A 144,179-nucleotide genomic window follows, 5' to 3' on the forward strand; every position below is an offset into this window, starting at 1 on the left:
TTTTCAGAAGACATGGGAAGAGCTCTGAGAAGGCTAGTAAATGGAAAGACTCCAAGCACACAAGGACTAGTGGCGGTGATGCTAACACAAGGAGGAGAAAAGAACAAGAATCTACTCACCAGGCTTATGAATATGGCTAAAGAGGAAGGGTGGCTTCATAGAATTGTGCCGATCCACAAGGAGGAAGATAGAAGGATGGCACAAACCATCATATAATCATGGTGAGTAATATGGCACTATCATTGGTACAAAATCTCTGCAAATGGGCACAAGCACAAGGAGTCATGACACCATCCCAGGCAAGGATTCATCCCAAACACTTGACAACGAACCACTAGGTTGCCATAACAACCACATCGAAGGAAGCAAAGCATAAGAAAGAAGCCATCTTTTATTGCTTTGTAGACATGAAGAAAAACGTACCACATAAGAAGCTATGAGAAAGATCCAAGTTTCTCAAGAACTCAAAGATGCCACATACCGACTATACAAGAGAGTATTAGCCAAATTAGCACAACCACTTGTAGATGGATCACGTTGCAAAGGAAAAGTTGTCATAAGTACTAGCATGGAATCAAGCCAGGATGCCCTCTCTCACCAACTCATTTTTGTCTCTTTATTGATGAACTCGAAGATTAGATGAGAATACACAATAGAGGAGTCCAGATTACAAGATATGCCCTATTATTGCTTATTTATGCTGACGATGTCACCTTTGCGAAACTTCTACAATCACTCATGTATGCAGGTCAACATAGCCAAGACCAAAGTACTGGTGATTGAGTTCACTTTCAAAGGGGAGTCTTTGGACAGTCACCACATACAAACATTTAGGGCTAGATTTTGCAGTATTTACAAACACTTAGGGCTAGAATTTGCAACTAAATACAAGTGGAATACGTACGTGAAAAGAAGAATTTTGGGAGATTTGAAAGCTTTCTACAGGTTCGAAAATAAGTGCAAGAAGGCACACCTATGGAATTGGGGAGTGAGAAAGTTTCTATATGCTCGTGCAAACAATGATCCTTTATGGGTGTCTAACCGCAAGGCTCTCTAGAAAATTATTATTAACTTTGCATAAATAATTTCTCATAGGAGAGCGAGGAGTTAAGGTACAGACATCCTACCCCGTCCTACTGGCTGAGATTGATATGATACCTCTCAACAAGGAAGCATTATGCCAATACATGGCCTACCTCAACAAGCTCGAGAAGATGGATGCCAATAGCATACCACATAAGGCAATGGAAGCTACACAAATCACTGAATAACACAAAGAGGAAATGAAATGGACAAATTATCTATGAAAGCTACACAAATCACTGGATGATAGAGAGGGAATGAAATGGATGGAATTATGGGGCATAACGGTTTCTGATATACCAAAGATGCATGTGAAATCAAGGACTCAATTACGCAAAAAGGGCTACAAAATTTATGGAAAGAGCAAGGGGCAAAAATGTAGTTTTACAAAAAGGAATTAATCCAATGGACAGCTATGAAATGCAGAAGTACCTCGGAAAAGATGTATCAATGTGTAAGAGGCATCCAATCTGCAAAAGCTCACATGATCTAGAGATGGAGAGGGATAGGTGGGTAAGACTCAAGGTCTTAAGAGAGGAAAGAATCTACAAAATCTGCCCCACAAGAGACAAAATGAGCAGCATGTACTCCTAAGATGTCGAGCTTATGCACGCATCAGAGAAAACTATGAAGACAACAAAGGCAACTTGAAAAATCTGTTAGAGCAGCGAGCCAAAAAGCTAGTAAGCTACTTAAAAGAAGCTTTGGAAACACCGTAACAAAGTATTCGGATAAGCACCGAAGCCAGCTCAAGAAGTACTCACTACATGGCAAGTTTGTAAGATTTTTCTCACTGACAAAAAAGACCACTATTTGTTAATAGTGGTCACCAGTCCCATAGATCCTGAAGTGTCTCAAGTGGACTTTAATATAATTATAATTGTATCATATAATATCATCTCTCTCTCTCTCTCTCTCTCTCTCCTCTACTCAAACAGGTTAAAATTTAATGCATTCAACCTCTTTTTACTTGTCAGCATGAAGCCTCCCCGCCTGAGTCCAAATTGGTGTCTTACAATGTGTACCTTCAACAAAATGATTGAACACACTTAGCACTAATATGATTATAAGATAAGTTTCAAGTTCTATGCGCATAGCTTGTTCTTGAAGCTGCTACAAACTGCCCAACACCCATTTCAGTTTTCTTTTGATCCTGATGTTATTCTATTGAATTGTCCTGAATCCACAATACTCCAAAGTCTCCGAGTATCTATATGCTGACTGGAATCAATGCCTTTATTCTTGCAAATAGTCTTACAAATATCCTGCTCTAGAACTTTCTATTAGTATAAAAATGAATACCTTATATCTGCACATCCAAGAGGCTGGATATATGGCAAAGATTACATTCTTATTCTTTTTCCAACCCGTCCTTTTTCCAACAACCTTATAGATGCACGTCAACCATCATACTTCCATTCAAATTTTTATAATTACTCTTCAATTTGAAGGCATTTACTTCCCAGAAGCCTTGTCCTTGCAGTAGTTCTCTATCCAATCTAAGGTCATGCTCTTGGGCCGCTCAATTGGAAGACCAAGTGCTCGATCCCAGATAAGCTGCAAGACCAGTAGAATTAAATCAGATGTCCAAGGTTACATGCATAAAGGAACCTAAAAAGATTGCTGGAAAGTTGATGATGGAGGTTAGACTCTGGATCAAATACTCCATAAGCCTACTTGCACAACATCTGATAAGCACACAGGCACCAATTGCTACCAACGACTCTTTTCCTCCTCTACATGTTATGGCTGAACATTTGTCTTGCTGTAGACAGAAAGTGCTGTTTGTATTACCTGGGACAGTGTACCAATAGCACGTGAAACTCCAAAGAGAACCGTATAGTAGCTGCAAAGTCAGCCATTCGAAGTTGAACAACCTTTAATATCAGTGAAGAAATAAGAAAACCACTAACAACACTATTAAACTATAATTCAGACGTTCACCGAACACTACTATTATTGAAGATATAATCTTTCCGCCTTCTGAAAGAAATACACTGCTTTTCAACACCAAAAAAATGAACTGTTTCAAACCCTTCAGCAAGAGATAATATGACCCACCATGCAACCCTGGACAAGAAAAAGGTTAACCACCTCCATTTTATCAGCAATCTCACATTGACAGTCAAGACAGCATTGCTATGCCATACAAACGGGTGAGACTTTTCTTAAACCCCCCTCAAAGAGTACCTTCTATTTAATCCGTTGAAAATGATACAAAAAACCAAATTTACAAGAGGCAATTATAGGAAGGAGGCCCTAGTTGCCTTGCAGCTTGCTTCTCCAAATCCAGTTCATTGCCTATGGTAGCCCATGAGCAGGCATGCGGTACGCTCTACAACCAATGGATTCCTCAATTGGTCAAAACATAAAATACCTGCAGCCCAAGCCTTGCAGAGGCGCTCGTGACACTCAATGATGTTCCAGAACCCTCTATACCTTGCTCCCAAATATCCTGCAAGGTATTTATATTATCCACCCATATGTTGATGAGAATGGCACCAGGTCGGACTTGTTACAAGACTACAATGTGCTACTTAGATGGGGCCCTAATGTTGGCAACTGTCCTTCAGAGAACTCAACGGGTGGACTGGCCTCATGAATCTCCTGAGCCCACTCACCATATAGGCAATGGAAACCATCTCTACAAAAAAGGTGCGCCAACCCTCCATCAGCCAAGCTAGCATCCCCCACATAAACACACATTTTGATGTGCCCCCTTCAAAACGATCCTACAAACGGTACTGATTTTAACTTTCTTTCCAAAGAAAACTTCTCATAAGTTTGAAAGAAACTTTGAGAGCAAAGCTCAAGGGAGAAGAACATCATGCGAGCCATTCAACCTTGTGGACGACTTCGAGAAGAACAAAAGCCGCTCTACTCTTTTGAAGAAAACAGTCCTCCTAGTGAAGGCTTCCTGTAACATGCAACGGTTATCTGATCGTGTAATCACAACAAGACCTTTAAACCTTTAGCGAGGAATTAGAGTTATGCACCATAGAGAGAGAAAGGAGATGAGGGTAGAGAGAGAATAGAGACAACCACCAATTGGGTCCTTGTACCCACTGAAGGCCCCCTCTCCCAATTAGGGAAGATAATACTTGGAGAACTGTAACACTCTTCGAGAGAGCACTGAAACACGCTTATAAAGAGTACACTGTGCACACGTACTGTGCACACGTATTACAGACCCGACGACCTGAGAGGCAACTCCAACCAATACTGAGGCCTTGATGCTGTCCACACTGACAATGTAGGGCACTTCTGCAAGGCAAGGAAGAGGCTTGTGCTCTCCACCGGAATGCAGGGTTACTGTGAGAGAGTGAAAGCTGAGAGTAATAGTAGCCGAGAGAGAGCTGAGATATGGCTGAGAGATAGAGCTGAGAAGTGAGCTGTGCAAACTGCAGAAGAGCACTTCAAAGAGCTGATGAAACAGTACCCAAACCTTACTCCGTTTGTTGCTCCGAATCCTCTGACTGTTGTGCTGCGTCTACACCTTCCAGGCAAGCTGATCTGGACTGCTGAAGTCTGCTGCTGTTCAGGACCTGTTCTGGAGTGCACATGGGCTGCACTAAGGGCTAGAGGGGAGCTGCACTGGAGGAGACTGAGGCTGGAACTGAATGAGGGCTGCAGCCCCCCCTTTATATAAGCGGCTGTGGGCTGTGAGCCTGGCCGACTTCTAGTTGGCTGGTATGGGCTGGCTCATTGGCCCTTTTCCCCATAACATGCAGCTTCCATTCTTTGCGCCATAAATAGCAGCCTGGGGAGGGCACAAGGCAGCCCTTCCCCCAGCCCATTCTCCCTTGATGGGAGCTCATCGGCTCAGCCTTGAGCCCTTCTGGGCTGCTATCCTAGGCTTAGACCTAAACCTACCTAGAGCCCTAAGATGGAAACACTAACCTATTGTTCTCCAGTGGGTACTAGAGAACAAGGACTAACTGTCTGACTTGACCTAAGGCTGAGAGACTGACCTACGTAGCTCGTGCCTGATTGTCCTTGAACAAGGGCTAAAAAAGGGGTCACGGCATACGACAAAATATCCATATCATAGGAACTATTTGCACTTTGTTGATGTAGCCAGTGTGTCCCATTGCACCCAAGTGGAAGAGTGCATGGAACATTCCCTCCTCCTTAACTTGGAGGTAGGTTCATTGCTTCCAAGTAGTCCGCCAAAATCTATGGGAACTCTTGAAAAAAATCTTCGTCCAACCACACTGCTTCATGGGTACCACCATCACAGAACTTGGTATAAAACTCCCAAATCTTGTGTCCTAACCCATGCTTCCATTTGTGAAGAAGGATCTGCTATCGCTGCAAAACTTCAGCTTCATCAAGGATTTCAGGTCGCTACTCATCGAATATCTTGGTCGCAGGAGGTCCAAAATACAGCTTCAACCAAGCTACATGGAAAACATTATGCATTGTCCAACTATCCAGTAGTTGTAACTTCACCGAGACATCATTGATCTTTTTTATTATGGGGAATGGTACAAAGCTCCTAAAAGACAGCTTAGAGCATCGTTTGCCCACCTATTTCAATCTTTGCTTGATGATTCTTAAATACACCCATTGACCCTCTTTATACTAGACATCTCGTCTGGACTTGTTGGCCTGGCGCATGAACAATGCTTGAGCTTTGGCGATGCCGGTTTTAACTGACTATGTAATCTCTGCCATAGATTATATGGTTTTGTTGGCTTCAAGAGATGGAGACACCACCCTGGTGAGGAGTGATGTAAACTGTCTTCCATACGCAGCTTCATAAGGTGTGCCGAGGAAAGGCTTCCAATGTTTTAATGCCTCAAGGACACCGAGTAACTCTCTATCATAAACTAAATAATTTTTTTCGGCATCGTTGAGCTTTTTTGCTATACTATGTCATAGGTCTATCATCTTGCTGTAAAACTGCCAAAAATGAATCTTGTGATTACCAGAAATGGATCATTCCAAGATGCGATCTTCATGACTGTCACGACACCATTTTGTAGTCTAGAACGTATTAGGTTAGAAGGATCAAATGTAATAATTAGAAGGTAGGCTAGATAGGTATAAATGGCTAAATGTCATATGGATAATGTATTGGATATATGTTAATTGATTGATAAATGGTGTACTCACACATGTAGGTCCTAGGATAGGAATGGGTAGGAATCCATGGGTGCATTAATAAATGGTAGGCATAAAAGTGTCATTGGCTAAGGGTAGAACAATGGGGTATGCCCAAGGGATGGATCCCAAGAGGCATGAGAGGTTGTGACCTCTCGTATGCATGGAGTGTGTGTCATTAGGCATTGATATGTTTTTTGTGGATTGCATGAGCATTCTAGATGGGTCAATAGCAAAAGTACACTCACGTGGGCACTCCTTCCACCCCATTTGGAGGGCCAATGCTTCTCAATTTATGCATCATTCTTTCACACATGTGCATCCTCCAACCTGTACGTGACAAGTGGTATCAGAGCCAAGATCCTCTAACTGTGAGAGCCTGCCATGTGGAAGTGCAACAGTCGCTGACATCGGCGTGAAGTCATTGAAGAGAATCAAGATTCACCCATCAACAAATCACTAGGGGGCTTCCTTTTCCCTCTCTGAAAGTCGCTTTCTTCTTGGGATAGGAATTTCTTTGGTAAGGTCGATAGGCCCAAAAAAAAAAAAAAAAAAAAAAAAGTGGGGGATCGACCCCGCGCCGCCAATCGTGGGCCTTCAGGACCCTTGTGCAGTCTACGTGCCTCCTTAACTACCCCGTCGGCGTAGTCCTCGACGTTTTAGGCCTTTTGGAAGGCCTTGTGCTTCCTAAGGCACAAGCCGTGTGGCGCGTGGCGCCGCAAATAGTGTCGTGACCCGTGTCGGGCGCCGCCTTGCAACCCTTGCAAACCTTGCAACCGCGTGGCGCGCCAACCCTTGAGAGTTGCCTGACTCGCCTCTTCTGGCTCTATGTCGCGCCTGGAGTCCCGTGCACCGCCACGTGTCTCCTACTATCAACACGCAGCCTCTGTTGCCAGCCAGTTCTGCAACCATGTGCCCCCGTGAATCGCACCCTAAATCGCGTCGTAAAACGTGCTAACAGCCACGTCAATTGCCAGCTGCCGCTGTCAACCAGTTGTCTCTGCAGCAACTAACTCTGCCCTCTTTCGCCTCCTGTAGCCGCCAACTGCCTCTGCACTGTGCAGCCCCTCCAGACCCGCCAGCCTGCCTTTCCCTTTGGCTCTGCCACGTGTCAACGTAGCCGCCCTATGCCATGTGGACAGTATGCCCCGCTACCATCATCATTAAGAACCCCCCTCCCTTCCCTCGTATTTCAAACCCCTTTTTCCTCTTCTTAGTCCTTCCTCTCTCCTAGTTAGTCCCCTTTCCCTTAGTTCCCTCCCTTTAATTGCCATACAAATCCCCCCCACCCCCCCCCACCCCTTCATTTCAAAAACCCCCCTCCCCTCTTTAAGTTTCTCTAAGTCCCTCTAGTTCCTCATTTACCTCTTCCTCTTGCATTTTTTTTTATTTTTAAAAAAAGGTTAGAAAATAAGATATTTAAAAAAAAAACAACATTAAAAAAAAGAGAGAAGATAAAATATAAAAAGGGAGATAATATGAGGAAAAGAAGGTTTTTTTAATTTAAAAAAGTTAAAACATAGAGCATAAAGGAGAATCGAGGATTAAAATAATATAAAAGAATAGAGATTAGATAATATTTAAAGGGGTAAGAAAAGAAAATTTAAGAAAGTAAAAGATTGATGAGAATTATTAAAAAAAAAGAGTTAGACATATATGAAGTAGATTGACAAAGCATGGTCGCTTCGCAAAAGAAAAGGGAGAGAAAAGGCAATATAATACTACTATTTTTAAAAAAAATTCACCTTTCCATAAATGACCTCAAAGGGGGCTTTCCCTGTGGAGCTATGAACAATATTATCATATGGGGATATATGCCATGTTCCATGGAAACAGGATGCTGAAATTCTAGGAACAGTGGACATAATAAGTGATGTATCAACCTGAATAGGTTATGAAGATGATAAACGAATTTAGAGGAGTTGGAGGAAACTCGAATGAATGCTACAAAAGTGACTTGTGAGAATGGAATACTCAATTGCATGGTGATGACAAGGGTCAAACGATCAAGATGAGCATTTAGGACAAAGAATGAAGTAATAAATGCATCTGCATGTAGGATCATGGATTCCTACTAACCCTAATAAATAAAGTTAATTTGCTTTAAAGGAACGTACTAATGTTGGACTTGTTTGGCAGGAGTACTAGACATGAAGATGAAAGATTTGAAGTTGTCATATGGAAGTTTATACAGGAACCTAAAGAGTGCTAAAGATCATGAAGTCAAAGAAGAGTACCTAATAGATGAGGACATCTATGTACCAAGCAAGAGGGCATGTCATGACACGATTTTATAGTCTAGAATGTATTAGGCTAGAAGGATCAAATGTAATAATTAGAAGGTAGGCTAGGTAGGTAACACAAACGAAGCGGAGCACAATCGAAGCGGGAGTCGGATAAGTACCACCAACTCTACAACACTTGACTTTTGCTATAAAATAAAGCCCTTTTTTGAAATTACAGCAAGTCATTTTCTCTCTTGTATTACTAAAGGAAAGAATGGAAGGGGAAGGGAGATATAACAATGAACTTATTCCTTTTCCTCCATTACCCCAAGGAGAGAGAGAAAGAACACCTTCACCCCCTCCTGAAGAGGATGGATTAGGTGAGAGTTACACACATCTTGAGTATGATAGCCCATAAATAGATTTACAGCAGTCTCTCCTTCAAGAACCTCTTGATAGGGAGTTCTCCTTTTTTGAAATTACCTTGCTAAGGTGATGGAGCTCCTAAGGAAGGATCGATTGTTCCTAAGTACCAAGAAGAGTGAGTTCTTCAAGACAGAAATAGAGTATTTGGGACACATTGTGTCTGCTGAAGGAATTCGGGTTGACCCTAAAAAGGTCAAGGCCATAATTGAATGGCCAATACCCAAAAATATACATGAGCTCAGATCCTTCCTAAGGATGTGTAGTTATTATCGCAAATTCATTAAGAATTTTGCGCGTCTTGCTTCTCCACTAACAGATTTGTTGAAGAAGCATTCCTTGTATGAGTGGGGAGAGGTTCACCAAGTAGCTTTTGAGGAGTTTAAGAGAGCATCGGTGACTGCACCAGTGTTAACACTTCCGGACATGGACAAAGAGTTCTTTGTTGCATGTACGGATGCGAGTGGTACTTCAATTGGGGTAGTGTTGATGCAAGGAGAGCATCCCATTGCTTATGAGAGTAGAAAACTTCAAGGGGCTGAATTGAAATATATCACGTATGAGAAGGAGTTACTGACAGTTATTCATGCTTTAAAGTTATGGAAGCATTATTTATATGGTTCTGCTTTCAAGATTAAGACTGACCATTAAAGTATCAAGCACTTGTTTTCTCAATCCATTGTTTCTTCAAGGCAAATCAAATGGGCTGAATATATTCACCTTTGGGCAACCAAATATTGAATATCAGCCAGGAAAGGAGAATTTAGTAGCTGATGCTTTGAGTAGACGGGCCCAAGTTTCACATTTCTGTGACTAAGGAGAAATCATTAGGAGCAATGGTTGAAGCTTATCCTTTAGATGAGGACTTCGCTGACATTTATGGGAAGATTTAGCGTAATGAGGTCGGGGGTTTAGAGGCTTATTCCATCGTGGATGGATACTTATTTTTGGGACGTGCCATATGTGTACCCAAAACATTTCGGTATCTAGTCATGAGTGAGTTACATGCGATTCCATATTCTGGACATAGACGCATTAGAGGGACCATTGACAATATTGAGAGATACTTCCATTGGCCTAAACTTCGCAAAGAAGTTTCAACCTTTGTTCAACAATGTGACATATATCAGTGTATTAAATATGACACAAGTAAGACTGCTGGTCTTTTGCAGCCTTTGCCTATTCCCTCGGAAAGATGGGAATATATTACAATGGATTTTGTGTCAGGTTTCCCCAAGGTTGGTCCATTTGAGTAGATTTCCACTGTTGTAGATAGGTTGAGTAAACAAGCTCATTTTATTCCCTATAAAAAAGGAGTTGTCTGCTCTTGAAACAACGAAGTTATTCACTAGGGAAATCTTTAGGTTACATGGGTTACCAAAATCTATTGTATCCGATAATGATGGCCGTTTCATTAGCAACTTTTGGACAGCCCTATTAGAGAATCTCCGAACCAAACTGAAATTTACTATAGTCTTCCATCCTTAAGGAGATAGACAAAGTGAGAATGCCAATCAAACCATAATTACTTTACTTCGAGCTTATGTCCATGACCAACCTAGAAGGTGGTCAGAGTTCTTACCCATGTTAGAGTTTGCTTATAATAACACTGTACATACTTCCACCAAGAAAGCCCCATTTGAAATCATCTATGGGCAATGTTTACCCACTCCAATAACACACTTGGGCGAGCAAAATTTTTGTTGCTGACCAGTTTGTTGAGGATATGTCACAGGTTATTGAACACGTAAAAGAACCTATTAAGAAGGCCCAGGTTCAACAATCCAAGGCAGCCAATAAAAAAAGAAAAGAAGTTTATTACAAGGAGGATGATTGGGTTTACTGAAGATTGATAAAAGAAGAATCGAGTCAGTGAGAGGAAGTACAAAACATGTCAAGTTAGCACCAAAGTTTTATGGTCCACCATTCCAGATTTCAGCAGCTTTATATCCAAAAGAAGGACCCAGAGCGTATGAGCTGAAATTACCAGCCCACTGGCGTATGAAGAATATCTTTCATGTGAGCAATTTGAAGAGATACCATGGCGATACTTCTGCGTTTTTTGATACTCAGCATCAAGAAGAACCTGAACTTGAAGATGGGACTGAAGTTCTTACTCCAGAACAGATCGTGTACCATAAAGATGATGCACAATGGATGGAAAGAGAGTTCTTTACAGATTTTCCACAGATACTCGCACATTATAAAGAGGCGATGCAATTGTAGAAGTAACAAGAGAAAGTGCACGTAAGAGAAAGAGACAAGCAACAATCCAGAAGAGGACTTCTACTCATTCAAGCAGGAGGGAGTGTCATGACAAGAGAAATGATTATTTAGTACCTTATTATTGTTAGGCGCCAATTTGATGGTGCAGTTATATGTTTGTATTTATGATTGATCAAGCGGTGTAAATAGTACCGCCAAAACTATGTAACATTGGCCAATGATTAGTAATAAAGATGTGCACACATGTGTCTAGGTCCTAGGGGCAATAGGAAAGGGAAAGGGTGCATTAGAGTGTAGGTGCATGGGTCATAGGATAAGGGTAGGTGTAAATGGGAAGATGGAACTTGAGTGATCTCAAGGGACATTAATGAAAGGGTATCACCCTTTCATTGTGAATCTCACGTAGCATTCTCTCTACCATTGCATTCATCTACAATCTCTCTCCCACCTTGCATGTAGGTCGAAATAGAAACAGTACTCTCACGAGGGCGCTCTTCCCCATTGGAGGGCCAGTTGGCATTCAAATTCTGCATGCATTGCACACATTTGCATTCTCGAATTTTCACAACTCCCACTTCCAAGATCACTACTATTCACATTGTTATTGGCTTTGCTGCCCACTTTCATTGGCAGATACATGAGCTTGATATTAAGACAGCTTTCCTTCATGGGCATTTACAGGAAGAGGTCTATGTTTCCAACCTCCTAGCTTTGAGGTTGAAGGTTCTGAAAGCTAGGTCTGCCGCTTGAAAAAGGCCCTCTATGGATTGTAAAAGGCACCTCGGGCTTTGTATTCGAGGATTCATACTCATTTGCTCACACTTGGCTTTCAAAACAGCCCTATAGAGGCTGCCCTTTACATCCGCAAGCGTGGAACAGATTTGCTGATTTTAGTCCTTTATGTGGATGACATGCTTGTGACTGGGACACATGCTCAGCAAATTGCAGATTTTAAAATTGATTTGCAGTAGACATTTGCTATGTCTAATCTTGGTCTTCTGCACTACTATCTAAGCATCCAATTCGCTAGCACTGAGGGGGGGCATTTTGATATCGCAATCCAAGTACATTAGGCAGCTTTTGCAGCGTTTTCAGTTTGAGGATTGCAAGCCAGTATCCACACCATTAGAGACTGGTTTTCACTTCTCTTCTGAGGATGGTAGCGATACATGTGATGTCACTGGCTATCAACAGGCAGTTGGTTGTTTGATTTACCTATGCCATATGAGACCTGATCTACAGTATGCTGTCTCACACTTGAGCAGATATATGCACAGCCCATCTATGCACCAATGGCATGCCGTGAAGCGTGTTTTCAGATATTTTAAAGGCACTCAGCATTTAGGCCTTCTTTATGGGGCTGATACTTCACTTGTCATGCATGGATTCACTGATAGTGATGGGGTTGGTTGTTCAGACACTCGTGTGTCACACAGTGGCAACTGTTTTGTGCGTGGTACTTCATGTGTTTCTTGGTTCAGCAAGAAGCAGAGTACAGTTGCTACTTCTAGCTGAGTACATTGCAGCTTTTACAGCTACAGTGGAGTGTGTTTGGCTTCGGAAGCTACTTGCAGATCTTTGTGCATGTCAGACTGCTCCTACCATCATCTTCACTGATAGTCAGAGTACTTTGGCTGTTGCACGGAATCCTGTTTTCCATGCTCGCACAAAGCATATTGAGGTTCACTATCACTATGTTATAGAGCAATTATCAACAGGTGATATTGAGTTGTCTTATGTTCCCACTAAAGACAACTTGGCAATCTTTTTACGAAGGCTCTACCTCGACCTAAGTTTGAGGCTTTTCAGCCATGGTACACTTTCACAGCTTTTTCAGCAAGCCACGTAGGACAATCCTTCTTGTTGTACCCAGCAATGTGGTGGCAATGAAAGCAACGATGTTCTTGGTGGTACCCCTTCTATTCGTCGGACTGTAGATAGCCCCCCCCCGTAATGCCCGCTTTAGCCTTCTCATTTGGAGTCATCTTGGGCTTGGACGACTCCTAACCAAAAGACTAGCCGTCTTTCTTTTGGTACTGGTTGTCCTTCTGATCCTTACCCGTTGGGTTGGTTGACTGTTGCAGGGCTTTGGAATCCTTCTGGACCTACTTGGGCTTTCCCCCGTTCAACATCATTTCTTGATTATGAGCGAGAGTCAACACCCGCTCGTAATGGGGCAAGTCGAAGTTCCGGACGGGAAAACGAATATTAGTGTACAATCCCCTAATGAACTGCTTCAACTTATCGCTTTCAGACACACCCAATTGTTGTGCCAGTGTGATGACCTTGATACTATAAGACAACCGATTTTGCTCCAAAAGATTCTCCATCATCTCTTTAGCACTACGCAGAAGCGTTTCTTTTTTATTGTCTTTCTCCTCTTCGTAGTCTTCAAATATGACATCTTTTCCCGAACCTTCCATGGCGCTTGATTGTGTGTCCTTTTCGGATCTCAACACAACCATACACTCGTGGTAGTTAAGCTAGATACAAGCTCTGATGCCAATGTAGCATGCAATGGTTATCTGATCGTGTAATCACAAACTAATTGGGTCCCTGTACCTACTGAGGACCCCCTCCCCAATTAGGGGAAATTTTGCTTTAATGCTTGGAAAACTGAAAGATACAAATAACACGCTTCAAGAGAGCACGAAAACGAGCTTCTAAAGAGTACATTGTGCACACGTATTGCAAACCCAACGACCTGAGAGGCCACTCCAACAAATGCCGAGGCCTTGATGATGTCCACACTGACGATATAGGGCACTTCTGCATGGCAAGGAAGAGGCTTGTGCTGTCCACTACAATGCAGGGTTACTGTGTGAGCGAGGGAGTGGAAGCTCAGAGTAGTAGAAGCTGAGAGAGAGCTGAGATATGACTGAGAGACAGAGCTGAGAAGACTGTGCAAACTGCAAAATAGAACTTCATAGAGCTGAGAGGCTTGTGCTGTCCACCGGAATGTAGGGTTACTGCGCCAATGAGAGAGTGAAAGCTGAGAGTAATAGAAGCCAAGAGAGACCTGAGATATGACTCAGAGAGAGAGCTGAGAAGTGAGTTGTGCAAACTGCAAACGAGAACTTCAAAGAGCTGATGAAACAGTACCCAAACCTTAATCCGTTTGCTGCTCCAAATCCTCCAACTGTAGAGCTGCATGTACACCTTTCAGGCAGGCTAATCTGGACTGCTGAAGTCTGCTGCTGTTTAGGGCCTGTTTTAGAGTGCACAGGTGCTGCACAAAGGGCTAGAGGGGAGCTACACTAGAGGAGACTGAGGCTGGAACTGAATGAGGAATAAGGGCTGCAGCCCCCCTTTACATAGGGGGCTGTGGGCTGAGCTCACTGGCCCACTTCGAGTCCGCTGGTTTGGGCTGGCTGGTTGGGCCCTTTGCCCCATAAATAGCAGCCTAGGGAGGGGCACAGGGCAGCCTATAAAGGCTGCCCTTCCCCCATCCCATTCTCCCCTGATGGGAGCTCATTGGCTCAGCCCTGAGGGGCCCTTCTGGGCTCCTATCCTAGGCTGAGACCTATACCTCCCTAGAACCCTAAGATGGAAACACTAACCTACGGTTCTCCAGTGGGTACTAGGGAACAAGGACTAGCTGTCTGACTTGACCTAAGGCTGAGAGACTGTCCTACGTAGCTTGTGCATGACTGTCCCTGAAGAAGGGCTCACAATGGGGCCACGGCATACGACAACATATCCTATCATAGGAACTATTTGCACTTTGTTGATGTATGTGTCGCATTGCACCAGAGTGCAGGGGTGCATGTGGACACTGCCCGTGAAGATCCGTGCATGCTCCCCAAATGGCCACCAAGATGTGTATCCTATCTGTCCAAACACTAGCGGTGTCTGCAATGCCGAGAGATCGGTGTGGCAGAGATGGGACTGAGGAAGCATTTGGTGCATCACATTGACACTAAGAAGACGGTAAGACTATTTGAATCAAGTATAAGAAAACCAGATTTTTCATTGAAGCAAACACGATTTTGTATGAATATGTAGTCGAACGAGTCTCTCATCTAGTACATGAGCAGCCTACATTCACTGATGGCACAATTTGCAAGCCTGAGGACCTGATTGTAGAACGCTCATGCTGTGCTCCTACCACCTCAAAGACCAATTCCATAAAGTCGCAGCTACTCAAAGATCTGCTCCAAAGAATCTAGATGAGGTTGTTAGTCTTCTACTTGATGAAAAGTCAAAACGATGCAGGAGTATTTAGGGACAGGCAATGAATACGCCCTTTGGCCAACACGATGTTCATGGTACAGATCCAAAATAATATAAAGACTTTGCCAGCTACAGTTCTGCAGTGCAAATATTGCAACAAGGCTAGACATGATGAATCCTAGTGCTACAACCATGTGTACGATAAAAAATGGGGATCCAAGGAGTTGATCAGAGCACTGCTAAAGATCCTGCAGCCGGAGACCTATCCTGATCAACCGTCTCTATACTAGGTGACCGAGAGCAGGAAGGGTATGGAAATGGAGGTAGCAGATATTGATGAAACCAATCATAATGCGACCAAACACTTGTTCCTAAGCACTTCAAAAAACAGTTTTAGCAATAAGCACAGTAGTGCAACTTTGGAATATGTTTACTGTCATGTCTTGGTTTATTGCCCCACTTCATCTGAGGAACTTTAATGTAATGGGTTGTCTTTCCTTTAAGATGTGAGCCGATTAGGTATTGTTCTATATGGACATTAGGTCTGTTTGAAAATTACTTTGAGAAGGTTGTTGCTGAAACAAACTCTCATAACTCTATATCCATTTTCATTTTCTCGCATTGAGAAATTATTATTTATGCGCACATGTTGAACTTCACACACTAGTTAGAAATGTATTTCAGCAAATCCAATGCATTGGTCGTTAATGATCACTTGTTTCAGTTAGCTCAATTGGGATGGCTTCACCATGTCCCTGTTACATAATCTTTGCTACGATGGTGGCGCCTTTCACAAGGGCAGCCACAATTGACACTTTGTACAGTGTTCGGGCTACCCTCCACCCAATCATAGATCAATATACCATATGAAACAAAAACTTTGCAAATCCATACCATTTCTGTGCCCACCAGTTAGTCCTAACACCTTCATTGAGGTGACCCTTAATTTGTCGGAAAGTGATACTTGGCAGAGTAAGATCACACAGATTACATTGTTAGGCATAAAAAAATTTTGGAACTAGCCACTCTTTTAAAAGTTTCCCCTAGCTAATTGGATGGGTCCATGATCACCACTTACACACTAGATAGATCACTTTTTTTTTCACGGAAGAACTTCTATTGAGTATGAAAAAAACCCGTGAGTGCAAGCTTAGAGAAGAAATACATCATGCATGGCATGAGCAAAAAAACCACCCAGAACAGGTCCCTCCATTCCCTTTAAAAAATATCCCTCCTGGCAAAGGCTGCCCGGGGGGAACCCTACATGGTCGCCCAACTGGCCATAAAAGTATGTATGGTATCAGTTCATATATTGGCCATGGAGTCTGTATGTTATCAATTCATATATTCATCTAATGCCTCTGTGCATCTAGCTCTCCAGATATTCTTACTGCAATAATCACCAGTATCTCCCAAGAGGTATCCACAGAAGCTGAAAAAATTGTTGGAATTATAGCCATAATTCATGGCAGTGAACAATGTATGACTAATAAGTGGGTTAGGGGCACTTTTCCCTTATTTAGAGGTTTTTCCCCGTTACCACAGTTAGTGGGTTGGTTAGGTTTTGTCACTAAGACAAAACCCCCAATCTTGTACACTTTCTTATTCTATCCTATTCAATTGTGTGTTGCTCTCTTGCTATCTCACTCTTGCTCTCCTACTCTCACCTCTTCCTCTCTCCATTCTTACATTTGGTATCAGAGCTCCAGCATTGCCAGCGTTGAACACAATCCGTACCTACGTCGTACTTGCTCACATCCGTACTGTGCACGGATTCCATACCAAAGCTGCTGGCCGTACAGCCTACAATCCATACCATGCCCGTACATTTTGTACAGTACCGACTGTTGTATTGTTCATGTCCATACATCGTACAACCAGCTCGTCCGTACATGTATCTCGCCGTACAGGTGTACCTGAAGGAGCCCACAACTGCTTTTGTTTGCATTTTGCAGGTTCTGTGGTCACAAGTTTTCTTTACAGGAGGATTCAAGCAAATTTGGGCATTTTGTAAAATTTGGGGCTTTTCTTGGATTTACCCCAATTTCAGCTCAATTTTCCCTTGCAAATGGGGGCTTTTTGTCTTGGACACTTATTTTGCAGGATTTGGGGCTTTTGGCCACTTTGAAAGCGTTTTGCAGGCACATTTGGCAGACTTAGTGTTGAGTTTATGCTTTTGGGCTGATGCATTTTGGGCCATTGATTGGCTAAGTCAGTGAGCATTTTGGGTCTCCCTCATTATCCCGGAAAAGATTTGTAGCTTTTTGCAAAGAAAGGAACCTTCTATTAATGCTTGAAAGACTTCATACAAAACAGCAACCCCGAAGGTGCTAAGTATGGGAAAAAAAAACCAGGAAAAGGCTGAAAGAAAAACCAGCCTGCTCCAGAGAAACCCAGCTCACTGCCTAGGGGATCTCTGGTACTGGGGCTAACAGCCAAGTGGGGGGACTATACAACCAACGAATCCCTCGTGGAGTGAAGATGTAGAAGACTCCTATAGGCCAAGCCTTGCAGAATCGAACACGCCTCTCAATAGTCGCTCTAGAGCTAGGAGTCCCACACTCCCAGGAAGAGCATAGAGTATAGATGATATCCTACCAGATGGCGACCATGGTAGCCGAGGGTGGAACCAGATGCTCACCCATCACGAGACTGCAACGAGCCAACCAAATGTTCCACGCAGTGATACTACCCACCACCTCCCAAAGGCTGTCCTCCGGAGGAGAAAGGGGAGCTAGGCTATCAAGAGGGATTGCCTCATGGAGCGCTATCCTCTGAATGCTCCGACCATGTATCCGATAGGCTGGGGAGATCTCATCAATCTGAAACGCATCCCCTCCCTTCGTCAACCAGGCCACCATCCCCCAGGTGTAGTCTCTCTGAAGACTCTGCATATGGATCATGATCCTGAGGCCGCCCATCCAGATCCTCGCTGCTCTGAAACAACTCCAAAGGCAATGCGGAATTGTCTAAAAAAAACCACTAGAGCAACAATGGCACTGCCCCTCCACTCGTATCTGCTCAAACCACGGGCAAGCCTCCGTGGGCGGCTAGCCAGAAGAAGTGGGATATCTTCCTTGGCTGCAAACTAGACCATAACCATGTCCAAAAACGAGAACAGATATCTCGGGGTACTCTTTGGGTCACCCAATGACACTCCCTTGAGGGGGTCCACCTCGAGGAGTCCATCTAAAGCCTCCTATCAATCTATGAGGTGTAGGAAAAGAAGGGCATCTCGTCCATATGCTCGGCAAGGCATCTCATCCATCTGCTCGACAAGGCCGCCCCTGGAACTCTCCCGGATCCCACTGGACCTCCCTCAAGGGTCTACCCTCCCACAGCCAAAGGCGCAATCTGGAGGCTTCATGCTCTGAAATGGTCAATGTGCCACTCCTTCCCCAAATGTCCCACCACTCTGATCATCTGCTAGTGAATCCCATCAAGACTCCCATCCATCTCAGGGTCTCTCACAGTGAGCGGATGAAGTAGGCCTCCAGGTCCTATGCGGTAGAAGCCGGGGTGTGTGCTACCTCGCTGCATCATCATCCTCAAAGGGACACCAGTCCGAGAAAACTGCCCCAACCAAATGCTGTCCCTCCAAACGCGAAGTCCCTCCCACCGGGACTCAAGGATGGCTAGGTCGATCTCTCTCATCCGCTGCCCTACCCCTCGCAAATGCACTATGGCGCCAAGCCTCGCCTCGGCCTCCATGGAAAATCTGCTCCATCTGCCAAAAGACCCGATCGGACCACTGTCCCACTGTGCCCAACCAATGTGTGTCTGCTGTCCAAGCATACGTCCCTCCTGATCTCGGATCTCTGGATGCCACATAAGGGACTGACGCTTGAACTCCTCTCTGCATCTGGACGGAGCACGAATGAGGACCCCTGCTAGTCTCTGCCAGACCGTGTGAAGGCTCAACATCAAGGGAGAAGATCCACCTATGTGAAGGCTGCCACTATCCTCCGGTGCGTGGGGTGTTCCTAAGAAGCCCTCTCTGTAAGAGGAGCTTCCAAGGCTCTGCACCTGGAGTGAGGCCGCGAACAACCAACTTAACCGGAAGGGCTTTGCTTTGCATCTCCGGATCTATGATACCAAGCCTCCCAGTGCATGTGGCATGATCACCGTCATGCCAAGCAACCCGGGCTCTAGTATTCCGCGTGCCGTCCGATCCTGCCCAAAGGAAGTTTCGAACCAACCGTCGAAGCTGCCCAATGCATCCTCTGTGAAAGCACCAACAGGAGGCGATATACCAGGCCGTGGCAAGAAGGACCTGGTTTGCCACTAAGGCAAGCCCTGCTAGGGAGAGCTTGGCCGAGCTCCAGTGAGAAGCTTGCGAGTGTCGAGGCACTGTACTTTCAATGTTATTATCGAGGCGCATGAAGAGATTTAAGTTGTGCATCTCTACTCCCAGGAAGAAAAGTTAATTGTCAGTATTCGCTCCAATTTATTTGGCATTCATGGCCCAAAATAATCACAATGATGTTTTTGGTGTCCTCACACAGGAGGATAAGTTGGATGGTACCAATTACTCTTCATGGAGTTTTATGGTACGCAATCTTTTAGTTGACAAACATTTGTAGAGAATGTGATAGCACCTCCCACTCCTCCTCAACAAGATGGAGGAAGAGGTAGAGGACAAGCACAAGGTGCAGGACAAGCACTAGGTGCAGCTACTGCAGTTATTGCTTCCACACACGAGCAGAAGAGATGGGATTCTCGTGATGCACAAGCACTATCTGTGATGTCTCTTTCTGTTAAGAGGTTTCTTATTCCGCATATTCGGTCATGCAGGACCTCTAAGGCAGCGTGGGATATTCTTGAGAGGATGCAAGAGTTTCATTCCTCAAGAGAGAGTTGACTCTTACTCATATAGATGAGGGTGACTCTATGTTTGAGCACCTCACCAAACTTCAGGATTTGTGAGAGCAATTGTTGAATATTGATAAGATCATTCCAAATTCAAAGATGGTTACTACCACTGTGAATTCTCTTCCTAAGTCTTATTTTGGTTTTCACACCTCATTGAACTTGTCTTTGAGGGGGGTTGGCAACCCTCTCCCCTTTCATGAGTTGATAGGGCTTTTGTTGCAGGAAGAGTAGACACGAAAAAATTATGGCCACACGTGCAGGTAAACATGCCACGTTTCCCAAGTTCAAGCCAAGGGCAAAAGGGAAGCAGGATACAAATCAGCATGCAAATCAGTCTGAGGCTGTTCTGGACAGCCTTCACAAAAGGCTAAGAGTGATGCAGAGAAGCCCAAGAAAAAGGAGAGATGTCATTACTACAAAAAGCCCGGTCATTACATTGATGAATGCAAGAAAAGGCTTGCCAAGGAGAAGAAGAAAGATTCCGGTATGATTGTCTCGGATACATCAGCCTCTCATGCACATGAAGGTGATGCTACAGCCAATTTAGTGGAAGAGGAATATGTCTTTTTGACTTGCAGTCATGATAGTAGTGTGGGTGTCCCTGATGTTACAGCCACCTTTAAGGAGGATGATTATGCTTTTTTGATTTGCAGTTATGACCATTCTAAGGATGCATGCACTTTCAATGTCAATGAGACATTGAATAATTGGTGCGTGGCGCCAATCCCATTTGGACAAAGTGGCATGTAATGAGACTGCTTAAGTGGTCTGCCATGCTCGTTAAGTCAGCTATAAATCTACATGACGGGCTACATATCAATCTCTTCCAGAGAAGTTGGGTAAACTCTCCAAAGAGTATTCCTGAAGCTGTTCCAAGATTTCCAAATATTAGCCATAAGAGGAGAGGAAGGAGATCTAAGGTGGGCTTAGTAAATATCCACTTGGTGATGTCGACGCAATCTCCACCTAAAGAAGGGGTACATGACTGTGTGCATCAAATAAAGAAGTCCTTCCAAGATTCTTGCCCAGGCATAAGTCCCCTCACCATAAGTTCTTCACCTCCGGAGTGCCGACAGAAACTCAGTACGAAGACTTTGTATAAATGGATGCTCAAGTATGAGCGGGTGTGTGGATTTGTATGTGTGAGAGCATACTTTTATACTATGGTCTACACCCACTGTTGGGTACTGATGACGTCAGTGGGGATGTCATAGTAGCTAGTGCCTACTATGCATGATGGAGTTTATGGTTTTCAATCTTATGAGTGACTCTCGTGAGATTGAAACTGCACTATGTTGTGTTTTCAGAGGATGAGTTTGGGAATGTTCTTGGATTCATCTAGGTATATGCTTCTGCCATATTAGCAGACATGCAAATTTCACGTTGTGAAGTTTTCGTCCAAGTTGCGGCCTGCTGGTATTGCGATAATTCTTTCTATCTTAAATGGTGTGTTGCCCTATCAGCTAGATTTAGATTTAGATGATCGTTTGGGAGAGACTAAAATGAAATCGTTTAGACTTCACAAGCAGTTGTAGCTTGAATGAAGAGATTTGGACTACTTTTTGATTAGCCTTCTCCTTTAGTGCTAGCCTTCGCCATGGCTGAGTTTGCCCTTCACCTCCGGAGTGCCAACTGAAACTCAGTACGAAGACTTTTTGTATAAATGGATGCTCAAGTATGTGTGGGTGTGTGGATTTGTATGTGTGAGCATACTTTTATACTATGGTCTACACCCACTGTTGGGCGCTGGTGACGTCAGTGGGGATGTCACAGTAGCTAGTCCCTGCTATGCGTGATGGAGTTTATGGTTTTCAATCTTATGAGTGACTCTCGTGAGATTGAAACTGCACTATGTTGTATGAGTTTGGGAATGTTCCTGGATTCATCTAGGTATAAGGCCCTGCACTGTAAGTTCCGGTCTATGATACTGAGACCCCCTCGTCACTAATTCAAAATCCATTGGATTTGTTCCAATTAATGTGTGCACCATCTGCAGTACAAAACAAATCCAAGGATGCCCTAAGGAGTGGCTTCCAAAAAAACAGCAATGTGATCTGCCAACTTATAATCTAGGAGTTCATCGTTATTTCTTAGAGGAAGCTTCAGCCCAAAATATCAGCTTGAGATCTGAGAAAAATGCTCATAGCTTCAACCACAAATAGAAAAAGTAAAGGGCAAGAGGGTATCCCTGACAGATTGATCTAGAAATCTGAAATCTCTCTCTCTCCCCCCCCCCTCTCGCAGCCTCTCTGCCCCCCCCTCCCGTAGCCTCTCCCACCCCTTCTCCCGTAGCCTCTCCGCCCCGCTCTCCCTCCCGTAGCCTCTCCGCCCCCCCTCCCGTAGCCTCTCCGCCCCTTCTCCCGTAGCCCCTCTTTCTCCGCTCCCCCTCTTGTAACCTCTCCGCCCCCTCTCCCGTAGCCTCTCCGCCCCCCTCTCGTAGCCTCTCCGCTCCCACCTTCGTAGCGTCTCTCTCTCCGCTCCCCCTCCCATAGCCTCTCTGCCACCCCCCCCCCCCGGTAGCCTCTCCGCCCCCCTCTCGCAGCCTCTCCGCCCCCCCCCCCCGGTAGTCTCTCCGCCCCTTCTCCCGTAGCCTCTCCTAGCTGGGCTGAACCCCCAGCCCAACTAGGGGCTTAGCTCAGCCAGGGGGTAACAGGAGATATGGCCAGCAAAGCATGGCCCAACCTACCTTCCTCCTCTTCACATTCTCTCTAACCCCGAGTTGGGCTGAACCCCCAACCCAACCCGGGGGTTAGGTTAAGCCAGGGGGGTTCATCATACAGCCAACTATGGATTGGCCTACCCTCTCCTCCAAGTTCCCCTCAACCCCCTCAACTCCTTGAACATCCATCAGGACTCGGTACTCTACAGTTGCAGCCATGACACCCTCTCCATACGCACGGAATTACCAACAAGAGGGCTCAAAACGGCCCATCCTCGGGCAACAGGATCAGATTTTTTATATGCAGCAGGCAGTGAGAGAGCTACGATTGGAGCTGGCAGAAGTAAAGTCCCGACTTCACATCTTGGAAGGGCCTGGTAACGCAGCTAGTCTCTACAGTCAAACATCTTGTTCACACTGAAGTACAAACTGCTAGGAAGGAAGTGTTTGTGGAAGTTGACAACAAAGCAAGTAAGTCTGATATCCAAGCAGAGATTAAAGAACACGAAGCTAGATGTGATAATGCGCTGACGATTAGAATAGGGGGGCTCCCAAAAGATTGGTACAAAGAGGATGTATATAGTGAAATATTGACAAAGATCAAATCAAGTTTGCCCAACATCGAATGGGTGAATGATGATGAGCAGGATGATGACGACTCCAGGCCAGCTTCTATTTTGCACTATAGAGGTCATGCAATCCTTACACTGAAGTCACAAGATATGCGGATCAAGCTTCTTCGACAATCTTACAAGCTGAAGGGCACCAAAGTATGGATAGCAGAGGAGCTTACACAAAATCAACTCAAGATTAAGGCAATTGAATTAGCTAAAGTCAGGGCTGCCAGAAAGGATGGAAAATGGGCAGTTTACCGTGAAGGGGTAGCGCTAATCAGAGATATTAAATCAAAACCAAAAGACTCTCAATCTTAAACTGATGTATGGCTGTTTACTCTCCAGAATATCATGTAGGTACTCTAAATAATTGGGGTTGCTTTTTGCACTCCTTGGGAGCTCCCATGTGCCCTCCCTAAAGCAGATGTACTAGAGGGTTTCTTGCTGTCCCATAGACCTTTTGGTCTCCAGTGGACGTTAATAGACTTTCTTTCTTTCTTTCTTTCTCCCCCGATCGCTTTGATAAGCACCTGGTTGTGGGCTGATCCATACAAAGAAGAGACCCCTCTAATCCATGCATCTAAGAATCCAAAACCATGAAGGGTGCCCTCTAGAAAATCAAAATCTACCCTTTCATAAGCCTTTTCAAAATCCACGAGTAGAATGGCAAGTTTTTGGCTGCTATGCATAGCCCAATCCGAAGCCTCCCAAAAGGAGAAGATATTCGCAAAAATGCCCCTACCATGCACGAAGCCCGTCTGCATGTCATGAATGAGACCCGGAAGAAAGGGCTGCGATTGTAAACTTAATTCTTCCACCAGAATTTTGTATAGGTGCTCAAAAGAGTGATAGGCCTCCACTTTGATACTAAAATTCTGCAACTCCCCTTTGGAATGAGATGTTTGAGACCCTCTTTGAGTGAGTAAGGCATAGCACCAGAGTCCCAAACGCCTTGCAAGTTTGAGATAATGTGATCCCCAATCTCATCCCAATGGGCAATAAAAAAGGATGGTGAAAGCCCATCCGAACCCGGGCACTTGTCCTCATGGAGAGCAAGAGGAGCAGTCCTAAATTTCATATTGTTGAAAGGGGTATCTAACGAGACCCTCATATCTAGGTTCACCAATAATGGAATATGCAAGAAGGGAGGCAAAAAAATCAGCAGCTATACGCAAGACGTCATCTGGACGGTCTACAATACCCCATCTAAGTCAAGAAGTTGTGTGACACTCTCTCTACTACGTCTTGGGGTATGAGTAGAGAAGAAATGCTTATTGACTCTACCACCCATCTAAGTCCAAAAATACTCTGAAGTATGAAGGCATAATCTGCTCTTTGATCTAACAATGTCTGCTGATGAGCCCTTCTTGCAGCAACAAGGCACTCCTAGATCCACGCATCTATGGGCCGTTTCTGCTCTTCCCTCTGTAGGGTTGCCAACTGTTGGCGAAGACTCCTGTTTGAGAATCTCATGCTTCCTGGTACTCATAACCGAATGATAGAAGTCTCAAATATTAGAAAGGGCTGCTATCCCATGTGAAGGAGATGACAATCCACCCTACATATGAGAAACCCAAATCTGCAATACTGGCTCAGTGAGGTCCTCCTCTGCATAAAAGGCATCTGGAATCTTGATACTTGCAGAATGACCTCTCCTATGAGGCTCTGAAATCAACACCGCAAAAACGTCGTCTGTGAAAGACACCCCGGGAGAAATGCAAACCAAACCACCTCTATCGAAAGCCCAAGCATCAACATACAACCTATATGAGAAGGGCAAAGTCTCAAGGAAATATTATGATAATGTTGCATGTGATGATGATAGATAGATTAGTCTTTTGATGATCATTATAATGATCATGTAAATTATTCACATTGCATTCATGGCAAATTTGAATAAAAAGACATGACAGAAATGAATGTGGTTAAAGCATGAGAGAAATGCACAGACTAATCCTCATTCAATGGCTAGTTCTCATGCTTTGGCCCTCTCTGATGCTTTAGCCCTTTGTTCAAGCCAAGAAAATTTGCATTTGTTTGCACCCAAAATGAGAGACAAGCCCCAAAGAATGCATGCATGAATAGGCATCTGACGTATTTTGTTTGACCATGAGAACAAGCGAAACCTTCCTAACAAGGATTTGTGCCCTCCACCTTCGGTGAGGTGGCGATAGATCACATTTAGATCTACCCGATCTTAAAAATTTGGGGCTAATTTGAGTTGCCTAGCTCAGGGGTAAGCTTGGGAAGCCTAGGATAATTGATTTTTCTTAGGCCTTTTTCTAATTAAGTGTGTGCAAGAGTAAACAAGTCATGGGGCTGCTATTTAAAAACATCAAGTCAAACGAACCCAACCAATTTGGAATACTAACCCTAAGTTTAGGTTAGTGTAACTAACCTATAGTCGATTCTAATTAGCTTATCAATGTTTACTTCATTACTTCAGTATTATAATTTACTAAAGGAATGAGCTTTGTGAAGCTTTTCCCGATGTACCACATCAGGCCAATTTTTATTAGTCAATTCTCTCCTTTACCGTCCTCCTCCTTAAAATGTGATTTGCTCTAGCTCTCCTCCTTGCATCCTACAACTTTCGCCTAGCACCTTTGCTCTCCCAAGTGCTTGTTATTGCACCCAAAGCCTCTCCACTTAATTGGAACTTGATCTGGTAACTTGATCTGGTGAGTGTTTGTGCAGTTTAGGAGCTTCTTTGGCTGAGCCAACATGCACCGGTATGCTTCACTTGTCCTATTCATGCCACAAAAACCCTTCTATCTGATTGTGATTTCGAAGCTATTTGGCATTAATCTTTCAAACCCATAATTGTCTACACCTTGAACCAACTGTTCCTACTCTTCTAGGTTGATTGTGCCTTCTTTTTTGGAGTTTTCTTGCACTGCCTCCTCCATAAGCTGGCTGGGAGATGGTTTTCAGCATTGCTTAGTTGCAGATATGGTGTTCAAGATGTGCTCAAGTCATTGGTGGGCGTGCACCCACTGCCACTGATATATGGGCTTCCATTTGGTCATTTTTACTATCCAGAGTCAATGGGAGAGATGCACTAGGACCCCTGCAGCCGCAAGAGAGAGATTGATAGCATTCTTGCATTCCGTTAGCAGCAACTCATCCGTACAGCCCTCCCTCGTCCGTACAACCGTTAGCAACAACCCGTACAATCCGTCAATAGTAGCAGCCCATACCTCTTCGACAATACCTCTCCCTCTGTACCCATTAGAAGCAACCAAACTAACCCTAACCCCGAGTTGGGCTAAACCCCCAACCCAACTTGGGGTTAGGTTAAGCTAGGGAGTTCAGCAGACAACCAATTATGGATTGGCCTACCCTCTCCTCCAAGTCCCCCTCAACTTCCTCAACTCCTTCAACATCCATCAGGACTCGGTACTCTACAGTTGCAGCCATGACACCCTCTCCATATGCACGGAATTACCAACAAGAAGGCTCAAAACAGGATCAGATTTTTTATATGCAGCAGGCAGTGAGAGAGCTACAATTGCAACTGGCAGAAGTAAAGGCCCGACTTCACATACTTGAAGGGCTTGGTAAGCAAGCAGTAATTGATGAGGCTGTAAAATCTTGTATGGATTCCCCCCCCTACCCCGCAGCTAGTCTCTAGAGTCAAAGATCTTGTCCACACTTAAGTACCAAGTGCTAAGAAGGAAGTGATTATGGAAGTGGACAACAAAGCAAGTAAGTCTAATATTCAAGCAGAGATTAAAGAATACGAAGCTAGATGTGATAATGCGCTGAAGATTAGAGTAGGGGGATTCCTAGAAGATTGGTACAAAGAGGAGGACACATATAGTGAAATATTGACAAAGATCAAAGCAAACTTGCCCAACATTGATTGGGTGGATGATGATGAGCAAGATGATGACGACTCCAAGCCAGCTTCTATTTTGCACTAAAAAGGTCATGCAATCCTTACAGTGAAGTCAAAAGATATGCAAATCAAGCTTCTTCGACAATCTTACAAGTTGAAGGACACCAAAGTATGGATAGCAAAGAAGCTTACACAAGCTCAACTAAAGATTAAGGCAGCTGAATTAGCTAAAGTCAGGGCTGCCAGAAAGGATGGAAAATGGGCAGTTTACCGTGAAGGTGTAGCACTAATCAAAGAGTTTAAATCAAAACCAAAAGACTCTCAGTCTTAAACTGATGTATGGCTGTTTACTCTTCTAGACTATCATGTAGGTACTCTAAATACTTTGGGTTGCTTTTTGCACTCCTTGGGAGCTGCCATGTGCCCTTCCTAAAGCAAATGTACTAGAGGGTTTCTTCCTGTCCCATAGACCTTTTCGTCTTCAGTGGACGTTAATAGACTTTTTTTCTTTCTTTCTTTCTTTCTGTCATTATAGGATAAATTTAAAAAGTTGTGTGTGTTAAGCAGACAGTCGATACATGAGTCATACGATGGGGGCCAATATTTGTGAGTAGTATTAACGAAAGAAAGAGGCCTTCGCATCTCAAAAAACTACTTTGTGTGTGTTAAAGAATCCAGTATAGGCTCCAGAGTGAAACCATGGTATGGGGCTGCAAAGCAGGCAGCAATCACCACAGTCAACTTCAGAGGCCATTCACCACATTTAGTGGACCACCAGCCCTATCAAATAAGCACCTTTCCACTCATTCCACATGCATTTCAGAAAATTTCATTGCTCTTATTACTCAAGTAGTTGTTACCAGAAGATTTTAAGTGTCTTGTGCATCCTCTGCCTCTCCAATTGGTTAGGCCATTAAATTATGATTCCGAATTAAGACTTGAATGTTTGATTAACCTTTAAGTTGATTGAGAATTTCAGAGGAAACTATCTCAAAAGGGAAACGCATATTTTGTTTTATTCATGCTAAGCAAGTAAACCACTTACTTGTCTTCAACCAAACCAAAATGGTGCAGCAACACACCACTGTGAGCATCAACATTAGGCCATGGGTTTTTCACCTGGGAAACGTGCCATGAAACAAAGAAGAAATAAGAAGCATTGCAAATCCAGAACTACATAACTGTTCCTAGTTTCTTGTATTAATTGGTTTTACGAGCCGATCTAAGAAAAATTTATGACATCATATTTGCATGAACAAACATAAAGGCAATATGAAAGCACTATGGTAGGTAATAAACTTGCTCGGATGACGTTAAGAGTTGAGAGAGACTGTTCCTAGTTTCTTAAATTAATTGGTTTGACAAACCAATCCAAGAGCAATTTATGACATCATATTTGCATGAACAAACATAAAACCACCATGGCAGGTAATAAACTTGCTCTGATGAAGTCAAGAGTTTGAGAAAGACGGTTTTAAAAAATTTACTATGCCCACACATCTCAACTGTTTGGAGGAAACGTTCTACACTAAACTTAATAGCGTCCAAAAGATAAATCATTGGAAACACACAAGCATACCACATACTGAGTTTTAATTTTCTTTTAAATTCTATGTTTAAATATAAATGTTTGTATTGATAAATCATCCAAACATAAACAACATACCTTCCCAAGATCAAGAAGAACTGGTGGCACAACTTCATACAGTTTTGAGACCTTCAGTCACAAAGTTAGAACCCGTTAGCAATAAGGGGCATGTATCGAGCAACAGCTGACCTCGCTACATTTGATATGCAGATTGGGATCCCCAACTAAATTGCTAATGTATTTAAAGCATTCATGGATACACAAATCACTCCTTTTTGCCATGCAATGGTACATGTACGCCGCACTTTGCCGCGCAATGGTGCGTGCGTGTGTGTGTGTGTGTGTGAGTGAGAGAGAAAGATAGAGAGAGAGAGAGAGAGAGAGAAAGAGAGAGAAGGTTTGGGGGGCGCGGGGGGGGGAGGACATCGCCACCACACATTAAAAAATACCAGCTTGAACAATGGATCATCTGGCAAGTGCTTCAGAGCAAACTCTCTCTGGCAGGTGTATCTTGGATCCGTCTTCCGCAACACCGCATGACCAAATCCTGGGACCACCTGTCATGTCATAAGGTTTGACAACTTAGTAAGGTTAAGCACATGACATTGACATAAACAGAAAAACTACCGAGGCAGAATAATGAAGATTATCTACACCTTCCCACTTTTCAAAGTCTTCAACACGTAATCCTTGAGCTGATCAGTGTTGACATCAGCACCAATCTCTTTGACAACAAATTTAATCCAGCGCAGAACTTCCTAGAAGTACAACCAGACACCAGGCAGAAAGAGACTGGTCAAAGTGACACACCAAAACAGTATACAGAAACACATATCCATGTATCTGAAGATGTGCTATAAATGGACCTGATTAGCAAGACCGTGCAGAGGACCTGCCAAGCCATTTATTCCTGCTGCAAATGAAAGATAAGGATCTGAAAGTGCACTCCCAACCTGTATTGTAACAAAAGCGCACAAAACATTACACTCAAGCAAATTGGCAGAACATCGTCATTATGGAAAGAAGAGAGCTACCCAAAAAGGAAAGTGCCAAAAATGACAGACTTCCTGGAATTATCTCGAACCCCACTTAAAAAGGATGCCTGTGCAAAAAATTATGAATGCAGGTCGAGTCAGGTTACTTCTGCCCTTAAACATTCCTCAGGAGCGTTTTGAGCAGATTGCCATGGACTTTGTGGTGAAGCTTCCCAAAAGCAAGCATTAACTAAATGATACATGCTTGACCATAGTGGATTGGTTCACTAAATTCTGCATGTTGATTCCATGCAAGGAAAATTTATTAGCTCAGGATGCAGCCCCCTTATTCATTAAGCATTGGTATCCTATTTGTGGGTTGCCTCGCAGCATTATGCAGACTGGAATTCAAAGTTTACTAGTCAGTTCTGGCGGGCACTGTTCCAGAACTTTTGTACGCAGCCGCAGTTTTCCAGCTCCATTCACCAGAGTCAGATGGTCAGACAGAAACAATTAGCTAGCATTTGATGTTCAAAGTATTATATCAATTATCAACAGAATCAGCATGACGTTTCTCTTCCCTTGGTCCAAATCACTCATTTTCATCTAGTATTTGGCAAGCACCATATGAAGCAACCTTTGTAGGTAGTTCAAGTCTCTTCTCATATTCACCACCAAGAAAGATTATGAAGCATATTGGGTTGTGGAATATTATGCTGAGATTCTAGAATCTGTGAGGGATCCGATTGCCTATACAGGCCAGATGAACAAGCATCATCCAGAAGCGCATTACAAAGAAGGTGATTGGGTGTACTTACACATCATCAAGCAACAATGGAAGCAAGTTCAAAAGAAGTGTCCCAAGCTGCCCTGTCATGACAAGAGAAACTACTAATCTGTGATTAGTAGACATTAAAACATTATTATATATTATACGCCAATGGTGTAACATGTATTTGTATTCATGATGGACACCAACCGATTTGTTATGGTGGTGAATCATCTCAGTAGATAGGACTAGTCGAGCTGGAGCCACTACTTCAGACGGCATCGAATTTGGACATGTGATACTTATTCTATTAATAAAAATGTGCACGTATGTGTCTAGGTCCTAGGGGCATTAGGAAGGGAAGGGTGCATTAAGGTGCATTGAATGGTAGATGCATGGGTCATAGGCTAAGGTTAGGTGTAAATGGGAAGATGGAACTTGAGTGATCTCAAGGGACATTAATGAAAGGGTATCACCCTTACACATATTGAGTATGATAACCCACCTATAAAATTACCTTCCTCTCTCCCTCAGCCCCTCCCTCCCTCTCTCCCTCGCCCTCAGCCCCTCCCCCTCCCCCTCCCTCAGGCCCTCCCTCCCTCCTCCTCCTCTCCCTCTCAGCCCGCTCCCTCTCCTCTCCCTCTCAGCCCACCCCCTCCCTGCCTCTCCTTCCGCTCCCTCTCCTCTCCCTCTCCTCTCCCTCTCAGCCTGCCCCTCCCCTTCAGCCGCTCCCTTCTACCCCCTCCCTTCCTCGCCTTCTACCCCCCGCTCCCTTCCTCGCCTCCTACCCCCGCTCCCTCCTCTCCTTCTACCCCGCCCACTCCCTACCTCCGCCTTCTACCCCGCTCCCTACCTCCCCTCTTCCCGGCCCTCTACATCGCCCTCTACATCGTAGAGATTGAATGCTCTACCACGTTACTCGCACACATCTTCGGGTCTCACCCTTCCAAATCCCACGCCAGAGACTAGATGCTTGCGGCTCTCCCCCTAGACCTCACTCCACGAATTTTAGATGTTCGTCTTCTGGGACGAGGTTTTTTCCAAGTTGTTTTCGACACTCCAGAGGCTGCGAGCACTATGCTCAAAGCTGAGTTTTTACACCTGGGACACAGGAAGATCTTCTTTGACGCCTTCAATATTGGTTTCGATCCAATGGAGGCAGATAAGGAAATATTTTCGCTCTTAATCAGATTTCCCGGGCTTCCCCAGGTTTACCATTGACTTCTTTCTGTTATTGGGGAGCATTTCGACGCGGTTGCTGAGATCCCACCCCTCCCTGCGTTGCCATTGATTGCAGCAGAGGCAACCAAGGCTGATGGGGTACCTAGAGTTAGGATCCTCCGTAAGGATCCCAACCTCACGATGGACCATGTAATGATCCAGTGCCCGAATGGTTCCTTTTTTCGCCAGAGAGTAGAGATTGCAGGCAGACAAGACCAGTGCAGGATTTGCAGGACCAGTGGACACTTTGCTAGGGATTGCCGAAGGAAGAAGAAAAGGCCCAAGAAGCCCTCTAGTACAGCCACCGCCCCACGGCCTCAACAAGAGGGTGGTACAGGTCCACCACTTGCTCCTCGGTCTCGACAAGGGGGTGGTACAGGTCCAGCGCCTGCTCCTCGACCTCGACAGGGCGGTCCTCCTCAAAGTGGTGGTACAGCTCCTACTCGCCAGAGTGCTCCTCATCGACTAAGCGCTCCTTTGGTACCGCCACCTTTTACCTCTGGTGCCTCACGACCACCCGTCGCATAACAATGGGTTTCGATTCATGTACACGAATACACTAGTGGACTCTGTTTCACCTCGGGTTGTCCCTCCACTCTCACCTCATACAGTCTGAGACGCTTTAGCTTCGACGTCCTCCCCGGTTGTAGCTATGTTGTGTTTTTAGAGAATGAGTTTGGGGAATGTTCCTGGATTCATCTAGGTATATGCTTCTGCCGTATTAGCGGACATGCAAATTTCACCTTGTGAAGTTTTCGTCCAAGTTGCGGCCTGCTGGTATTGTGATAATTCTTTCTATCTTAAATGGTGCGTTGCCCTATCAGCTAGATTTAGATTTAGATGCTCATTGGGGAGAGACTAAAATGAAAATGTTTAGACTTCACAAGCAGTTGTAGCTTGAATGAAGAGATTTTGGACTACCTTTTGATTAGCCTTCTCCTTTAGTGCTAGCCTTCATCATGGCTGAGTCTGCCCTTCACCTCCGGAGTGCTGACAGAAACTCAGTACGAAGACTTTGTATAAATGGATGCTCAAGTATGTGTGGGTGTGTGGATTTGTATGTGTGAGAGCATATTTTTATACTATGGTCTACACCCACTGTTGGGCGCTGATGACGTCAGGGGGGATCACTCACAAGGTTGAAAACCATTAACTCCATCATGCATAGTAGGGACTAGCTACTATGACATCTCCCCTGACGTCATCAGCGTCCAACAGTGGGTGTAGACCATAGTATAAAAATATGCTCTTACACATACAAATCCACACACCCACACATACTTGAGCATCCATTTATACAAAGTCTTCGTACTGAGTTTCTGTCAGCACTCCGGAGGTGAAGGGCAGACTCAGCCATGATGAAGGCTAGCACTAAAGGAGAAGGCTAATCAAAAGGTAGTCCAAAATCTCTTCATTCAAGCTACAACTGCTTGTGAAGTCTAAACATTTTCATTTTAGTCTCTCCCCAACGAGCATCTAAATCTAAATCTAGCTGATAGGGCAACGCACCATTTAAGATAGAAAGAATTATCACAATACCAGCAGGCCGCAACTTGGATGAAAACTTCACAAGGTGAAATTTGCATGTCCGCTAATACGGTAGAAGCAATGAATCTAGGAACATTCCCAAACTCATCCTCTAAAAACACAACATAGTGCAGTTTCAATCTCATGATAGTCACTCACAAGGTTGAAAACCATTAACTCCATCATGCATAGTAGGGAGTAGCTACTATGACATCCCCACTGACGTCATCAGCGCCCAACAGTGGGTGTAGACCATAGTATAAAAATATGCTCTCACACATACAAATCCACACACCCACACATACTTGAGCATCCATTTATACAAAGTCTTCGTACTGAGTTTCTGTCGGCACTCCGGAGGTGAAGGGCAGACTCAGCCATGATGAAGGCTAGCACTAAAGGAGAAGGCTAATCAAAAGGTAGTCCAAAATCTCTTCATTCAAGCTACAACTGCTTGTGAAGTCTAAACATTTTCATTTTAGTCTCTCCCCAACGAGCATCTAAATCTAAATCTAGCTGATAGGGCAACGCACCATTTAAGATAGAAAGAATTATCACAATACCAGCAGGCCGCAACTTGGACGAAAACTTCACAAGGTGAAATTTGCATGTCCGCTAATACGACAAAAGCATATACCTAGATGAATCCAGGAACATTCCCAAACTCATTCTCTAAAAACACAACATAGTGCAGTTTCAATCTCATGATAATCACTCACAAGGTTGAAAACCATTAACTCCATCATGCATAGCAAGGACTAGCTACTATGACATCCCCACAGACGTCATCGGCGCCCAACAGTGGGTGTAGACCATAGTATAAAAATATGCTCTCACACATACAAATCCACACATCGTGATACTTATTCTATTAATAAAAATGTGCACACAGATCTACTTACCCCACGCACAAAAGATCTCTCTCGGGCAGTTCCGGGTCTCTTTACATAGACTTCGTATCGAGAGCGGCAAAGCAGAGCGCCTACCTAGGAGAGGCGCATATGCACATTATGTGACAAGCAGGACGTTGAGACAGAGGAGGTGTCATGTTTACTATGAGATCCGAGGGTGTTTCTACTGCCTCTTCAGAGATAGCTATGGGGTTTTGGCGCGATTCCTCTCCTACCCAGACCAGAGGTGTTTGGCAAGCTTCATTCATGGCGTACTCAGACACCGCGAGAGGATACTTCAAGCACGAAGACTAGAAATAGGCTAGAATAGTGACATGTGGCATGTTGCGCCAAGAAAGGGAACTAGTCTCCTTGTAAATTCTAGTCTATTCACATTTTATTTTTTTACACAATTTTTGTACTGAGATTTCTGTAACCTTTTACTAAGAAATAAATATAAGCCCGAAAGGGGGATCCAGGAGAGCAAGTTGCCCTTGGATCTAATGCTGTGTCTAAGAGAGAGAGAGAGAGAGAGAGAGAGAGAGAGAGAGAGAGAGTTTTGTTACATCGTGAGTTTTGTTTCATTTTGGTATCAGAGCGTCACGACTCATTTCCTTCCAAGGAAAGGATGATCCTTGATGACATAGAGCAGTTAGCGTGCACACGCGAGAACTTAGAAGGCGTTGAAATTTTGATTTCGGCCTATTGGGTTATGGGAATGAAGAATTAATACAGTTGTGCAACCGCAACACTCACGCACGCAGTTAGCAAATGCAGATTGTGTACATGAATTACATGAGAACATGACTTGATTGTCACGGAATTGGGACAAAACTTGGCAATCTTTGTGTGCATTTCCAAGAGAGAAGACGTGCACGTGTACTGGTTGATGCGCGTGAACCTGAATGAGAGAGAATATTGCTATGTTAACGGTTATGTCTTCTGATTTGCGCACGAGAAAATGTTAAGTAGCAACAAAGAAATTGTTGGAAGTAACGCACATGAAGGTTCCATGAAGGTTTAACGAACTTTCTAAGGAGGTGCATAAGCTACGCTCAATTGACGCACAAGAATGGATAGACGTTCAATCTTCGGAGGATGATCTCCGCCAAAAATACACAGACCGTCAGTAAAAAGATACCCCGCAACTACTCTCTACAGTCAAAATTCTTGTTCAAATTGAAGTACAAATTGCTAAGAAGGAAGTGATTATGGAAGTGGACACCAAAGCAAGTAAGTTTCATATCCAAGCAGAGATTAAAGAACACGAAGCTAGATGTGATAATGTGCTGAAGATTAGAATAGGGGGACTACCAAAAGATTGGTACAAAGGGGAGGACACATATAGTGAAATATTGACAAAGATCAAAGCAGGCTTGCCCAACATTGAATAGACGAATGATGATGAGCAAGATGATGACAACTCCATGCCAGCTTCTATTGCGCACTATAAAGGTCATGCAATCCTTACACTGAAATCAAAAGATATGCGGATCAAGCTTCTTTGACAATCTTACAAGCTGAAGGGTAGCAAAGTATGGATAGCTGAGGAGCTTACACAAGCTCAACTCAAGAATAAGGAAACTTAATAAGCTAAAGTCAGGACTGCCAGAAAGGATGGAAAATGGGCAGTTTACCGTGAAGGCGTAGCCCTAATCAGAGAGTTTAAATCAAAACCAAAAGGCTCTCAGTCTTAAACTGATGTATGGCTGTTTACTCTTTCAGACTATTATGTAAGTACTCTATATAATGGGGATTGCTTTTGCACTCCTTGGGAGCTGCCATGTGCACTCCCTAAAGCAGATGTACTAGAGGGTTTCTTGCTGTCCCATAGACCTTTTGGTCTCCATTGGACGTTAATAGACTTTCTTTCTTTCTTTCCTTCTCTCTCAAAGTCAGCAGGACTGGGGGGTAGCTTGAGGTCGCCGCCAACTCCAAGCCCAACTTAGTTCAGTCCACCTCTTTTCAGTCCTAGCTGTCCAACTCTCAGTTCAGACCGTAAGCAATACACCCCACGTTGGTAGCCCAACTTGTGGGGTTAGCTCTAGCACAAGGGCTTTCAGTTTTATGCAAGCCAAGATGGAGACTCCCAAAATGAAGCCTTTGTACTAGGCCATTGCAGCCATACGGACACTTAACTATGCACTGACATACGAACAAAAGATCAGCTAGGACCACAAGAGAAAATTTTATACTTGCAACAGTAAGTAAATGAGGCCAGGCTTCAGCTTGCAGCCCTTGGGAAGAAGTTCAAGATATGGAGTGTAACGGTAAGCAGGAAATCATTGTAGAGGTCATACACAAATGCCGTACATCTCCACCAACACCGATGCTTGTGTCCACATCAAGGAGATGATTACGAATCAAGTCAGGGATCAGTCAAGCAAAAAATGGCCATTGATGCCAACAACAAAATCAATAGAGTGGATCTTTATGTGGAAGCTTAAGAGCAGGATGCCATAGTACAAAATAAGAGGATCCTATGGATTGGGGGACTGAAGATGGCTGCCTCTTTGATGAGGAGGAGGAATATATAGAAGACAAAAAAAATAAATGTTTCAAGAAGAATATACCACAAGTTGAATGGGATGAAAATGATATAAGTTGTATCACTCAAAAGGGAACACAAGTGCAAGTTTAATTTAGAGAGAAGGCAGCAAGAGTCAAGATTCTCAAGCAAACAAATAAGTTGAAGGGTGTAAGGATTTGGATATTTGAAGAGCTCACTCCTGTTAGAATTATTGTTATAATTTAGCAGTGACCAATGTAATGTAATAAGTAGGTTAGGGGCACTTTTCCCTCATTTAGAGGTTTTTCCCCCTAACCACAGTTAGTTCACTAACTACGGTTAGTGAAGGATAAGGTTTTGTCACTTAGACAAAACCTATCCCTCTCTTCAGTTGTAGCACTCTTCTATTGCAACTATTGCTTTCAGCTCTCACTCTCCTACACTCCTGCTCTCACACTTTGCTCTCTCTCTTCAACTCACATTTGGTATCAAAGCAGGTTGACCCTGCTCCCTGCTTCCTTGCTCGCAAGCTCCCTGCTTCAAGCTCAACAGCTCGCTGCCCGTCCGTACAAGGCCGTCGTCCGTACAGTCCTCCGTACAATCTGTATGGACTGTACTTCCTACGCCGTACAACTCCCAAGCGTGCAGCTTCCATCGCCCGTACCTTCGCCGTATTGTTTCGTATAGTTGCCGTACGCTTGTCCGTACCTGCACGCGCTGACAACACCATCCATACCTGCTACAGCCCCTTGCTACGCACGTGATCCGTACATACGTACGGATCTGAAGCGGCGCCCATACACTGCTCTAGTCCGTACTCTGTACTGCAGACTGTCGTCCGTACAAGCTGCCAGATCCGTACATCGCCGTACAGTTCGTCGTCCGTACAACCGTACAGCTCCATCCGTACAGCTCGCCGTCAGATTTGTACATCCGTACAATTCCGTACAAAATCTGCACTGTGCCGTACGGCCGTACACAGGAGGGTACCCGTCCGTATAGCAAAGGAGCTATTGGTTGGTAAACAAATGCAGAGAATTGCAAAAATTTGGGGCTTTTGCAATCACACTGCAATTTTACAGTGAAATTTGTGGCTTTTGCAGGCAGAGAGCAATTTGTGCAACATTTGGGGCTTTTAGACCATTTGCCCCTTTCTGGTTGCAATTTCAAGCCACAAATTGGGGCTTTTGTGTTGGGAGAGCAATTTTGCAGGTTTCAGTTAACATTGCCTTTCTGTAAGTGTTTTGAAGCACTTTTGGCAGGTTTTGGGAGAGATTGGATGCTCTGGCAGATTTCTGACAAAGACATTACAGAAATTTGAGTTGCATTTTTAGCCAATGTTTGGCTGTATTTTTTTGGGAATTGTGCACTCCATTCCCAGCAAGGGAATTCAGATTTGCATTTGCTGTATTTTCTTTCTCAGACATGGCCCAACAAAATCAGAATGATTTCCAGTTCAGTGGTCTCTCACAAGAGGATAAGCTCGATGGTACAACCTACTCCCTCTGGAGTTTTATGGTACGCAATATTCTGATTTCCCGTAATTTGTGGGACTATGTAAATGGGGATGAGATCCGGCCAGCAAATGTGGCACCTAATACCCCTTCCCAGCAAGGATACCTCACTGAATTTGTCATTGAGGGGGGGTGCAAATCCTCTCAATTTTCACGAGTTAATAGGACTTTTGTTGCAGGAAGAGCAGACCAAGAAAAACATGGCTTCACGAGCAAGTGAACATGCCATGCTTTCAAAATTCAAGCCTAAGGTAAAGGGACAAGCAAAGACATCAGCAAGTCAGCCTTCCAGTGGTTCAGGACAGCCTTCTCAAAAGGCTAAGGGTGATGCAGGTAAGCCTAAGAAGAAGGGAATATGTCATTATTGCAAAAAGCCATGTCACTACATTGGAGAATGCAAGAAGAGGCTTGCAAAAGAAAGAAAAACAGCTCCGGTATGGCTATTTCAGATTCAGCTCCTCATGCATCTGACAATGAACAAGCTACAGCCAACTTTGTGGAGCACGACTATGCCTTCTAGTCTTGCATTTCAGACTCTCAGTTGGCTGCTCCGGATAGTACAGCCACTTGTAATGATGACTCTTATGCTTTTCTAACATGCAGTTATGATTCTTCCAAGGATGCATCAGCTTTCAGTGTCAATGAGACACAAAATACATGGTATTTTGATAGCGGTGCCTCAAAGCATATCACTTCCACGAAGTGTCTTTTCACATCTCTGCATCCACCTCCCGTTGGTAAAAAGGTCACATGTGCCAACAACTCCTCCTATTCAGTTCGTGGTACAGGAGAAGTTGAACTTACAGCCATTGATGGCTCAACATTCAAAATTTCTGATGTCTTGTATGTGCCTGGTATGACAAAAAATCTACTTTCAGTGTCCACTCTTAACAGAGCTGGATTTCAGGTCATTTTTTACGATGACAAGTGTGCAGTCCATGACAAAGAGAATGACTATGCCTTGAGATTGTATAGCACATTGTTACGTGGTCTTTTTCAGCTTGACATGTATGAGAAAAGACCAGCACATACTCCTGCAATTTCCACTCCTACTGCTGCTATGCAGAATGAGGAGTTATGGCATGCTAGATATGGACACATGCATTATGGCAACTTGATGACACTTCAAAAACATGCTATGGTTGATGCATTGCCTCCTCTTGAAACACCTCCTCCACATGCCTATGAAGGGTGCATTCTTGGTAAAATGCACAGATTTCCTTTCAAGAAGGATGGATCAATAAAAGCTGTTCGAAAATTACAGCTTATTCATAGTGATGTCTGTGGTCCCATGAGGACTCCATCATTGGGTGGTCATCTTTACTTTGTCACTTTTATAGATGACTACTCCAACTACACTTGGGTTTATGGGCTGAAATGCAAATCAGAAGTGTTTATGGTTTTCAAACACTTTGCAGCCATGGTTGAGAATGAATCAGGACTCAAGATACAGACATTACACACAAATAGAGGAGGGGAGTATTTGTCTGCAGATTTTGATGCATTTTTGAAAGCAAAGGGCATTGCACATCAGCTTACAGTGAGGCTAACCCCTCAGCAAAATGGCAAAGCTGAGAGGAAAAATCGTACTCTTATGGAGATGGATAGATGCATGCTCAAAAGCAAAAAATTGCCTCACAAATTTTGGCTTGAAGGTCTCATGTGTGCCAATTATGTTTTGAATCAGGCTCCCACAAAAGCTTTGAAGACCAAGACTCCCTATGAAGTTTGGCAAGGGAGAAAGCCTTCTGTGGATCATTTTCGTGTTTTTGGATAACTTGCATATGCTCATGTGCCCGTTGAGTTTCGGCATAAGTTGTCTGATAAGGCAATCAAATGCATTTTTGTTGGGTACAGTGCAGAGAGCAAGGGCTACTGTCTCTACAATCCTATCACACGCAAGATTATTGTCAGTAGAGATGTTATATTTTCAGAAAATTCAGCTCACACTCAAGCTGAATTTGATTTGCTTACTTCTTCCGATGATGTCGTTGAGGGATTACTACCCATTGCCTTGGGTTCCCCTGCTGATATATCTAATGCAAATCAAAATTTTCAGATACCTCCACATGCTCCGATTCAGCCACAGGATGTCTTACCACCTCCACAAGCAGTGGAAGAGGTTGTTCAGCAAGAAATTGCAGATATACATGCAGCAAAAACAGTCCCAAATTGGCTGTTACAAACTCTCAGGGAGAGTAAAATTGATGCTCCATTACCTGGCAGAACTCGGAGTGCAGTAAGGCATGGGGGGGAAGCACTTTCAGTTGAATCAGCTTATGCAGGTACTCTTCTTGATGAGGAGCCTGAGACATTTGAAGAGGCACAGGATAATGTGCATTGGATGAATGCCATGCACGATGAATTGCAGTCCATTCAGAAAAATCAGACATGGGAAGTTGTCGATTTGCCACCAGGTAAACATGCCATAGGTACACTATGGGTTTTCAAAGTTAAAAGAAAGCCAGATGGGACCATTGATCGGTACAAGGCAAGGCCGGTTGCAAAAGGATATGCTCAGAAAAAGGACATAGACTATGAGGAGACTTTTGCTCCTACATCCCGAATGACAACCATCCGGTCAGTTATAGCCATGCCTTGGGTTCCCCTGCTGATATATCTGATGCAAATCAAAATTTTCAGATACCTCCACATGCTCCGATTCAGCCACAGGATGTCTTACCACCTCCACAAGCAGTGGAAGAGGTTGTTCAGCAAGAAATTGCAGATATACATGCAGCAAAAACAGTCCCAAATTGGCTGTTACAAACTCTCAGGGAGAGTAAAATTGATGCTCCATTACCTGGCAGAACTCAGAGTGCAGTAAGGCATGGGGGGGAAGCACTTTCAATTGATTCAGCTTATGCAGGTACTCTTCTTGATGAGGAGGAGCCTAAGACATTTGAAGAGGCATAGGATAATGTGCATTGGATGAATGCCATGCACGATGAATTGCAGTCCATTCAGAAAAATCAGACATGGGAAGTTGCCGATTTGCCACCAGGTAAACATGCCATAGGTACACTGTGGGTTTTCAAAGTTAAAAGAAAGCCAGATGGGACCATTGATCGGTACAAGGAAAGGCCGGTTGCAAAAGGATATGCTCAAAAAAAGGGCATAGACTATGAGGAGACTTTTGCTCCTACATCCCGAATGACAAACCATCCGGTCAGTTATAGCCATGCCTTGGGTTCCCCCGCTGATATATCTGATGCAAATCTTTCAGATACCTCCACATGCTCCGATTCAGCCACAGGATGTCTTACCACCTCCACAAGCAGTGGAAGAGGTTGTTCAGCAAGAAATTGCAGATATACATGCAGCAAAAACAGTCCCAAATTGGCTGTTACAAACTCTCAGGGAGAGTAAAATTGATGCTCCATTACCTGGCAGAACTCGGAGTGCACTAAGGCATGGGGGGGAAGCACTTTCAGTTGAATCAGCTTATGCAGGTACTCTTCTTGATGAGGAGCAGCTTGAGACATTTGAAGAGGCACAGGATAATGTGCATTGGATGAATGCCATGCACGATGAATTGCAGTCCATTCAGAAAAATCAGACATGGGAAGTTGTCGATTTGCCACCAGGTAAACATGCCATAGGTTGTGGGTTTTCAAAGTTAAAAGAAAGCCAGATGGGACCATTGATCGGTACAAGGCAAGGCCGGTTGCAAAAGGATATGCTCAGAAAAAGGGCATAGACTATGAGGAGACTTTTGCTCCTACATCCCGAATGACAACCATCCGGTCAGTTATAGCCATGGCTGCAAATTTTGAATGGAATATTCATCAGTTGGACATTAAAACAGCTTTCCTTAATGGAGACTTGTTGGAAGAGGTTTATGTCAAACAACCTCCAGGCTTTGAAATTTCAGGAAATGCACTTCAGGTATGCAAGTTGAATAAAGCTTTGTATGGGCTGAAACAAGCCCCACGTGCATGGTACGTCAAATGAAGATAATATTGCAGCTTTTAAAGCTGAATTGCTGACCACTTTTGACATGTGAGATTTAGGGCTGCTACACTTTTATTTGGGGATCCAGTTCACTCAAGAGAAAAGTGGCATCGTTATGTCTCAATCCAAGTATGTGCAGAAACTCTTGGACAGATTCAACATGCAGGATTGTAAGCCCATAGCTACTCCCATGGAGCCAGGGCTGAAGCTTACAATGCATGATGCAAGTGAATCAATTGATGTCACACTCTACAGTCAGGCTGTTGGATGCCTCATTTATCTCTGCAATACACGACCTGATATTCAGTTTGCAGTTTCTCAGGTGAGCAGATATATGCACAGCCCAAAGACTATGCATTGGCAGGCTGTAAAACGCATCTTCCGTTATTTGCAAGGTACCAAGTCTTTTGGCTTGATGTTTCCCAAGGGGGGTGACTTGCAGATGCATGCCTACAGTGACTCAGATTGGACTGGGGACTATGACACTAGGCAGTCCACAAGTGGCAATTGTTTCTTTTCGGGCAAAGCTTGTATTTCTTGGTTAAGCAAGAAACAATTCATAGTGGCTACCTCTTCATGTGAAGCTGAGTACAGGGCAGCTTTCACAGCGACAGTTGAATGTGTTTGGCTGCGTCGTTTATTTGCTGATCTTCATCTTTCATTGGAGGGTCCTTCTCCAATTCTCACTGATAGTCAGAGTGCTATTGCAGTGGCAACGAATCCTGTGTTTCATGCTCGCACGAAGCACATTGAGGTTCACTATCACTACGTCAGAGAGAAGTTGCATGCAAGAGAGATCAGTATGATCTATGTGTCAACACATGACAATGTTGCAGACATTTTCACCAAAGCACTTCCACGTGAAAAGTTTGAGGCATTTCGCAATGCCCTGAACTTATCTCCTTTTGGTGATTGATCATTTCCTTGTACATGACATTGGCACTGCATGGGGGTGTTAGAATTATTGTTATAATTTAGCAGTGACCAATGTAATGTAATAAGTAGGTTAGGGACACTTTTCCCTCATTTAGAGGTTTTTCCCCCTAACCACAGTTAGTTCACTAACTACGATTAGTGAAGGATAAGGTTTTGTCACTTAGACAAAACCTATCCCTCTCTTCAGTTGTAGCACACTCTTCTATTGCAACTATTGCTTTCAGCTCTCTCTCTCCTACACTCTTGCTCTCCTGCTCTCACACTTTGCTCTTTCTCTTCAACTCACAACTCCAACCCAGCTCAAACAAAGGAACATCAGACTCACTAAAGTGAAGGATGTGCATAAAGCTGGCAAATGGGCAGTCTACCAAGATGGACAAGCAATAATTGGGGATTTCCAAATCCAAACCCAAAGACTCAATCTTAAACTGATGTGATGAAGGCCAATTTATTATAGGATTAGAATATAGATGTGTGCTAGAATAACTTTGCGATGCGATGCGATGCCATGTGCACTCCTCGACTCATTGATACTCAGAGACGTAATAGCTACTCCTTTTTTTTGTGTACTTTGTCTCATAGGCCAATGAGGCCTTCTGAAGACGTTAATCTCTCTCTCTCTCTCTCTCTCTCTCTCTCTCTCTCTCTCACATGCACTGTGTGTGTATTGCACACGCGTCCAATGAATCCACATAAAATGCCTTGTGCCACTTTGTCAGTTTCTATGCCCACTAAAGATGTTCCTTCTCCAGTGGTCAGCAAAAATAAAAGCAGTAGACAGCCTGCTGGGAGTCAGGATAAAGGCAAAGCTCCAGTGGCTCCCAATGGGAATCTCACATCACTTTCACCTCCTGTCATTCAATCCTCGACCAAAGGACAGCAACCTTCAACTGATGGCTGGCAGAGTCCAAGAAAAGTTATTTCTGCTAGAAGAATTCCACCCCCCCGCACTTGGACTGGTGCCTCTTCTAGCGGGAATACCCCAGAGATAAACACAGGAATTGGGATTACATGGGCTGCGGTAACAGCCAGCAGAACACTCTTCCCTGAAGAAGAGGTTGCTGCGTTGCTGTCTACTTCTCAGGCGGCTACTTCTTCTCAGGCGCGAGGTCTCGACCTTGAGATAGAAATGCAAGGCTGACCTCATAAATTTTGCTGCTGTACATAGTTGTTACATTACTATAAATACCTGTATATATGACTGCTCACATCAAATGTTTCACACTCAATGTCCAGGGCATGTGTGACAGTAGGAAATGGAAATCTGTGTGGCTGTAAATCAACAGATTTCAGCCTGACATAGTGGCTTTACAAGAACACAACCAACGTATGTATGCAGGCAAGACAGGACACTACTGTGGATATGATATTTTTTTATGCTGGGGAGCACTCTTTCTCAGGGGTTGTCTTTCTGATCAAACATGAGCTTCAACCTGTCATTGCATTAAATGACAATAAAGGCAGATGGCTCGTTCTCCAATGCCTTATTAGAGGAGAGGTGTTTGAATTTGCTTCAGTTTATGCACCTCAGTCCTCTAGAGAAAGAACTGCAATTTGGGATGCCATGCAACAATATCCGTGGAGATATCATGCCTACATATGTGGTGATTTCAATAATGCTCCACAACAAGGAGACAACACCTCCAGACATGATCATATGTTATCTCCTGAAAGGCATGCATGGTCTCAACTACTTCTACATCTGGATCTGGTTGACCTTTGGAAGGAATTGCAGCCTTTGTCACCGGGCTACACTTTTCAACATAATGCTCTTTCAGCCTATCACGCACGTCTGGATCGATGGTATAGTGTTGCGCCCCAACAAAATGGGGAGTTCACATGCAAAATGTGGATTGACTATGCCTTTGTGCATTCAGACCATGCACCACTATGGTTACGGTTATCTTTTCATAACATGCCAGATGATAGATTGCCACACAGAAGACATCTCATCATCAACAATAGTTATTTGCAACATGCTGATTTCAAGGCAATGGTTACTGAAGTAGCTCATTGTCTTTCCTCCAACAGCCATCTAAATGTTGATGTTGCCTGGGATACTTTTATTTCTAAAATGCAAGTGGTGATTAGAGTTTATGGCAAGTCTTACATGAAGACTCTGAGGGAAACCATTGCTCAGGCCAAATCTACTTGTCAAGACCTCACTGAACTCAGTCATCACCGTTCTTTGTCCTTGCATGAGCAAACAACACTATGCCAGGCCAGACATTGTCTAAAACTAAATGATCAAAGGAAACTGGCAAAATGGGAGACTAGAGCAAGACAAAGAGCCTTTACAGATAAAGGTTGCTCTTCCAAAGAATTTTTCAAAAGTTTACATCAGAAGAGAATCAAAACAGAAATTTGCAGAGTGCTTATGCCTGATGGATCATGGACTACCTCACGGTCACAGCTTGCTTCCTTTTGTGTGCATCACTTCTCGCAGCAATTTGGCTCTGCAACTCCTCTCTCGCAACAGATTTTACATGCACGAAATTTACTGTTGCAACATGTTTCTCCTATCATTTCCCCTCCTAAAGCTTTGGAATTGGAGGAACCTTTTACTGAGAGGGAACTGCAGATGCGATCAAATCATGTGGCAGATGGAAATCCCCTGGATGGGATGGTTTAACAATAGAGTTTTTTCTAGCCTACTGGCCTATTTTGAAGCATTCTTTGTTATGTATGGTGAATGCTGCGTGGCAAAATCAGAAAATGCCAGACACATGGAAGAGAGGTCTTGTTAAGCTCCTTCCCAAAAAACAAATTTGTGAGTCTTTCGCAGATTGGAGACCTATCACCCTTATGCCTGTAATTTACAAAGTCACCACCAAAATGGTTGTTGATTGGCTAAAGGGGATTTTACATGATGGGTTGCATCCTGCTCAATATGGCTTTGTCCCGCGCAGGCACATCACCGATAACATTGCTAATGCCTACATTGGGATTGAATATGCTAAATATACACAGCAGGATGTTTTGTTACTGCAAATTGATATTGCCAAAGCATTTGATACTATTCAATGGGATTTTATTTCATCGACTCTGCAAGCATTGGGTTTTGGCACAAAAATGCAGCAGCTCATCACTTGGCTATATCAAGATAGTAAAGTTGCCTGTATACTCTCAGGAGATATTTCCCCATCCTGGACTCTTGCTTGCTCTGTCAGGCAAGGATGTCCCCTGAGTGCTTTACTTTTTGCTATAGCCACCCATCCACTGCTTCAATATTTGGATCACCTTTTGGACACTGATCAGTTACACAGTTTGGAGATTCTTGGTAGTCGCAGCATGATTGCTCAGGCATATGCTGATGATTCATTCTTTACTCCAAAAAATACTCGGGCTGATTTGTCCATGATTATGCATACTCTTACTACATATGGTTTGGCTGCTGGCCTTCGGGTCAATTTTCAGAAATCGAAATTGCTGCCATTACATGCACAGGAATGGCACAACCTTCTGTGGCCTGGAGAAATTGTCCCCACTTCCCATTTTATTCGACATCTTGGTTATCCTCTAGGCTGGGGACTCACCCGCTCACAACAAACTGATTGGGTGCTAGCAAAATTAAGGGCAAAACTTGAATATTGGAAGCTTGCAACTTGGCCATTACATGTTTGCCTGCGAATCACGCAATCCATTTTGATAGCATACATACAATTTTATCTGCCTCTCACCATGTTCACTAAGGCAGATCTGGTTTCATTTATGTCAGCTATCATGGAAATTTTCTGGCGTTCAAAACATGGCAAGAAAAGTCTCAGATTACTCTCTATGCATCGTCTCTGTTCTCCCAAGATGCACGGAGGTCTGAACATTCTTGATATTCAAATGCATTTACTTGCTCACAGAGGGAAAATGATGATACAGTTTATGCAAGGAGATCAGCCTTGGGCTTACATGATTCGCTCTCTCTTATTACATCTTCATACACCTGCCTTTGGGCATTGGCAGCTTACTCAGTGGGATTTTTTATTTGGCTCTATCCAAGGCAAGATCAGAGGATGCCCTTTTGTCTCTCGTCTGCTTCTTGATTGGAAACATATTCTATCCCACTTGGAATGGCATGGCAGGGACTCTCTCTCGGGCAACTCCTTGAGGGTAGAGAATATTTTTTGGTCTAAAGTTTTCCACCCCCCTTTGGCCATACAAGAACCCCGACGTTCTTATTTTCTCTCCTTCAAAGGCATTTCATATGTGGCGGATGTACTTCGGGATGATGGCACAATCTTATCTTTTTCTATGGCTGCTTGCAAATATGGCTTGGGAGCTCATTATCGCCCTTTATGGCATCGAATATCAACAATGCTCCAACCGTACTTGCCGGTACCCCATTTGGAACTTCAGAATCGGCTTGAGGATTGGATCTTACGCTCTCCTTCCTTATATGCCCGTCCTCTGAAGCTCTCACATATCACAGTGTCATCACTGTATAAAGTGTTATTACCTCCGCGCCTTGGATTTCCCACAAAGCAAATACTGTTTGGCATATAGATCGCCCAATGAAGTGGTGGAGAAAAAGGCTGCGTCTTCTTTGGCATTACAAAGTCCCTCTACGACAACAACTTTTCCTATGGCGAGTTCTTCTTGGCATTTTTCCATCCGGACAGTTACTCGCACACAGACATATAGCTTCAACTGTTTGTCACCGATGTCAGCACTCTACTGAATCAGTGTTTCATATCTTTTGGTCCTGTCCAAACACTTCTGATCTCATTGCTCTTATCAGACAGAGGCTTCGACAGCGATTTCCTACTGTTACTTTTGGCAGATTTTTCTGGTTGTTTGGCTTTCATCCAGAGAGACAGGGTTTTGATTTATTTTTTGTATGGGTGCGCTATTGGACACTATGGACTTTATGGATGGACAGAAATCATAGAGTCTTTGGTGATCCACTTTTTTCATCTTTTCTTTTTTTCAAACGATCTCTGCAACAATCTTTTTATGATTGTCTTCAGACTCGTTTGATTGATCAGGATGTATATACAGCTTATACTGAGATCTTCAGTTGAGTAGTAGTTTACTTCGTCTTTTTGAAGTAACTATGAATGTAATTTTTCTACATCAATAAAAGATTTCTTCCCACAAAAAAAAAAAAGCGTGTGTGAGGGGGGAGAGACAAAGAGAGAGAGAGAGAGAGAGAGAGAGAGAGAGAGAGAGAGAGTCTATTAATTATCCACAAGAGACCAGTAGGTCTATGGGACAGCACAAAACCATATAATACACCTGCTTAGGGAGGGCACATGGCAGCTCACTGGGAGTGCAAAATTACAACTCCATTTTAGAGTACCTACATAATGGTCTAAAAAACATAATCAGCCATACATCAGACTGTTTTTGGTTCAATAAGTGCTATATCTTCAAGGTATTCTGCCCATTTTCCATGATCCATCTTTCCTAGCAGCCTTGAACTTTGTTTGGCTAATTATGTTTCCTTATCCCTCAGTTGAGCTCGTGTGAGTTCCCTCGGCTATCCATACCTTGCTCCCTTTCAACTTCTAAGATTGTTAGAGGAGTTTGATCCGTAGATCTCCCGAACTAAGTGTAATGATAGCATGCCCCTTAGAGTGTCGGACATTAGTTGATCCATCATCATCCTCATCATCAACCATCAATTCAATGTTAGGCATGGCTGCTTTGACATGTGCTAGAGTGTCAGTGGAAGACTCCTCTTCATACCAGCTCTCACGTAGTCCCCCCTACTCTAATCTTCAGTGCATTCTCACATCTGGCTTCGTATTCCTTGATTTCTTCTTGGATGTCATCTCTACTAGCCTTTATTACAACCTCCACAGTCACTTCCTTCTTGATTGTTTGTACTCCAGTGTGCACTAGGTCTTTAACTGTAGAGACTCGTTGAGGGGTAGGGGGAGAAGTCTTACAGTCAATTATTGCCTACTTCCCAGGTCATTCAAGTCTAGCTACCAGACATGCAAGTTGCATCTGTTACTCTCTCACCTGTTGCTGCAAAAAAAAAAAGTGTTCATGTTGCCCAATGAAGGGTTGATTCAGTCGTCCTCGTAGAAACATAAGCACATACAGAGAGGGTCTCATGGCTGCAACTCAGCATTTTGGGTCATGATTCAGGCGTCCCCTGAGAATGCATATGCACCCAAGACAAGTATACATTAATCATAAAACAATAGGACAAAGAGTCTGAACCCATGGAAAAGATAGGAGATGCAGCATCACTAAGGTCATCCTCTCTATGTTGTCTGAGGAACGAAGTCTACAAGAGGCTCCGATGGTGTACGGGGTAGCGATAGCATAGAACCTATGATAGAGCGCTGACATTGGTCAGTATGTGTTGTCCGGTGTGGTCTCCTAGCCATGGTCCTGCGTCGGACAAGTGCCACTATCAGACCGTCAATTGTACCTCTGGTATGGTTAACATGGAGGGAAGATCCCCAAGCCTGATCTCTATATCGACGCACTAACGGGTCTATTTCTCATTCCGACCTCGGCTATGTCGTCTCTCTGGTATGAACTGGTATGTGCTATCTGGCTTGAAAAACTCAGTAATCACACTTTGGTTGGAATGTAACTCAGCACCTAATCTCATGTATGTGTCCTCAGCAACTGAAGAGACAGTGGTGACAACTTCTGATCTCATAGTACACAACACATTTGAAAGTAGAATCTCCTAGCTCAATCTCCTGTAGATCACATAAAGTGCTAATGCGTCCCTCTCTACATATGCCCTCAGCCGGTCCATTCTTAATGCATAGTTCGTGTGAGGAAACATGGAACTGCCCAATTGAAATCATCAATGAGTGGGGAAGGTGGTCAATGAGTGGGGAAGGTGGATCTGCATGTAGCTTGGTGGGTCGATGAAGCCCTCCTTTGATATCCGTAAGCAGTGATCTCTATGGAAACTAAACTTGACCGAAAGCTAGCTAGATGCTGACCCATTCTGAATGTGTGTAATTGTATGAGATCCTCCCAGATAACCTAGTTCACCTCGTGGTTGGTGAGCGGGATAGAGGGGACCTCAAGGCTATACTGAAAATGGGGGCAATCTGTCCATACGGAGTCCCACGCTCTCAAACCCTCTGCATGTACAGGCATATCGACACCTTTGATCACCCTGATCTGTTAATCCCTTGGATGTGGATGGTAACATGTGGCGGCTTAAGGTCGAGCAACCATAATCCCTGGAGTGCATCCAAGTTTCACTAAAGGCCGCAGCTGAAAAAGAAGAGTAAGACCACATCATCTGCATTGAAGAGAATCTGGATCAAGGAGTTGGCGAGAGAGGAGTCTGTCCCTCCTAATGTCCTAACAAGGGTCTCAAGCTATCTGGCAAGCCACCTCAGATCACCCTCTACAGGTTTCATATCCTCTCTAACTTCTGTGTGCTCTGCAAACTGAAAATGCAGTGCGCCATGCACAATGTTGCTCTAAAAATCAGTAATGTAGAACTAACATACCCATGACCTAAAGAGCACAAAATGATCGACAATTAGACTATTGCAACATATCAACGGTTTTCAAACCAGAAGTAGGATTGCAACATAGATTCAGCTTTCAATTAAATATGTCTATTTCAATTTTATTAAAAATTTTGCAAAGGAAGAGACTACTTTAAAAATTATGGTCTCAGCTTTTGAATTTTGGGTTGAACAAAGAGTTTTTTTTCCCCCCATGAGAAGTTGCAGTCCATAATTTTGATTTGCAAAATAGATCACTTACCAATCGGACCGTGTGGGCACTGACATTTCCTCCCTCATGGTCACTGCAACAGGAGACAAGAAGGGAAAATAGATCAACTTCCTGCAATTGTTGTATATGTGTGGCCAAATTTTCAACAAAGTCACAACTGCACTAAAACCTTCTTATTGACATTTTGTTGAGCCGGACAAGCAAATAATAATGATGACATTTGAAATAAAAATCCATGCCAATTTGTATAGCAAGCCAAGGTCAAAGTTTACACCATGTGAATCATTTTGGCAAGAACTATAAAGGCTACTTCAACAAACCTAATCAAAAAAATGGCTTCGTGAACCTATAAGAAATTTATGTCATCTGTACAATGTGAAATCTGAATGAAAAGAGGGTCTAGCCTTGAAATAGAGACAAAAAGACGAGCAGCAAATGCACCAACTTTGATGCAAGGAACATTGGTGCACTTGACATAAAAGATGGGCTGGATCCTCAGTGTCACATAGTAGAGGGCTCACCCCAGTTACTATGAAGCTGATCCCATGGATTGCTATTTGCAAATGGGCAAATAAGGCACTTCCCCTTGTGTGTACCAAGAGTGCAGTGTGTGAATGTGTTAAAGCCAACACTCCCGAAGCGCACGAGTGAATATAGAAAGATGCAAACACAGACTTAGATCCTTGAACAATGCAATAGTAGAGTAGAGCAGTACTTCATGTACTATAGATTGCTCCACACAAGACAAAAGGGTGTGCTCAGTATGTCACCATCTAGCAGCCAAGGGGCTGCCTAGATCTGGACCAACTATTCAAAACTGTCATCTCCTCCTCCTGGCACCTTTAATCTCTGTCATCCTGCATGCTCTCCTAGAGCTTCAGTGGCCTGCCTAGTGATGCCCATGATTCTCTTTCTGAAGATCTGCAGGCTTTCCATGCTGCTGCCAACCAGGTCCAGTCCTTTATGCAGGCATCTGCTGCTCCCTGCAGCCCTTGTGCCTACCCCACCTGTGGGTCCTTCTGCCCACCATCTAGGACATAGCAGCGACCTGTTCTTGCTCCTCACATGACAGCCTTGCAAGATGTTGGATAGAAGCCGCTGGGTTGCTTTTGTCATGACAAGAGAAATCACTAATCTGTGATTAGTAGACATTAAAACATTATTATTATGTTATACGCCGATGGTGTAACATGTATTTGTATTTATGATGGACACCGACCGATTTGTTATGGCAGATAGGACTAGTCGAGCTGGAGCCACTGCTTCAGACGGCATAGAATTTGGACATGTGATACTTATTCTATTAATAAAAATGTGCACACACGTGTCTAGGTCCTAGGGGCAATAGGAAGGGAAGGGTGCATTAAGGTGCATTGAATGGTAGATGCATGGGTCATAGGATAAGGGTAGGTGTAAATGGGAAGATGGGAACTTGAGTGATCTCAAGGGACATTAATGAAAGGGTATCACCCTTTCATTGGGAATCTCACGTAGCATTCTCTACCAAATTGCATTCATCCGTCATCTCTTTCCCACCTTGCATGTAGGTCGAAAAAGAAACAAGTACTCTCACGAGGGCGCTCTTCCCCATTGGAGGGCCAATCGGCATTCAAATTCTGCATGCATTGCAACATTTGCATTTTCGAAAAGTGTGGATCTTCACATTTGGTATCAGAGCGGTGACGATCCATGAGCGGGACGAGAAGAGGGCGACAGTTACCTCGTTACGCATTGATGTCCTTAAAGCAAACATCACCACCACAGCTGGCGCTATTGCTTACGTAGAGTGCATAACAGATTTTTGGGGGAAGCAGAGTGCGAATCGAACACAGAACTCTACTATGGCCAAAGGTGCTTGCCCTCAAGATAACCCCAGGTTTAGAAAAAACTCGGGTAATCAAGGTCAACGACAGTCTCAAGATCCCCACAAGTCTCAGAAATCGTATGCTGGATTCCAACAGAAGCACTCCTCTAGGGATCGCGCCTCTTCTTCTTCACAAAGTCATTACCGACATCCCCAACATAACCATGATTTTGAAATAATCATGAATTGTTTTTCTTAAAAAGACGGTAAATCCTAGGAAAGAACGAAGTTGTTTCACTGTCTGAGATATAGTCCAAGTCAATACCTTTTAAATACGGTCTTCATCTATGCTAACACCTTCGCGAGTAATCTTGTGTCCTAAGTAAATGATCTATTCCAAAAAGAAATCGCATTTACTAATCTTAGCATACAGCTTATTCTGTCTTAATAAAATTAAGACAATCTTGAGATGAGCAATATGATCCTCTACAGTCTTGCTGTAAACTAAGATATCATCCAAGAACACAACAACAAACTTGCCCAAGAAAGTCATACATTGGTCAAGGCAATCCAAAAGGTAATACGAGGAACTCGTAATGACCATAACTAGCCCGAAAGGCTATCCTTTCAATAAGTTTTACATAAGTACGAATCTGGTGGAGCTAACTCGTCCTCCTCTAACTGACTCATCCTATAATGTGGTACACTTATAGGCTGAGAACCAGGGACTAAATCTATGCAATGGTCTACTACCCGTTCTAGACGCAAGCCTAACGACAATTGTTCAGGAAATACATTACTAAAATCATTCAACAACTTCTTTAATTCGATATGTTCAACCACACTTAAATCATTTGCATCAGACACAGATGCAATAAATGAAGAAAATGGAATTAAAACACATTGAAAAACATCATAAGAAGTTGTTAATATATATTTTGAACTTCAATCTCATTTACAATAGGTCCCTCGGAGGGACATATATCATCACACTGTATCAAAATTCGGGTGTCCCCGTACAAAAGAGAAAGGGTATGAGCTGCCTCAATTCTTTCCACCAAAGTAGAGCCTTCCTGGCTAGATATCCAACTACTAACTGTACACCCTTGTCTTGCGGGTAGGGGTGAAAATTGAAGTGGACCCACTGTAGCATTGGCTGGCCTCAGATAAGCCCCAGAAACAATATTCCACAAATGCTTTGCAACAAGAATATGTTTCATGAGATAAGACCACATCGGATGGTTGGTGCCATCCAACTTATCATCTTCACGAAGAACTCCAAATAAATCTTGATTGTTCCCAACCATAGCAAATGATGTACCTCAGACTCACACAGTTTCCAAACATGTGTGTGAGGGTTGTCTTTTGGGTAAGATGCATCGATTTCCTTTTCAAAAGAATTGTCCAAAACTCTCACAAAGGAAATTGCAGCTAGTGCACAGTGATGTCTGTGGCCCAATGAGGACAAATGCCATTGGAGGGTATAGATATTTCATGAAGATACATGAATTGCCAAGCAAAAAAACAATTGTCAGTATGTGACACTCTGGTGTCGAAACATCCTACCCAGCCCCGTGTAAGCATGCATGGCAAGTGAACCCTGATCACCATAGAAGAGGGCTAAATCCTGAGTGCCTCTGAGATATCTGAAGACTCTCTTCACTGCCTGCCAATGCTGTGAACTGGGCATGTGCATGAATCTGCTGAGCTGAGATACTGCATACTGCAAGTCAGGTCTGGTGTGACATAAATAAATAAGGCATCCAACAGCCTGCTGATAAAGAGTGATATCGCAAGGTGGGCTCCCATCATGAGCTGAGAATTTGAAGCCAAGGTCCACTGGAGTAGAGATTGGCTTGCAATCCTCAAACTGAAAACGATCAAGGAGCTGTCCAATATACTTGGACTGAGACATCATGATACCCCCCTCAACATGAACAAACTGAATGCCCAAATAATAATGGAGCCGTCCCATGTCTAACATGTCAAAAATCTGCTGCAAATCAGCCTTGAAAGCTGCAATTTGCTGAGTATCTGGGCCCGTGATGAGCATATCATCCACATATAAAATCAGCACTAAAAAATCAGATCCACTCCCACGGACATAAAGAGTGGGTTCTATGGGACTATTCTGAAAACCAAGGGATAGTAAGTGTGCATGAATTTTGGCATACCATGCCCTGGGTGCTTGCAAACCATAAAGGGCTTTTCTAAGCCGGCATACCAACCTCAAAGCCAGGAGGTTGTGTGACATAGACTTCTTCCTGCAGATCCTTTGCTATCTGCACTCTCTCTCTCATTCGACCCTTCAGTGGTATCAGAGCCAAAATTTATTGGGCAAAGACTTGGCCTTAAGCATGCATCTGGCCATCTCCATTGTGGACCTGTTTTTCCTTTCAGAAACATGAGGAAAAACAAGATTCTGCTGAGGGTATCGGTTATATCAACCAAATACTGGGAAGATTATTGTCAGTAGAGATGTAATCTTTGCTGAACATTCAGCTTCTCCTCTTGTGGACTGCAAAGCAAAGCCAGATGTTGACATGTTTGATGCCTTTGAATCTTGGTTACCTCTGCCATCATCAGAAGAGGATTTTGACCAGCAACATTAGCCTCCTGCAAGCCCTCCACTAAGCAATAATCAGCCACAACCTCATGCTGATTTGCAGGTTTCTCTTCCCACACAAAATGATCCCACTATTCATGATGCAGTCATTGAAAAAAGAGCTGTCAATAGACAGCCAAGGCAAGTTCCCAGATGGCTTCTTGATACATTGAGGGACAGCAAACAAGATCAGCCTTTTGCTGCCCGGACAAGATCAAGGAATAGACAGCATGGTCACTTTCTTGAGTTTGCACTCCTTGCTACAGCTTGCAATGAAGAGCCTCTGTGCCGTAAAGATGCTTTTGACAGCAAAGAGTGGATGGATGCAATGAGAGCTGAGTTACAATCTAAGTTTGACGTAACAGGTGTTCTTCTGCGACCCTTTGCTATCTGCACTCTCTCTCTCATTCGACCCTTCAATCCCATCCATGTGGGTCAAGGTTTGAAGCTAGGACTGCATGGCAACAATTTGCTGGAACAACTGCTCATTGTTCGAATTTAGGAACGCAACTTGTCATCCAATCCCGTAAGGAATTGGTTGAAAGCCTCCCTTGTAACCAAATCCTCGTAGACATCATAGTTATCCCCTTCAATATCCCATTCAGACATGGGGGAGGGCTGATAGGAATTAATTATGATTGGATCAGCCTTAGGGAGGTTACTTGCATTAGCCATGAAAAAAATGAACAAGGGAATACTCAACCAAACAAGGCTGTAAACTGCAAGACCTAGCACAAACTTCGATTGGGGAGGACTTATCTCGCGCACGAACTGAAGACGGCTGCTCAGCAACAACAAAGCTTTTCGAATCCTTGGCAACAGAGCTGAGATGAATGCGCAAATCCCCAGGCCCTGCTGACGAACCAGCTTATGAGCTGTCTCGGCTCCCAAACCAGCAGGCAGGTGGCAATTCCTACGGCCAACAGCAGCGAATAAGCAAGGGAAAGATGAAGAAGCGATGGGGTGGCAGGAGGCAGGGAGGAATGATGCAAGCTGGAATTCAGATCTAGAAGGCGTTGGAGCAGTTGTGAATCAAGAGCTGACTGCCAACAAAATAAAGGTGCCCCTTTTTAACTAATCCAATTGGTGCCCTAGCTTTTGAAAAGCATGACCCACCAAATCTAGATGCTTGCTTTTAGGGTTTGCTTGCCAAAAAAGCAAAGTTGCTTTTTTGCCATCTCTCCTCAATCTAATGGAGATTTCCCTCTCTTTGGGTCGATGTCTGCATGCAAGTGCATCCCTGAGCTTTCCAACTGAAAACCGCCCCTGAGCTTCTTCTCCCACTCAAACCGCATCTCTTACCAGGTAAAAACGACTTTCAGTCACTCACAAAACACTCATGCCATCCTTCCTCAATTTTGCTCCTTCCTCTTCAACGAATTATATCCCACCTCCCTAACAGGCACCAACCCAACCAAAACTCATCCTCCCTCAACATGGAAATCACATCTTTCCTACCTGCTAACGAAACAGTGCAATTTCTAGCCAAGCAGTACAAAGAACGAAATTCACACCCTACCCAGAAGATCCAAACAGGAATCGAAACACCACCCAACCGTGATGCACGTGTCTAGGATGCGTAGAATCCCGCAACCCCCGAGCCACACGCTAGGCTCCTAGCAAGAACATTTGCATCCAACCAATGCACAACCTCCTAGCATCCTATACCACCAGAAGGCAACCATAGGGCCTCAGGACTGCGCTGCGAATCTGGGCTACGCTAGAAAGCAAGTGTGCGTCCACAACACGATCCAAGATCCAGACCAACACAGAAGAGCTAGACCTGCTCTGACTTGCGTGAATGAGAACTGAACCACTAGGCCCCTTATATAGGCTTTGGCCTAGTGCCGCTAAAAATAGCTAGAACCTAACTCGTCAGTTTCCCCTTGCAACCCAACCTGGGAATCGCTTGCCTAGCCTCCCCATGCTATCAAAGCTAGTCATGTCTGCCTAAGCACACGTCAGATACAATATGTGCACATGAAAGTTGAGACCAAAGCTAGCATGGACAATGGCAAGCCAAGGTATTGCAATTCCATAAGCTATTATTCTGGATCCGATCCATTGAGTGAGTGATCAGTGTGGTCAGCGTGGAACACATACTCACGTCAAGATCTTGTGTGTCCAGGAGGGCACTCTACGCATCTCAAAAAAATAAATATTTGAGCAGACTCCCACTGACTTAGAGACTGTTGCATAAGCTTTTAATATTCCCAAAATCTGGTGAATAATCCACATCCTTGTGGAGGCATGCTAGAGATATCCCCCGCTCCATGCTTGCCTTGTACGGCCAAGTCATTAAAGTCGAGGCCAAGAACCCCAAGCCTTAATGTGGTCTGGTTAATGACCCGAAAGTGACTCCTGTCTGCTGCAGATATCATAGATGTAAACTAGCCACATAACACACGACACTTGATACCAGACATGTGATACAAGATACTTAACACTAACTAGGAAAAACACCATGCTCTAGTTTACTTTCCATAATAGGAAAACTTTTTTTTTCCAAAAAGATTACTTCATTAAGTATGAATGAAAACCGCAAGAACAAGCTCTAATGCGGGAGTACATCATGCCATGCATGAGGGGGGGGGAAACCGGCTCAAAACGAGCTAACAAAAATCCAAGGTGGAGGCTAAAAGTGCCACCTCAACCCTGAAGGAGACTCAGAGAAGAAAGGAGATCCTCTCCAAACTCTGAAGAAAGTACCTCTCCTGGCTGTAGCTGCTCTGGAGGATCCCTGCATGCTCTCCCAGATGGATAATAGGAGAACTTTCAAATGCCATCAGCGTATAAATGCCCAGCCTTGTCTCCATACATGATCAAGACGGAGTAGCCTGTGGGGCCAAACTAATGGCCTGGCATGTGCATAATTTATTCCTTTAGCCCAACTAATGGCCTGGCATATGCATAATTTATTCCCTAAGCTCAACGAGAAGCAATAAATTGCATACGTCCTTCCTCGTCACCGCAAGCGTGAAACCATGAAATGGAATGGATGGATGGATGGATGAAGCTGCCTACTGCTCCCATCAAACCCCCTTCCTGCGGTGGAAAAAGATCGCATTCTTGACTTCCAATGTGTGTGGGTAGTTCTGAGCACCTGCATGTATCGCTGAAATTCCACTAGTAACCATAATTACTTCTTCATAGATAATCACATAACTGGATTGATGATCCTTCTCAGATGAATACTTCTTACCCAAGACTTACACAGGACTCTCCAAATATTTCATTGTATTCCAAACCATTGTAAAAGAAAACTCTACAAGTGCCAAGCACAGAAAAACAGCCCCTACAGGCTATTTCATTCAAATAGGACATGAAATACTGTGTTTACAAAATAATGGGGCGCCAAGCTATTACACTTCCATAAGTTTTTATTATGGATCCAAGCCATGGAACGAGTGCATCAGTGTAGTTGGTGTGGAGCAGATAGTCTGGTGAAGATCCTGAACTGTGTCACCTCTAAAAAGATGAAATAATTGAGCGGACTCCTAGTGACACAGGAACTTCTATGTAAGCTCTTAATATTCCCAAAACCTGGCCTCTCTGACAGCTGACTGCAATACTGGACTAAACAAATAGGACAATAGGTAACTTCTTGTCAACATGTAGCCAACAAGCCTATTGAACCAAGCTCAAATAAAAGACAATACGGAAGAGAAACTGCCTGCTTTTCCCTTGATATGATAGCTGCTTATCAGTTTCTAAATTGTAAATATTAAGCATTTTGAAACAATATTCAAAAGAACAGATTTTAAAAAGGAAATAGTTGTCTTCACAGACACTGCACTAAAGCAGCAATCCATCATTCTGTTTAAAGGAAAGGATAGAGAACAGAAAATGTAACGTGGCTTAAAAAACTAGAAGCCTAGCACAAAGGGAAAAAGAGAACCTACTCACCTGTGAATAGTGAGGTAAAGCCGCATCAATTCATGCATCTTAGCATCATTGAAACCAAGCATACGTGCAAAGTTGGCACCATAATCTAAAGCTGGATCTGTAGGAATCACTTTTCCATCCTTATAAATTCTGGGGGAAAAAACATTTCAAGCCGGTCATAGACCCCAACAATGAAAGGTCAAGGGTATCACAACAACTGTAAAAACACCAGAAGAGAGACGCTAACTACAACTCCCACACACTAAAGAAAAGCAACAAAACACAAGGTACAAGTCTGCTGAGGTGTCTGGCTCAGGCTGGCTCAGGTGTGCCATCAACCATGGATACAATGAAATGAAAATAAACATGGTGCAATCTAATGAAAATGGCACATGATGTGACTTGTTGTCTGTGAATAATACAGAGAAAGATGTATCACACAGATCTGCCCCTAGCTGGATCTCTCTATTTATGTAAAGGATCCTACAACATAGAGCTGCTAAGTGAGGAAGGTGTAGCTTGTGTGTCATCCAAAGCATGTCTGCCATGACCACTACCATTGGCATGTGTCCTGTAGCTCCAGTGATCCTCTATGAAAGCTAGTAGTCCTACTGTGTATAATGATTTATCAAGAGAATTGATAAAACATACATTATTCCTAAGATATAATTGTTAACTTCATGACACACGGTATGTGGTGCAAAAGAAGCTTGAAGTCTCAAGCAAAAGCAAGTGGAGCACACCCTCCACACCGCCTGCTCTTCCACCTTTAATAACTCAACACTTTAGAGCCAATATCCAAGCATCCTAGTGCTAGAGACGGTAATTCAACCACAATCCTGGAGCTAGATTCATAAACTTCTTCCTAGAGGTCAAAGTGCATGCTATACACTAATTGGAGTCCTGTCTCAATGCTGTTTGCATCACAAATTCTCCCGAAAAAAAGGTGACTCTTCAAAGCCTATATTTTTCATACCATACAAGCAAATTTTTCACTGGCCATGCTTCTTTGTGTATATAGATCTTCTACTCAGGGACACAGAAATATCACCTACAAGCCCAGGGAGACTAAGGCTGCTTTGACGTGATTAAAGTAGAACAGGCCAAGACCGTATTTTGCACAAAAATGAAGAACAAGCAATAAATTCAATATTTCTACTGCAAAAAGGTAATCAAAGGGAAAAGCAAATGCCATAATTGAATTTAATCATACCGTCTATAAATGTAAGCTGCAACTTCTGGCAAGTTTGCAATTAAGTTGAGAGAATCTTCATAGACAGGCTCCCAATACCTGCTCAGGAAGACAACATCCATAAGTCTCTTGTTAAACGCCCTAGTTGCCAAACGATGAAGCAGAAGATTCCAAGAACAGCCACCAAGTATCACAACAACATGTTTTTTAAAGAACAAAAATGTAGCTTGTGATCAATTTGCCCTATGCCTGGGAGCTGCAGAGAACATGAAATTCCTGCTACCGTACCCAACATCCACTTCTCAGTCTCCTGAGCTCCGGATGCAGCAGGAAGAGGTGGAGAGGGATGAGGCGAGGGGGGGGAGGGGGGGGGGTTCATGTATTAAACAACCAAATCTTTCTAACAATATTCACTTGATTCCACAAGTCAGACTCATGGCGTACTCCACAAGTCAGACTCTTGGCGTACTTACTTTGTCTTAGGTATACCTTTGTCGTACGCCTTTTGGAACTCACTTTGTACCTGCAAAAAATGAAAGGACTCCTGTCAGTATGTGTCACTCTTAGAAAAGTGGCATAGCTATCTCAAAGGGCATAAGAATTGTATGATGAAGACCCACATAAATTCCAGTCTCAAGCAATGAATGCAAACCATAGTAGGCCTCTGTTACAAACAATAATAATTCAAAAACTGCCATCTTTAAAATATAATGATGGATCCACAAAGCATGTCAAATGCACATCATGAGGGTCACTCACCTTTTATATCCACGGCAGTTCCTACCGTCTATGAAAACACATCAGAGCTGATTGGAGGCACACATTTCTGGAGACAAGCAGAATGCTCTCTCTCTCTCTCTCTCTCTCTCTCTCAGAGTGACAGAGTCATTCCCTATTCAATCTCAAAAGGTCACAAGAAAGTAAAAGCACCTTCTGAAAAGCACAACCATATGTTCATTAATACTGAAAGGGACAAAGTCCCAGCAGGGATGCTAAAAATCAGGCAGGCCCATGAGCATAGTTCTACTACTCACCTGCAGGCTAGCCAGTCAAGGCTTGCTGGACCAGCCCTGAGCGCTAGCAGGCACATTACATACAGTGGCCCTGGTTGACCACCTTTAATGGCCTCAAAGATTCCCTTACTATCACTACTAGTAAACGATGCCCCTGTGTCAATTGGAAAGATGTACATAACATGATCCCCACTGACCAGCATCCGTACTTTCTTTCCCCATTCAAAGAACAACGAGTCTGTAAAAGGCCTCCTGTAGTACCTCAATCCTTAAAGATCCATCTCTCTGAAACATCCCTTAAGAAGAGAAATGCATTTCAGAAACGTGGAAAATGGAGACACCCTACCTTGATAATTAGATTATATATATGCATGCATGCATGCATGTGCGTGCATGCATGCGTGTGTGTGGACGAGAGAGAGACAAAGAGAGAATGAATGAATGAACGTCTATTAATGTCCATGGCCCGAGAGCTAGGCAGGGAGAGGGCTAGGCACACACAGCATTGTGTGGGGCAATCATGCAGGACTAATGTAAGTGTGCATATATCATAAGATTCATATATGTTTTTAATTTTTGCACTTACATTATTAGATTGAGGGAGTTTCTAGGCGAAACCTAGGGAAAATCACGAGACATGGTACAACGAAATACAAGAATCACCTAGGCGAAAAGCGTTTTCTCATGAGACTAGTGGTTGAACCAGCCTTCTACAATAATCTGTTACCCATTGATCTTCAAAGAAACAGTGGATAGGTCGATTCTCTCCCTCTTCAGTTTATGCCAAATCAATGTGCTGTGCCTTGCCGGGTTATTTCAGATGTTTGCTGGCGCAATTGCACTCACAAAAGATCACAGAAGCTTTCCCTTCGACTACATTAAGTTCACCTAGAAGTTTTCACAGCAGGATTGCTTCACAAGAACATTCTGATAAAGCAATATATATTCTGCCTCTGTTGTAGACAAAGTGATTGTGTCCTACTTCTTGCTTAACCATACGATGCAATACTGATCGGTAAAGAATGTTAAAACAGTTATTGACTTTACCACTTTACCTCCACCCCAATCTATAGCACAAAACCCCACTTGAAAATCTCCTTACCAATTTCTAAGGATGCTCATATGGATTTACCATAAACTAACTGACCCAGCCTACTGCATAATTGATGTCTGTCTAGTTTTGTTGTTATTTATGAGACAAATCAGTTTGCCAACTACTGGTGAATACAATGTAGCATCTTGCAACTATTCATTCAGAATCTTGAAGGTCTTGTGAACTATTTCTATTGGAGTGCTGACAGGTTTGCCAACTATCATATCAGACTGCTTAAGCGTCTCATCCATGTATCTTTTCTGATTGAGAAAGATTCCATCTTTTTCCTATTAGTCTCAATGCCCAAATGTTGTGCTATTCTCTTAGATGTCTCATATCGAATGCAATACAGGCGTTGACATGATCTATCATCTCTATGCTATTGCCTGCTATGACCAGTTCATATACATAAACTGCAATGATTGTCAAATTTCTATCTTTCTTTTGAGTGTATAACCCATGATCGTCTTTAAAGCATCACTGCTAGCCCATACAGTTTAACTTCTTTCACAACATCCTGATTGAATATTATGCATTTCTTGATTTTCTAATCAATAATGCTCGGCATGCATATTAAATTATTGGGTAGTATCAACTTTGACACATTAAAATTATGGCTAGTATCAACTTGGTATAATTCTTAACACGCATCTTAAATTATTGGCTAGTATCAACCTGACATGTCTTTGTGATTCATCCATGAGATTGACTATGATATCTCTGACACCTAATCATTAATTTGTTGTCAGCACCGTTTTAACTATTCTACATGAGCTACCCATTCTGGGTCAGAAAATTGTCCATGGTCACTACAAAAACAAGCAAGTACAAATACTCGTACGCATTGCCCTTAGAGGGACGAGTTGATTTGGGAATAGAGAGAGAGAGAGAGAGAGAGAGAGAGAGTCTATTAACGTCCACTGGAGACCAAAAGGTCTATGAGACAGCAAGAACCCTCTAGTACATCTACTTTAGGGAGGGCACATGGCAGCTCCCAAGGAGTGCAAACGCAACCCCATACATCAGTTTTTTGGTTTTGATTTAAACTCTTTGATTAGGGCTACGCCTTCCCGGTAAACTGCCCATTTTCCATCCTTTCTGGCAACCCTGACTTTAGCTATTTTAGTTGCCTTATTCTTGAGTTGAGCTTGTGTAAGCTCATCTGCTATCCATACTTTGGTACCCTACAGCTTGTAAGATTGTCGAAGAACCTTGATCCGCATATCTTTTGACTTCAGTGTAAGGATTGCATTACCTTAATAGTGCATAATAGAAGCTGGCATGAAGTCGTCCTCATCCTGTTAGAATTATTACTATATTCTAGCAGTGACCAATGTAATGTAATAAGTAGGTTAGGGGCACTCCCTCATTTGAGGTTTTTCCCCCTAACCACAGTTAGTTCAATAACTACGGTTAGTGAAGGGTGAGGTTTTGTCACTTAGACAAAACCTTTCCCTTTTGTTGTACTTCTTTACTTTTTCTATTGCAAGCACTACGTTCAGCTCTCTTGCTCTCACACTCTCTTCTCTAACATTTGGTATCAGAGCCCAGGTTCTGCTCTTTTGCTTCCTAGACCGCAAGCTCCCTGCTCCCGCAAGCTCCAGCCCGTATAGTCCGTCCGTACAATCTGTACGGACTGATTCCGTACAGCCCCGTACACTCACCGTACAGCCCCGTACAGCCCCTGCACCGACGTACCTACGCTACCATTCCGTACATTCCGTACCGCCGCACTTGCGCCATACCTTCGTTGACTGCCGTACAACAGTATGGTCGTCCGTACTGTCTGCATTTCGCACATGCGAACCGTACATCTCAGCGTCCGTACACAAGCATCCGTACACAGGCATTCTGCACTGCGTGTCACCATTTCGTACCTAACTGCACTCGTTGTCCGTACTCCGTACGGCTACCATCCGTACAGGTTGCTGCAAATCCGTACACAATACGGATATCCGTACATTTTGCAAGCTCTTGTACTTTTCATTGGCATCCGCACTTCTATGCAGGTTTATTCTAGCAAGTACTCTAGCAGTTGGTTTTTTGGCATGCATTGTTTGCAAATAGCCATTGTTTGGCTTAGATCTTGCAAAGAATTTGGGGCATTCTGCATTTGTGGGCAAACATTGCAGTTGGGTTGATGGTTGTCCAAGAAATTGGGGCTTTTGCAATTACACTGCAATTTTGTAGTGAAATTTGGGGCTTTTACGGGCAGAGTGCAATTTATGCAACATTTGGGGCTTTCAGACCATTTGCCCTCTTTTGTATGCAATTTCCCACAAGAAATTGGAGCTCTTGCATTTGGGTTGCAATTTTGCAGGTTTTGGAAGTTTGCAAATAGTTTTGGACTCAAATTGCAGACTTTTGCCACTTTTTGCAGATTCTATTTGCAGATTTTTGGGGCATTGAGCAGAGCAGTGTGGTGCATTTTGAGCCTTTGACAGGCTGTGACAGTATTTGTCACTGTGGGCATATTATTCTTTGCAGATTTTACTTGTGCATTTTATATCCTAGGAAGGGATTTCACCTGGTCTATTTGCTGTATTTTTTTTTCTGAAATTATATGGTGAAAATGGCTCAGAACAACTCAAATGAGCTGTTCGGGGTTCTCACACAGGAGGATAAGTTGGATGGCACCACCTTGTGGAGTTTCATGGTTCGCACTATCTTGGTTGGCAGAAATCTTTGGGATTATGTCAATGGAGATGAAGAAAGACCAGATACAACGCCTATACCTGTCACTCCTACAGTTGGAGGCAAGGGTAGAGGTACAAATACAGCACAGGTGATTGGAGCAGCCGCTCCAGGAGCTCCCACAGCAGAGCAGAAAAGATGGGACTCTAGAGATGCACAAGCTCTTTCAGTAATTTCTCTTTCTGTCAAGAGGTTCTGATAGAGTGTGAGGGAGATAGAGTAGGGAGTAGAGAGACTCACTGCACACACACACAATAGTGGGGATAATCACAATGAGTGAGTGGTACCTCCCCAAGTACACACATATATATTATGGATAAGGTAGTAACCCTTAAGTACAACTAAGTACAAATGTGTACTTAGTGTACTTAAGTGTCCTACACTAAAGTACAACATAAAGTACTATTTACATAGGGTGGTCAGTGCCTTTACCCCAACAACCTCCCACTTAAAGGCAGTGTGCCCTCAAGGGGAGAAAGAATATTGGTCTCAACCAATACCCATAAGAGATCTGCAGTGTGCAAACCTCTCTGCAGCTAACCCTTTGGTTAACAGATCTGCCGGATTGTCATCTGTATGCACCTTAACAAGCTTAATTTGCTTGTTTTCAAGCACCTCCCTGATGAAGTGATATTTCACATCTATGTGCTTCGTCTTTGCATGAAAGACAGGATTACGTGCCAACTGTATGGCACTCTGACTGTCACAATGCAACAATGGAATCTCCAATGGATAACCCAAATCTGCCACTAACCGAGATAGCCATATAGCCTCCTTGCATGCCTCAGTGGCTGCAATATATTCAGCTTCTGTAGTAGACAATGCAACGCATTGCTGCATTCTAGATACCCACGACACTGCACCTCCAGTGAAAGTGAAAACGTATCCGGTAGTAGACTTCCGGGTATCAGGGTGACCGGCATAATCAGAGTCTGTATAACCTTGCACTTTTGCATCTTGACTGCCGAAACATATACACAAGTCCTGTGTACCTTTCAGGTATCTCATGACACCTTTTACTGCATTCCAATGCTTTTTGCCAGGTTTAGCCATGTATCTGCTAACCACTCCCACTGCAAACGCAATATCGGGCCTGGTTGCAACCATAGCATACATGAGACTGCCACATGCTGATGCATACGGAATATTTGACATCTCAGCTTTTTCAGCATCTGTCTGAGGGCTGTCCAAAGCACTGATTTTCACATAAGGAGGCAATGGAGTACCAATACTCTTCCCCCCCTCCATGTGAAATCTCTGCAAGACCTTGCCAATATATTCCTTCTGAGACAAGTATAGCAATCGCTTTTCCCGATCCCGAAGTATCCGCATACCCAATATATGGTTGGCATCACCAAGATCTTTCATATCAAAGGTCTGGTGCAATCTCTTTTTCAAGGCATTCATCTCATTATGAGATTTTCCAGCAATTAACATGTCATCCACATACAAAATGAGGATAAGTAAACTGCCATCTGAAGCTTTCTTGGTATACAAGCAGTGATCAATGTCACTTCTCCTGTAACCCTGGGTTCGCATGAATGTATCAAACTTATGATACCATTCCCTGGGTGCCTGCTTTAGACCATAAAGACTTTTCTTTAGTTTGCATACAAGCTTCTCTTTGCCCTTCACTGTAAAACCCTCTGGCTGCTGCATAAAAATTTCCTCATGTAAATCACCATGAAGAAATGCTGTCTTGACATCCATTTGGACCAAGTCCATATCTGCATGTGCAACCAATGCTAATACAGTTCTGAGTGTTGTCATCTTAACAACAGGAGAGAATATCTCGTCAAAGTCAACACCATATTCCTGCTTGAACCCCTTGGCAACCAGTCTAGCTTTATGCCTTGGCTTTTCACCAGGTGTGATCTTAAGTCGATAAACCCATTTGCATGGCAGTACCTTCTTACCAGTAGGCAAGGATACCAATTCCCAAGTGCCATTCTTGTGAAGGCTGTCCATTTCAGCCTTCATAGCAAGATCCCATTGAACCTTGTCTGCCCTCTGCCTAGCCTCTCTGTAGCATGAAGGCTCTCCACAATCAGTGAGCATCATCAGTGAGCATCAAATAATCAATGCCTGGAACAAATCTTTCTGGCTGCCGCGTCGGTCTAGTTGACCTTCTAACCCAATGACCATCGTCTTGAGCTGGCTGTCCAGCCTGTTCATCACCCTGATAAGGTGGCTGTCCCATGTCTCCTGGCTGCATTTGCATGTCAGGAGGATCACCTAACTGTGCTTCATCCATTGGGATGTCTTCTGCCATACCTGGCTGTCCATTAGGACATGCTGCAGCATCATTTAATGGCTGGTTATGCTGCTGTTGTGGCTGATTTACAGCCTGTTCGTGTTGCCCATGATGCCTGTTATCATCAATAGTTACTTTTAAAGGTCCCTGCTGTACAACAGGTTCCTTGAACATGATGGTTTCATCAAACACGACATCATTGCTGCGTATAAGTTTTCTGTTCTTGGGATCCCAAATCCTGTAGCCCATCTCACCTTTGTCACCGTAACCTAGGAATATGCATTTAAGAGACTTTGGATCCAGTTTAGTTCTGTCCTCCCTGCGTACATGCACATACGCGACACAACCAAAGACCCGTAGGTGTTTGTAAGACGGAGGCTTGCCTGTCCATGCCTGTTCAGGCACACCACCACATAGTCTCTTGTTTGGTGACCTGTTAATAAGGTGCACAGCTGTCTTTACAGCTTCAGCCCAAAATGTGTGGGGCAATGCAGCATGTGACAACATGGATCTGACTTTCTCTTGAATGGTCCTGAACATTTTTTCAGCTATACCATTCTGTGGAGGATCATATGGTGCAGACAACACCCTTTGAATACCCTCTGCCTCACAGAATTCTTGAAATTCTTTGGACAAATACTCTCCGCCATTGTCAGATCGTAAGGCTTTCAGTTTTTTGCCTATCTCATTTTCGACCAGTGCAACAAACTTAGTGAAAGCCTTGAACGTATCACTCTTCTTTCTGAGAGTGTAAACCCACACTTTGCGGGTGGCGTCATCTATGAATGACAGTATGTACTTTGAACCTCCTAAAGAGAGTGTAGGCATCTCACACACATCTGTATGTACTAGCTCCAAGAGCTGTAATTTCTGATCTGACCTTCTCTTATGAGGTATTTGTACTTGACGACCGTAGAGACAAAATTCACATTTCTTTAAATCTGAATATTTTAGACTCGGCAAGTAACCAAAATGAGCCAATTGCTCCATTCCCTTAATACTCATATGGCCAAGCCGGCTATGCCACAATGAAATCTTTGGCAGCTCGGTGGCATTTACATCAGAATGCGGACAATGTCCAGCATGAAGTGAGTACAAAGTATCAACCTTAGGACCCCTGGCAATAGCCATTGCCCCTTTGCTGATTTTCCATTTCTGACTGCCAAAGGTGGTATGATAACCATCGTCATCCAACAACCCTGTGGAAATCAAGTTTTTCTTCACCTCAGGAACATGCCTGACCCCTTTGAGCATTAACTGCTGGCCATTTTCAAGAACAAGCCTGACATCACCTATGCCAATGATAGAACATGCATGGTTATCACCAAGAAAGACAACTCCCTTTTGCCCTCCTGCATATCTGACAAACAGATTTCTGTAGGATGTCACATGAAAGGAAGCACCTAAATCTATAATCCAGGAAAACATATCTGATCCATCACCAGCATGAAGTGTATGAGCGTCCAGTGAAGAGGTGAAACATATCTCATTTCCACTGTCACTGTCACTAACATAAGTAACATTCAGCTCCTCTTTTTCTTTGCCCTTAGACTTGCCTTGAGCCTTGCCTTCTTTGGCTCTCTGGTCATTCTTCTTTTGAAAACACTTTTTCTCAATATGTCCCTTCTTGCCGCAATAGTTGCATACAAGATCACTCTTAGAGCGGGACTTGCTCCTCTCTCTTTCTTTGTCTTTTCCACGTGTTTTGGACCTGCTGCGTGCATTCAAAGCATTTGACTTCCCAATAGCATTGTTCTTTCTATTCATCTCTTCCTGTAGAAGAGCACTCTCCACATCTGCAAATAACAGAATGGCATTTGAGTTGCTGGTAGAAGTCCTGAATGTGTCCCATGACTCAGGTAGAGAACATAGGATGAGTGTAGCTTTCAGCTCATCATCAAGCTTCAACCCCTGGTTGATCACCTGGCTGAATATGCTGTTAAACTCAATAATATGAGTGGACATAGGTGTCCCCTCCTTCATTTGAAGACCAACAAGCTTTTTCAGCCAGTAAGCTTTTCCCGTGGCACTTTTCTTGGCATAAGTATCCTCAAGACGTTTCCACATCTTCCACGCAGTAGGTTCATCCCTGATGCCTACAACCAGTGAATCAACAACTGTAAGCATAATGGTCGACATGGCCAAGTTGTCCATCTTCTCCCACTGCTCATCAGTAACGTTGGAAGGCTTAACACCCTTCTCCTTTATAGGCTTGTGCTGGTCCTTCTGCATCAACACATTGTAGCATTGTGTCCTCCATATGTCGTAGTTTTTAGCTCCTTCGAGCTTCTTTATCTGGAACAAGGACGACACGTCGCTGCCGGAACTCATGGTAAAGAAAGTAGAGTTTGACTCCCTGTAGTCGTGCAATTAAGCACTAGTAACTCCAAGAAAATTCCCCCGCAGCGGAAGTACAATCAAAAGTGAATTTGGTACTGTTTCAGTGGCACAAAACCAACTGAATATTTTTCTCCCACTTGCTGCAGAAACAGTACAGCAAACTGTTCCTGTGTTTTTCGCTGGCGAAAGTGCGGTACGGCTGCGTCAAATCGCTCTAGAAAAATCCCAGAACTGATATAATAGAAAACAGCAGTATTTTTTGACTTTGTTGATAGCCAAACCTGATGTTTGACAGTCCCGGACTGTCAAAAAAAAAAACAGAAACTGTAAATCTCTGATTTTTTGATGAAAATTCCTGATTTTAGACCTCATATGCTTCATAAACTTCCCCCCCAACTGAATTTGCAGTTTGGAAGTAAGGTGGCTCAAAAGCCCTTTGAATGCATGAAGAAAATCAGGGATGTGGCCTCCAATTTGAGAAATTGACCTTTGACCAAACACTGTAAGTCAAATTTGCACTTTCAAAGCATAGTAGTGCTCCACAAGATAGCCTGATGCATGTAGAGTGCTCCCACTTGACAAATTTCCGGTCAGGCTACAAAAGCCCCAAATTTGACTAAAGTCAAACTTGGTCAAACTCGACCAAATCTGTACCAAATGTGATTGTACTTTCAGCAACAAGCTAAAGCATTTGTCACAAGCATAATAGCATCAAAAGCCCCTTGAATTGGCAGCACATTCCGTGCATTGACACAGTAAATGGCATCAACTGCTACTGCTCACACAAGGCGTTTGACTGCAAATCCATTGAGTTGCATCCAACAAAGCATACACTGCAAGTATCAAGTACAGATCTGTCCAATGCATACTCTCAGTGCCACCACTGTGTACAATCACTGGCCAAGTGATAAGACCTGTCTCAACACTGTTTGCGGCATAATGCCTCAGTGCGAGTGTAAGCCCTGCCCCAAGTAGAACACCTTGCGTACCTTTGCACGGTACCCTGCCTGTTGGCTGTACTTGTACGGTGTACTTGCTGCTGTACTATGCACTCGATTTTCGTGCAAAACAGTACCTTCGAAATGTTGCATAATACCTTCAGGGCAAGTAGAGGTTGGATTTCGATGCTGGATTCCACGTAGAGGAGGAGCTGGGCCAGTTTTGTCTGGTCTGGCCAACCTGTGTCGGCCGGTTTGGCTGACCTGTATCGGCCGGTTTGGCCGACCTGCGCGTTAGCGCACCGTTGCGCGGCTGGTCTGGGACTGCCCGTGAGCAGCTTGCTCACGCCCGTGCCTAGCAGCCGCGCCTTGCAGCCCTTGCCAGCGCCCTATAGCCCTTGCCTGCGCCCTGCGCCCTGGCAGCCGCACCCTGCGCGCTTGCAGCCGCCGGTGCAGCCGCCGTTCACGCTCGTTGCCTGCCTCTTCGCGATTCGTCCGTACAACCCGCGCTTGAAGCCGCCGTTGCAGCGTTGCCTGCACCCTTCGCGATCCGTCCGTACGGTTGTACGGACGTCGTACGGCCGTACGGATCGGTCCGTACGGAAGGGGTAGGATAGGGAGAGGAGGGAGTGGAAGTGAAGGGAGAGAGCCCGTTGGCTCTGATACCAGTTGATAGAGTGTGAGGGAGATAGAGTAGGGAGTAGAGAGACTCACTGCACACACACACAATAGTGGGGATAATCACAATGAGTGAGTGGTACCTCCCCAAGTACACACATATATATTATGGATAAGGTAGTAACCCTTAAGTACAACTAAGTACAAATGTGTACTTAGTGTACTTAAGTGTCCTACACTAAAGTACAACATAAAGTACTATTTACATAGGGTGGTCAGTGCCTTTACCCCAACAGGTTCATTATACCTCATATTCGGTCATGCAAGACATCTATGGCAGCTTGGGTGATACTTGAGAGTATGTTTGCAGCAAGGAACAATGCCAGAGTTTCCTTTTTGAAGCGAGAACTTTCCCATACACATATGGAGGAGGGAGATTCCATGAATTCTCACCTCACAAAGCTTCAGGATCTTAGGGAACAATTGCTGAACATTGATGAAGTCATTCCGGATTCATAGATGATCTCCACCACTCTGAACTCTCTTCCTGAGCCCTATCTCGGTTTCCACACCTCGCTGAATTTGTCATTGAGGGGGGGCAGCAATCCTCTCTCCTTTCACGAGTTGGTAGGACTTTTGTTGTAGGAGGAACAAACACGCAGAAATATGGCAACCCGGGCTGGCGAGCATGCTATGCTCTCTAAGTTCAAGCCCAAGGGTAAAGGGCAACAAAAGCCACATGCTATTCAGCCCACACATCAGCATAAAGCTGACTCTGGACAGCCTCCTTATAAGGCACAGGGTGATACAAACAAGCAGAAAAAGAAGGGCATCTGTCATTATTGCAAGAAGCCACATCATTATATTAGAGAGTGCAAGAAGCGCATAGCCAAAGAAAAGAAAAGGGATTCAGGTATGGCTGTATCAGATGCATCAGGTCCACATTGCCATGATGGAGGAGATGTTGCAACCAACTTGGTTGAAGAACACTATGCCTTTTTGTCTTGCACTTCAAATTTTTCAGTGGGTAGTTCAGATACTACAGCGACTAATGATGATGACCCATATGCTTTTTTGACTTGCAGTTACGATCCTTCAAAGGACGAATGCTCTTTCAGTGTTGATGAGACACTACATACTTGGTATTTTGATACTGGTGCTTCAAAGCACATCACTTCCAAGAAAAATCTGTTTGTAACTCTGCATTCTTCACCCACCAAGAAGAAGGTAACTTGTGCAAATAATTCTTCTTATTCAGTGTGTGGAGTGGGAGACATTATTCTCACATCCACTGATGGCACAGATTTCAAAATTTCAGATGTATTCTATGTGCCAGGTATAAAGAAGAATTTGCTTTCAGTGTCCTCACTCCATAGAGGAGGATTTCAGGTTGTTTTTTATGATGACAAGTGTGCAGTCAGAGACAAAGAAAATGAATATGCTTTGAGGTTGTCTAGCACTTTGTATCGGGGTCTTTTTCAGCTTGATCTATATGAAAAAAGATCCCATCTTGCATTATCAGTTAGCACTCCCACTGCCGCAATGCAGAATGCGGAGTTATGGCATGCCAGGTATGGGCACATGAGCTATGGCAGCTTAATGACACTTCAGAGGCATGATATGGTTGATGCATTACCTCCTTTGGAGTCGCCTCCTCCTCATGCATGTGAAGGTTGCATTCTTGGCAAAATGCATAGGCTTCCCTTCAAGAAGGATGGTGCAATGAAAGCTACAAGAAAATTGCAGCTTATTCACAGTGATGTCTGCGGTCCCATGAGAACACCTGCTTTTGGGGGTTATCTCTATTTTGTTACATTCATAGATGACTTTACCAACTACACTTGGGTCCATGGTCTCAAGGCAAAATCAGAAGTATTAATGCATTTCAAACACTTCGTGGCTATGGTTGAGAATAAGACAGGACTCAAGGTGCAAACACTTCGCACAGATCGAGGGGGGGAATATATGTCTCGTGAATTTGAGGCATTTCTAAAAGAAAAAGGCATTATGCATCAGCTTACAGTGAGGCTTACACCTCAACAGAATGGCAAAGCTGAGCGGAAGAATTGCACCGCCATGGAAATGGATAGATGCATGCTTACTAGTAAGAAGTTGCCTCACAGGTTTTGGCTGGAAGGCCTCATGTGTACCAACTATATTTTAAATCGGGCTCCTACAAAGGCTCTGAAGATAGTCACTCCCTATGAGGCATGGCACGGGAGAAAGCCTTCAGTGGACCACTTTAGAGTTTTTGGTTGTGTAGCATATGCCCACGTGCCTGTGGAGTTCAAACACAAGTTGTCAGATAAGGCACTAAAATGCATTCTTGTGGGATATAGTTCACAAAGCAAAGGCTATCGTCTCTACAATCCTGCTACGCGCAAGATTTTTGTTAGTAGAGATGTTATATTCTCTGAAAATTCTGCACATACACATGCTGATTTTAGATTCCGGCCTCTTCAGATGATGTGTTTGAGGGGATGCTTCCTATAGCATTTTGTTCCCCCCTGAAACTCAGAATTTACAGCAACCTCCACCAGCTCCACAAGTACAGATTCAGCCCTCAGCTGAATTGGTAAAACCTCAGGGTGTGGATGAAGTTGTCAGGCAAGAAATTCAAGAGATACACGCAGCTAAAACAGTCCCGCATTGGTTGCTTCAGACTCTCAGGGAGAGTAGGCTTGAAGCTCCATTGCCTGGCAAAACTTGTAGTGCAGTAAGGCACATGGGGGGAGCTCATTCAATTGAATCAGCTTATGCAAGTACTCTTCTTGATGAGGAGGAGCCTGAGACATTTGAAGAAGCAAAAGATAATGTGCATTGGATGAATGCCATGCATGATGAGTTGCAGTCCATTCATAAAAATCAGACTTGGGATGTTGTGGATTTGCCACCAGGTAAGAATGCCATAGGTACACGGTGGGTTTTCAAAGTCAAAAGAAAGCCAAATGGGTCCATTGATCGGTACAAGGCAAGGCTGGTTGCAAAAGGATATGCTCAGAAAAAAGGCATAGATTATGAGGAAACTTTTGCTCCTACATCCAAGATGACAACCATCAGGTCAGTTATAGCCATGGCTGCAAATTTTGAACGGAATGTTCATCAGTTGGACATTAAACCTTAATGGAGACTTGTTGGAAGAGGTTTATGTCAAACAACCTCCGGGCTTTGAAATTTCAGGAAATGCACTTCACGTATGCAAGCTGAATAAAGCTTTGTATGGGCTGAAACAAGCCCCACGTGCATGGTATGCCAAAATTGATGCCTTTCTGACCAGCAAGGGACTGCACAATAGTCCAACTGAGACAGCCCAAAGATTATGCATTGGCAGGCTGTAAAACGCATCTTCTGTTACTTGCAAGGTACAAAGTCTTTTGGCTTAATGTTTCCCAGGGGGGGTGACTTGCAGATGCATGCTTACAGTGACTCAGATTGAGCTAGAGACTATGATACTAGGCAGTCCACCAGTGGGAATTGTTTCTTTCTAGGACATGCTTGCATTTCTTGGTTGAGCAAGAAATAGTCTACAGTGGCTACCTCCTCATGTGAAGCTGAGTACAGGGCAGCTTTCACAGCGACAGTTGAATGTGTTTGGCTGCGTCGTTTATTTGCTGATCTTCATCTTTCATTGGAGGGTCCTTCTCCGATTCTCACTGATAGTCAGAGTGCTATAGCAGTGGCAAAGAATCCTGTGTTTCATGCTCGCACGAAGCACATTGAGGTTCACTATCACTATGTCAAAGAGAAGTTGCATGCAGGAGAGATCAGTGTGATCTATGTGTCAACACATGACTGTTGCAGACATCTTCACCAAAGCACTTCCACATGAAAAGTTTGAGGCATTTCGCAGTACCCTGAACTTATCTCATTTTGGTGATTGATCATTTCCTTATACATGACATTAGCACTGCAGGGGGGTGTTAGAATTATTATTATATTCTAACAGTGACCAATGTAATGTAATAAGTAGGCTAGGGGCACTTTTCCCTCATTTGAGGTTTTTTCCCCTAACCAAAGTTAGTTCACTAACTACGGTTAGTGAAGGATAAGGTTTTGTCACTTAGACAAAACCTTTCCCTTTTGTTGTACTTCTTTACTTCTTCTACTGCAAGCACTACGTTCAGCTCTCTTGCTCTCACACTCTCTTCTCTAACACATCCTGCTCATCATCATCCACCCAATCAATGTTGGGCAAGTTTGCTTTGATCTTTGTCAATATTTCACTATATGCGTCCTCTTTATACCAATCTTCTGGGAGTTCCCCTCATTATCACATCTAGCTCCGTGTTCTTTAATCTCTGCTTGAACATCAGGCTTACTTGCTTTGGTGTCCACTTCCACAATCACTTCCTTCTTGCAGTTTGTACTTCAATGTGAACAAGATCTTTGACTCTAGAGACTAGTTGCAGAGTAGGGGGGGATCCTTACAAGATTTTACAGCGTCATCAATTACTGCATGCTTACTAGGCCCTTCCAAAATGTGAAGCTGAGCCTTTACTTCTGCCAACTCAAATCGTAGCTCTCTCACTGCCTGCTGCAGATTAAAAATCTGATCTTGTTGCCTAAGGATGGGTCGTTTTGAACCTTCTTGTTCGTAATTCCGTGCATGTGGAGAGGGTGTCATGGCTGCAACTGTAGAGTACCGCGTACTGATGGATGTTGAAGGAGTTGAGGGAGTTGAGGGGGGCTTGGAGGAGAGGGTAGGCCAATCCATAGTTGGCTGTCTGCTGAACCCCTAGCTTAACCTAACCCCCGGTCGGGTTCACGGTTTAGTGGGTTTGCTACTAGCCGAGGTAACTGCTGGCTAAGGCAAAGGTCTGATGGGCTGCTAACGGGCTGCTGCTGATGGGTTGTACGGAGAGGTATGGGGAGGTACGGGCTGCTGAAGGAGAGGTACGGACTGCTGATGGGCTGGTACGGGCTGCTGACTGAGAGGTACGATACGAACTGCTGACTGGTTGTACGAAGAGGTACGGGCTACTACTGACGGGTTGTACGAAGAGGTATGGGGAGGCACAGGCTGCTGAAGGGGAGAGGTATGGGCTGCCGATGGAGAGGTACGGTAAGGTACGAACTGCTGATGGGTGGCTGCGGATGGAGAGGTACGGTAAGGTACGAACTGCTGACGGGTTGTGTACGGAGATGAGAGAGAGAAACAGGCAGACAGACAGACGAGTTGATTTGGGAAGGTGGAGGAAAGAGAGAGAGAGAGAGAGAGAGAGAGAGAGAGAGAGAGAGAGAGAAAGATATATTAACATCCACAAGAGACCTCGCGGGTCTATGGGACAAAAAAACACACACCAAAATCATCAACATCAGTTAGAGACTGAGGGTCTTTGGGGGAGTATATCAGCTCAGCCCCAGTTTATTTAGATGCATAACTAGCTACTAATTTTATCTTAGAAAAAACGGCTTGAGCAACATCAATTTAAGACTGAGACTTTTGGGTTTAGATTTGAAATCACGGATCAAGGCTTGTCCATCCCTATATACTACCCATTTTCCATCTTTGCATGCATCCTTCACTTTAGTAAGTTCAACATTCCTTTGTTTGAGCTGATTCGGGGTAAGCTCCTCAGATATCCATGCCCGTGTGCCTTTCAATTTGTTTGTCTGTCGGAAAATCTGGACTCTACCTGCCCTCTCTGTGAACTCAACTTGTACTTGTGTTCCCTTCTGAGAGATCCAACTGATGTCAATTTCATCCCATTCTATCTGTGGTATCTCCTTCTTGAGACTTGTGATCTTCTCTTCTACTGTGTATCGCTCCGTAAAATTATCTACAGGACATCCCAAACAATTCTTTGGCAGCCCCCCTATGCGCAATCTCTTCTTGTTTTTTGCTATGGCTTCCTGCTCTTTTACCTCCATATATAAATTTGCTTTGTTGATTTTGTTGTTGGCTAGAATGGCCATCTCTTGCTTGGCTGAGCTGAGCTGAGTGGTGATCATCTTTTCGACTGTGGAGACAAGTGTTTGTGCTGGTGGAGATGAGCTGCATTTTTGTAAAACTTCAGCAATGATTTCCTGCTTACTTTCATTGTTTTCCAACTCCTTCACTTTCTTCCCGAGAGCTGCTACTATAAGCATGAGCTCTCTTACTTCCTATGTTAGGTAGTAGATCTGCTCCTGTGGGTCTGGTCTGGGCCTTCGCTTGAAATGCAGTGCATAAGGCTTGGGTGTCGCTACTACATCGGAATAGGAGGGCTTGCTGAAGGGTGTTGTTGCAAATATCTTCGTCTTCGGAAATTCCATGGTGCCTGCCTTGAATGCAGGAGCCCTTTAGCTTGAATTAACCCCTCGAGGGAGAGCCAAGGGCTCAGCTCGTCGGCCTGGGGGTCGTTCTCCCACGAACTGCTACTGTTGCAGAGGGTTGGAACGAGTTGGAGTGGAGGTGGAGCGGGTTGGAGCGGAGGTAGAGCAGTGGTAAAGCGGAGGTGGAACGGGCTGGAGCAGAAGTGAAGCGGAGGGGAAGCGGTGGACTAGCGGGGCTGGAGAGAGAGATAGAGAGATGAAGACTATATGGTGGACGCCGAGAGAGAGAGAGAGAGAGAGAGAGAGAGAGAGAGAGAGATTACTCAAAATAGAAAGTGGGGAAACGTGGCCTAAAACAACTGGAGGGACACTTTTTTCCAAAAGTGACAGAAGAGCACTGCCTGCAGGGCAGTGCTAATGACTGAAGTGCCATGCAAGTACTTGTCACTTGAACTTCCTGAGCTGGATACTATTTTAACATCTGTTTTTAATTTTCTTTTAGCTTTGACCTGCAATCTCTAGCAATGTACCTTTCTTTTCCACAGTTGTGGCATATCACCTTTGGCTTTCACTAATTCGGCCTTTGTAGTACCCATTTCCGTTTTGTTTGTAACCTTGCCTTGAGGATAATTATGCCCATGATGATGTCCCTGATGTTGACTCTCAAACCCTTGGCCTTGCATTTTGTCTTTGACATTAGGGCTCCTGCTACATTGCCTCCATCAAGCCCATTCCTATTAGCTTCTTCCTGAACCAAAAAAGTGTTGTGAGTGCATCAGATTTAAGCTGAGCCTCTCTAGTAATCATTGCGACCTTTATAATTTACAAACAACAGTCCTCAGAATATGCCCCACAAATTCTTCACCATCAATTCTTGAGCTGATCTCTATGGCCTTGGCCTTGAACATATTCAGTGTGTTCAATGAAAGATTCACTCACCTTCTTCCATTCTGTCATTCACCTTCTTCCATTCCAATGCTTGCCAATTCAGCCCTTAGGTTTAACATGTTCACCAATGACTTCCCCTTATAGATAGTTGCCAGTTTTGTCCATAATCTTTTGCAACAAACAAGGTCACGACCTATGCAAGGACTGTATTCTCCAAACATGCAGAATGAAAATATCCACTGCCTTGGATTCTCTCGTCACAAGTTATCCTTTCTAGGTGCTTTCTCATCACATACTGCTCTAGTAGCTGATGAAAGATTCCACAATTTCCTGCCAACAAGAAAGCTATTGACTCTGCATTTCCAAATACAGTAATTATTACCATCGAAGTGATTGTTTCTGGAACCCTCGTATCCACAGCTGACGCCATTTTCGAAACACTCAATTACTTCTAACTAAGCTCAATCAACCTCCTGTGAAGACGACATGAAATGGTCAAGTTTGTACCAATTAGTTTGTACCAATTATTGTCACAAAATGCTGACTCATCCTTCCAAACCAACCCTTGTGTTGAGTTTCAGTAAAAAATGCTCAAAAATATCCCAGAGTTCAGATTCTCCTTTTAATTTTTGCTTTGATCTTTTACATTTGAACTTTAGAGGAATCAAATTCACCTTAGGTGATGAAGATGTGGCACTTAACCTCACTGGATTCCTTGAAAGTTGAGATTTGGCTAGCTTGAATATGATCAGTTTTCTTGACTTACCTTAACCTTGAGAGGGTTAGGCTAACTCTAGTTGGCAAGACATGATTAGATCAATTTACCCTAACTTATGATGATTATTTAGTTGGGTTTACTTACCCTTGAGTGAGGAACTTTCTAAGAAACTCACAGGGAAATTTGCGAGAATTTGTGAGTTTCCTTCAAAGTATTTCAGGGCAAGATTTCCCCAGTCTTTATAAGTTGCACATTTAAACTCGGGGAGTTTCTAGGTCCTTTGGGTTATGTACATGTAATCCCCTTCTTCAGACTTTCCTCTTGTGCATTTCTGTGTTACTTGCAAAGCATTTACAAGTTTCTCCTTTCCTCCACGATGTTGAGCACCGTTGTGAGCCTTGGGTAATGAGCCGCTTCAAGTGAGCTTGAAACTATGCGTGAGTTTCCTTGCCTTTGGAAACTCACTTATATCATGCAAGTTTTGAAATCCAACTTCAAGCTAAGATCCCTGCAAGCACCTCTACGTACTCGCATAAGGTTTGCGAGTTTTGCAAACCTTCCAATATGTCTTGTTTCCCTGTGCTACAAACTATGTCAACTTGTCTCCGCTGCTTTGGAGTTGAGGCCATATAAGAGCCCACAACTATTGCTATGGAGACCTTCTAAACAATGGTTAGCTATATTGACCAATGGGTAAAAATGTGACTATGCAATTGTCGTTTGAAATAGGGATATTAGAGCTTCCCCTCGTTGAAGCTCTAAAGACCACCAAGCTTTTCCATCTTGTCAACCTCTCTCACAACCTCGCTAAAACCCTAGCCCTACAGACCTTAGGTGATTCAAGAGCAAGAGAAGATTACATGAAGCTCAGTCAAGGCAAGGTTTAGAGGGGTCTTAAAGTTAGGCCCAAGGAAACCAATGTTTCATTGGTTGAAAGGGGTTAGGATTTTAATGTGAGGGGCAAACCAATGGAGCATTGGTTTGCAAGGGTTAGAGCTTTAATAAGGGGGCAACATGGCATTCCCTCATGCACACCTGCCCTCTTCCTCTCCTTCCAAGGCTAACGTACAGTTTGTTTTTGGTGGCTCATTTTGCATGCATCCTGAGGCACACCGTACGAATTCCAAGGACGCATTCCAAGGATTGACTCCTTGCATTTTTTGGCCTGACTTGAAATCCCAACAAGCAAAGCTTCCTCAAGTTGTAAAACCAACCCCACCATGTTTTATAAATCAATGGCTCCATCCTACACGTCCGCGCGTGTGTGTGTGTGTGTGTGTGTGTGTGTGTGTGTGTGTTCCTTTTCAATATGCACCCATTTCTTTGTAGTTACAGAACTACACAAAAGGCGGTTTTAAGATTGGATCAATGAAGGGCTCATGTACCTAGATGAATCCAGGAACATTCCCAAACTCAAATGATTCTCAATCATGGAGTGGTCAGCGATGCAACTAAAAAATGCACCCATTCTTTTGTAGTTACACAACTACACAAAAGCCTCAATTGTAGTTTTCAAGACTGCGCCTACCAATATTTCAGGAGGTTGTTAGTAGGATCGATGGACTTAGAACGCTCTGCATAAAAAATGATTGGGTTTGTTTTTATCAGAGCACAAGCGACATAGAGAGACATTGTTGGGAGACATTTTCTTCATTTATCTCCAGATTAACTTATAGCCAGGCCAGCATACATGGACACACACCTATCTCATGTTTTTCAAAAGCTCAGGCTTTGCAGAAAAAAACTGAAGAGAAGGACAATCTTGAACATATACAGGAGAAGAAAATTAAGTTCAGTCCATCCAGATTTCAAATACACCCCTGCCATTTGCAAAATGAGATAGACCAAATCCAACCTCACATGATTTAAAGCCCCGTGTTGGTATGCACAATAAACCTCGGTCAAATCAAATTTGCCTAGATGCTACAAGCCAAACTAGATGAGCGTCCATGTATTCCCATATGTAATGGCTCTAGCTCTCCAATCTTTAACGGCATTTTGATGCCTTCATGAGAGAGCCTCTCATAGATCCCAATGGCCTTGTAGCTTCATCATGCCCTCCAACATCATATTTCATCATAGTCTCTATGATGGAACCTCGTAGCAACATCGATGGCCTTGGAAAGCTCGACACTTCTTAAGGTTTCTCTCTCATGCAGGCCTCACTTTTGAACATCTGCTTGCAGAGGTAGGACAGTGTTGTCTAGAAAATGCCATAACCAATTGAAGACCTAGCCTACAAAGGTACATCTAACAACAAAGATATATTCAAATGTCGCTTTAGTGCTCTCTTGATTTGCCGATCTTAAAGCCCTCATGCATCACTCAACTTAAGCTCAGCCTGAACACCTATTTAACAGATATTAGAGCTCAGATATTGTGTGAGAGACTATGAAAGAAACGAGAAGACACTAGAGAGACACACAACAAGTAGCCTGCAAATGTACATCTAAAAACGTTAAACACACAATCTTGAGTCCACATCAATAAAACGCATAGTTGGATCCAAAATGTGCCCCTTACCGTTAGGGATATTAGGGGCATTAAAGGCATTGTGAGACATCTCTTAGATGCTAGAGGCATCCTTTATTTTATAATTTTTGTCAATACAAGTATTGTCTTAAGGACTTCAATTGCAACTCTACAAGTTTGATTCGACATATCCCTAAGCTTGGTGGAAGGGACTGGACCTTGCCCTAATGTTCCACAAGAGGTTGCAAATCAAGTGTTGAGAGAGCAATCTTTATTTCATTTTGCAGAAAAGAAGTCTTCTACTTCCACAATGGAATGTGAGGATAAGCTACTTCAGCCCATTCATGTTGAGGTCAAGGATTAGTCTTGCACGAGAAGTGAATCTATAGACATTGATGCCCAATCTCCAAATCTAGTTGGAGCTTGTAATAGACCTCCCGTTCCTACACAAAGCACATTGTGTGTGAGACAGAACACTTTGCAGTGGATAATGACATCGGATTAGCATTCAATATCAGAAGCACCCAAACATGATCAAAGTTGTGGTTGCAGTTGGCCCATGTGGATCTTGGTATGGAGTAGAATACAAAAGCATGTGCATTAAGGTCTTGGATGAGTTGATTGCTGAGAAAAAAATGCTCTTACACCATTCACAGAACGATGGATCAAGTGTGGCTGTAATATCCTTTCTCGGAGAGTGACAGGAGGAGCAGACATGAAGAAGGCTTTCATTCATTCATCAAGTATATCAAGACAATTGAAGTACAAGCCTTATATAGGCTACTCACTCACACACTAGCACCTAGTGCATATGGGATAAGTCCCATGATGACACATGGCACTCACACATGACTCACACACATAGACAAGTACTAGATCACCTAGTACTAAACACCAACACTTCACACCAACACACTCCTTTGGCTATGATATCTCCACCAGATACAGAATGTAGTGCAGGATGTGACATATAAAGCAAGCGACTACAGAAGGATGGGGAAGATGATTGAGAGGAATTTCAACTCTCGTGTGAACTATTATGTGACACCCATTGTTTGGCCTTCATATAGAGACCTTGGGAAGCTCCTTTGGATTAGCTTGATGATGGTAGAGGTTAAGCAACTTGTGTCCCTCTTCAACAAGAAGGTAAGGCACTTTACATCCTATACAGTACCTTAGAGCTCATATGGCCTCCCAAGACAAGGTTTGTTTATATGAAGATTGTCTTGGAATGACTTTTGAAAATCAAGGATAACTTCGTATGGCAAATGATTCACATCTTTCTGAGAGTAGGGTTGTCAAGAGGACATGCCTTAGTGATGTTTTTGGCCAAGGTATTGTTGACACTCTACGGCCTGTCTTCATCGTGCTCCGGGTCAGAGATATAGAGAACTGCACCTTGGGTCTTCTTCATCACTTTATAATGAAGACAGACACTAAGTTGCACAATTATGCATCACTTGAAACGGACAGGTATTTTTCCAAACTCTCTTTACTCGAGTCTTGCCTGGCCCTTTTACAGATTTATGATTGGCCAAGTCTAGAGGCTTGATTATAATCGCTTGGAGTTTCACAACTAAAACTGTGCTATTATTGTGACTTTTACAATATATAGGCTACAAGAGATTGAGGTCCATACGGTTGCTAAAGACTAGGCGCTTCTATGTCATATGTAGCACTTTCCACATGCCTTTTGGCCTCTAGTTTAAACTTTATAATTATGTCTTTACTATTTAGTATTCAGCTTCATTGTTGAAGCCTAGTGTCTACTATGTTGTATGTAGCATTTTCCATGGGCCTTCTTGCCTCTAATGTCAAGGCTTTATCGAATCTTCATACTTCAGATTTGTCGTAAGTATTGATTCTTGAGTGTTACGTTTTAACTTGTTACTTCTCATGCCTCAACAGTCAGCCGTCATAGCTCAAGGCATTTAAGTAGACTTAATGTAGGCTCATGGTTGATCAATGATGTTATGAATATGGTTCCTATGAGTATGTACATATCCTATGAATCTATGATAGCTTTAAAGTGTACCCCCCCTCCCCTTGAAAATATTTAAAAAACGCCTCTATTTAAGAGTCTTCAAAGTGTTGTACCTTACGCACCTCTTATGTCACATCTCTTACAACCATGATACCACTATGACCAAATACTAACCTATGCAATCTGACTACATCCCATGAAACCTTATACACTAACTCTACCAGTCCATAAAATCAAAAAAAGTTACATCAATGATGATCTTTTTTTCCAATCCTAATTGAGCCTAGCAATTGGTCTAATATGTCATCTATTCCAGGTAAAGGATGTGAGCTTGTTTATTGCCTTGCTGCCCACAGACATTCGCCATGCATTGTCCTCCATCAAAACAAGTAATACGAGACATGAACAAGGACAAACATTTCCATTATCAATTCTTTGTCCAACAACTCTAGGACTTACCTTCTTATCTCCAATAGAAATGAGCATATGAGCTATCAGGCAAAGCACTCCTCATGAAGGAATTTACAAACGAAATCATCACGAAGGACAATATCAAAATGTGAGTAACCGTTAAGGCAGCAAACCTTGTGGAAAGATCTTTAAATTTGGGAGGGCAAAGAAACAAGGAAGTTCTTATATGCATAGAAACAATTCTCTTGAATGGTTTTCAAGAAGATAGCTTACAAATAAATAGTCCATGCTTGCACACACTGTACACATCTATGGTTGTGAAGCGCACACAGTTAAGGAAATTTTGATTCCGTAAAGAAATACTTCCGCGTGTAATTCCTAGGACACTGTATCAGTCTTCTGTTGCGGGATACCCTCTGTAGGGACTTCATTTCTAACACTTACACCCCCCCTCCCAACTTCCTCTCACCAACCCTAAATGGCAAAGCCCACTCTAAGGAAGTCCTCTGTTTCCCCCTCTGCTCAAGGAAGTCCACTCCAAAGAAGTCCTCTGCTTCCCAGTCCAAGGAAGTCCTCTATTTCCCACTCAGCTCAAACTTCCCTCTCTAGCAACTTTGATTGGCACAACTTCTTAGCATTGCCTGGGCCAACATCTCCCCATAAAATTTTGGCGCTTGGACCTATACAAGTACATGATAGTTCCATATAACTACACTTGTGTCCTAGACATCACCATCGTCTTTAAACACCTAAGGAAATAACACACGTTCGGTGTATCTACAGTGTAGATAAATGAATTTAGGCCTTCATGTCTCAGAATATATGGAGGAGAAGTGGACCCTTACTTTGCTCGACTTCTACTTGCAAAACCAATTGTTGTACACATGCTAGCACATTGGTTGGGTCCCACGGGCTACTCCCTTTGGATTATGCATAGTAGCACTACCCATCATGAGGTAGTATTCACTAAGGATATGCCCAAAGTTGGAACAACTATACTAGGAGGAGATCCCATAGGGCGTGTCTACTAGGTAATGGCCCTTGGCTCAAGTAGCCCAGAAATTTGAACTTTCCCTTTTGACACTAAGGCATTGGGTTGGGCATTGGGGCTGGTGATGCCATTGGCACACCATTGTGTTGACTACTAACCCTCTAAACTCTCCTCAAAGTCTAGCAAATTGGAGTCTTCCTTTTAAAACCACTTTAGGAGAGTCCTATTTGAGCCCCCCACGCGGAACTCCGCCACGAGTTGAACCATGTTGATCCAGAATCTGCATGGACTCCACCCAAGCAGCTTAGATTAACTGTTTCTCAAGAGCTAGAGCGAGCCCTAATTGGTAGTCTAATAAAAATCTTGGCACGTCAAAAGCGTTCTCACTTGCAAATATTCATAGGTATGTCTTCTCCCAAATCATGGCCCTGCCATTTGATCCCCTTTAATAGGGGAGTCTACATCTCTATTGGCCCTACCATGGCCTCAAACATTTCAAGAAGGAGAGATAGTTGTGTGGCACGCAGTGTTGATAAACATCACAGCTGGGTGCCCACAATGGATTCTAGAATTGTTATGGAGAACTTACCAACCATGTGTGCATCTATCTTTTCAAATGCATGCATGCATTGCTTCATACAATACCTCTTCACCTCGATTATCTTCATGTTCCATTTCCACTGACATATTTGGTTCCATCTAATTCATAGATGACTTGTGAACTCAAGCAAGTTGGGACCATGGCATTTGGTACTGATCAAGTATGTATAAAGAACATGTAGTAATCAAATACATGCAGCTCAAGTCTTTCAGCTACATCGAGGAAGGGCTGGGGACCTAAGCATGACGTAACAACTTGTACAAATTGCAAAGCACTCCACTCTTTCTACTGCTATGGCATGGGCTTTCGACTAACAATAGATGTGCATGGCTGCTTGTTTCCTTCATTTACCCGGAATATGACAGACTTTGGCCTTGACCATCGATTATTTCTGCATTATTATTTCTATGCTGATCTAGTATATGAGCTTGCACACTGTCAATGGGGGTCTATTCTGAAAGCACTTGGTTGTGGGCATACATCACAATAGTTGGTAGTGCTTGGTTGTGGGTATACATCAGATTTGGTGATATCCAGCAACGGATTGGGAGAGCTATGGAATTTAGTCTTACTTGCCCTTTTGAACCTAAAGCTCACTGAAATTCTTTCCTTTGGGCGCACTAAACCTTTCACACAGAAGGTATTTCCTACCCTTTTGTTACTTGCAGCTCACTAAGAATCCTCAATTTGAACCTATGGCAAGCCCCAACAAAAGTACTTACAAGAACATTGTCAATTATAAGGGTTAACAAAAGCACTAGGAGGAGGTGCGCTAGGACATGGATAGAGGAAGCTTCTTGAGATCCCACATCGCTCCTCAACTTCTCCCATGCCACCCAACCCCAGTCCATCTCGTCTTTCCTATCCTCACCTTCCCTTCTGCCCACACGTCAACTTTTTCTCTCTTCTTTTGGAAACTGAACAATCGCATGATTGGAGACTTTGTTTTTTTTTTTTCAAAGAAAGGCTTGTAAGTCCTATTAATGCTTGAAAAAGAAACCATACAACCAGCTTACAAAAGGAGCTATCGATGAAAACAAGAAAAGGAACAAGTTGCCGAGCTACAAGGAACGACACCGGTTCCCCGATCTCATGGCACCTCGCCTATAGAGATTTCAAAACAGGAGCTAGCAACCATGGTGGTGGTCTATATACCCAGCAAATACCCCTCACAGACAGGGGGTAGAAGATGCCTGCCGGCCAAATCTGGCAGAAGCGCTCCCATCTCCCGACTGTCACTCTCAAGCTTGGAGTACCACGCTCCCAAATGGAATGGCACGCAGGGTGAATATGATATCCTGCCAAATGGCTACTAGGGTAGCCATCGGAGAAATTGCCGGACCTCCCATCACCCAGCTGCATGGAGCCACCCAGATGTTCCAGGCAGTAGTGCTGGAAATAGTCTCCCAAACACCATCCTCTGGGAGAGGTGGTGGGCGTGGACGGGAGGGCTGAACTGCGTCATGAATCTCAATCTGGAAACCTGCTGCCCATGTATCCTGTAAGCCAATGTGACAAGGTCGATCGCATGGCCTCCCTCCGTGAGACAGGCCACCATCCCCCACGTGAAATCCCTACACATCCTCCACGTGCTAGCAACAATCCTGAAGGACGCTAGCCATATCTGTTGTGCAACAGGGCAGCCCCAAAGACCGTGTGGGATCGTCTCCAGAACTCCATCCACACAACCAGTGCATCTGCCATCTAAAAGCGGGGTCTGTGACCTCTCGCGGAACATCCTACTCTAGCCAATGACGTTCCCTCGTGGGGGACCATGCTGCTGCCTCAAGCTATAAACGGTGCCCAATACCAGTAGTGTACGAGAAGAAAGAGACCTCCTCCACCCGATCCGAGTGCCCGATGCGGCCTGGCCACAACCACTCCCCTGGGTCCCACTGAATGTCACATAAAGGTCTGCCCTCCCAGATCCACGATTGAAGACTTTGTTTACTCCAGGAATTAGCTTTAGCTAGTGACCATTTGGGCCAGAACTCCCATTGCCATCCAAACCCCCCCTTTCTCATCAAGACAGACAACAGGTAGACCTTGCTGTACAAAACCTTCAAGTCAAGGCTGTGGTAGGGCACATTATGAGACTCTCCTATTAGACATCAGATACAAGGTGGTGTTTCTTATCCTAGTTACCATGACCGTGACAGTCTAGACCTTGCGCTAATGGAGCCCAGTCTATTTGGTTCGCACCTTGTATTCATCATTTCTTAGTACCACAGATTTACAGTTAATGACATGGAGACCAAGCACCATGTGCCATGATTTCTAGTCACCCTGAGGTTCCTCAGCTTTCCCAACAAGTATGGAGACATTCTTTCATCAATTAGTACCCATTTTAGCACAATGTTGAAGACTCCCACGATGGCACTTTGGTTTTGATTGATAACAGTGTCTTGAAGTTATGCTTGAAAATGGACCTGGGCACAAACTTACAACATGGAGAAAGCTCATAGAGTATAGTAGCCTCATGCAAACATCACAGTCTTTAATATATAGAATGAAGCATCAACTTACGTAAACAGAGGAAAATTCCATGAGCAAAATGCATGATAGCCTGACCAGCATAATTTGTAACAGCTGGAGCTACTTGCCTGAAGTGCCATAATGCCAGCTGTGAACTGAGTCATTGGATGTGCTGTCTTGGGGAGAGCATTGATTGCATCAAAAACATAACCTGCAATGCCCAAGCAGAGCTGTGTTAAACGCCTCTAGCCCATCCTCGTTCATTGAGTGTGTTTGGTTAAGCTGTCATACCAGGAACTTGTGCTCGTGCCTTCAAATCTTTAGACACTGCCAGCATCTGTTCCTTTGTAGGCACCTGCAAGAAACAAAAAGCAAAACTGCATTACTAAGTAGTTAAAAAAGACTGTATAAAACTTTCCACAGATTTGGGTTTACACACTGCAAGTATAGCATACAGCATATGTATAGAGAAATCTAAAGAAAGGAAGAAGACAACCTAATAGCACACATGCACACGCGCGCTCCGTGTGTGTGCACGCACGCGCACACACACGCACACAGGGGGGGGCTGTAATGTTAACATCAGTAGCCAAGCATAAATTCTTTCCAGATCATTTAAAAGTAATCTGATGGGTTCTAAAGACCGTCAGAATGAATTCTTTCCACATCTTCAAAGTAATCTGATAAGAGTTCTTGGAATGCTTTGATACGAGTGAATAGGAATGTCAATAAACACTCACTTTGCCTGTCACAAGAAGCCACAAAATCCCTTCCGGCAGTGGCTCTCCTCCTGGCACAGCAGCAGGAAGCACCTTCTGACACTCTGGAATAGAGAGGCCCCTAAATCGAATTCCCTGATAAACAAATGCATTGGCATGCCAAATAAAGTGCTTGTTTCAAAGCAAACCCAAATAAAATGTGAATGATGTTGAGCCCACTGCCCTTACTTCTTCAGGATCAAGCAATGATGTGTCCCACAACATCCCTTTGATGCCACGCATGCCTCCAATTGCCTTGCCAAAGACATGACCAAACAAGCAATCAAAATACATGTTCATAAATGACATCTCAAGATGATCAATGCCTCCTGCTTTCTCCATTGAAGTATTATTTGACTACCATACTAGATGCAACACAAAAGACATCAAAATATATGCAACTGCAACCAGTACGCACCATTTCCACAGTGGTGTCACCAAGCGAAACACCACCATATTTGGCTTTCACCTCTTTCAAACGTTCCTGAAACAACAGTTCAAAAAATATGGTAATGTAGTTTCAGAACCTTACAGCAAAATGTCCATGTTAAACTTGTAATGTCCATCTCGAACTGTCAATGAAAGCTGTGACCTGAAGTATCCCTGAAAGAAGCGAACTTCCAATTTGTCACAACAATTAGCATGGTTAACATCATTAACTCTCTATGTTTTCTTTAGGAAGCACCTGTTAAGTTCAGCTCCTACTGCAATTTGACAGACAAAATATAGATCTAGATAAATCCAGAAAGATGCACATCCCTAAATAAAAGCAATGCAGACAGTGCAGACTTGCCACCAGCAATGCCAGCAAGGACATCATGCATAACAAAGACTAGCTACTATGACGTCTGCACCAATGTTATCAGCACCATAAACTTATGCTCTCATATATGTGCATACATGTACATACCCTGTCACGATCTGTGACGTATTCCTTTCTCTTTCTAGACTTATGGATGGTTTAATGAATGGACACTTGTGGAAGGGTATGACCTTTCGACGGGACACTTGCCCTTTCGACGGGACACTTCCTAATGAGGCATAACCCTTCACAAGAGACATTCTAATGAAGAGACATTCCTATTGTAATGTACCCTCTCATCAAGGGTCACACCCTTCACAAGGGGTACACACCTCTTCATGCACATACCCTTTGGAGTACACACCTTTTCATGTGTGACTCTTCACTCTCTATATAAGAGAGAACCAATTGTATGGATGACACAATCACATCCACCCTACAGATATTCAAGCAATACAATTATTCCTTGTTCTCTGCTATCTCAGTCTCTTTTCTGTTCCTTAGCACATTTCTAAATATAGTAAATCTAGGATTTCTTACAGTGGTATCAGAGCAAAATTCGCTTCTGCCTGTAGGAAATGCCCCCCACCTTCTAGCGCTGATCTGATACATTTTTGCCGCTAGAAGGACATCCGTGCACATTGTGCATGGAAGAGATGGAGAGGATGAGCGTGAAATTTTTAAACGCCTACCCGGCCTAAAGTCATCCTGGCCTCTCCATCTCCCTCACATCACAAGTTGATGTGAATGGACACAACCAAAATCGTGTCTTTTCAGGTGCTTGGGCTGTCCCAAAACCAAGGGACGCACCTTTTCCACCATGGGACACACCTTTTGGTGACGAGTCTCGACTCCTCACTCATGGGACATACCCCATCGTGGGCAAAGGGACATACCTATTCATGCAGGGTCACACCCCTTTTAACAATAGGGACATATCCCCTCATGAACAGGTGCACCTATTCCAAGGGTCACACCCCTTCGAATAGGCACACCTCCTAGGCCCCAAGTACCTACAAAAGGGTACCTAGAGGGGTAAAAAAGGGAAAAAAAATTAAACCCATCCCCTACCCCTAGGTTTACCCTAGCTACCCTAGGGTTAACTAAACCCCCAAATTAATTTTTGGGCAACTAACCCATTGGGCAGCCCCCAACGAAAAGAGGTGAACCTCTTCATTGCACCGTACGGATCTCGAAGCAGCCTGCGCAGCCAGCCGTACAGCCCTGCGCAGCCATTCCGTACAGCCCTGCGCAGCCCGCCGTACAGCCATTCACGCTGCCAGCCGTACAGCCGTACAGCCGCACAGCCTGCGCTGCCAGTCCCTGTTTCGCCATTCACGCTGCCAGCCTGTTTACTGCCAGCCCATGCCTCGCCATTTTCGCTGACAATCCCCTCGCTATTTGCAGCCCTAGCCTTGCCCATTGCGACCCTGGTTATCTGCCATTTCCTGACAGCCTGCAGCCTGCCCTTGTTTCGCCATCTTTGCCCTGCCAAATCAGCACCAGTTGCAACTATTCTCGCGATGAAGACAGCCCGGACCAGACAAGCCTCGCGCACTCCTCGCAAAACACTGCAACATGGACCTCCGGACAACGATTTGCAGCCTTCTTCTACGCAATAACTTGGCAGATTAAAGTATTGCCAGGTGGAGTCTTTCCAATCTGCTTTTTAAGGATTCTCTTTAACAAATTACAGCAAATGAAAGAATCCACATTAAAGCATGGAAACCCCTGGTAATTCACCCGGCCTTTCAAGGACACCTCAGGCACCTGCTACTACACAATATCGTGTTCAAATTGCACAGCCAGCCCATTTTGGAGCCTTTGCATCTTGGGTCTTCTGTATCACGTGCCCTCCGAGTGACTTGGATCACATCCTCTACCTTCTGCGTGAGGCACCTCAGTTACATTATTTCCTCAGCACAGTACAGGTTGTGTTCCACGAGACACGAAGATATCCGGAACACGATATTCCTCAGGAGTTTGCTGTTCATTTTTGGAGAGAATTTTACCCTTCACCTTCGGCATCTCCAGGGTACTCTCCACCTCCTTCAGCTCCCAGATATCCTCCTCTACAGGTTGTACCTTCTCCAAGTCAGTATTTACATTCTGAAGGCACTCCCTCTCCTGGATATCCTCCTCTTCCGACAGCAGCTCCTTACCCTTTTTCAGATCCGTGGACTCTGCTACCTACCCCTGTCTTATCACGAGCAGTAACACCTTTTTCAGAATCTCCAGTGTTACCTCTGGCAGGACCTCCCTTACCAGATTTCCACGGGTGGTTCCATCCTGCCTCGCCTGCCCCCTCCAATATAAGCAACCTCAGGGAGCAGCCCGAATCCTCTTTCAGGAATGGTACAAACTAGAGTGCAAGTTCGCGCTTTTCTTACAGGGATTTCCGACATGTCGCACCGCTCACGTGAAGCCTCTCCAGAGATTAAAGAATCAAGTCCCAAAAAGACCACTGAAGGCAACGTCCAAAGTGAATCACTATTGCAACTTCAAATATCTCAGCTTCAGGACAGCATCTCCGACTTGGTTCAAAAAGTTCAACAACTTCAAGATTCTCGAAGTCCAGCACATACAGAGGATGACGTGACGCAACCAGACGACGATGCGGACTCTTTCCCACCAAAGGTAGAAAACACTGAACTACGTGCCCTCTACCGATTACTTCAAGCTTCCAAAACTAAAAGACTTGACGTCAAACTTTCGGAAGCCTACACTGGTCAACGCAATCGCCGAACAGTTGACCGCTAAAATGCGCATGTATTTTGACACTGTTGACCTCACGGAAGGCAAAAAGATCGCCTTGGCAGCCTCCCTCCTGAAGGATACAACATTTCTATGGTGGCAAAGACGCTTAAAGGACAGAAAAAGTGTGTTAACATGGGAACGTTTTGAACACGTGCTCCGTAAGCAGTTTGTACCTGCCAATGCGGACTTCCAAGCACGTTCAAAACTCCGACAGTTGGAGCAAACGGGTTCCCTGTCTTCCTATCTCTCTCAGTTCACCACATTGGTGCTGGAGATTGATGGTTTAACTGAGGATGATCGCCTTCATGCTTTCATCTCAAGCCTAAATCCCTCGTTACGCATTGATGTTCTTAAAGCAAACATCACCACCACAGATGGCGCTATTGCTTACGCAGAGCGCATTACAGATTTCCTAAACACAGGGAAGCAGAGTGCTAATCGCACACAGAACTCTCCTATGGCCAAAGGTGCTCGCCCTCAAGATAATACCAGGTTTCGAAAAAACTTCGGTAATCAAGATCAGCGACAGTCTCAAGATCCCCAGAAGCCTCAGAAATCATTTGCTGGATTCCAACAGAAGCACTCCCCCAAGGATCGTGTTTCTTCTTCTTCACAAAGTCATTACCGACATCCCCAACATAAAGGTGCGGCCACTGACAAGAAGAACAACTCCAGCTCAAAAGGACTTTGTACCATCTGTACCGGCGACCATAGATGGTTCGATTGTCCCAAGCGACCAAAGCTAAATTCCAATATGGAACCTAGCACTTCCCAAAAAGAAGATGCTACCTCAGCACAAGACAAGAAAGGCAAAGCTGTTCGAATGGCGAATACCATCCACCTGAGCCTTGCCAGCAACCCCGAACCTTCCCTGGCCACTCAAGTACTTTGTGTTCAAAGATCGATTCGTGAAACAACGGTCACCATCCTCATCGAAAGTGGCTGTTCTCATAATTTCCTAGCCAGTTCTGTGGTCGATAAACTTCGATTGACCACCAGTCCTAGTCTCGTGTGTTGGGGTAAAGGCACTGGCCACCCTATGTAAATAGTACTTTATGTTGTACTTTAGTGTAGGACACTTAAGTACACTAAGTACACATTTGTACTTAGATGTACTTAAGGGTTACTACCTTATCCATAATATATATATGTGTGTACTTGGGGAGGTACCACTCACTCATTGTGATTATCCCCACTATTGTGTGTGAGTGTGTCTCCTTCACTCCCTACTCCAAATCCCTCTCCCTCTCAATCTCTCAACTGGTATCAGAGCCAACGGGCTCTCTCTCCCTCCGCCTCCACTCCCATCTCTCCCTAGCCTACCCCTTCCGTACGGACAGGTCCGTACGGCCGTACGTCGTCCGTACAGCCGTACGGACGGGCGAGGCTGCAAAACTGCAAGTAAGCAGCAACAGAAGGCTTCGTCGACCCCCCCTCTCCTCTCTCCCCTTTTCTCTCGAAATCTGGAACATCCATCGAGGAAAATTTCTTCACTGTTCATCTGTTTTCCACGGGAAAACACCTCTTTCCCATTGGCATTTGAGCCAGGTACTTTGTAATTCACATTGTACTTTCAGTTTCTGCCCTTTCATTTTTTTTTTTCGTACCTCGTACTGCAAATTTGCACGTACAGGTGTTCTACTTGGGGCAGGGCTTTCACTCGCACTGAGGCTTAGCTTATGCCGCAAACAGTGTCGAGACAGGTCTATCACTTAGCCAGTGATTGTATGTCAGTGGTGGCACTGATTGTATGCATTGGACAGATCTGTACTTGATACTTGCAGTGTATGCCTTGTTGAATGCAACTCAATGGATTTGCAGTCAAACGCCTTGTGAGCAGTAGCAGTTGATGCCATTTACTGTGTTAATGCACGAATGTGCTGTCAATTCAAGGGGCTTTTGATGCTATTATGCTTGGGACAAATGCTTTAGCTTGTTGCTGAAAGTACAATCACTTTTGGTACAGATTTGGTCGATTTTGACCAAGTTTGACTTTAGTCAAATTTGGGGCTTTTGTAGCCTGACCGGCAATCTGTCAAGTGGGAGCACTCTACATGCATCAGGCTATCTCGTGGAGCACTACTATGCTTTGAAAGTGCAAATTTGACTTACAGTGTTTTTTGGTCAAAGGTCAATCTTTTTAATTGGAGGTCAAATCTCTGATTTTCTTCATGCATTCAAAGGGCTTTTGAGCAATCTCACTTCCAAACTGTGAATTCAGTTGGGGGGGAAGTTTCTGGAGCATATGGAGGTCTAAAATCAGAGATCTTCATCCACAATCAGAGATTCACTGTTTTTTGACAGTCCGGGACTGTCAAACAGCAAGTTTGACCAGATTTGACTGTCAAAAAAAAAAAAAAAAAAGTCAAAAAGTACTGCTATCTTTTAAGAAAACAGTTCTGGGATTTTTTCTGGAGCACTTTGAAGCAGCTGTACCGCACTTTCGCCAGCAGACCAGACAACAACAGCTTGCTGTACTGTTTCTGCAGCAAGTGGGAGAAAGACTTTCAGTTGGTTTTATGCCACTGAAACAGTACCAAGTTCATTTTCTGATCGTACTTCCGCTGCGGGAGAATTTTCTTGGAGTGACTGGTGCTTAATTGAACACCTACAGGGATTCTACTTTCTTTACCATGAGTTCCAGCAGCGACGTGTCGTCCTTGTTCCAGATAAAGAAGCTCGAAGGAGCTAAAAACTACGACATATGGAGGACACAGTGCTACAATGTGTTGATGCAGAAGGACCAGTACAAACCTATAAAGGAGAAGGGTGTTAAGCCCTCCAACATTACTGATGAGCAGTGGGAGAAGATGGACGGCTTGGCCAGGTCGACCATTATGCTTACAGTTGTTGATTCACTGGTTGTAGGCATCAGGGATGAACCTACTGCGTGGAAAATGTGGCAACGCCTTGAGGATACTTATGCCAAGAAAAGTGCCACGGGAAAAGCTTACTGGCTGAAAAAGCTTGTTGGTCTTCAAATGAAGGAGGGGACAGCTATGTCCACTCATATTATTGAGTTTAACAGCATATTCAGCCAGGTGATCAACCAGGGGTTGAAGCTCGATGATGAGCTGAAAGCTACACTCATCTTATGTTCTCTACCTGAGTCATGGGACACATTCAGGACTTCTACCAGCAACTCAAATGTCATTCTGTTATTTGCAGATGTGGAGAGTGCTCTTCTACAGGAAGAGATGAACAGAAAGAACAATGCTATTGGGAAGTCAAATGCTTTGAATGCACGCAGCAGGTCCAAAACACGTGGAAAAGACAGAGAAAGAGAGAGGAGCAAGTCCCGCTCTAAAAGTGATCTTGTCTGCAATTATTGTGGCAAGAAGGGACATATTGAGAAAAAGTGTTTTCAAAAGAAGAATGACCAGAGAGCCAAAGAAGGCAAGGCTCAAGGCAAGTCTAAGGGCAAAGAAAAAGAGGAGCTGAATGTTACTTATGTTAGTGACAGTGACAGTGGACGTGAGATATGTTTCACCTCTTCACTGGAGGCTCATACACTTCATGCTGGTGATGGATCGGATATGTTTTCCAGGATTATAGATTCAGGTGCTTCCTTTCATGTGACATCCTACAGAGATCTGTTTGTCAGATATGCAGGAGGGCAGAAGGGAGTTGTCTTTCTTGGTGATAACCATGCATGTTCTATCATTGGTATAGGTGATGTCAGGCTTGTCCTTGAAAATGGCCAGCAGTTAATGCTTAAAGGGGTCAGGCATGTTCCTGAGGTGAAGAAGAACTTGATTTCCACAGGGTTGTTGGATGATGATGGTTATCATACCACCTTTGGTAATCAGAAATGGAAAATCAGCAAAGGGGCAATGGCTATTGCCAGGGGTCCTAAGGTTGATACTTTGTACTCACTTCATGCTGGACATTGTCCGCATTCTGATGTAAATGCCACCGAGCTGCCAAAGATTTCATTGTGGCATAGCCGGCTTGGCCATATGAGTATTAAGGGAATGGAGCAATTGGCTCACTTTGGTTACTTGCCGGGTCTAAAATATTCAGATTTGCAAAAATGTGAATTTTGTCTCTACGGTCGTCAAGTACAAATACCTCATAAGAGAAGGTCAGATCAGAAATTACAGCTCTTGGAGCTAGTACATACAGATGTGTGTGAGATGCCTACACTCTCTTTAGGAGGTTCAAAGTACATTCTGTCATTCATAGATGACGCCACCCGCAAAGTGTGGGTTTACACTCTCAGGAAGAAGAGTGATACTTTCAAGGCTTTCACTAAGTTTGTTGCACTGGTCGAAAATGAGACAGGCAAAAAACTGAAAGCCTTACGATCTGACAATGGTGGAGAGTATTTGTCCAAAGAATTTCAAGAATTCTGTGAGGCAAAGGGTATTCAAAGGGTGTTGTCTGCACCATATGATCTTCCACAGAATGGTACAGCTGAAAAAATGTTCAGGACCATTCAAGAGAAAGTCAGATCCATGTTGTCACATGCTGCATTGCCCCACACATTTTGGGCTGAAGCTGTAAAGACAGCTGTGCACCTTATTAACAGGTCACCAAACAAGAGACTATGTGGTGGTGTGCCTGAACAGGCATGGACGGGCAAGCTTCCGTCTTACAAACACCTACGGGTCTTTGGTTGTGTCGCGTATGTGCATGTACGCAGGGAGGACAGAACTAAACTGGATCCAAAGTCTCTTAAATGCATATTCCTAGGTTACGGTGACAAAGGTGAGATGGGCTACAGGATTTGGGATCCCAAGAACAGAAAACTTATACGCAGCAATGATGTCGTGTTTGATGAAACCATCATGTTCAAGGAACCTGTTGTACAGCAGGAACCTTTAAAAGTAACTATTGATGATGACAGGCATCATGGGCAACACAGACAGGCTGTAAATCAGCCACAACAGCAGCATAATCAGCCATTAAATGATGCTGCAGCAGATCCTAATGGACAGCCAGTTATGGCAGAAAACATCCCAATGGATGAGTCACAGTTAGGTGATCTTCCTGACATGCAAATGCAGCCAGGAATCATGGAACAGCCACCTTATCTGGGTGATGAACAGGCTGGACAGCCAGCTCAAGATGATGGTCTTTGGGTTAGAAGGTCAACCAGACAGACGCGGCAGCCAGAAAGATTTGTTCCAGGCATTGATTACTTGATGCTCACTGATTGTGGAGAGCCTTCATGCTACAGAGAGGCTAGGCAGAGGGCAGACAAGGTTCAATGGGATCTTGCTATGAAGTCTGAAATGGACAGTCTTCACAAGAATGGCACTTGGGAATTGGTACCCTTGCCTACTGGTACGAAGGTACTGCCATGCAAATGGGTTTATAGACTTAAAGTCACACCTGGTGAAAAGCCAAGGCATAAAGCCAGACTGGTTGCCAAAGGGTTCAAGCAGGAATATGGTGTTGACTTTGAGGAGATATTCTCTCCCGTTGTCAAGATGACAACACTCAGAACTGTATTAGCATTGGTTGCACATGCAGATATGGATTTGGTCCAAATGGATGTCAAAACAGCATTTCTTCATGGTGATTTACATGAGGAAATTTTTATGCAGCAGCCAGAGGGTTTTACAGTGAAGGGCAAAGAGAAGCTTGTATGCAGACTGAAGAAAAGTCTTTATGGTCTAAAGCAGGCACCCAGGGAATGGTATCATAAGTTTGATACATTCATGCGAACCCAGGGTTACAGGAGAAGTGACATTGATCACTGCTTGTATACCAAGAAAGCTTCAGATGGCAGTTTACTTATCCTCATTTTGTATGTGGATGACATGTTAATTGCTGGAAAATCTCATAAGGAGATGAATGCCTTGAAATAGAGATTGCACCAGACCTTTGATATGAAGGATCTTGGTGATGCCAACCATATATTGGGTATGCGGATACTTCGGGATAGGGAAAAGCGGTTGCTATACTTGTCTCAGAAGGAATACATTGGCAAGGTCTTGCAGAGATTTCACATGGAGGGGGGGAAGAGTATTGGTACTCCATTACCTCCTTATGTGAAAATCAGTGCTTTGGACAGCCCTCAGACAGATGCTGAGAGAGCTGAGATGTCAAAGATTCCGTATGCATCAGCGTGTGGTAGTCTCATGTATGCTATGGTTGCAACCAGGCCCGATATTGCGTTTGCAGTGGGAGTGGTTAGCAGATACATGGCTAAACCTGGCAAGAAGCATTGGAATGCAGTGAAAGGTGTCATGAGATACCTGAAGGGTACACAGGACTTGTGTATATGTTTCGGCAGTCAAGATGCAAAAGTGCAGGGTTATACAGACTCTGATTATGCCGGTCACCCTGATACCCGGAAGTCTACTACCGGCTATGTTTTCACTTTCACTGGAGGTGCAGTGTCGTGGGTATCTAGAATGCAGCAATGCGTTGCATTGTCTACCACAGAAGCAGAATACATTGCAGCCACTGAGGCATGCAAGGAGGCTATATGGCTATCTCGGTTAGTGGCAGATTTGGGTTATCCATTGGAGATTCCATTGTTGCATTGTGACAGTCAGAGTGCCATACAGTTGGCACGTAATCCTGTCTTTCATGCAAAGACGAAGCACATAGATGTGAAATATCACTTTATCAGGGAGGTGCTTGAAAACAAGCAAATTAAGCTTGTTAAGGTGCATACAGATGACAATCCGGCAGATCTGTTAACCAAAGGGTTAGCTGCAGAGAGGTTTGCACACTGCAGATCTCTTATGGGTATTGGTTGAAGCCAATATTCTCTCTCTCCTTGAGGGCACACTGCCTTTAAGTGGGAGGTTGTTGGGGTAAAGGCACTGGCCACCCTATGTAAATAGTACTTTATGTTGTACTTTAGTGTAGGACACTTAAGTACACTAAGTACACATTTGTACTTAGATGTACTTAAGGGTTACTACCTTATCCATAATATATATATGTGTGTACTTGGGGAGGTACCACTCACTCATTGTGATTATCCCCACTATTGTGTGTGAGTGTCTCCTTCACTCCCTACTCCAAATCCCTCTCCCTCTCAATCTCTCATCGTGGACTATCAGATTGAACTCGCAAATGGAACAACTTTCTTGTGCAACACCAGGATCAAAAACTTGTCTTTTCGCATCCAACATTATATGGACAAGTTGAACTTCGAAATCATGCCTCTTTCTCGGTACGATGTCATACTCGGACAACAATGGCTCTACGACTATGATCCATCAATCAGTTTTCGCAGCCATACTATCCAATTTGTCCACCAGGGAAAACTTATTGAGCTAACTGGTTGTAGGGACTCTCCTTCAACCCCAATTGCCTCTGTCCTACAAGTAAAGAAGTGGGTTCGTAAACGCCAAGCAAAGACTTCACTTCTGTTGGTTACGGCAGTAGAGGAGACACCAGCTAAGGATCCTCCTGAATACCTCAACCAACCTTTTTTCCAGCCCTACCTAGATCTTTTTCCACAGGAATTGCCAAAGCAGTTACCACCTCGACGACCAGTGGATCACCCAATCGAGCTTATTCCCGGCAGTAATCCACCGTCGAAACCTCCTTATCGGGTTTCTCACACTCAAAATGAAGAAATCCAAAGACAGGTCACCCAACTACTCGACAAAGATCACATTCGGCCCAGTCGCAGCCCTTTCGGATCTCCTGTACTACTTGTGGAAAAAAAGAACAAGTCTATGCGCCTCTGCATCGACTATCGAGCCCTCAACAAGCTCACTATCAAAAACAAGTATCCATTGCCTCGCATTGATGACCTCTTCGATCAACTTCTACATGCAACACAATTCTCCAAGATTGATCTTCGTTCAGGTTATCATCAAATTCGCATACGAGAAGGCGATAAATACAAGACAGCTTTTCGAACAAAGTATGGACACTATGAATGCCTTTTGGGTTAAACAATGCCCCGGCCACATTCATGACATTAATGAGCGACATCTTCAGGCCTTTCCTCGATAAGTTCGTCATCGTTTACCTCGATGACATCCTCGTTTTCAGCAGATCCCTACTTGAGCATAAACAACATCTTCACCAAGTTTTTGAAGTTCTCCGTGCAAATTCTCTCTACATCAACATTGAGAAGAGTGAGTTCTTCAAGACCCAACTTGAATATTTGGGACATGTTATTTCAGCTCAAGGTATCTCTGTGGATCCCAAGAAGATCGAGGTAATCCGAAACTGGCCTACTCCTAAGAATGTTCATGATGTCCGCTCTTTTCTCGGATTGGCAAACTTCTACCATACAAAGGTCTATCAGTTTTCCGAAATCGCAGCTCCTATGTCCGAATTATTGAAAAGCACAGCAATTTTTCAATGGCTTCCCGAAACAGAGTATAGTTTCCAACAACTCAAGCAACCACTCACTACTACACCAGGTATGGCTATTGCTGACCCAAACCTTCCATTTGAGGTCATGACCGACGCTTCCGACATTGCTACAGGAGCAGTCTTGATGCAAGAAGGCAGAGTTATTGCTTTTGACAGCCATAAACATTCTGATATCCAAACCCGATATCCGGTTTATGATAAGGAGTTCCTTGCCGTTGTACATGCTTATCGCTCTTGGAAACATTATCTCATGGGAGCCGACTCTGTGGTCAAAACAGACCATCACTCTTTAAAGTACATCTTTACTCAGCCAGTCATGAACACTCGACAAGCACGCTGGGTTGAGTTTTTGGCCAACTTTCACATGACCATTGAGTACATTCCAGGACTACGCAATGTAGTTGCAGATGCTCTCAGCAGGTTACCTCTAGCATCAGCCATGGTAATCTCTACATTATCTGTGGATGTTCCGAATTCATTCAAAGGAAAGTATTTCAATGATAAAGACTTCGGCACAGCAGTACAGGTTCTTTCCAAAGATCAACCTTTGACTTCCGAACAAAAGATTTTCTCATCCTATTCTTATACGGACGACCTTCTGTATTATCAAGATCGCGTCTGTGTACCACATGACAAGGATGTTCGACGTCTTTTGTTAAAAGAGCATCATGTAGTTCCTTATGCTGCCCATCCAGGCATTAATAAGACTTATCGGTTACTCAGTGCAACATACTACTGGCCTCAGATGAAAAGAGATGTCATCAACATGGTTACACCTTGCTTATCTTGTCAACAAATGAAAGCAAGTCGACGACTTCCAACAGGACTTCTTCAGCCTCTTCCAGTTCCAACTGAAAGGTGGGAAAGTATTTCCATGGATTTCATTACAACACTACCACGATCTTCCCGAGGTAATACTCAGATTATGGTAATTGTTGATCGCTTGTCCAAAATGGCACACTTTGTTGCTTGCAAAAGCAGTGCACAGGCCCCGGACATAGCCAAACTCTTTATACAACACATCTTCCGACACCATGGATTACCCAAGAATATCATATCCGACACAGATCCTAAGTTTACCAGTCACTTTTGGATTTCACTGTTCGAATCTTTGGGTACAACTCTACTGTTCAGTTCAGCCTACCACCTAGAATCAGATGGCCAGACTGAAAGAGTCAACCAAGTTCTGGAAGAAATGCTTCGACATTATGTTCAGTCACGCCTCGCAGCCTGGGAAGAGTATCTACCACTCCTTGAGTTTGCTTATAATAACTCTTTCCATAGTGCCATCAGCATGACTCCATTCCAAGCAGCTTATGGACACACTCCTATTGTACCCACAAATTTTGTACTTCAACATCGAGTGGCCCTAGCTGATCAACTGGTTCAAGAAATGCAAGACATTCTACTGTAAGTCACGGATCATATGCGAAAAGCGCAAAAGCGGTATCAACGGTCTGCCAACAAACATAGACGTCACCTGGAATTTAACACTGGTGACATGGTGCTATTATTTGTAGCCCCACATCGCTATAAGACGGTTAAGTCTGTGTTTCCTAAGTTGCGACCAAGATACTATGGACCTTTCCGGATCGTCAAGAAAAATTCACCTTTAAGTTACAAATTGGACTTACCACCATCATGGGGTAAAATCCATCCAACATTTCATATTTCTTGGCTAAAGACGTACATTCCAGGCGATGAAGCAGTTCCTCCTGCAGGTGATTATGTCCCAGAAATCGAAGACGATTATGTTCTCCTTATTCTTGAGCGTATTCTGGACCATCGACAGCGAGAGACTCGACATCGACTTATCACGGAATTCCTTGTTCTTTGGCGAGATCTGGACGACTCAGACGCTACTTGGCAGTCTGATGAAGACTTACAGCAGTACCCTGATCTTTTACAGCAGTATTTTCAGCATCTACCGTAATATTTTCTACATTAGTTCATTATCTCCACCAGGGTCTTCTTTTGAGTGGGAGGGGATGTCACAATCTGTGACGTATTCCTTTCTCTTTCTAGACTTATGGATGGTTTAATAAATGGACACTTGTGGAAGGGTATGACCTTTCGACGGGACACTTGCCCTTTCGACGGGACACTTCCTAATGAGGCATAACCCTTCACAAGAGACATTCCTATTGTAATGTACCCTCTCATCAAGGGTCACACCCTTCACAAGGGATACACACCTCTTCATGCACATACCCTTTGGAGTACACACCTTTTCATGTGTGACTCTTCACTCTCTATATAAGAGAGGCCCAATTGTATGGATGACACAATCACATCCACCCTACAGATATTAAAGCAATACAATTATTCCTTGTTCTCTGCTATCTCAGTCTCTTTTCTGTTCCTTAGCACATTTCTAAATATAGTAAATCTAGGATTTCTTACATACCCACAGCCAGATGCTTGTAACCTACATTAAGTCCTTCCAGCTGAGCTTTTGTTAGAACTGGGAAGTAATGTCATTATAAAGGCTAAATTTAGAAGAAAATTCATCAAAAAGCAGTTCAATTTACTCTCTCCCCAACAAACATTTATAACCAAAAGAGCATAGAAAAGTGCCCTCATGCAAGGGCCCCTCTCATGCAAGTCTCAAGGAGAGCAGTCATAATCTGCAAACATCCTCCTGCGAATTCACAACTGGACAGAGGATCTAACCACCATGTAAAAGAGCATGAATTGAGCCACAGTTGAATCTTGTAGGGGTTCCAAATAAGGCATTTTTATGTTTGGCATCTCTGTAATGAACAAGAAATTGTGAAATTGTAAAGCATGACTTCCAAACTCGATAGGTCTTCTTAATACAACCACTTCCAACATTAGGATGTGGAGATGACCTGAATCATAACACTTTGCCAAGACTAAAAATCACACTTGGAATGCACTGTTGAGTGAAAGTTCTACAAGTCATTGTAAATCTCAAATAGAATATCGGCCATAGCTAACAGAAATACCAAAGGTAAATTAAGTCTACAATTTTGTTTGAACAAAGTTTCAGTTCCAAATGATTCAATACTTTGATTCATAGAAAGATCTGAAACAGTAAACACCTGCTGACTAGGTATCAATTCTGCAAGCTCCGCACGGAGATCCTGCAACATTAACAAAACCAATTAACACCACCACATCACAGCAATGCCCTCATATTTGACTAAATTAGAATACCTGGCTGTATTCCCTATACTTTGGAGAAAACAAACTAGTTCAAAGAGTTTATAGCAACACTTTTGTCAGATAGAAATATGATGACAAAACAAAATATGCCTCATCTAATGTTGAACAAAAAAATGGATGCATGTTGACCACATGCTAAAGCTGGCCAACACAAAATACAGAGCATACTACGTACCTTACATAGAGAGAGAGAAGGGGGGAGAGAGAGAGAGAGAGAGAGAGAGAGAGAGAGAGAGAGAGAGAGCACCATGTTAGCCTTGACTTGCTGACTTAAAGCCCTTGAAAAGTGACCGACCTGCATGCAGAACATAATAAATGAGACTTCCAAAATCAGTTACGGCCATGCTGTTCATTATACAAGCTAGAGAGAGTTGGTACACGTAAGTAGTGGTTGAATCTGTTACTCAGATCCTGTGGTTAGTTGGTCGTTTCCCAATTTAATTAAAGAAGGGTTGGTGCATGGTAGACACAAATCCTCTACCCATGCTTTTCAGTGTAGTAGCTGCAAGCAACTAATTCAATGGAAGTCTCAAATGCAAATCAAGTTGAGAATACATCCAAACTCACATTAAGTGGAAACCAACAAAAACACATATAGGTACCTAGATGAATCCAGGAACATTCCCAAAATCATCCTCTAAAAACACAACATAGTGCAGTTTCAATCTCACGATAGTCACTCATAAGATTGAAAACCATAAACTCCATCACGCATAGCAAAGACTAGCTACTATGACTAGCAGGGACCAACAAAAACACAGTTTGTAACATCATGCATGTCAGGATCAAATGCCATGACTAAGCAGCTCTATGGCTACCACAAGGCAGCCGCTAGCTAGACCGAGTTAGCTAGTGACTTATCATGAGCCTAGTGGTAATCCTATAATGCTATAGGATGCTCAATGTGATCAGTGTGAAGGACAGTGATATACCTAGATGAATCCAGGAACATTCCCAAACTCATCCTCTAAAAACACAACATAGTGCAGTTTCAATCTCACGAGAGTCACTCATAAGATTGAAAACCATAAACTCCATCACGCATAGCAGGGACTAGCTACTATGACATCCCCACTGACATCATCAGCGCCCAACAATGGGTGTAGACCATAGTATAAAAGTATGCTCTCACACATACAAATCCACACACCCACACATACTTGAGCATCCATTTATACAAAGTCTTCGTACTGAGTTTCCGTCAGCACTCCGGAGGTGAAGGGCAAACTCAGCCATGACGAAGGCTAGCACTAAAGGAAAAGGCTAATCAAAAAGTAGTCCAAATCTCTTCATTCAAGCTACAACTGCTTGTGAAGTCTAAACAATTTCATTTTAGTCTCTCCCAAACGAGCATCTAAATTTAAAGCTAGCTAATAGGGCAACGCACCATTTAAGATAGAAAGAATTATCGCAATACCAGCAGGCCGCAACTTGGACAGTGATTCCTGCTAGAGGAATGGCCGCACCTGGCAAGCTAGGTTGATGCATCCCTCATAGCTTCCGTGGTATGGGACACGGAGGTCTACTAATCTAGAGCCGGGCCATGTGTCTGCTCTATGATCTTTGATGCTGGAGGGTCAACTGATCACTCAATGATTAGGTGTAAGTTTCAAGGTGTAAGTTTCAAGATGAAGCACTCAGTAGTTTGGTCCTAGTTCGAGGTTCCTAGTTCGTAGTGTGAAGGACAGTGATTCCTGCTAGAGGAATGGCCGCACCTGGCAAGCTAGGTTGATGCATCCCTCATGGCTTCTGTGGTATGGGACGCGGAGGTCTACTAATCTAGAGCCGGGCCATGTGTCTTCTCTATGATCTTTGATGCTGGTAGCGGCCTGAGGGAGAGGGTAGAAGTCATCTCAATCAAATCACTGCCTAGAGGATCGCGGTGGAACAAAGACGCCTTTGATCCATGAGTGTTTGGTGTTTTCTTGGTCATAGTTTGCTTTGGGAAATCTCTATGGTACCTTTTGGTTTTCTTTTTCCTAGCAAAACTCTAGGAGGAAAATCCATCGTTTGAGTTATAGAGAAAGCTTAGGACAAACTAAAAAGCTATGAGAGCTTTCATGTATAGAGAAAGCTTAGGACAGATGAAAAAGCTATGAGAGCTTTCATGAATTTAACCAAACGTTAAGGTTGATTGGAAAGCTTACAAAGCTTTTGCAATCTACCTTGGAGTTACAAGATCTTTAAAGGGAGGAGAACAGCTTGTAAGCTCAAGAAGTGCGCGACCTCCAAGATCCAAACGTTTGCTTGATTGAGACTGTATTAAACAGCCTGAAGTTTATTTAGAGCTTCTAAGGCTCGCCAAAGAGCCTTGTAAAGAGAGCCTTTTAGCATCTATGCGCAGTCAGATAGACTGTAGAGCAGAGAGAGAGCAAAGGTGGCACGGGGGACTGACTCATGGCATTTTGGTGCTGCATGCTGACTGACGGTGATCGCGGACGGTGAGTTCTCTGATTCCTGTCTTGATTTTTCAATGTTTGTTTTTAGTGACTGCTGCAAAGGCTTAAAGGGCTTACCCTGCAGTCAAAGATGTAGATTAGACATGCTCTACCAACAGCCACAACAAACCAAGGACAGGCAGAGGGCACACACAAATACACAGATCAATGCGGCAGACCAAGGTCTTGACTTATGAGACCTGGCAGCATGTGTAGATATGGCAAGTGGACAGCGCCTTAAAAGCCTGGCAAAGCTCTAACAAGCACATTTCAGGCAGTTCAGCGCGGATTTCATAGCAGAGCCAGAGCTATGCAGATTTCAGAGCTGCCAGGGTGGGTGCTATGCAAAGGGATCAAAGTGTTGCAGTATTCAAGGCAGACACAGCTTGAAGGCAGTTTGAGACAACATCACAGCAGTCTGCACGGAGAAGCTACAAATTTCCTTGTTTGCTTGCGATGTGGCAGCCTGCAATCACCATATACAGAGTTAAGTATAAGCCTCTTGTCAAAAACATCTTGTCATTCATAATGGTATGGGTTGATGGACCTCCTCGGGTGGATTCACTTGTTTCCCACACAGGGCGGGGCGGGGCGGGGGGGGGGCTCCAGCGTAGTTGACTACATCATGGGATCCCCTCGCATATCACTGACTTCTCTGTTTCGCCACCACATCCGGGAGCAGGTCTTTTTAGTATATCCACCCCCCCTTAAGATGCACACCATGACCCCGCCCACACACACTACATATCACGTCATACACTTTGATTATAGATCTTTCACTTGAGTACTCCACATGCCTTTCCACTTTACGCACAATTATTGGGGGCATACCGCTCCTAGAGGATCGAGTCACTTTGATCACTTGCTCTCTCCATGAGGCCGCCCTACACACCTTCACACACACCACCCGTTCCAATCGCCTACCGTCTCTTGGCTCAGTCCCCCGCAATAGGTGGTACGATGATGAGTGTTAAGGCTCTACGCCATCAACTCACTAAGCATCACCTGGTCCGCCGGAAGAAGGAAGCTTCATCCGCCAAAATGACGAGGAGTTAATAAATGTTCTGTTGAGTAGCAACTCTAAGGACTTGTAACGGAAGTTTCTCCAACGACAAGCCCCCTCTCCTCTCACGGACACCATATTATGGCATTCCTACACGCACACACTGTATGGCATTCCCCACCAACCATCACCTGGTGGCCTCTCACAATTACCCCATCCTACCCCTTGCATGCTTTTTGCAACTAGTGACATCAAACACACAGCTTGAAGCTTCATAGTGGCCAAGCGAAAGATAATGAGGAGCTTCGTACTAAATACATTGCACATGGAATAACTCCTATGGCCCCGATATTAGCAAAGCTGTTTAACGAAGCAAGTTGCATCGGTTTCCTTCACACTTGGGACCTTAATACCATCCCTGCCATTCACAAGGCAAAGGATCCCATGGGCAAAGGACCTTAATACCATCCTTGCCATTCACAAGGCAAAGGACCTTAATACCATCCCTTCCATTCACAAGGCAAAGGACCTTGATACCATCCCTACCATTCACAAGGCAAAGGATCCCATGAGCCCAGGAAACTATAGGACCATTACGATTGGGCATGTCATGTCCAAGATCTATGCATCAATGCTCAACAAACAAGTTAGCAAGTGTGCAAAGCTACAGGGACTCAGGGTCGAGGGACAAGCAGGCTTCCACGCCATACTCCCACTCAGAGGTATCATTAAGGAGGCAAAGACTCAGAGACTGAGGGTTTATTGCTGCTTTGTGGATTTTCGCAACGCTTTTGACATAATACCAAGAGCTCTCTCTTGCAAATCTAGGTATGGTCAAGAAATCATTTGAGCAGTCACGGCACTATATAAGAGAGTCTCAAGAAGGTTCAGACAAGTACAGGGTTTATAGAGGAGATCATGAGCACCATCGGGGTCAAATAGGGTTGCCGGTTATCACCAACCTTGTTTGGCCTCTACATACACAAGCTTGAGACTTTCATTGGGTCACTTGGGGGCCGGGGGGATGGGGGGGGCGCTCTCTCATCAGCTCCTTGATTCAAATCCTCCTATATGCAAATGATGTGGTCTTACTCTCATCTTCAATGGAGGGCATTCCAACGAAACTTGAATGCACTCCATACCTACCTTTGCCTCCATCAGCAATCTGATAACTCCCGTCACTAAACCACACACCGGCTCCTCGCGCGTGAAGCTAAGCTGAAAGTTCACCTCCGCGCCATGGGCGTACCAAAGATCTAGTCCCTATGGTCCCATCCACTCGTCCATCATGAGCATAAGTTGGTTACCCAAAATAGCATCAAACACCTCCAGGGACCACTTCTCCAACCTTGTGGAGGCAAACTAAAATCTCCAAACGGGGTGTGTCTGAGATCCCACTGCACTGATCAAACCCCCCTTGCGGAACCAAAGGACCATGAGTGTGATCTCCAATGGTAGAGGATATGAGTCCGGAATCTCCAGATAGTTCCAAGGTCCTAACCTCCAGAAGTCCCGTGGTAAGGGACGCCCAGGCTGGAGGTTGGGAGCTGCTGGCAATCATCTTTCCCTTTCCTGATGACAGGGGTGTCGAAGCAGAAGAAGCTGCTAATGAAGCGGAGAGGGGAGCGACGGGAGAGGGAGAGGTCAGGACGCGGGGGACGGAGGGCGGGGGACAGGTGGTGAGAGTGACCATCGGAGGGGGGGCTAAGGGGGGGGGAGGGGGCAAGGGGAACCTTGGAGGGGGAGGGGAAAGTGAAGAGGAGGAGGGCGAGGGGGAAGGAAAGGGGGGGGGGGGGGAGGAGGAGGGAAAGGGACAATCTCAGGCCCCCCTGCTGATCAGGCTCGCCGAGCTCTGGATCGGCTCCTCCACCGCCCTCGTCAAGCTAGCGACTACGACTTCCGCCATCGCCGCATCTAGAACTCATGGGGCTCTCTGCTGCTGCAAGGGTGGGTGCAGAGGCTGGACTTCCGAAGCTAGAGGATCGGCTCGATGGGCAGAGGCTCCCGCTTCTGAGGGGGCTCTTGTTGTTCCTCTTTCGAGGCCTCTCAATCAACCATGTCCCTCTCCCTGCAATTGGCCCTCTGTCTGCGGCGTTTGCAGGCCTGCTTGCTTGTTTTCTTTTTCTTTTTAAGATGTGTCCAATTCCCTTCCAAGGGTGTAACCCATGGGGTCTGAGACTCCTACTGCTCTTGCCTGAGAGGGCACTGAACTCGGGCCTGCTGACTCTGCCTACTCTGTGGAGGAGGGGGAGGAGGCGCACGAGGGAGGCCACAGGGGCAATCTCTAGCGAGGTGGCCCATCTGTCTGCATCGAAGACACTGGCCTAGTAGCCCAGAGATCTCCACCCTCTGGCGAAGTGTGCCCCCTTTCAGGGTCTCGAGAAGGATCAACTCTGGGAGGGACTCCAGGCTCTCCACCACCAGTCTGATCCTCGGGACTCCATCATCTGCTAGAACAAGGCGGTCGTCTCTGGCGGGGACTCTAGCACCATGCCAAATGCCCGGCCAATGGAAGGGAGTATGACTCGATACTCCTTGGGGAGCCCTGGGAAACAGAGTGTAACCGGAAACCGTGGAACATGGTGTGTCGTATCCATGTCCTCCACTGTGTGTTAAAAAGGTCACCTCCCCATCTGTAAGCCCCCAAATGAGGAGAGCGTGGGGGAGAGAGACCTAGGGCAGGATGTGCCCCAAAAGAAGAGAGGCGGGTACCTGGCTGATCTGCAGGAGCATAAGGCGGAGCAGAGGTGTCATGTGTACGGATTGGTATCTGATGTGTACTAGGTACACAGAACTAGCTCAGGTTAGCCTGGGGAGGCTTAGAGCTAGGCAGGCTTGATTCTCGGGTTGAGTGGCAAGGGTACGAACTATTTATAGGTCTTCGCTATTTTTGGCGCCAGGGCTCGAGTCTATTAAAGAGGCCCAGGGGGTTCAGTTCTTAGTGTGCAGTTGGGAGCAAGTCTCGTTCCCAGGTGCAAGGTCTGATCCTGGATTGAGTCGCGGACGCGCGCCTGCATCTTAGCGTAGCCCAAGGCCCGGTGGCAGATCCAGGGCTTCACCGCGCCACCTGGTGGTATGGGACACCAAGAATGATCGCAAAGCGGTCAAACTCTGAGGGATAGGCTAAGTCAGTATCGCGGCCACTTTCTTTGGATCCATTTCTACCCCCTCAGGAGTAATAATGAATCCTAAATATTCAAGTCTTACCATACACAGTACAGTTTTCTTTTTATTTACATAAAGACTGGCTTTCCTCAAAGTATTGAACACTATTCTTAAGTGTTCGTGATGCTCAGCAATACTTTTGCTGAACACAAGAATATCGTCACTACAAACTTCCCGATATACGGAAGTAGTAAATCGTTCATAAGCATGACGAATGTAGCTGCAGCATTGGTAAGTCTAAAGGGCATTACCAAAAACTCATAATGTCCAAACCCGCTTCTAAGCGGTTTTATGCACATCCTCGGCTCTAATACGAATCTGATGGTAGCCACATTTAAGATCTATCTTACTGAAAATTACGGCCCCATGTAACGCATCTAGCAAATCATCGATCCGAGCCATCGGATACTTGTGCTTAATAGTGATATTATTTAATGCTCTGTAATCTATACAGAGGCAAAAAGTATCATCTTTCTTTTTTTCTAATATCATTGGCGAAGCAAAAGGTGAGAAACTGGGTTGAATCTACCCCAACTTAAGGTATTCTTCCAGTTGCCTCCGTACCTCCGCTTCTTCGATAAAACTTAACCTATAGGGAGGTCTTTTACAGGTTCTGCCCCCGGGATTAGTTCAATCTTATGCTGAACATTCCACTCTGGAGGTAACCCATAAGGTAACTCATCCCTAAAATAATATGAGAACTCTACTATTTGATCAGCCAGCTTGGCCATCTCTCCATTTTGGATAACATTAGTGCTAGCCGAAGAACCGTCAATCGGCTCTACCGATGCTGTACAAAGAAACAAAAACTCTTCTTGAGCTTTTCAAACTTCCATTACGGAAACCAACGGTCCTTGAGGTATATCTTTTTCACCTCGTAAGACATACAGCACATCATTCATCTTGCATTGATAAATGTGCATTTTCCAATCTATGGATGAATTCTTCTTAGAATGCCAAGCCTTACCCAGGGCTATGTCTGCATGAGCAAGCTTTGTCATTTCAAAATCAAGCTTCTCAGCATAGTCCTAAATTCGAAGTTCCAACTGGGTAACCCTTTGGTCCCATACTTCAGTTGAGCTTCTGTCTGCCATTCTGACTGTATATGCATAGTCAGATCGGCTAGTCTTTAATTTCAGCCTCTTTACAAGCTTGGAGTTAATTACATTGTGTGTTGACACAGAGTCAAACAACACAATGACATCATGATTGGCTACTTGCCCTTTCATCTTAATTAACTCCGTATCGTTAAAGGCTATATACCCCCTTGCTGTCGGCTTTGACAGGACATTTACAGGTGCACTAGTTACTAGCTTAGCAACAGATACACATAACAAAACAGATATTGACCTTTGAGAAGATCCCGCTAGCTGAATCTGCATCTGTTCTGCTTTGGGACTTCCCTCCATTTTCACGTCGCATTCTGAGATCACCATCTCAGCCATCTGACGATCCTTGTTTCGTGGACAATCTTTCCACTGATGAGGCTGAAGGCATCCAAACACAAGCCTTCTCTCCTTGCTTTTTCTCTTTGCTCTCGCTGCAGCGGGATCTGTACAGCTGGCGCTGACTGTGGCGTAGGCTGGCGCAGGGTATTCCGTACAGTTCCGTACGGTGCTGATGCAGAGCCTACGATGGCTGTCGCAGGCTGACGCTGGCAGTGTACGGACGCTGCAGACTGCACGGTGCAGGGGTAGCGCTGGCGCAGGCAGGGACGGCTGATGCAGGCTGGCGCACAGTTCGAGGCAGTGCTTCGAAGTTCGAGGCTGGGCTTGTGGGTAAGCTGGTACCCTGCCCCCAACTATATAGGGAGCAGAGCAGCCTTATTTGGAAGCTGTGCTTCCAAAAAAGGCCAAGCTCCCCTAGCTTTGGAGGGGTGCTTTTTCGAAAAAAGCACCCTCTGCGCAGGCTGCACGCAGCCCTATGCGCAGGCTGTACGCAGCCCTCTGCGCAGGCTGTAATCAGCCTTCTGCGCAGGCTGTACGCAGCCTGTTCGCCGCCCCCACAGGCCTCTCTTTGCCCCCAACTGTTCCGTACAATCCCAGGCGCCTCTTCCACGCCTCCCTTGCTGCTTTTTTCCGCCACTCTCCTGCCTTTCTGCTCTCTCTCCCCTTCCTACAGCCTTCTCTCACAGGCCTTCACAGATCTCGATTTTTCTCTCTCCTTTTCTTCTTCCTTTTCCAGGATATCTCTCCACCCCTCCTATCCCAGGTATCCAGCAAAAACGCAGCAACAGATTTCGAAATTTAGGGCATACCTGGAGGGAAAACTCGTCAAAAGTTCTCGCATCAGAAGTTCCTACCTCAGGAGCTGGCTCTGATACCAACTGACACATCCCCGCACTCTTGAAACCCCTGATCTGCAAACAAACCACACACAACATCAGATCTGAGCAGGCTGCCCTGCGTCAGCACTCCCTGCACCGAAACAGTACCCACAGACTGTACGGACGCCATACAGTCCACGTCAGCGGCCGTACAGTCCACGTCAGCGGCCGTCAGCGGCCGTACAGTCCACGTCAGCGGCCGTACAGTCCACGTCAGCGGCCGTACAGTCCACATCAGCGCGGCCGTACAGTCCACGTCAGCGGCCGTACAGTCCACATCAGCGGACCATACAGCCACTTCAGCAGCGCGTGTATCCGGTTGCGGGTTCGGAAAGGTCTCGGGATTCGTGGGCTTCTGGATTCACCGGGTTCCAGTATCTCCTTCCGTCAGCATCTTTCGGGACGGTTTTCTTCTGCTCCATTCTCCTCTGTGCTTCGTTTCAGTCAATTATTTCTCTCAGTTTGTATTCAAATCAGATTTCAGCCATGTCTGATGCTCCAAATCCCGAGTTCACCATGGGAGAGCAGGACTTGGATTACACTCCTGTGGGAGAGGAGGATCAGGGTCTCTATGACGACCTGATAACCAAAAAGGCCTTCAGTGAATTTACGACTGCTCTTGATGGCAAATTCGAGCAGGTCAATGCTAATCAATCGGGGTTGACACAGCAACTCCAGGGGATACAAGCAACTCTCACCCTTCTGGCTAGTACTGTACAGGCACTCACACATGTGGATGCCATGGCTTCAGTGCTAGGCCCGAATATAACTCCAGATCCTTTTCCGGGTGACCAAAAGTCAAGAACAAAGGAGGTAGTTGACACTTGGTTACACAAGTGGCAGGTACACTTCCAATTCCACCCCTATCCAGATGAAAAAAAGATCCACCTTGCAGCAGGGTTTATGTCAGGTAAAGCCTTGCTATGGTGGAAAGAACTCCAGCCTAAGCCTGATACTTGACAGATTTTGAGGGCATCTTCAGGAAGGAGTTCCTGAAGAAGGAGGATGACTACGATATCGTTGGCAAGCTCAAGGCCCTCGATATGTCAAAATTAAACTTGACCTTTGAAGTTTATCTTCAAAGATTTAGGGATCTGCAAACCAGGGCCACTAAAATGGATCCAGTGACCTTGTTAGGTTTCTTCGTGGATGGTTTGCCAGACTCCTACAAGTTGCAGATAAAGAACAACAAGTGCACAACGTTGCAGGAGGCCATGACATATGCACGCATATATGATGATACCATGGCCGGTACCAAGGCAACCACAGTTACCGATACGAGTGGAAAGAACAAACGCAAGTTCTTTCAGCATACGACTGGTATTGCGGAGACGAAGTCTACGCACAACGCCTCCAGGAAAAGCTTAACTCCAGCAAAGAATGGTAAAGCCCCTATTTCAATCCTTGAGAGGGCTATACGCAACTGATAGTCATTTCAGTTCTTATGGCAGAGAGTCCAGGATGGGAGCTCCATGATTGACCAGGACTCAGGGATTGTGCCACCTAGGATACAGGCGGCGGGAGGTCAGTGGATGATTAGGAACGGCTTGCTGTTCCGGAATGAAAAGATTTGTGTACCTGATGTTCTGGACCTTAAATCCAAGATTCTCTGGGAGTGTCATGATGCTCCTAGTGCGGGACATCCAGGTATACATAGGACTCTGTCTCTTGTGAAGCATACCTTTTATTGGCCTAAGATGCGTGCATTTATAGAGAACTATGTAGTAGGTTGTCGGGTTTGTCAGGTTACTAAGGCTGAACGCCTTAGAAGCGCGGGCTTATTACAGCCTTTACAGATTCCAGGTAATAAATGGGAAAGTATTTCCATGGATTTTATTACTGGTTTGCCTCGAACGCGCAAGGGTCATGACTCTATTTAGGTCATAATCGACCGTTTGACAAAAATGGCTAGATTCTTACCTACAAGAACAACTATTTCAGCTGTTCAGTTGGCTCACGAGTTTGTGGACCACTTGTTCAAGCTATATGGTTTGCCATCTGACATAGTCAGTGACAGGGGCTCAAAGTTTACAAGTGACTTTTGGACACTTGTATTTGAGAAGTTGGAAACTACTCTAAGTATGAGTTCCTCGGATCATGCACAATCCGATGGCAATACAGAAAAGGTCAACCAGTTGGTTGAAGACATGCTTCGGGCATATGTATCTAAGAGACAGTCTTCATGGGAAGATTATCTACCTATGATTGAATTTGCTTACAACAGTGCAAAGCATTCTAGTACAGGTTACAGTCCTTTTATGCTTATGTACGGGTTTCAACCTAAGTCACCAGTTATGGTTGGATTAAAAGGGATTCAAAATGATGCTGCTAAGAACTTCTTGCTAGATATGCAGGAAATGTTGCAGTTTGCCAAGGAGTCTATTAGAAGTGCCCAAAATCGGGACAGATATTATGCTAATAGACATCGTTCACCCAGAGAGTTCTCTGAGGGAACGATGGTATATTTGAGAATTCCTAAGGAATCCAAGAGCCTAAGTACTGGTTTGGTTCCGAAATTATCCCCAAGATACTGTGGCCCATTCAAGGTCATTGAAAGAATTGGACCAGTTGCATATAGACTAGAATTGCCTCCTGATGTTAAAGTACATCCAGTCTTTCATGTCAGTAGACTGAAAGAAGTATTGGGTGCAGATGATCAACTTGTTTCTCCTCATGAGATTATAGAAGTTACAGATTTAACTTTTATTCCTCACGAACCTGAATGTATTCTTGAATTGCGTGAAAGACAGATTCGTAATCGTACTATCACGGAATACAAGATCAAGTGGAAGGATCATGTTGAGGAGGACAGATGGGTCAGAGGAGTTTCTACGCTTTATGCGGATCCATCTTTGTGGCTCTAGTCTGCAAATCCCTGAATTTCTGGAGATAGACTTCAAAGGTGAGATTCTGCTTCAACATATCTCGAGCTCAGGAATTCTTTCTTGAAGACTTCTTCAAATTCGGTCCAGGTGGAGGGTTTCGGCCGCAACTCCTTCCAGTAGAGTAAAGCTTTTCCAGATAAATATCCTACTACAAGTTGTATTTCTTATCATCAGAATAAGGGAAGTGCACTTGCCACTTGTGCAACCAAGTGTCTACCAATTCCTTTATCTTGGATTTTTTATCACCTGGATAGGGATCTGGGGTAATATTCAGATCCAACACTGAAACTAAAGCATCCACATGAGTGAGTGCATGGACGGTGCTGGTCAGAAGTACAACTCAAATCTGAACCCCTACTCACGAATCCATCTCTTCTTCCTCAGCGATTGATCTTACACCCTCTTCACGAATTCTCTCTTTCCAAATCCATACGAAGCTATAACCCTAACTGACGAAATCACGCAGTTGCAGGGTATCAAATGAAATTTCAAATTTTAGTCATACCTGGAGGAAATCTCATCCACACCTTCTCTCTTCAGAGATTCCTTCCTCAGAACCTCGCTCTGATACCAACTGACACGATCCCTGCGCTCCTGAGAACCCGGACCTGCAAACAAACACACGAAAGCAACCACAAAACAACGATGATAGTCACAGGCGTGCTCACCACCCCATCATGACATCCAGGACTCAAATGTCCCCTCTAAGCCACAGGCTGCGCTGCTAGCAACCAGCCAGGCATCCCATACCACCAAGTTGCGCCCTGGCCTTGGATCTACTTCTGCTGGGCCTCGGGCTACACTAGAAAGCAGGTGCGAGCCCGCAACATCATCCACGATTCAGACCTGTAAGGAAGAGCCAAGCATGCTCTGACTTGCGTCCCTGAAAACTGAACCCCTGGGCCCCTTTTATAGACTAAAGCCCAGTGCTGCTAAAAGTAGCGAAAACCCTAACTCATCCGTTGCCCTTGCAACTCAACCTACGAAACGCCTGCCTAACCCCTAGCCTCACCAAGCTACCTAAGCTAGTCCTGTGTACCCAAGCACACCTCAAATATGGTCCATGCACATGACACTTGGTCCTCCTGGATGTAGGCCCCAAGTGCGCAGCTCCCCTACTCCAAACCGCTCCCAGAAGGCTGTCTTGAGTTGAGGATGTTATGACCCCCCAAGGGGCCCTTTTTATAGGGGGAAACCCCCTTCAAAACTGACCTACCCAAGCAGGCCTTAAGCAGCCCTAACCAGACGACTGTTCAGACAGCCTAGTTGGCTGCCTTCTTGCCCTATATAAGGGCCCATCACTGGCCCTTTTGGTGCTGCTTCTCGCTCCATTGTTCCATGCAGGGCCCAGCCCCCCTGCCATCTGCCGGTCCAGTTGCAAGCCATAACCCTGCCCACACACCTCACCATCAATGTGCCTTTGCCCTTGGATAACCCGCCATGTTTGTTGTTGAGGTGCTGCCCATGTGGTAGCCCCCTCTCTACCTTTTCTCTGGGCAGATGCCTTCATCCTCTCCTCATTTGGGGTCTTACAAATGGGGAGGTGAACTTCCAACATGGGAGACTCCAGTGACTCAAGTCACGAAGTTCACATAAGTAATCCTAACCACAGTGTTATATCTTAAAGATGTGTAGAAGGACATGGGATCTATATGCTAATTATAGCCGTGGACTGCGGTTATATATTAGCAAAGAGGGCTTAGTGTGGAAGACACTAATCAATACCTAGATAGTGATTCTTGATGGAGGGAGGCATGGGAATACCTTAAACACTCAGCCATTAAGCATAGCATCTTGCCCTTGAGCCTGCAACAGTAGTGAGCCTGGGCTATTACTGGATGGAGGGGCAGTATAATACTCAACAGAACAACCCACCCTAAGGCAATCCACTCAGTCGTATTAGTTAGGTACAAGACCGAGGCCACTAGTGACTAAAGACATTACCTCTTCATGTGTCATCTTTCATGTTTATGCTTCAGGCCTAAATGCATGTTACGCGCATGAAGTTACAATCATGAATCCTCGGTGCATAGCAACCACTAGCTACTATGGCATCCCACCAATTTCATTATGTTTGAGACAATGATATGGATTGTTGTACAAACACATGAAGCATAAATTCATAAAAGTAGTCGTTGAGGGTTTATATCAGAAGGGCAGACAAAATCATGATTAAGGGCAGAATACTACCAAAAAGTAGCTCGTGCTTTCTTGGTGTACGCTACGACCTATTTTAAAGACAAAATAACTTCGCTTGCTAGTCTTCCAAACAGAGATCCAGCACCATCCAAGTATAACGATGCCTTTGTTATGAAAAGAGTTACGATAAGGATACGAAGCACGTGACCTCAACTCAAACGCGAACCTAACGAGGAGGGTTCCACTTTCCCGATCTCCAAATGCATAAATGGCTCTACGAAGAAGCAATATATTATAGATTTACTGAAAAGATTTCAAGTATGTAGATTGCAGCATCTCGATAAGCCTTCGATACAGAAGGCTTGCAATGCGGCATTTGACAACGCTTCGAAGCCGTCGTGCCAGAAATGGGGAAACTTAAATGACGTTCACAACATAATACGCTGTATATCCACTTTCTTGGAGGTAGAGATTACAAGCAATGCAAACCATTAGATTGCTGATAAGAATCAAACGAATAATAAGCAAAAAGGATGGAGCAAGCATACTAGCGACGCGTGGAGCTTGTGGAGACCCGATCGAGATCGACAGAGCGCCATCGTAGAAACGCAGCAGGTAGCCAACAAGATGGAAATTGCAGGGGTGGATGTCTATGAGCTTAAGAATCGCCCAAACACGCAGAAAGATGAGCGATCCCTCAGTCAGAGAGCCTCCAAAAATGTGCAAGTTGATTTCAGAAGATCAAAAGGAAGAAAATTAGGAGGGTGATGATAAAGAAACGTCCAGGAATGGGTCAGCTGTTTCGTAAAACCGCAGTCCCGCAAAAAAGACTCGCATGGAGCTGTTTTACGCATGGCAGCGCGAACTGCCCAGGGCCCAACCAATCATGCGTAGCCGTGTGGCACACATCTTTTTTTTTTTTTGGTGAGAAATGGCACACATCACCATTCTGTGCTGTTAGTCACAGAAATTGTTCTGTTTCGCGCTGTCTAAGAAGTTTGAAAGCATGCTCAAAACAAGGTGGGGATTTTACAATGACTTGCAAGAGGTAATGTTCTTGGAAGGGTAAGTTGGTGTGGTTAGAGCCACTTGTTGTCTAGTTGCCTTTTGGAATGTCATTACAAGTGTAAGTCTAGAGTAGTTGATAAATATTTCTAATAACTTGTAAAAAATTAGAAGGAAAGGGAAAGAGAAAAAGCAAGTAAAGGTGAAGGAATATGGGGCAAGGTAGATGGGTAAAAGAGAGGAGATAAAAGAGGTGAAAGAGGTGTGTGTGTGTGTGTGTGTGTGATGGATGGACCATTAAAGGTGGTGTCATACAAGAGACAAAGAGAGCCTCCATCTCGAGAGAGAAATACCCAACAAAAGACAAGCGTTCAGGATCTCCACAAGAGGCTTACAACGTGGTGTTAGTCACAGAAATTGTTCTATTTCGCGTTGTCTAAGAAGTTTGAAAGCATGCTCAAAACAAGGTGGGGATTTTACAATGACTTGCAAGAGGTAATGTTCTTGGAAGGGTACGTTAGTGTGGTTAGAGCCACTTGTTGTCTTGTTGCCTTTTGGAATGTCATTACAAGTGTAAGTCTAGAGTAGCTTGATAAATAGTTCTAATAACTTGTAGAAAAACTAGAAGGAAAGGGAAAGAGAAAAAGCAAGTAAAGGTGAAGGAATATGGGGCAAGGTAGATGGGTAAAAGAGAGGAGATAAAAGAGGTGAAAGAGGTGTGTGTGTGTGTGTGTGTGTGATGGATGGACCATTAAAGGTGGTGTCATACAAGAGACAAAGAGAGCCTCCATCTCGAGAGAGAAATACCCAACAAAAGACAAGCGTTCAGGATCTCCACAAGAGGCTTACAACGCATCAAGAGCACATTAAAAAGCCTTAAACAACCAACTTTAATTGGTCAAATTAACCAAATGAACTCAAAGAAGTGGGATGGACATGATTAGCAAAAAACTAATCATGTCCATCCCTTAGACCCTTGCAGGGCTAAAAACTAAATTTAAAGCTATCGAAAACCATCAATCTTGCATTTATATTTACCCACAAGTTTAAAGCTACTCACGTTGTAGGTAACCTAGCAATGACATGGCTATGGTTCTCATAAATTGCTATGGTTTTCACGATTGCTCTATGTATTTCATATTCCATTATCCTCTAGAAGTCATTCCGCATTATATGATCATGGCTTCATTCTATGGTCGAGTTTGTCTATTTTAGTGGCTTTTGTGTATCATTTTTACATGCTTTTGTCTTGCTTGGCACTCCAATTGGTTGCTATCATTGGTGCTTTGGAGCAACAATTGTACACTAGTTGTTTGTTTGGTTTATTTGAGAGTTGATTAGTTCGTGGTTTATTGATTGTTCTTCTTAGCTCTTTATTTGTGGTTTGTTTAAGAGTTGGTCTTTTCTTGTTGGCTGCTCTGAATCTTTGTTGCCTTAGAAGCCCTCTTATTATTTTTCAATCCTATGATCTCATCTTGCTTATTTTCTAGAATGTTGTTTTCTACTTGGACCTTGCAATCTTAATTGCTAAAAAAGGGTGTACAATGCCTAGACAGCAATGCTAAGGCCTATAAGACCAAGACAAACAAGGACAAACCTCATATAATCCAAATAAAACCCAAAAACAACGTTGTAAATCTAATAAAAAATGCTTCCTCTTATCCTTTGTTTCAGTAGGGAAGGAGAAGGGACCTGATTGAACTACAAATAGGTGCAAGGTTCAAGAAGACTCATATGGTCATCAACTTCTTGGTTCTCCACTTTTGGCTTTGGTGTTATCTATTTACCTTAGTGGTCCTATTAACCGGTTTCAGTTGCCATCGCGAGTCCTTCCTTGTGCACTTTCATTTGTCAAGGATCTTGTGCAGTAGTTGTTTTTTTAGCTCTTGGGTTTTGATCGCTTTTCATGTTACAAGTCACGATGTCTAGTTATTAGTGCTTAGTGAGTTGGGTTTGTAGTGTGTAGTGTTGTTATTGACCTTATGCTTTGGTTTAGTTAGTTGTATAATTGTGTTGGTGTTGCTACTATTAAGTTATTTTGCTTATTTTGTACTTCTTTTGTTTATGTGATGGGTTAGTTCTTCACTTGAATTCTTTATTAAGGTAGTTTTCTATAACGAGGTGGCTTTAACCTTGTAGGTTTGCTTAAGATTAAGTATGTTCTTAATTTTGCAAGACTTGGTGGTTAATGGGTATTCTTGATGCCATGGTGTTTGTGATGTTTTCACATTAGTACCATACACCCGTAGTCTAATATTTCCTCTATTTTGACCTCTCATGAAGCCATTGTGTGCATTTTATGGGCTTCCCTTGGTTGATTTGTTGCCTCATCTCTTAATGAGGTAATAAAAGTCATCTTGCAATGGTGGTACCATGGGAGACATGTCATATTATGATGTTTGATGTTGGTAGCATGATGTCACTTCAATCTAGACATTAGTTGATATAATACAATGAACACTCACTATGATGCTTGATGTTGGTAGCATGATCTCACTTCAATATAGGCATTGTTTGGTTCAATTACATTCGAATAATAATTTTGTAACCTATAAATGATTTGATGCAATAAGCTGCAAATAATAACTTTTGCTGTCTTCAGTCTATAGCAGGATTAAAGTCGTGGATATTTTGTGGAAGGGAAGGTTACCAGCGTGCCCTCATGCTTATTAGCTCTTTTGCATTTGCTATATCGTATAGGGTTTATCCATTTGGTATAATGATACACATGTGTAGAGAGCATGGCCTCACACTAACTCCAATACTCATCATTAGTTCCATCACCCCTACTCAAACCACCAGCTACATGAGTCATTAAACAAATCACCAAACCAATCAATTGCAATATAATTGCTCTGAAAGTACAATAATCAAACACAACACCAATAACATTTGCAACATCAATATTAGCATGGAATCACCCACAATACCAACCATCTAGTATAACATAGGTTGGTTGGTGTCCCCAACTAAACCACACAAAGCATCCACTAGGACCTTGCTATGTCGATGCGCTCCTATGGAATACATTGCCATAGTCAACATGACTATGAAAGAAAATAATATCCATAGATATAAATATTTAAAATAATATCCATAGCAATAAATATTTAAAATATAATTTAGTCGATGCTTTGCATTCTTGTTTCTCTTGCAATCCAAGCATTTCTTTGAGAATAGCTTTTCTCATAGTATAAAGGCCTTCTAGAGTGACAAAGCCACTTGTCGTTAGAAAAATGACATGGTTTTGTTCATTCCCTCATTTGTAGCTCTGTTTTCTCACTATGGTCCTTCCTCAATAGTAGTAGCCTTATGGGCAAGGACCTCTTCAATAGTTTAGCTACTTGCTTAATGTGGGCAGCCCCTTCATGGCTCTAATACCATTTTTAAAGATCCAAGAATTTAATATTAATTCTGCTACTACAAGTGGCACATACGATCCCCCAAAATCATGATGGGCAAGATGATGTTTCAATCAACATGAAAATTGACATGGTTTTGTTCATTCCCTCATTTATAGCTCTATTTTCTCACTATGGTCCTTCCTCAATAGTATTAGCCTTATGGGCAATGACCTCTTCAATAGTTTAGCTACTTCCTTAATGTGGGCAGCCCCTTCATGGCTCTAATACCATTTTTAAAGATCTAAGAATTTAATATTAATTTTGCTACTACAAGTGGCACATATGATCCCCCAAAATCATGATGATGGGCAAAACTAATGTTTCAATCAACATTCAAGAATTCAATTTTCATTCTACTGTAATTGGCTGATACAAGCCCCCAAAACCATGATGGATGAAACCACTATTGCAATCCACACTAAACAGCTTCATCCCCACACACCTTATAAGATAAGGTTCACTCTTACTCATGGGTATGGCCTCTTATTATATAGGCACGTGCACACCTACTTCTAGTACACATCACACAAGTGCCACACGAACATTTCATTGATGGCATCTCAATATTTAGATAATACCATGAACTCCAAACTTACATGAAATATTAGTAAAGTACTAGCTTATATGACGGCACAAGGGTATGTCATATGAGGCATTTTGTTTTGGCAAACAAGCCTAAGTCAATCTTAGTAGAAGCACGATAACAGTACGAGGTATTCTTGATTTGGTGCACTTTGATGTGTGGAAATGTGTTTGAATCAAAAGCATCAAGGATCACTATATTATGTCACATTTATTGATAGAAGTAGTAGACACTTTTGGGCTTCTTTCATAAAAGACAAATCAAAAGCATTTGAAAATATCAAAGACTTCAAAGCCATGATAGAGAACCAAGGTACCCAAAAAAAATAAAATGAGATTAGATCAATTATATCTTTAGCATTCTTGAACTTTTGTAGGATCATAAAATCAAAAGGTAATTTACATGCATAGATACACCAAAACACCACATCAAAATGTCAAAACTAGGAAAAAGAAATAAAATACAACCAAAAAGTGCTAGAGCCATGCTACATGAAAAATATTTGTCAACATGTACTAGCGGGCAAAAGCCATAAATACTACCGTGAATAAGATATTAGTAGAATTGGTGTAAGGTATCATCCAAATATTAGGCCATTTAGGATTTTTGGATGATGCCCACATTCATGATGATTACAAAGAAAGTAAAGATATGAAATCTAGGAATTGCATTAAGGTAGGCTATGATAAGTATAGTGAAGCCTACAAATTATATGATCTAATCATAAGAAGACAATCACTGCAAGAGATTTATTGTTCGTGAAGTTGAAAAATGGAAGGCATCATTAAATTTGAAGGGGATTATTGTTTTTTCAAGTTTATATATATATATATTATAATAGAAGCCGTATGAACAAGCAAAAGTAACCTATATATGGGAAGGGACCAAGGAGTTCGACAAGAGAAATGAAGCAACCACAAAATTGGGACATGCTCAAAAGGGGAAGGCATTTTAGGTAAAAATACCAATAACCACCATACAAACTAAAGAGTCATTATATTTTGAAGACACAATACAAAAGCTAAAATTGTAAGTGGATATGAAAGTAGAAATAAATGGTCCAAAAATGGGTTTACAAGGCAAACTACAATCCAAATGCTCGAATTGAAGATATAAAGCTAGGCTTATTGTTGTAAAAGGTTTTGTGCAAGAGTATGATGAGTGAAAATCGTGAAGTAACCTATGTACCACTTGCTTCTAAAAGGGATTCTATTATATTTTTGATATCATTGGGAATAATTTTGAACTAGAACGTGTATTGATTTGATATAAATAATGCATTTCTAAATGGGTATCTAGAAGAAGAGGTAAGCGTCCATGTATTTAGCCCAAGGCTATGTAAGAATGCTTAAGATACCTAGACGATGAGACGTATATGCAATCACCCCAAGGCTATTTAAGAATGCACTAATGCAACCCCAAGTCTATGGATACCTAGACAAAGAGCTATATATGCAACAATTGCAAGGCTATGTAAACAAGGAAAATTTGAGCAAGTATGAAAATTGACAAAGACCTCATACATTTTGAAGGAATCATCAAGAAGTGGGACATATACTTTGTTAATCTAAGTTATACAAAGTCCTACGCAAATGATACACTCTAGTCCAAGTCAAGACATGATGATTGAAATTTTGTATATGATCTAATGCGGATAGAAAAAATTTTCATATGTAAATGGTCTAATAGTGATAGTAAGCAATGAGACAGTCATCACAAAGTTGAAAAAGGATCTAATTGCATAGATTTTAAATGAAAGATCTAGAACTCATAAATTATTATCTTTTCATAGAATTTTGGCAAGATATAGACAAAATTAAAGGGCATGCTTCACTGAGGCTAAGATAGTGCTTTTAGGCACACTTCCAGCATGTGAATTGTTTAATTGTACTAGTTTAATGCAAGGAGAAGAACAATGAAACATGATCTAATTTATTGTCCCAATCATTCATGCTAAATTGAGACAATTTAACAAATTGTAGGTATCCCAAAGCAAAAATTAACCTCTCAGTAGATTTATTGCTCCTTATAAATTTGTAGTTACATATAAAAAATCACAAATGAACCACATGAAAGAAAAGTGGAAACCTTATAATTCAATTAAGTCAAACAAAAATTAGAAAAATAATTTAGGATTAAATGTAGATGGTAAACACAAAAAATTATAGATCGAGGGAGATTGAAGAATTAAAATACTCTTACCTCTCAACAAAGCTCTTCCTCCTTTACACAAATTTGATTCACAAACCAAGAATAGTAGATCAATTTCATGAAGGAAAAGATAGAAAATGATGTATTTAAGAACTAGTTTGCTAAAATTGTAGTTAAAAACTACTTTACAACTTTAATTAAAGTAAAAAATGTATTTAAGAGATATTATGTTTAAATTAAAGCTAAAACTATAATCAAGCATGTTTATTGAAACATGCATACAATTGGTGGGTATACAGCCTACCCCCTTGTTCTTCTTCTTCCACATCTAGCCTCGGAGTCCCTTCTCTTCCAAATTCTTTAGCCCCATGCAAGTCATTCCCTCCCTCTACATCAAGCTCTTCCTTACTCCTATCCTCTTGGTGCAACTTATGAATCGAGCCCTTCTTGCTGCAATGACTTAGTAATCGACCCACCCCCAACAATCCTTTCCCTAAAATTGCCCATTTTCTTCCATTCGTACCTCTTGCTATTAAAAATTGAGTCTTATCTTTCTAGACATGAGAGAAAGAGAAGGACTTTTAGGCTCTTCTTTTTTCAAAATTCACAAAAAAATTTTACATGTATCAATAACAAAAGAGTCATTAGAACCCTAATCTATGAGGGAGAATGACACTTTTAGAATAGATAAAGATGATAGCTTAGGGAAGAAGAGAGAGGGATCCATGGAAGTTGGTTACATGTTTTCTTTCAAAGAAATTAGATAAAGATGAAGAACATGATTTGAGATAATTTTGAAAGGGATTAAGAAGCGGTGTTAGGAGCTCATGTTTTCTAGAGTACAAATGATGAATGGAGGCTTCAAGAGGGCTATGCATCCATGGCAAGAATTCAACTTCAAAACAGGAAAAATTATCCCTACCAAGACATTTTCTACTTGCATTGCTCCAAAGTGTGACAAATCCTCATCTTGAAGGCATTAGCCTTGAAAGGATTTCCCAAATAATCAATGTATTATTCATGAACGCTTAAGGGTTTTTAAGCACCATGGAATGCATGCACAAATGACAAAAGGGATGTCATTTCTTATTGCACTTTCTAAACCTTGTGTTGGTCCATTGTTCAAAAGTGTGAGTAAAACTCTTCCCAATTTTGGGAAGTATTATTGGAAACACTTCCTTCCTTTGAACTATTGAATTCAAGTTAGATTTAAGTGATGTTTTCTATCTTGAGATGCTTAATGAGCTTCCAAGGTTCTAAGATGTGTCTAAATGAGAAAGTGCTATGAAAGAGAGCTAGAGAGGGTATGACTATTTGCAAGATAATGGGATAATGGAAGGATTTTTTGTAGTAGTTGGTAAAATTTGATTGATCCCTAGTGCAAATCAGTCAAGTCAATGAAATGGCATGCATCTATCTCAATAGAATGAAAGAGATTCAATGATCTTATGTTTTCTATGTAGCTTCAAGTCTATTCATTGCTTGTGTGTTTAGTATCACCAAGAATGGAGATTCCATAAGCATGGTTGATAGATGGACATAGATCAAGCCTTGATCGATTGCATGAAGCTAGTGACAAAAATCACTAGGTCTTGAGCGGCATGATATGGTAACAAGGACCCTCAAAGCTAAAAAGACTCGTATCGATAATGTGTTCCATTAGGACCTCCTAGATCTTATTAGCCACATGGTTTTTTTATGGCAAAGCACACTATATTTGCGTATTCAAGCCATCCAAGCTACACTGGAGGTATAACATGACAAGATGGAGATAGAGGTACATGCAACAATTGCAATGAAATTCTCAATAGAATTGAATGCATTGCATACCATAGGAATGAGATGCTTATGGAGGCACCTTAGTTTTAAATGGTAGGAAATGGGATGCATAAGGCCAGATATAGAGGCATGTAGGTTCTCTATTAAGGGGAGTGACTATTCACTTTCAAAAAGATGTTTGAGCAGATGCTCTCCAAGATTAGAGATAAATTGGCACCCTAAATATTTGAATTTATTGGATAAAAGGCATTATGCCTACAAAGCTAGACACAAATTTCCAATGTTTAAGGGGAATGAGCTCAATATTATATCATGTGGTAGTCAATTATCCCAAGTAGAGGGTTATGTTCTATGACTCGATGAAAAAGTTCAATTGAACAAGAGATCGCATAGTCTCCATGAAATAAGACCTATCACATGCTCAACCCATCATCACATTGCGGGCAGCTTGTAAATTTTGTATTCAGATGATATGCCACGAAGATTGCATCACAAACTATAATAGCTAATCACATTGAAGGAACATAAGATGCCATAATAAAGAAAAGGTATCAAACACGTGTATGGAAATATATGTGATACCAAGAGCTCTCTAATATAATGCTATCAATGCATTGGATATAGGAGGTTGGTTTCTCTGTAGGTTGTTAGAAAATTTTAAGTTGAAAGGACAAAAATTTGTAAATCTTATGTCTTAAAATATTTATTTGATCTTATACAAAGCTTGGTTTATACTTGGATTCATTCTTTAGGAAGTTGAATTGGAGAGTAGATTACCTTTCCTTGCATCCTTATACTATCACATGATGGATTTGAGCACAAAGTTATTATGATGATTCTTCATCTTCACAATCTCCTTCTACACCCGAGCGAGCATCATTTAAAACCCTTGTAAATTATCTTATAGTCTAAAATCCAGAGAGAGCATTTTGCTTTCCCCATGATGTCTTTTGGATAAGTCTCATCTTTTCTCTATGTGAAAAAGCCTTTGTTGGGGATATTGTTGGAAATAACATCTACAACAATACACTTTCTTGCATATGTTATTCCCATATCTTCGCATTTACACTTCACATTGACATGTGGGCTAAGAATATCCAATAAAATAACTAGGAAAATTTCATTGCCACATATTCTAAAATGGCATATGGCATTTGAATCAATATCAAGGATTCTATCAAATGTAAATCCTCATTTTTTACAACATAAAATCACCTCCATCCTAGAAACAAGCTTTGGGGCCATCTCTTTTGCAAGATTCCTTTGCAACCTCTAGCAAAAATTCTAAAAAGTATTACTCTCAAATCAATAATCTATTTAATAATTATCATTTTTATTAATTTTTTAATTTTAGTTTGAGTTTCATATGGGTAATGGTGATAGGAGCTTAAAACTACCTTATTTGAGTTAGTCAAACTTACAAATTCTCATGGACTTTTTTTTGTGGGTAAACTCCATATACTAGAAATGTTTCATAAGGGTTTCATATTGTTGGCATGCATAATTTATCATTTTTGACCATACATGGTGTGAAAGTGTTAAGAAATTGTGCATCAGTTTGTTTATACCATAGATATATGTACTTGATGATCATGAAACTTTTCAAACCTTTGAAAGAGTAAGGATCATATAATCACAAAGTTTCATAAAGATAAAAAATCATTTATATGGTGGGAAATGCATATTTATATTTCTCATTTTTTACCATGCATAGAGTATAATTGTCAAAAAATTATGCATTGAAATGCTTATACCATACATATACGTGGACATGGTCATGAAGCTTGTTGTGGGCTTTTACTTTAATAAGGTTGATACAATCAAAAAATTACATATCATTCTGACATAGTTGGTGTGGTTAGGCGCATGCACATTTTTTATCGTGGCACCAAACCTTATGCATCTATGTACTTATTCTATTGATGTATGTGTATCAAAACATTGCAAAAACCTTGGTAAATAGAGTATGGTCTATATACTTGCAAAGTTTTTATAACCATAAAAATTTAGAGATGGAATGATATAGTGAAGCATATCTATAGATTCCCTTGAATTAAACATAAGAATTACCAACCACATATAGAAGCAAAAGTTGGAAATTCAAAAGAAAAGATCTAGGATTCCACATGAGCAACTTTCTTTCAAGCACCAACAATATTAGCCACAAGCACTATCAAATGAGGGCTTACTTACTATGCTCAGCTCTAGGCTCATGTTCTTTTGCTCCATTGGCTACATGGCTCGGGCTAGCCTTTGAATCATGTTGGGCTCACAATAAACGTAAGTAAGTGCATGGATGAGGTAATTATGGCGTAACTAACACCTCTTTCATTCCAAGCCAATGGTGCTTGGGTTCTTGTGCTTCTTGTAAGTGCTTTGACCTTAGGCTACCTAATGCTAAAGTGCTTAAGGCTTATATTAATTCATCAAGTTTCACCATGGGAAAATCATCAACAAGGCATCTTAGGTAGTGATATCACTTATTAAGCTTTTTTAATGAAAATGGGCTCCTTCAGAATTAATTTCAAGCCATCCACTAAAGGTCCTAACACCTCAGCTCATGGCTAAGCCTTTCTAGCATCTTCATGGACTAATAATTATTTTACCGAAGCCACACAAACCAAAAATTATTTTTCTAAAGCCATTGAATAAGAAAATGGTTTTGATTGAACCAACCAAGATTTAGTGGGATCGTGACAAGATTAAGGGTTGATTTTTAGGGTGGGTATGCCATGAATGTGTGTAATCTTTGTAGCTCAACTGTAGATGGTGCTAACCACACTTCGAGACTTGTTATTATAGTAGAAAGAGAGAGCAAGGCAACGATGGCTTGGTCTATTGGAGATGTAGGCGTGAAGCATGATAGGCCTGCTAGGGTTCACCAAAAAATCAAGCAAGTAGCATAGATCATTATTTAGGTACTAAATGCTTCACCATAGTCATAAAGTTTTAGAGGTCTTGATGGTTGAGGTAAACAGGGATGCTACTATAGAGAGGGATGGTTACCATGGCTATAGTAGCAGGTGATTTGGATCATTTCCACAAGAGAATTTCTCAATCATTAGATCCCAAATCATTGAGATTGGATTTTAAAATGACATTATAAGGAATTTCTAAACTGTTTCATTTATTGCTTGACAAGATTGCAAATTAGATGATCCTATTGAACTTCAACTAGGGGGCTTAAGTCACATGCTCTATTTTAGAGCCCATTCTAACACTATTGCCTCATCAACAAGGAATGATGGGGTTTATATCAAGGATATTCAGATTCCTGAGGGAGGGATAGCCTACATCAACAAATAGCCTTCTTTTCTCTCGAGTTAGTTATTGGAGATGAACACTTATAACAATGCATGGGAGTACTTCACAAAGAGCAAGCAACTAACCTGAACAAAAATGTTGGAAACCATTGAGAAACAAGTAGCCATTGATAGCAGACAAGCTGGAAGCAACCAATTGTTGCCAAGAGTAGTAGAAGGAAGTTGGGAGAGAGACTTGAGTAGGAAGATAGAAAGGGGGTAAGAAGGGTGAGATATATGGCTACAAGGGGGTGGGAATGAGTGAGAAAGAGGGTGGCCAAGGGGGGCATGAGGGACTAGGCACCAAGCAAGCAAGATTTGTCAGTGACAAAGATGCATGTAACTGAGCTATACCCTAGGATTTCCTTTAAATGAGTGCTGGTACAAGAGGGTATTGGAGATTAGTCAAGAAAGGGGAGAGATATATACACCTTGGAGTTTTCAAGAGCAAGAGCATCAATTTTATGCCCTTCATATTTTCATGAAAATTAGGACGCTTGTACCATGAGATTAACCAAGGGAGGAGCTAAGTTCTACTGATATCGAGGATAGAAGACACATGGTGGATTTGACTATCAGCTCAACCAAAGTATATTACATAGATTTGATTAGGTGAATAGTAACCACCTCTTAAAGACTCAAATTTCCTAGATCGAAAATATTTATGGCAGTCGACAGCATGGATGTTAGTTTAGGGTTGTTGCCCATATTGTGTATAACAAGCTCACAAGCTGACAAAACTGCATTAATTATTGAAATTGATGATGAGATAGTAGGGGTTGTGATCCATGCCAATCTACCTTTATGTGGAGTTTTTTATAACAAGGATGGTGGAAGTCTAGTAATGTACTTGATGAAACGAGTTCCAAGGCAATTGCTTCAACCACATCAAAGAGGTTTATTGACTTTGTTGACATTGCAAATGATACCAATGAAGATAGTGACTATGCTTGCAAGGATGCGCAAGTCAACAAAGTTGATCTAGCCTTACCCCTACCCTTGAAGGCACTATCTTGTATCTAAGGCCCAAGGCCCCTCGAGATCTTTTTTAATAAAATATATGGGCAAAATCGTGAACCTTTAAACCTATACCCTAAATCTTGAATTCTAAGCTTTATCTTAAACACTAAACTCTAAACACCATACCTTAAATCCTATACCCTATACCCTAAACCCCTATGTTCTAAACCCTATACCTTAAACTCTATATCTTAAACCCAGAAGTTCTATACATAAATCCTACATGTTATACCCTAAATCCTAAGCCTAAACCCTACATCATAGACCCTAAATCCTAGACCCTATTTCCTAAATCCTAAATCCTATGCCATAAATCCTAAATCGTAGATCCTAAACCCTAAGTTCTAAACCCTAAACCCTAGATCTTGAATCCTAATCCTAGACCTTGATCAAACCTGATAGTGAAGTAGATCAAGCTGCCAATGAGCTGCTTATAATGAAGAGGATCTGAAGCTGTAGAATTGTCAAGTGCTGACAATTTGATCTTGCCTTCCATAAGAGTAGAGAATCATGTAGAGGAAACTGCTTAAGTACCTTATGAGTGTACTTGTCTTGAGAAAGTGTAATCCCTGTGTCATTTCTCCATATTTCTATCCCAAGAAAATCATGGAGTTCCCCCATATCATTCATGTCAAACCTTAAGGTGAGATGACTCTTCGCTTTGGAGATGAGATGTTCTAGAGTCAAGATGCTTATTTGTGGCATAAGAGGTACAGTCACCTCAACTTCAAAAAGCCTTGTATCCCTCAAAAAGACAAACATGGTACAGGGGCTTTCACAATTGTACTTTCAAAAAGATATCTAAGGCTTATTGCATGGGTAAGCAAAACAAACAACCCTTTCCAACATCTTCTACTCAAAGTATAGGCATCCTTTAAATTGTGCATTCTTATCTATGGGATCCGACATTTGTACAAACTCTTGGAGAGACTTTGTACTTCTTCACCTTCATAGATGATTACTCATGGAAGACTTGGATCTACTTCTTGAAACAGAAGTTTAATGCATTCTACACTTTTAAAGACTTCAAAGCCTTGGTAGAAAAGCAGACTGGCAAGTATCTAAAGGTTCTCCATTGTGACGATGGAGGTGAATACAAGTCCATAGAGTTCAAAACTAAGCCCTTTGTTGATCACTTGAGAGTATGCACTCCATGGTGACCACTAAGAGTAAAGGCAAAGAGAAGGTCCTTGACATAGTAGATATAACCACCACTACCACAATCATTGTTGAGCTCTATGAGAGAGTTCTACTTCCAATCTCAAAAGATTTGCTTGGGATCAAAAGGCACTTCAGAGGTGGACCTACAAGGGAAATTATGCATTTATGGCCAAAGTGATGGAATTTGATGAGACAACCTCCTTCCAAGATGTAGTACAAGTCCCTGAGTGGCAACATGCATTGGATGAAGATTACAATGCTTAGACCTTGATGGATCTTTCGGCACAGAAGAAGCCCATAGGATGCAAATGGGTTTACAAAAGCAAACTCAAATCAGATGGAGAGGTTTATAGATACAAGGCCAAATTAGTAGCCAAGGGATATGCCCAAGAGTATGGTACAGATTATGAGGAGACCTTCGCACCAGTTGCAAAGATGACAACTGTCAGAACAGCCATAGCTCTTGCAGCTCACTTTGATTGGCCCGTCCACCAAATGGATGTGAAGAATGTCTTAATTATTTTTTAGATGAAGAAATCTACATGACACAACCTCCAGGGTATGCTGTTATTAGGATGGAACACAAGGTCTGCAAGTTGTAGAAATCACTCTATGGTTTGAAACATACTCGTTGTGCATGGAATGCAAGGATTTATCGTCACTTCTAGGCATCTAGTATTCATCCATCCAATTAAGACCCATCCCTTTACAACAAGAAGACTACCAAAGACATACTTCTTGTAGTACTTTATGTTCATGAATGGTAGAAGAAAGATTGAACATTCTTCCAATCTTGAAACCTTGAGAAATGGCTCTAGATCTCCCTCACGTTGCATCCATGCTTGTTGAAGATGACTTCCATATCAGTCTTAGTTATCCCCTGCAATATCTTTATGTCTGACATGATGGATGGATTGGTGAGAGCCTGGAGAAGCTGTATCCTGCTCTTGATGTGGCAAGGGAGAAGGGGGGGGATGGTAGTCTTTGGGAATCCCTCTGGTGGAGCGTCACCCCGAAAAGGATCAGGGAGGCATTCGGGCTCCATGATCTGACGAGGGCAATAAACCTATTCCATAAGGGGCTTAGATCTTGGTAGGACTTGTGGAATATGCGCATAGCAGACTGGAAGACGGAGAAGGAGCTGACGATAAAGTTTCGATTAACGGTTGGTGAGCTCGACCTCATTCATGCGGTCCTTAAGAGAACGCCAGAGTCCTAGCTGACGAAACATGATCCCGGTAGTGGACGGGGTGGACAGACAATGGACACTGGGATGGACGCCACTGAGGAAGATGACGACAAGGGGAATTTACAAACACCTTTGAGAGGAGGAGGGGGTGGCAGCCTGAACAGACTTTGGGGGCTCAGATGGGGGGAGAAGTGGTGGAAGAAGAGACTCATGGAGATCTAGAAAGGCTGCAACATAGGGAAGGCAAAGTTCCTATTGTGGAAAGTCACTGATTGCGGGCTCTTGGTAAGGGGGATGAAGTTGGCTAAGAGGCTGTAGATCAATTCCGACTGTGCACTGTGTGGTGAGGCAGTTGAAGACCTACGCCATATCTACTGGAGGTGTCCGATGGTCAAAGAGGCCTGGAAGAAGCTTGAGAGCGCCGTGAGGAATTCAGGTGTGATGGCTCACTTCTCTATTTGGGGGTGTGGGAATACAGGAACAAAATGGTGTTTAAACACAAGATGTAGTTAGGCTTGAGAGCCCCAGCAATGTTGGCTATTGTGAAGGATTACTTTTGAGACCTCAGCAAGATCTGGCTTCAATTGGCTTATTTGGAGTTGTCTCCTCTAAGGTACCTAGTCCTATAACTAGTCTAAATGTTGATCGAGATGAAAAGCAACAAAATAAACATTATCTTGATTTATTTTATGTGTTGGGTTTGGAGAGGATGCGATATAATTAGGAGGGGCTCCAATGAAGAGGCTTCAGTAAATATTGCAAAGTGGAATGTGAAATCTATAGTAATAGGAGTGTAGAGCTTGAGCTGCTGACAATTTTACTTTTTGAGCTGCTCCAAATATTGCTTTCGAAAGAATGGCCAAACTTTTTTTTTTCATGATATTAAGTATGAATAAAACCCCACGAGAGCAAGCTCAAAGTGGAAATACAACATGCATAGCATGAAAGAAAATGCCAAAAAGACTCCTCCTCAAAATGAGGTAGGAAAAATCCAAGGTTGAGGATGAAAACTCCAATGCAACCTTGTAGAAGATTTAAAGAAGAATGGGGAGCCTCTCCATTCCCTAAGTATATATAGTGTCTATCCAAATATAGGCCAAAGTATGAGAGGGGTGGACCTAGGAATGGTCTATAGCCTCTGTGCATCTATCCATGTGACACCCCTACAACAAAAAAAGGGCTCTACTTCCCTCGAATGCCCAACATGGGCCTGCTTGCCTCGACTTCCTTTATGCTTCCTCTCGAATCCTCCCTCCAATCCCAACACTTGCCAATTGTAACCTACTTGAGTGACATGTGTCCATAATGGACCTTACTATTTCTATGCCCCCCTTTGGGGACCTTCACATTGCACTCCATTCTATTGCAAGTGCTGTTGAGCCCTCTGGTTTCCCACTACACCATATAACCAAGTGTATATACGCTTTTGTGATTATGGTTGACATAACATTTCATTCCCCTTAAGAATGGTTTATGTCCTCAAAAACAAAATTGGGAAACCTCCTTTGGAGATTGCTTACCCTTTCCCACGTTGAACTCTCTTCAGGTCTATCTTTCCAGTTAACCAGACATTCTTGCCATATTGTATGTCACGTTCTTTTTTCTTGTCTATCTAAAATTTTTTCTAGTTCATGTGGTAAAGTAGCAGTTTCAACTAGGACTTCATTTCCAATGAGATTATCATCATCTCCTAACGTTCTTTTTAACCTACTCACATGAAAAACTAGATGTACTCTAGGCTAATTTGTAAGCAAGTTCTCCAATTCTCTTAAGTATTGTGAATGGTCCATAATACCTAGGAGATAACTTCGGACATTTACGTGTCTTTAGGGATTTTGAAGATTTAGGTACCTTGAGGTAGACTTTCTCATTTACTTCAAACTGTAACCTTCTATGGTGGGGATTTTCATAACTTTGTGCTCGATCTTGAGCTCTTCTTATGCTATCTTTAGCTAACTGAAGCACTTAATTCATATCTTCAAGAGTCTTCGACCGCTTGAACCTTGTTTTTTTCAAGTCCCACTACAACTGGGGCTCTAGGTTGAAATCCATACATCATCATGAATGGACTAAATCCTGTAGTCGAGTGTTTGGCACTATTATATTCAAATTCTAATATGGGCAAATATTGTTCCCAATTAGTTTGCCATTTACTTACATATGCTCAAAGTATATCCTCAATGACATGATTAACCTTTTTAGTCTAACCATCACTATGTGGATGATCCATGGTGCTCATATTCAAGGAAGCTTCCAACCTCATAAACAAAGCCCTCCAAAAATGGATGTTAAATTTGCTATCTCAGTCACTAATAATATCGACTGGTAGCCTGTACAATTTATAAATATGCTCCATAAATAGCTAGCTAATTTTGGAGTTTTAACCTCTTCATTGGTTGAAATAAAGTGAGCCATCTTGGTCAATCGATCCACAATTACCCACATAGAGTCGTAGTCGTGACCTCTCTGTGTGCTAGGTAACAATAAAATCAATTGAGATGCTTTCCCATTTGCCATATGGAATCTCTAGTGGGTGTAGGAGACCTCCTACCTTAAGGCATTTAGCCTTATTGACCTGGCATTTTTGGCACTTCAATACATAGTCTTGGCGTCCTTATCTATTCTAGGCCAAAAGAATTGCCTCTTCAGAAGTGCATACGTCTTCTAAATTTTGGGGTGTTCGTCACTCAGACTATCATGACACTCAAATAAAATTTGGTGCCTAATGTCATTATTATCTTGGACACATACTCTACCCTTGTAGAGTAGGTAGCCATCCTCAATAGGATATCTTTTCCACTTGAGTCCTTTATCACCAACCTATGATGTGTCACCATTTCCATGTGACTCCTCAATGAAAGCCTCGTGATTAGTTGGATCCCTCTTCATAATTGCTTTCCATATTTTAAAAAAGTGAGGATCAAACTCACATTTTCCTTTTAAGGACTCTAGGAAATCATTTTGAAATTGAGTAAAACTCAATTCGTTAACAATTGGGATTCGGCTAAGGGAGTCTGCTATCACATTGTCAGTTGTATATCAAACTCTTGCATTAATTCAACCTATCTAGCTATTCTACCTTTAAGCTCTGGTTGATTGCAAATCCACTTAATACTTTCTTGATCAAAGATGATCTCGAATTTGGCACCATACAAATAGTGCCTCCACTTCTTCAAAGCATAGACTATAGCATACAGTTCCTTCTCATATGCCGAGTAATTCCATTGGGCACTATCTAACTTCTTACTTTCAAAAGCCACTAGTTGACCCTTTTGTAAAAGTACCGCCCCAACAACAAAATCATTGGCATCTATCTCAACCACAAATGGTTTATTGGGATCCACTACCTTTAAGACATGAGTTGATGCTATAGATAATTTAAAACTCCTCTTTTGAGATTCATCCCATATGAAGGTGCTTCCCTTCCTCTTAAGCTGGTCTGTCATCGGAACAACAATCTTAGCATAATCTTAGATGAATCTCCTATAGAATACAGACAAACCCAAGAATATCTGTAATTCTTCTAGATTTGTAGGATGTGGCCATTCCAATATGGCCCTTACTTTTCACAATCCATAAAAATCCCTTCTTGGGAGTATTTCCCAAGTACTTTACTTCTTTTGCAAATAATTCACATTTGGATTCTTTAGCAAAAAGTGAGTTATTTCTAAGCAGCTGGAACACTTTTTGCAAATGTTCCAAATGCTTTTTCCTGGTTTTACTATAAATAGGGATATCATCTAAAAATACTATAGCAAATTTCCCTAAATATGGCTTTAAGACACTATTCATAAGTGCCATGAAAGTTGCTAGAGCATTACATTAAAATGATAATGCCCATATCTAGTATGAAATGATGTCTTAGGGACATCCTCTTCTCTAATTTGTACTTGGTGATATCCTGACCTTATATTGATTTTAGTAAAATACTTTGCCCCTTGCAATTGATCAAAGAGCTCATCAATGTGAGGCATAGGATACTTTATTTTTTATGGTGATTTTATTTAATGCTTCGTAATTTGTGCAAGTAAAACTGGTGCAAACCAAGGTGAGCTACTAAGGTATTCAATTAATTGTCTCTCAACCTCAAGTTCCTCCATTTGACTAAGCCTATATGGAGGTTTACCAACAGGGGTAGATCTAGGAATTAAGTCTATTTTATGATCTACTTCTCTTTGAAGGGGTAAACACATCAGGCAAATCAACTGAAAAAACATATTTAAACTCAACCATTAAATCATGAAAAGAAGAATTATACTTTTTAACATTATCAAAATCAAGATTACTTCTTTTCGATGCAGAAGCCATAAAATCACCAACAAAAGTAAGTTCACAAAGATATAGCTCACATTCTTGTTGGTGTAGCAATCATTCCAATTCCATCAAACAAATAAGAGGAGAGTTGGGCACATCATGTTCTCCTTGAATTTGGAAGACTCTACCATCTTTTTCAAACATAATGGAGTTATTTAGATAACTCCGCTCTAAGCTATGCCCAAGATTATATAATTATTCTTGACCAAGAACAACATCTGTTCGATCGAGATGCATAATTTGGAAATACAAGGCATCCTAATAACCTTGGAATTCCACCTCTACACCATGAATCAATGTGACACCCCTAGAGCAAAAAAGAGCTCTACTTGATAATCCACCCTGCCTCAGATTCCCAACATGATGCTCCTTGCTTCGACTGACTTCATGCTCCCTCTGGAATCCTCCCTCCAAGCCCAACACTTGCCACTTGTAACCTACTTGAGTGCCATGTGTCCATAATGGACCTTAGTATTTCTATGCCCCCCTTTGGGCCTTCACATTGCACTCCATTCTATTGTAAGTGCTGTCGAGCCGTCTGGTTTTCTGCTTTACCATAACTAAGCATACGCTTTCGTGATTATGGCTGACTTAACACTCCAAATATTGCATGCTAAGATGCTAGCCATATATCTCCTTGGAGGAATCCACTGAAGTATGTGCTGCTCTAAAAGTAAGGCTGATAAATCATCCAGAGGGAATGACTCTACTAAGTGTCATCGAATCAAGCAAGCTGAAGAAGAGTCATGCCTCTCATTAAATACCCGCAGGCCTGAAAGGGAAAGCCAAGCAACTGAATCCCAGGTCACGAAGAAGGGTTGCCAAGAAAAGGTGCTGAAAATCCTAGCAATCCCCTTCCAAATGATCCTCGCCTGTTTGCAGTCCCATAAGCAATGATTCCACCGCAGAGTGGCAACAAGGACACGTGTAGCCCGCCCCAAACTTGGACGTCCACAAAGAATGGCCAAACTTTGATCACAAGGGTACCCAAAAATGGACTAATGATGTGGACGTGACAAAACACAGTGTGCTTGTGAAGCACATTTGTTGATGTGGCACTGTGCGTTGATTACAAGAAAGTGTGTGTGAGTATGGGTGTCTGAGCATTAAATTTTCGTAATTTCATATCTTCCTTTAAGAGGTAGCCCAAAGGGGTTCCGATGTTGCGTGGGGATGCGCTACTTGTCAACTAGGTACAATTGCAAGCGTCCATGCAGATAAACACTACACCCGAGTTGCAAATATGGAGTGGAGCGGTGGTCAGTCAGGACTCCACTTTCCTGGTTTTCCAGCAGGTTTCCAGCAGCAAAAGAGAGGCCCTATACCAATCACCTCAACAAACACGAGCTCAGGTTGGTTACTGTGCTACGGCTTGACAGTCGTATCATCAACTTTCAATTTGGAGCAGGTTTTCATTGTCTTTTGCTGGCAGATATGGAACACAGGTTGCGCTTGTGGCAGGAATACTTGGCGCATCCCTCTCAGTCGTGGGACAAGAGAACGAACAAAGTGAGTGATCACCGAATCGGGATAAATGTTTTGCACAACGATCATGGTCTTATACCGGTTTGTCTGACGAGTCTGTGGTGAGTTTCAACAGACAGATTCAAAGGCTCCAGATTTGAGGCATAAAAGTACCAAGGGGGCGCTGTGGATAGACTGCTTGTATAAACCAGGTTGGGTCGAAGGTATGCATGTGAGAAATGAGTCTGATAGTGGGGAAAGCCAGGAAGTCAACGGCGTCAATGAACGTGATCGGCATGGAAAGCAAGGAAAGGCGTGTTTGAACTCTGGAGACCCTGGCTTGGCAGAGGAGCTAGCTAGGTGTAGCCGGTTCAGAATACAGATGGATGTGCAACAACCACGAGAAGGCATTGATTGGGAGATAGTGAGCTTAGAAGAGGCACTCAGTAAATTGGGCCGGATGGCTGAGCTCCCTTTAGTCGAGAACTATATCTGCACCTTGCAAAAGTGCAGGAAAACCAAGCAATTAGCATATGCTAAGCTCGTGCATGGATGCATTTGCAAGAATGGGTTGGAATCTCATAGAGCTCTTGGGAACCACATTGTGCCAATGTTTGTGGAATGTGGAAGTGTGTCCGATGCACAGCAGGTTTTTGACAGGTTGATTTATCGGAATGTTTATTCATGGACTTCACTTATATTAGGCTATATACAATGTGCACAAATACAGCATGCTCTCAATCTGTATCAGAAAATGCAAGAGGATGGTGTGCTACCTAGCAGTTATACACTTACGGCTATACTAAAAGCTTGTGCTAGGCTGAAAGACTTGGAAAGAGGCAGGAAAGTACATGCTGAGATCTCAGGAAAAGGATTTGAAATTGATCGATTTGTTGGCAGCAGTTTGGTCGATATGTATGCCAAATGTGGCTCACTTTCAGAGGCACGGGAAGTCCTTGACAAGCTGCCAGCTCCAGATGTTGTGTCATGGAATGCCTTAATTGCAGGATACGCAGAGCATGGACCTGGTCAGGAAGCGCTGAACTGTTTAGAACAGATGCAACTGGGGGGTGTCTTTCCAGATGCTATCACGTTTGCTTGTGTCTTGAAAGCTTGTGGCAGCATGCGAGCCATATGTAAAGGCCGAGCAATAAATGCTGAGATTGCTCAAAAGGAATTAGAAAAGGACCTTTTTGTCGGCAACACGTTGATTGACATGTATTCCAAATGTGGCTCACTTTCTGAGGCACAGGGAGTCTTTGACAAGTTGCCAGTTCGAGATGTTGTGTCATGGAATGCATTAATTGCAGGTTATGCTGAACATGGACTTGATCAGGAAGCACTGGAATGTTTTGAACAGATGCAACTGGAGGGCATCTCTCCAGATGCTATCACATTCGTGTATGCCCTGAAAGCTTGTGGCAGCATGAAAGCCGTAGGCAGGGGCAAAGAGATACATGTTGAGGTCACTCAAAAGGGATTTGAGAGACATCTCTCTGTTGGCAACACCCTGGTCGATATGTATGCCAAATGTGGTTTACTTTCAGAGGCACAGGATGTCTTTGATAAGCTGCCAGTTCGAAATGTTGTGTTGTGGAACACACTAATCGTAGGATATGCTGAACATGGGCCTGGTCAGGAAGCGCTGAAATGTTTTGAGCAGATGTTAGTGGAGGGCATCTCTCCGGATGCTGTTATGTTTGTTTGTATTTTGAAAGCTTGTGGCAGCATAGGAGCTGTAGGTAAAGGCCGTGAAATACACTTGGAGATTTCCAAGAAGGGATTTGAAAGAGATCTTTTTGTTGGCAATACTTTGGTCGATATGTATGCCAAATGCGGCTCACTGTCAGAGGCACAGGGAGTTTTTGATAAGCTGTCAGTTCGAGATGTTGTGTCATGGACTTCACTAATTGCAGGATATGCTGAACATGGACATGGCCAGGAAGCACTGAAATGTTATGAGCAGATGCAAGTAGAGGGCATCTCTCCCAATGCTGTCACAGTCATTTGTGCATTGAATGCTTGTGGGAGCTTGGGAGCCATAGGCAAGGGCCGAGAAATACATATGGAAGTTGCACAAATGGGACTTTTAACGGATCTTTCCATTGGCAACACGTTGGTTGACACTTATACCAAATGTGGCTCACTGTCAGAGGCATGGGGAGTCTTCGACTCATTGCCGGTTCGAGATGTTGTGTCGTGGACTGCAATTATAAATGGCTACGGCATGAATCATGAGGGTAACATGGCTGTACAATGTTTTGAGGACATGGAAGAACAGTGTGTGAGACCGGATGTTATTGCATTCACAGCTCTTCTAACTGCATGTAGCCATACCAACCTGGTATTTAAGGGCCAGGAGTCATTTAGGTTGATGAGAATGGAGTATGGCATTGCTCTGACGATAGATCACTGTATTTGCATGGTTGATCTTCTTGCACGATCTGGACATTTGTATGAGGCAGAGGAATTTCTTGAAAGCATGTGGTGGTGTCCATCTCAAGGAGCATGGACAGCTTTGCTCACTGCCTGTAAAACCTTTGAGGAAGCTGAATTGGGACTCCGATGCTTCCAACAGCTTATGCAAATGGGTCTGGAATCTGCTACTTTGTATGCGCTCATGGCCAACATCTATGCAGCTGCTGGCAGGTGGGACGATGCTTACAGAGTTGAGGAGATGAGGAAATGTACAGGAGTAGAGAAATTGCTTGCAAGTGCTTTGATAGAGGTGAAGAACAAGGTATATGAGTTTGTGGTGGGTAGCAACCAAAGTGAAAAAATTTTAGCCATGCTGGAAACCTGAAGTTAATGCATGGAGGAGGGAAGGCATGTGCTGTCTGATCTTGAGACCCAGTGCCTGTGAGGAGAAAGAAACTGCATTATGTGGGCATGCAGGGAAATTGGCTATAGCTTTTGGCCTTCTCAACACAGCACAAGGACAAATGCTACATGTGACGAAAAATTGCAAGATGTGTAATGAATGCCACAATGTTAGTAAGGCCATATCGTGAGACCATCGTCTGAGACGACTCCTGCATCCATCATTTCAAGAATGGTTTGTGTTCTTGTAGAAATATGTGGTGATCATTTCTACACAATGGAGGTATGCTATATGATGAGAAAACACTTTTGGTGAATGGCCTGAGTATTTGGAGTGTGTTAAATCATTTTTCTTTCAATGTATTTGCCGGAGTAGTAGAGTAAATCAAGCTACCAAATGCATGGAGGACAAAAACTTCAACATATCATGATGAGGCAGATTACAAGCTCTATGGAACCTAAAGCTGACAATCACAAAAGAAACCCTTACATGGAGAAATACTTGCATACCTGAGAACATCTATGGACAGCCTGCAGGATATTACAGAGTAGATAACAGTAAATTGTGCATGGATGCATGCATGGGGGTGTGTGCGCGTATGTAGGGGCAGGAGGGGAGAGCTCAGAAGCGCTTCTCCTTCCACTGAGCACTCCCAAAACATTGAAACAGGGGCCCTTGTGCAGATTGTATGTTCCCAAGAGTAAGAATGCATGAAATTATTTTCCTCTTCCACCTGATGGTAAAAGACATTGAATCAGGGAATTGGATAGAGGGCCTGTACTAGTGCAGCGCCCCTCCCCTTCGAAATACCATGGCTCTGCCAAAAAACATAGTGCTATATTTTCAGTTTAGACATGAGATTGCAAAGGTGGCATTGAGCGAGTGTTAGTCCCTCTTCTGAGATCATATTATCTTCCTTGGTGTAACATTATTGCGTTTCCAAGCTGATTTAGATTGCCAAGTTTGGGATTATATATCAGACGTGTGAACAACAAACCAGAAATTTTAATTGATGTAGAATTGCTGGCTGCCTCAAAAAATATAAAAGGTTTACCATAATTGGCCTTTTTGTATTCTATCTGGTTTAAAAGGTCTAAATGTGAGCACAATGCTACTGATGATATTATAAATCAAGGAATACTAATGTTGAGGTATATACTTTTATAGTTTGCTAATTCAAACAAGGAGAAAAAGAAAATAAAGAGTGGTATGATAGGACAGACCTATCTCCATTTAACAATGGGATGATGTGTGCACCACCTTGCCCCTTGCCAAATTGCATGGCATTATCAACGCATGGTTGTTTTACAAAGGCTCTTGTCTCATACATACATACATACATATATATCTCCTTCTATCCTCCCTTGAATTTCCCCTTCTCTTGTGGACAATGCATTAACCTTAGATTTAAGCTACAAAGGAGAGCCATCAAGACCTATTTCACTCTTTTATTTTATAGAATTCAAGACAGCTTACAACTATACATAACAAAAAGGGGCCTTGTAGGGAATTACTAAAATAAGAAACTCCAATGAGATTTAGGCATTTGGAGACCTCTTTAATGGAGGCTCCCCATTCTAAGGGAAATAAGGTGTATTCATAAATATATAAGTCCTTATTGGTCCCCCACAATAAAAACTTATCATTGACATGCTTAACCTTACCTTGTTACCATTGACACTAGAACATTTTCCTTCTAGTTGGACTAGTTTGCTCAGAACTTTAAATCAAGCCAAATCTCTTTGAGTTTCCTGGAGTTCAAAACGTTTTCATCCCTTACACACAACAAATTTGTGTTCCCACCTCTGCTTGCAAAATCACCTCACTCCAATTTGGATTCATGCATTTGATTCTTCTTTTGTCTTCCATCTTTGTAAATGTTTGGGAGATTTGAAACCAATATTCTAGATTATTCAAGCCTCCCTAGGTAAATCTACCTCCCAAGGTGGCGACATTGACTAGAAAAATCACACTTCCCCATCTAGTGTGTTTATTACCTTTCCATTAAAGCATGTAAAACATAACAAAGCATTGCCCATAATGTAAAATAATAATGCAAATACATAAACTAGTTACACCTCAATTAATATCTTTGCACTGTTTGCCACGTGGTGTGATACGCTATACTTAAGGATCTTGAGTTCTTTTGTTCCCACTTGGACCCTATTTATCCACTTTAAACTGAACATTTTATCCACTTGGATCATATTTTATCAAGTTTTA

The 144,179-nt window shown here is 43.2% G+C and overlaps 2 protein-coding genes across 2 annotated transcripts; one reads left to right on the plus strand and one right to left on the minus strand.

Annotated features, from left to right (window-relative positions):
• Nucleotides 1-1,753: 1,753 nt before the first annotated feature.
• LOC147880768 (citrate synthase, mitochondrial-like) lies at nucleotides 1,754-118,658 on the minus strand. Its single transcript, XM_087370542.1, has 19 exons — nucleotides 118,312-118,658; nucleotides 104,055-104,102; nucleotides 103,684-103,725; nucleotides 89,177-89,242; nucleotides 88,948-89,013; nucleotides 88,741-88,854; nucleotides 88,292-88,355; nucleotides 88,129-88,211; nucleotides 60,729-60,778; nucleotides 60,277-60,354; nucleotides 59,085-59,213; nucleotides 50,800-50,842; nucleotides 29,677-29,763; nucleotides 29,467-29,568; nucleotides 29,260-29,367; nucleotides 28,889-28,939; nucleotides 28,268-28,341; nucleotides 2,878-2,929; nucleotides 1,754-2,640 (listed from the first exon to the last, which is right to left on the minus strand). The coding sequence occupies exons 1-19, from the start codon at nucleotides 118,360-118,362 to the stop codon at nucleotides 2,539-2,541; spliced, it is 1,410 nt and encodes a 469-aa protein (XP_087226668.1). The 5' UTR covers nucleotides 118,363-118,658; the 3' UTR covers nucleotides 1,754-2,538.
• Nucleotides 118,659-138,806: 20,148 nt separating this feature from the next.
• On the plus strand, nucleotides 138,807-142,950 carry LOC147880769 (pentatricopeptide repeat-containing protein At3g16610-like). Its single transcript, XM_087370938.1, has 3 exons — nucleotides 138,807-139,023; nucleotides 139,104-139,180; nucleotides 139,272-142,950. Exons 1-3 carry the CDS (start codon nucleotides 138,915-138,917, stop codon nucleotides 141,936-141,938), a joined length of 2,853 nt encoding a protein of 950 aa, XP_087227064.1. The 5' UTR covers nucleotides 138,807-138,914; the 3' UTR covers nucleotides 141,939-142,950.
• The last annotated feature ends 1,229 nt before the right edge of the window (nucleotides 142,951-144,179 follow it).

Source organism: Dipteris shenzhenensis, chromosome 32, assembly GCF_047967505.1.
Source record: "Dipteris shenzhenensis isolate YYH24624 ecotype China chromosome 32, Dip_SZ_1.0, whole genome shotgun sequence".
NCBI classification, from domain to species: Eukaryota; Viridiplantae; Streptophyta; class Polypodiopsida; order Gleicheniales; family Dipteridaceae; genus Dipteris; species Dipteris shenzhenensis.

Bases quoted from the DNA above. Each gene is read 5' to 3' on its own strand.
- LOC147880769 (XM_087370938.1), top strand. From the start codon at position 138,915: ATGGAGTGGAGCGGTGGTCAGTCAGGACTCCACTTTCCTGGTTTTCCA. The intron at 139,024-139,103 runs GTTGGTTACTGT...TTTTGCTGGCAG, and splicing joins CTCAACAAACACGAGCTCAG to ATATGGAACACAGGTTGCGC. The intron at 139,181-139,271 runs GTGAGTGATCAC...GAGTTTCAACAG, and splicing joins GGGACAAGAGAACGAACAAA to ACAGATTCAAAGGCTCCAGA.
- LOC147880768 (XM_087370542.1), bottom strand. From the start codon at position 118,362: ATGGCGCTCTGTCGATCTCGATCGGGTCTCCACAAGCTCCACGCGTCG. The intron at 29,569-29,676 runs GTCCATTTATAG...TTGTACTTCTAG, and splicing joins TGCACGGTCTTGCTAATCAG to GAAGTTCTGCGCTGGATTAA. The intron at 28,940-29,259 runs GTATTTTTTAAT...TTGTGACTGAAG, and splicing joins ATGATCCATTGTTCAAGCTG to GTCTCAAAACTGTATGAAGT.